The sequence below is a fragment of the Gossypium arboreum genome, chromosome 6, assembly GCF_025698485.1.
Source record: "Gossypium arboreum isolate Shixiya-1 chromosome 6, ASM2569848v2, whole genome shotgun sequence".
Taxonomy (NCBI): domain Eukaryota; kingdom Viridiplantae; phylum Streptophyta; class Magnoliopsida; order Malvales; family Malvaceae; genus Gossypium; species Gossypium arboreum.
In genome coordinates, this window is record NC_069075.1 from 70,850,752 (window position 1) to 70,994,930 (window position 144,179).

The following is a 144,179-nucleotide window of genomic DNA, read 5'->3' on the forward strand; positions in this document are numbered from 1 at the left end:
TCCATAGTAAGTGATTCCAAGCCCGTTTTAATGTTCTTTACGTTTTGGAATCCGGAAGCTCGATTAAGCTTATGCTAGTAATAATTTAACCTAGGGTTCATATTTGGAAAAATACCCATAGGTGAAATTTGTGTATTTTGATGTTTTATGATAGAATATGAGGTTTTAAATTATGTTAAATAACTTGTGCTACTCGGTTTTAAGTGAAAGCGAGTAAAAGCAGCATAATCGGTAAAAATACCTATTGTTCATAACTATATGATAGAGTGAGAATTTGATGTGGTTGTAGAAGAGAAAATGTTCAGCATATCATAAAACATAAGAATAAGGGCTGAAATTAATTCCGAGCCTAGGGGCAAAAATGTAATTTTGTAAAGTTAGGGGCAAAATGTAATTTTTCCATGATGTGATTTTTGGATTGAAATAAATAGTATGAGTATTAAATGAGCTAAATGTGTTATTATAGATCAAGAAAGACGCGAATTGATCTCGAGCAGGGGAAGGAAAAAGTTTTGGATTAAATTGCAAAATTTTCACATTTTGCACCAAGGTAAGTTTGTATGTAAATATTACAATAATTTCATGTACATTCTTATATTTCAGCCTATTATATGTATATACTAGCTGATGTTGAAGTATAAATCGACTATTGGAAGAATGGAAATAAATAATAGAGAGAGATCCGGTTGAACATTGGAAAAATCGAATAAAATAGATGGAGCGTAGCTAGGTCACATGTATGATGCCGAGTGCACATCATGTGTACAAGAAAGCTACGAGACACCACAGTAGTAGCTAGGTCACATGTGTGATACGAGATGTATCCCATGTAGACAAGAGAGCTACGTGAAAGATAAATGTAGCTAGGTCGCATGCGTGATTCCAAGTGAAGGACACCATGTAGACAAGAGAGCTACGTGAAAGATAAATGTAGCTGGGTGCATGCGTGATTCCAAGTGACGGACACCATGTAGACAAGAGAGCTACGAGACAAATCGGCTAGGTCGCATGAGTGGTACTAAGTGTTCACCATGTGTACAAGAGAGCCGAACTAAATGAAGTATGATGGTGGGGGCGTGTCTTTGAAACCATTAAATATCGAGGATTGATCCGAATTGTTCAACGGGATGGTTTTGTGGTGACATTGTGGTTTGGACCTATACTTATGGTGAATGAAATATGGTGAAAATGATTTGTGGTATATACAAATATAAGATAAAATGAGGTTAGCATAAAGAATTTGTGAAAGAGTGAAATTAGCATTAAAACTGTTTTTAGATGGTAGCAGTGACGTGATTTTGAAAAATCACCAAAAATAGGAGGAATACAATTAGAGGTTGAATGAGATGTGAAATTAAAGTTTAATGAGTCTACTTTCATATAAAAGAAACAGAGCAAGCAAAGGAATTCTATATTTTGAGATATTTACAATTGTATGTGACTTGCTCAGGATGAATACGTGATCCCTGTTCCAACTTTGAAAAATCATTAAAATTGTACAAAACAAATTAAGAAATATAGTTTACATGCCTAAATTCCTTATTGAGACTATTTTTAAATGAAACAGACTTCAGGGTTGTTCGAATTGTGTACTGAGAGAAATTCAATTTGTAGTGAACAGAGGTCAGATCAGTCGAGCTGTGTAACAGGGAAACTTTAACTAATAAACTGTACTAATCGGCTGAACCAAAATTATAGAAAAAAATAGCAAAAAGCTTTATGAGTCTAGATTCAGGAAATTTTACGGATTTGAATTTCGAGTTTGGTAACTCGAGTTATGATTTATTTAGTGAATATGACGCAGCAGAGACAAGCTTAATCAAAGTGGAATGAATAGTGAAGTTAAAGTAGATGTACTTGAATTGTTGTGTAAACATGTTAGATTTTTTTAATTAGTATTTACATACTTACTTACTAAGCTATAAGCTTACTTTGTTTCTCTCTTTTGTCTTATAGTGTTCTCCGCTTGCTCGGGAGTTAAGGATCGTGAAGATCTATCCGCACTATCCTACTTTAGGGTATTTGAACTAAACGTTTTGAATTATGGCATGTATAGTAGGCTTAGTTATTTTGTTACGTGTCATATTTGTCTAGGTTTAAAATATTAGTTACAGTACTCGACTAACTAATTTGTACAAACCATTAAAGTTGGCTAATATTGTTCAAGACATATTTATATTTCGATTATGTTTAATGGTAGGTATTATGTTCTGGTAATACCTTGTATCCTGTTCCGGCGACGGTAACGGGTAAGGGGTGTTACAGCGTAAGTTTGTAATGGACGGAAAAGGTAAAACTAATCTTAGTTTACCTGCTCAAGGTAAGGTTTCTGGAATTTCTAACACATTTTCGTCCAATTTGATTGATGAAGGAAATGGTAACGATGAAGAAATAATTGTCTTGATTGATGAACAATGGTTTCTTGGTATGCGTAATATTGATGGGTTTAATGGATATTTGCTGTCCAGATTGTGTTGTCTAAATAAACAAAAACATGATTTGAATCCATCTTTTTCATTGATTGTTTATGATCGACAATTGCCATTTCTAAACTATTGCTCGAAATTATGTCGAAATCACTATGCTTTGCAAGTGCAACTTGAGATGTCCGAGCGAACTATTGGTGTTATGTGTTTAAAATCTTTGCTCGAAAATCTAGGCTGCAATGAATCATGTCTATTTGGTAGTGAAAATGAGATGTTGTCACTGCCTTGTTGTGAATGTCTTAAATGTAAGATGATTTGTTTCAGTGATTATTTGGATCAGTTTGTGCTCTATATTGATTCCAAATTGATTACAAGTTCTAAGAAATTTTTACAGCAAGACATGATGCGGCAATTGAACATATTTATACAAGAACGAACAAGTAGGCATCCCTGTTTCAAAATTAATTTTCGACTCGACTTGAGGACAAGTCACTTTGAAGACGGGGGGAATGATGTGAGCACGCCCGGGGCATCTTCGAATGCAAATCAAGATCTAATCGAGCTTCCAAAAGGCCCTATGACTCGAGCTCGAACCAAGCGAATTCAAGACGCCTTATCAGCTTTGGTGTTGCGCATTTAGGATGACAACAAGGTCTATGACGTTGGAGGAGCTAAGGATAACTCCTTGAAGACTCCATGCACCATTTTGCAATCCGATCTCAGCTCCCCATGTGCCATTCAGCTCCCATTAGCTCACTTGAGCTCGATTCAGCTCGTTTGATCTAGAATTGAGCTCGATCTAGCTCATTTCTTTTTCATTCCAATAAATTAAGTTTTAATCTAGTTTATAATTAAGTTTGCTACAGCTCATGCTGAAACCCCTAGCTCAACTTAGCTCACTAAGTGCTTTGACTATTTTGAGCTAGCCGAATTTACTTCATAAGTTGACTTATAATTATTATGTCTAAATTTAATTATTGCTTTTAAGTTATTTAGTTATTACTTTAAATTATGATTTTTATGAATAGTTATATTTTATTTAATTGTGTGTTTAATCCATGTAGGTTAGCCGAATGTGGAAGGGTACATTCATGAAGAGATGCATGAACGGGAAAGTTCAATGAATGAGAAGATTCATGCACAGCCTGGTTCAATGCTTGGGGGAAATTAAGTTCATGTACATGGGAGGTTAATTACATGCATGTGGGTTGAGAAGATACATTCACTTTGGACGGTACACATGCATGAATGAAGAGCATTTAATGAATGTTCATGTACGGCCAGATTCAAGCTCCCTTCTAGTTCAATGCATGGCCGAATGTATGGGGTGAAATACATGAATTTTTTGCTGTCCAAATGACTTCCCTAGGTGTCTATTCGGCCAAGAGACACTTCTTGAATGTTTCATTCATCCCATGGCCGAATTTAGACAAGCTATTGAGTTCCCAAGACTTCACATTCATCCAAGATGCTTTGCTTACACATGAAGCTGTCCAATGGAGTTCCCATCAGCCAAATCTAGTCCTAGCAAATTAAAGACTTGTTCTAGATTATTCTAGTGCATTCATAGCTGAATTTATTTAGTTTTTAAGCTATTAGTTTGTCCATTCGGCCACTATTTGTTGGCCTATAAATAGTTTGCACATTTCATTGTAAAGGGACTTTTTGCCATATTTTTATTGAATTTAATCTTGTGAGAATTTTCTTCTCTAAACTTTGTTTGAGACTTTGTTGACTTATCTACCTAGTAGCCATCAACCCTATTTCGTTGACCCTTATACCGAGGTTCCTACTTTGCTAAGTAACGGGTCGAGGTTTATCTTCTTTCATCCGATCACCTTAAAAGCCTATAGGCAATTGGGTCAATACTCTCTAGTATTGGTTCGTGCTTGCTTTTGAGTTCCTTCTTTCCATTCTTTCATTTACTTTAAACCGAACCTTAATATTCATATTTTAAACCCTTCCTTTGAACCCCTTGAATAGCTTCTGCATAATTTATTTAGAAACATCCTTTTTGAACAAACTGAACGACACTTTCTCGTAGACAATTGGGCAAACTCGCATATGACTCGACTCACCCCGAGGCGGTTCGTATCTCCTGCTTACCGGAGTAATCCAGAAGAAATGAAGGAATTGCAAAAGGAAATTACTAAACTCCTGGACAAAGGATACATTCGAGAGAGCCTAAGTCCCTATGTAGTACCGGTGCTGCTTGTACCCAAGAAAGATGGGTCGTGGTGGATGTGTGTGCATTGTCGCGCCATCAACAAAATCACTATCAAGTATTGACACCCAATACCTCGTCTTGACGACATGCTTGACGAATTAAGTGGTGCCCAGATTTTCACAAAAATCAATCTTAAAAGTGGCTATCATTGAATATGAATGCGAGAAGGCGATGAATGGAAAACGGCCTTCAAAACAAAATTGGGTTTGTACGAATGGTTGGTAATGCCATTCGGCCTTACAAATGCTCCCAGTACTTTTATGAGATTGATGAACCATGTATTACGTGCATTTATTGGTTAATTTTGTGTTGTATACTTTGACAATATCTTGGTCTACAGTAAAACTTTAGAGGGGCACGTACCACATTTACGTGCGGTGTTGGAAACTTTACGAAAAGAGGTATTGTACGCTAATCTCAAAAAGTATTCATTTTGCACTGATAAAGTTGTGTTTTTAGGATATGTTGTGAGTACCAACGGTTTGGAGGTGGATCAAGAAAAAGTTCGAGCAATTCAGGAATGGCCGCGTCCGACGAACATTAGCCAAGTTTGAAGCTTCCATGGATTGGCTAGCTTCTACCGTCGATTTGTGCCTAACTTCAGTACCATTGCAGCACCCTTAACAAGCGTAATTAAGAAAAACTCTGCATTTCACTGGTCTGAAGATCAAGAACGTTCATTTAATTTGATTAAAGAATGTCTTGTGAAAGCTCCTTTATTGTCCCTTCCCGATTTTACTAAAACATTTGAAATTGAGTGTGACGCCTCAGGTGTAGGAATCGGAGATGTGTTGACCCAAGATAGAAGACCGGTGGCGTACTTTAGCGAGAAACTAAGTGGCGCTTCCCTCAATTTTCTGGTATACGACAAAGAGATGTATGCCTTGATTCGATCACTTGAATCACGAAGCACTTAAGTTTATTAAAGGTCAGCATAAACTCAACAAACGACATGCGAAATGGGTCGAGTATTTAGAATCATTTTCCTACATCATCAAATACAAGAACGGTAAAGAAAATGTAATGGTTGATGCCTTGTCACAGAGGTATACCTTATTGACTACTCTTGATTCTAAGTTACTTGGTTTTTACCATATGAAAGAGTTGTATGTTAATGATGAAGATTTTTAAACTATATATGCTGCTTGTGAAAATGGTTCTTTTGAGAAATTTTTCAGGCACGAAGGGTTTCTTTTTAAAGAAAATAGGTTGTGTATACCACAAGCTCCATTCGAGAGTTACTTGTGTTGGAGGCGCATAGTGGTGGCCTAATGGGACACTTTGGAATAAGCAAGACATTGTCGACCCTCCACGAACATTTTTACTAGCCGCGAATGCGGAGAGACGTGGAGCGAATCTGTGAACGCTGCCTAATTTGTAAACGGGCTAAGTCGAAGGTCCAACCTCATGGACTTTACACACCACTTCCCATTCCCGACACCCCGTGGACCGATGTCTCTATGGATTTTATTCTTGGATTGCCAAAAACTAAGACAGGGAAGGACTCAATCTTTGTTGTAGCCGATAGATTCTCTAAAACGTCACATTTTATTTCTTGTGCTAAAACTGATGACACTGTGCATATTGCTAATTTGTTTTTTAGGGAAATTGTGTGACTGCATGGATTACCGAGAACGATCGTTTCTGATCGAGATACAAAGTTTTTGAGTCATTTTTGGCGGACATTATGGGGAAAACTTGGGACAAAATTATTGTTTTCAACCACTTGTCATCCCCAAACGGATGGCCAAACCGAGGTGGTAAACTGAGTTTTGTCAACTTTGTTGCGAGCGTTGGTACAAAAAAACCTCAAGACATGGGAAGAATGCTTACCCCACATCGAGTTCGCTTATAATCGTTCTGTTCACTCGGCAACCAAATTTTCTCCTTTTGAGACTGTTTATGGATTTAATCCTCTTACTCCTTTTTATTTCATTACCTTTTCCTATTGATTAATTTGTTCATACAGATGCAAGGAAAAAGGCTGAATTTGTCAAGGAACTACATAGGAAAGTTTGAGAGAATATTGAATCTCGAACTAGCAGGCCTTGTGCCGGTGTGTGATATAGGCTTATGCCTAGCAGGCTTTATGCCAGTGAATTATTAAAAGTTTATGCTTAAAAGAATTCATGCTGATGTGGTATTTGAATACATTAAACGAGCTAAATGGCTAGGTATGGATAAACTTATTACCTATTTAATATAAGGCAAGTAAGTAACTTGATCATTTATTACAAATAATGAGTGATGCAAATGAAGTATATATGTGATTATGGAATGTGTATTCGGTTTTATGATCAAATGCTATGAATATTATGGAATTTGGTTTGTGAATATGTGTATACAAGACCATGTATATTCGGCCATATGGATAGTTCGTGTATGTGATGTTATAATACGATTTTTGTGCTTGTGTATATGAGTGTATGTGCAATTGGTTATATAATGACATCTTAAATTTGAAGGTTGGATGATAATTAATTACTTTGATTATAATAGCATTCGGCCAAGGAGAAAATATTCTATGCAAGTATAAGTTATATATGAATGGAATTAAAAGTTTGAGGTTGAATGTGATTATAAATGTATAATTTGAATTATTTGATTGAAATGATTTAATATTGAGATGTTGGTGTACCTTAATTGTTTAATTTGCTTAAGGCTTACTAAGTTAAGTTAGCTTACTTTGTGTATATATATTTGTCTATGTTTTATATTTTGGATTCAAGTTACAAGCTCGGGGATCGTTAGCAAAGTCTATCACACTATCGATCGTTTTCGGTATTTGATATAATGCATTATGAAATTATGGCATGAATAGGCTGGAACATAATTTAAAAATGCTGAATGTTGGTTTTTTATAAAAGCCATGCAAAAATGGCTTATTTGTATGCTTGAATTCAGTTCTAGTATGATAATATTTCAAGTCCATTCTGATTAATATGCTATGTGCCATGAATGTATAAAATATGTATTAAGCACTATATGTTTGAAAATGGCTTGCTTATTATGTTTAAATTTGATCTTGAAAGTTCTTAATAAAAACGTTTAAAGAGCATGTTCATTGGTACTTGATGATGAAAGTTTTGGAATATGTATGTGATTTTAGGTAGCAAGATTTGGCTACGAAAGTAAAATATTATAATATGTTTTTGGTGTGTTAATTAGTTTGGTGATTATAATTTAAGTGATAGGTGTTTATGATTTAATTTGATTAATTCGGTGATTATATGGTAAATAATGCATGTGTTTCTTGAATATTTTGGTTGTCTGTTTGGTATACATATTTTTGGTGCTCAAATGTGAAATGTGGTTTTGGCTTTAGGGTAAAAGCATATCATGCATATATACATATTTATATTGATTAGGTTGTATATAAATGTTTGGTCTTGTAATTGAATTAATTGGTAAAGAGAAAGATACATGAGTGATAGAAATTTTGGTGTCCATTTATGAATTAAGTTAAGACATGTTTATATGTCATTTGAATGTTTCGATTAGTATTTAAACAGTAAAGCATGCAAGTTCAAATTGATTATGACCTAAGCCGCATATGTATGTGGTTTAAGATATGTATTATGGATTATTAAGTTATAAAAATGTGTATGTGATTTGGTGGCTATACATAATTACAATGGTGGTAATAGAAGTATGTTTGATCATGTTGGTAATAGTTAATGCTGTGAATATAAATGAGTTTGACTTGAGTGAATATTAAATGTTCAGATTTGTGCTTTTTATTCGATAATGCCTCATAACCCTAGTCTGGCGACGGATACGGGTTAGGGGTGTTACATTTAATTTATCTTAGTTTCTGCATATTTAAGTTGTCTTAGTTCAGTCGAATTAAAGATGTCCTAAACTAATTAATTTGTTCCATTTAATTTGTCTAGGAACATACATGGGACGGCATGAATTTGGGCAGCTCATAAGTGCTCATTATTCAGCACCTCTTTGTGGACACCAAGGGCCAAGTGAGCTGATGTTTCCTCTCTTCAAGGCTACCCGTCCAACTCTCCAAAGTAGCATATTGGAGCTTTCACATTGCTGCAGCATCTTTTCACATGGAATGGCCATTCATTTTCGTGCATTTACACCAAGGGACCACTCATATTCAGGTTTCACACTTGCATGGCCATTGGAGTGCCCCAAAATGCTCAACTAAGCAGCACATTAAAAAAGCATCAAAGCAGTCTTAAGTCACCTTGGCCGAATCTTTCCCATGTTTTTTTTTCAACCCATTAAATTGCTCTAATTATTTTCAGCTGATTGAAATCTCCCAAGTGTGTCCATTGACTTCTCCAAATTCCAAGGAAGCTTCATGGAAAGTGTTAGGAAGCTTCAAGGAAATTTCAGCTTCCTTAAGCTTTAAGTTTCTGTCCATTTAATTCTCTTAACTGCCTATTCGGCTAGCTCCTATTTACACTATAAATATGAAGCTCATTTCACTTGTATGGGAATTTTGAAACTTATTATGAATGAATTATTGTTATTTGGTGAGAATTACTTCTCTCAATGATGCGATCCTGGTTGCATCATGTGATAAGGGCGTTGCTCGGTGAAAAAAAGTTCCTTGTAAGTTGCGGATCTAAGATTGAAGCAAACACTTCTCTGCAAACAAAAACAAGACACAATGGATGTCTAGGCTTAGAACGATCTTAAGAACAAGAAAAGAAACAAAGAAAAAAATGAAAAGAGAAAGGGCTAAAATTTCTCGCAGATTTGAATCAAGGTTGAAGATGAATTCTTGAAGCTTCATACATGGCAGCCTTGAACATTCAAAGGTGACAGAATTGATGTAGAATATTCCTAGAAATTTAGAAAAATGAGGAACTCGAAAGAACTCGTACAATATGCTGAACGGACCCGAATCGAATCTGTTCTTTGTCAATGGACTTGGACCCACTAGATAGAAATCTAGGAACCCAAAGTATCAAGTAAATTTGACACAAAAAACACAGTTTGATATGCCAAGAAAGTTCAGTGAAAAACTGAAGTTTGAGAGAAAATCTCACAAAGATTATATTTTATTCAAAGTGTCTACTTTCTTACTTTGTTTTTACACATATATATGGATAACAAGAGGTGTATGGCCGAATTTCCTGGTGTGGCTGAAAATAGAGGATTTAAAATTCCAATTTTAAACTCCTAATAACTCCTAAAATGGGCGGCATTGTATGGCAGCCTTGTATTTGAAGTTTGAAATTCAAACACAAACTACTTGATCTCATCCTTGAAGTTGACGCCAAGTAAGAAAAAGGAAGGCTGCTCCAATTCGGCCAATAATGTACTCCCTCATCTAAGCTACCATGCGGATGTGTGAATGACCAGATGCCATGATACTATCCGCCTCGGGAAGAGTCGAGTCGTATGCTAAGTTGCCCGATCGTCTTAACGAGAAGTTCTATTCGTAACTTTAAGGCTTAGGCGATAAAGGATGGAGTTGTGTTGGTTGCTAATGTTTGACAAGGGTGGTCGTAGGGTATGGAATTAAGTAGCTTAAGAACAAGTAGAACCGACACTAAAAAGTGACGACCCGAAACTTATAGTTTCTTAAGGTGGATGGTAAAAATGATAAAGCTGTGACCCACTATCTATGAAGATAGGAACCTTGGTATAGGCTTGAAAGAAACAGGGTTGATGCCACTACTAGGTAGATAAGTCAACAAAGTCTTAAACAAAGTTTAGAGAAGAAAATTCTCACAAGATTAAATTCAATAATTTTTTTTCAAAAAGTCCCCTATAATTGAAAATAACTAACATTTATACTAGTATCTTATGCTAGCCGAATAGTCCATTCATGAACTTAACAATTAAGTAATGTACCTAATTAAAACATGAAACTTCTAGAAAAATGTCCAATGATATTCTTGTCCATGTTCGGCCGAATGGGAGGTGAGTGGTTAGCTTCATGAATATGCATTGATGTACTTGGATAAATGTTCTTCATTCATGCATGGCTAGATTCAGCTAACTCCTTTAATGGAGCCTTTAATTCATGTTGTTTCACCATGAGTGGCTCAATTAAATGAGGCTTCATGAAGGATCAAACTTGGTGTGAACAAGGAGCTTGAGTAGACTCTTGTGTGTGAACATCCAACTGAATGGTCATCATGGTGTGAACACATGATCAATACATGAACCGTCCAATGCATGGTCTATCATTAATTTGATCCATGAATCTTCAAATACATGAATGACCATCATGAACATGCATATGCCTCTTGATTGCCATCCATTGAACCTTTCTATGCATGCACCTTGCATTAATTCCTTACATGCATGTGCCGTCCAAAGGGATGTACCTACATGAAATAAACAAGTCAATAAGACATCTCATGAACACTCATAAATTCAGCATGATGTGAACACATTAATGTCATGCATTAATTCGGCTATGTGAACATAATCAATTTATGTAATGACTATGACATATTAATAAAAATATTAATATAAGACAAGTTTAATGCTTAAATAAATATGTGCAAATTTTTATTTAATGCATTAAAGACAAAACCGAGTTTAAACTAAAATAAGCTAAGCTTTAGCTTGTGAGCTAAAGTTGAGCTGAGGCTAAACTCCTAAGCTGAAGTTGAGTTAAGGTTTAGCTCGTGAGTTGAAAGTGAGCTAGGAGTGAGCTTGGTTTAGCTCAGGTGATACGAACCGTCTCGGGAAGAGTCGAGTCGTATGTAGATTGCCCAATCGTCTAAGAGAAGTTATGTTAGGTTTAGTTGAGTTGAAGGTATGGTCAAAGTAGAAAGAGGGGTACGAACGAAATGGTAGGAGCGAAAGGGTAGGAACAAAGGGATATGAACAAATTGGTCGGTTTAGGTTCGATTAAGTAAAGAAGAGAACGGGTTTGAACTACTAAAGGTACTTTCAATAACCAATACCGAAATGGTATCGACCCGTTGATTAAGCCTTTTGAGTTTGGTTATAAGTTTGGTAAGGGAAACCTCGACCCACTATCTAACAAGATAGGAACCTCGGTATGTTAAATGCCACACTACGAATAGTGATAAGTTCGGGTACGTCAAAGAACACGGTTGACACAACTAGAATGCTAGGTACGCCAAACGAATCTTTGAATGAAATACAAGAAAAGTTTGCCTCACAATTTCTGCAGCATAACATTAACAAAAGTTTCAAAAGTCCCTTTACATGGAAATTGAACAAGTATTTATAGGCCTAAGTCTAGGTAGCCGATTTGATGCGATCCCGGTCGCATCATGTTTCGGTACATCTCGACGACATCGAGATTGGCCTAAACTCGAGGGGCCCAAATGCAAAATGAGACCTTTAAATTCATTTATGCTGTTGGAATTAAGACTTGATTTATCTTAGTTACTTTAGTCTTTAATTATGTCTTATTTATTAAATACATATTTTAATTATGACATGCATTATGTGTTCTGCATTTAATAAAGTCATACATTATGTGACTCCGATGTTAGTTTAAGTCAGCTTCATTAAATTAAGTCTTGCATTAAGTAACTCATTTGTTCATTTAGTTTACATTTTAAACCATGCATTTAAGCATCTTAGTTTAATAAATGAGTTGATGGACATTTATTCAACTCATTTTAGTTTAATTAATAAGTGTTTTTGTTGAACTTTATTTAATAGTTGCTTCTTTAAATAATCTAGTTCCTAGAATAATTTATTGATGCATGAATTTAAGTTCATTTAATAATGCTTCTCTTAATTAAACTTGTTGTTGGAATAAATGATGCATAAGTGTTAGTTCATTTATTTAAGTTAGTTGTTAATTTGTTTTAAGCTTAATAAATGAATAAATGTGATGGTTACATGTGTTAATTGCAGGTGACTTTTAGCTCCCATCTATTATTATTAAAGGCTATTATGCATTCATAAGGTGACTTTTTAAGAGATTTCAGTTACAAAAGAGAGGGTTGTTACAAAGAGGCTTTAAATATCATTAAGAAGTTGTTTCTATCAATTAAAGGAGAGCATTATTCTTCTTTAAATTAGGCAGCAACTTTGTTTCATCTTCCATAACCGTTTGCTTCATGAGTAATCACTACATGCATTCAATTCTCCATCAAAGAAGCTGGTGTCTTTTTGGTTGCTCATGGAGACTTGAAAAGACTTTTAAAGCAACTTAATTGAAGAAGTAAATCAAATTGAAGGCTGGAGTTACTTGGAATCGAATTTCTATAGTTGTGACTTTTCATTAGGCCTCATTATTAGCTTCATTAAAAGTGACCTTTCAGCTAGCTTTCCTTTTGACACTATAAATTCATGTAACCAGCCTTTTGAAGGAATACTACTTTTTGGACATTTTTGAATGATATTCTGCCAAATTTGTGAGGCAAACTTTTCTCTGTTTTCGTTCAAAGATTTGTTGGCTACCTAGTGTTCTAGTTGTGTCATCCATTTTCTTTGTTGAAAACCGAACTTATCACTACTCGTAGTGTGGTGTTCAAACATACCAAAGTTCCTACTTTTCTAAGTAGCGGGTCGAGGTTCTCATATTCTCCATCTGACCACCTTGAAAACTTATAAACATTTGGGTCAATATTTTCTAATATTGGTTCGTGTTTGTTTTTTTTAGATCATTTTCATTTCCATTCCATTCCATCTTTTTGTTTCATTATAACCAAACCTACAAAAACTTTATATCCATAAATCCATCTACATAAACTTCATATCCATAAACCCACCTTTGAATCCTTTTACATAGCTTCCGCCATTATTTACGTTAAAACATCCTTTTGAACAAATCGAACGCTAAGAAGTGTCACCCCGGTTCCTATATTTTTAAGGTGAAGTATGGATAGATGGATAGGTGAACGCCACACCAAGATTGGTGATAAGTTCAAACAAGACGATTGATGCCACTAACACAAGCCAGATAAGTCTTTCGAAACTTGTACGAGATATGAGAGGAAGCAACCTCACAAGAACAAATGTTCATTAACAATTTTGGCAAAAGTCCCTTACAATTGAAAGAAAACAAATACTTATAGGCACATAGATGACCATTCAAATTCGGCATCTAGGTGTTCACACAATAATAAAAACGTTCACACTAATGTATTAAAATAGTTCATAAATTCGGCAGATTCATAAACTAGTTGAATGGACACTTCCTTCCCCCTAAGTGTGTGCATGAATGCTTAATCATAAAGAAAGGCTTCAAGTGACTTGTATGTGCACCAAAGGTTGCATTCATCTCCTTGGGACGTTCATGCACTTGTATGGAACATGTATCCTCATAATTAAACTCTTTAATAGCATTTAGGTTCATAAATGGCAGCATGAACCTAGTAAATTCGTTCTCCCCTTTGTGCATACACTTAATTCAATCAATGTGTTGAATTATTGAGTTAATTCCTTCCTTTGGACGTTCTTGAACCCATCCACGCATGTGTAGTAGCTTATAAGTCAATTCAAAGTGTGAACAGCTACTTCTTGGCCGAATAAGTGCCTTGGAAAGTTAGGAGACAGCCACCATACATGCACTTAAGCCATTCATGCATTCTATCATTCCATGCATTTGATCCATTCATGGACTAGCCTTTAATGTCCATATATGCATTCCACACATGCATGAATTTGTAGAAACCTTGCATCTAGCCATACATGCACCAGCATTTAATACTTCTTCATTCATGAGTGGGGAATGCCCAAAAGAGATGTTTCTTCATCCATACATTGTACCGTCCAAAGGGATGTACCTACATGAAAAAAACAAATCATTAAGATATCTCATGAACACTCATAAATTCGGCATGATGTGAACACATTAATGTCATGCATTAATTTAGCTATGTGAACATAATCAATTTATGTAATGACTATGACATATTAATAACAAATATTAATATAAGACAAGTTTAATGCTTAAATATGTGCAAATTTTTATTTAATGCATTAAAGACAAAACCGAGTTTAAACTAAAATGAGCTAAGCTTTAGCTCGTGAGCTAAAGTTGAGCTAAGGCTAAACTCCTAAGCTGAAGTTGAGCTAAGGTTTAGCTCGTGAGTTGAAAGTGAGCTAGGAATGAGCTCGGTTTAGCTCAGGCAAGATGGATTGAGCTCGAATAAGCTGGATTTGAGCTGGACGGAGCTCGTGGAGCTGGAAACAAGCTGGGATCAGCTTGCCAACATGTCATTGCTCTGCTTGACAAACTTGTTCGATAAGGTTCGCGAGGCGTGCTCGTATCATATGTGCAATTGTGTTCTTCATGAACAATCTTTGAGTTTTTGTGCAAAATTTCCATGTAGTGATTTGCATTCCCGATTAATACTCTTGAAGTATGAACCTTTGCATTTTGGTATGCTCGGTTTTGTCAAATCAACATGTGTGTTTAAACTAGTGAAATATAATTCGTGTGGTGAGTTGATTATATCTTTTTCCAATATGTTGCTTGTTGGAATTCCTGAACAAGTTTGTGTGTTCAAGCCTGGTATTTGCTACATGAATTCATTTTATGGAAACATTAAGCACTTTGCATCATTTGCAATCAAAATATGTTTGCTTGATGTTCAAACTTTTGATAAGAAGGTGAAATTCAATGATTTGGGTTTCAATTTTGATTCATTTATTAATCACCTTGTTTGGCCACATCTGAAATTTTTGTTTCATTTCGAGAAGGTAAGGCCAACCTATGTTTTTGGAATTGAATCAAATTTCCATGGTAACTTTCCTTTTCCATTTAAGTCCATAGTTTTCGATAATACTAACCAGTCTTATTTTTGTGAATTCCACCCCTCGAGGAGCAAGACATGTCATGGTGCGTCACCACCTATTCAAATTTATCGGAGTAATAGGTTTGTCTTACGTTATCTATCCAAAGAGAGAAGATTCATTTTGACTGAGAAAGGTAAACCCAATCCTCAATTGTTTTCTCTTCATATTCGTCAAGGTAAGTCATCTGAAAATTTTCAAATATCTTTGCTCAATTCGATTGAAGTTGAAAATTCCATTGATTGCTTGTTTGGAAATTATTTATACTTTGATGTGATGGATTTTTCCTTTTGCCATTGTGATGATGTGATTATTACGTTGGAATTTGGAGACTCCCCTCATGTTGTTCAAAAATGAAAGGAAGAGTTAGCATACCTTTGGCCATGGCATACCTTGCACGAGCAAGACAAGGGACCAAATGAGTTACTATATTCGATTAAAGAAATTAAAATGTTTGGATGAGGAATAATGTGTTTAAGTGCCTACCATCATTTTCAACCAATTATCCCTTGATCCAACTTAGTTTTCATGTTTGTAACGATGGTTTAACGAAACTCTTTGATAAATTTACGTATGTTTGCTTTGTCCAAATGAGATTTTTGGCATATGTTCGATTGAATGAATATTTTATGAACTATCGAACACATTTGAATTTGACTCCTTTGAGTTTCTTTTTAACGGCTGTGGTAAGAATTTTTCAGGTTTGTGTGACATCTTCCATCCCATTTGATCGAGGAAAACCATGCACAAGTCAAAGTTCTCCCATGGATAAATAGCTTGACTTGAGGACAAGTAGCCTAAAAGAGGAGGGGAATGATACGAGAATGCCTCGTGAACTTTATCGAGCAAGTCTGTCAGACCGAGCAATGACATGTTGGCAAGCTGATCCCAGCTTGTCTCCAGCTCCACGAGCTCCGTCCAGCTCAAATCCAGCTTATTCGAGCTCAATCCATCTTGCCTGAGCTAAACTGAGCTCACTCCTAGCTCACTTTCAACTCACGAGCTAAACCTTAGCTCAACTTCAGCTTAGGAGTTTAGCCTCAGCTCAACTTTAGCTCACGAGCTAAAGCTTAGCTCATTTTAGTTTAAACTCGGTTTTGTCTTTAATGCATTAAATAAAAATTTGCACATATTTATTTAAGCATTAAACTTGTCTTATATTAATATTTGTTATTAATATGCCATAGTCATTACATAAATTGATTATGTTCACATAGCTGAATTAATGCATGACATTAATGTGTTCACATCATGCCGAATTTATGAGTGTCCATGAGATATCTTAATGACTTGTTTATTTCATGTAGGTACATCCTTTTGGACGGTACAATGTATGGATGAAGAAACATCTCTTTTGGGCATTCCACACTCATGAATGAAGAAGTATTAAATGCTGGTGCATGTACGACTAGATGCAAGGTTTCTACAAATTCATGCATATGTTGAATGCATGTATGGACATTAAAGGCTGGTCCATGAATGGATCAAATGCATGGGATGATTGAATGCATGAATGGCTTAAGTGCATGTATGGTGGCTGTCTCCTAACTTTCCAAGGCACTTATTCGGCCAAGAAGTAGCTGTTCACACTTTGAATTGACCTATAAGCTACTACACATGCATGGATGGGTTCAAGAACATCCAAAGGAAGGAATTAACTCAATAATTCAACACATTGATTGAATTAAGTGTATGCACAAAGGGGAGAACGAATTTACTAGGTTCATGCTGCAATTTATGAACCTACATGCTATTAAAGAGTTTAATTATGAGGATACATGTTCCATACAAGTGCATGAACGTCCCAAGGAGATGAATGCAACCTTTGGTACACATACAAGTCACTTGAAGCCTTTCTTTATGATTAAGCATTCATGCACACACTTAGGGGGAAGAAAGTGTCCATTCAACTAGTTCATGAATCTGCCGAATTTATGAACTATTTTAATACATTAGTGTGACGTTTTTATTATTGTGTGAACACCTAGATGCCGAATTTGAATGGTCATCTATGTTCCTATAAGTATTTGTTTTCTTTCAATTGTAAGGGACTTTTGCCAAAATTGTGAATGAACATTTGTTCTTCTGAGGTTGCTGATACGATCTGCCTCAGGGTGAGTCGAGTCGTATGTGAGTTTGCCCGATCGTCTATGAAGAAGTAGCGTTAGATTTGTTCAAAAGGATGTTTTAACAAAGTTTTTGTAGGTTTGGTTATAATGAAACAAAAAGATGGATTGGAATGGAAATGAAAATGATCTCGAAAACAGACACGAACTAATATTAGAAATTGGCCCAAATGTTTATAAGTTTTCAAGGTGGTCGAATGGAGAATATGAGAACCTCGACCCACTACTTAGCAAAGTAGGAACCTTGGTATGTTTGAACGCCACACTACGAGTAGTGATAAGTTCAGTTTTCAACAAAGAAAATGGATGACACAACTAGAACACTAGGTAACCAACAAATCTTTGAATGAAAATAGAGAAAAGTTTGCCTCACAAATTTGGCAGAATATCATTCAAAAATGTCCAAAAAGTAGTATCCCCAAAAGGCTTGGTTACAAGAATTTATAAGGCTAAAATGAGCTAGCCGAATGGTCACATAGTAAAGTGCTATTAAAGGGCTAATTATAAATCAAAGACTTTTGAAATTCTAGAGTCAATAACTCCTCTCTTTAACTAGCTGAATTAATGTCCTTAAAGGCTTGAAAAATGACTCTTGATTTTCCCTTTGGCTAGTTGAATAGACTCCAGCCACTTTAATGAAATTTGCAATGCATAAATTGTCCAATAAGTAGCAAAAAAAACATTGGGGTATTTGAACAAGCTGCTACCAGATTTTAAAGGACATGAAATGCTCCTTTAAATTCTCTTTTAATGATGCTTAATGTTTCCTTTATAACAGCCCCCTCTTTTGTAACCAAAATAACTTGAAAAGTCTCCTTTATTGAATGTGTAACAGCCTTTGTGAATTGAAAAGTCACCTGCAATTAAAACATATGTAACCGTCACATTTATTCAATTATTAAACTTTAAACAAATTAACAACTACGTAAATAAATGAACACACACTTATGCATCATTTATTCCAACAACTAGTTAATTAAAAGAAGTATTTAATGAACTTTAACTCATGCACCAATAAATTAACCTAGTAACTAGATTAATTAAAGAAGCAACTCATTAAATTAAATTCATTAAATAAACTCATTTAATTAAACTAAGATGAGTTGTATTAATGACTAGCAACTCATTTATTAAACTAAGATGAGTTGTATTAATGACCAGCAACTCATTTATTAAATTAAGATGAGTTGTATTAATGACCAGGAACTCATTTATTAAACTAAGAGGCTTAAATACAAGTATTAAAATGCAAACTAAATGCAAAGCTAAAAGAAATAAATAAAAGTTCAATTTAGTTGGAACGGGTTCAAGGAGCAGAAATTGAGCTGAAATTAGTTTGCAAAATGTTGCAAGGACACTTTATTAAGCTGGTCCCAACTCGATCTATTTCTCCAACCAAAGCCTCGCCCCACACTTGATTAACTAAGGCTGAAACAGCCTCATTGAATTGCTTAGCTCGAGCTCACGTAATTGGTCCTTGAGGTAGCACCATTGAGTCCTTGCTCGAACTTGATGCACTCCAGGTCGCGATCGTATCATTCCCCCCCTCTTTAAAATGACTTGTCCTCAAGTCAAAATCTGTATCAAAAGGGGTTAAATCTGACACATTAAAAGTTGCACTAACGTTAAATTCACCAGGAAAATCGAGTTTGTAAGAGTTTTCATTTATGCGCTCAAGAATTTGGAAAGTACCGTCTCCTCTAGGTAATAATTTTGATTTTCGTTGAGCTGGAAAACGCTCCTTGCGCATGTGAACCCAAACCCACTCTCCGGGTTCGAAGACCACTCGCTTTCGTCCCTTGTTAGCATTACGCACGTAAGACTTGGTTCTTGCCTCAATATTAGCTCGTACCTTTTGATGTAATTCCTTGACAAAATCAACCTTTTTCTTTGCATCTGCATGAACCAGTCGATCAGTAGGCAAAGGTAATAAATCTAAAGGTGTCAATGGATTGAAACCATATACAATTTCAAAAGGTGAATATTTCATAGCAGAATGGACGGAGCGGTTGTAAGCAAACTCGATATGTGGTAAGCAATCTTCCCAAGACTTCAAATTTTTACGGATGATGGCCCGTAGTAATGTAGACAATCTATTGATGACTTCCGTTTGACCATCGGTCTGGGGGTGGCTGGTGGTAGAGAATAATAATTTGGTTCCTAATTTTCCCCACAAAGACCTCCAAAAGTGGCTCAAAAATTTTGCATCACGATCCGACACAATAGTACGAGGAATACCATGAAGTCGTACAATGTCTCTGAAAAACAAATTTGCAACATGAACAGCGTCATCAGTTTTAGTGCAAGCAATAAAATGAGACATTTTTGAAAAACGATCAACAACCACAAAGATAGAATCCTTCCCCGTTTTTGTGCGCGGTAGTCCAAGAACAAAGTCCATGGAGATATCAACCCACGGGGCTTCAGGAATAGGTAATGGCGTATATAAACCATGGGGTTGAACCTTTGATTTAGCCTTTTTACAAGCTATACACCTCTTGCAAACTTGTTCCACATATTTGCGCATTCGCGGCAAATAGAAGTGTTCTTGAAGTGTTGCAAGCGTCTTGTTGACTCCAAAGTGTCCCATAAGTCGGCCACTATGGGCTTCGTGCACTAATAAATCTCGAACAGAGCCACAAGGAACACAGAGTTTACTTTCTTTGAAAAGAAAGCCTTCATACCTATAAAAGTTTTCAAACACACCATTCTCGCACGCTATAAAGATCTCACCAAAATCAGAATCGTTAGCATAAGAGTCTTTTATCAAAGCAAAACCAAGAATTTTGGAGTCCAAATATGTCAAAAGAGTATACCTTCTCGAAAGTGTATCAGCCACTATGTTATCTTTACCTTTTTTGTATTTTATAACATAAGGAAATGATTCAAGAAACTCCACCCATTTTGCATGACGTCGATTTAATTTGTGCTGGCCTTTGATGTGCTTTAAAGCTTCATGATCGGAGTGTATAACAAACTCCTTTGGCCATAAATAATGTTGCCATGTCTTAAGAGCTCGTATGAGCGCGTACATCTCTTTATCATATACAGGATAGTTGAGTACAGCTCCACTAATCTTTTCGCTAAAATAAGTCACAGGTCGTCCTTCTTGTGTTAAAACAGCACCTATTCCAATGCCTGAGGCATCACACTCAATCTCGAAAATCTTCGAAAAATCTGGAAGAGCAAGTAAAGGAGCGTTAGTAAGAAAATTCTTAATTTTGACAAACGACTTTTCTTGCTCATCATTCCAAAAGAAAGTAGAGTTCTTCTTAATGACGTTCGTAAGAGGAGCAGCAATGGTGCTGAAATTAGGAACAAATCGTCGGTAGAAACTTGCTAGGCCATGAAAACTCCGGACTTGCGTAATACTAGTTGGCCTTAGCCAATCTTGAATGGACTTGATCTTTTCTTGGTCTACTTCGAGACCTTCCGCGCTAACCACAAAGCCTAAAAAGACAACTTTATCGAGCGAAAGAACACTTTTAAGGTTAGCATATAATGTTTCTTTACGTAAAACTTCTAAAACAGATTTAAGATGCCTTACATGATCTTCGATGGATTTGCTATATATCAATATGTTGTCAAAATACACGACACAAAACTTACCTATAAAAGACCTTAACACATAATTCATTAGCCTCATAAATGTGCTAAGGGCATTGGTTAGTCCAAAAGGCATGACCAACCATTCGTACAGCCCATGCTTGGTCTTAAATGCCGTTTTCCACTCATCACCTTCTCGCATCCGAATCTGGTGGTAGCCACTTTTTAGGTCAATTTTCGAAAATACCTTAGCTCCACTGAGTTCATCAAGCATATCATCAAGGCGAGGAATTGGATGACGGTATTTGATGGTGATCTTATTTACGGCTTGACAATCTACGCACATTCGCCATGTTCCATCTTTTTCGGTACTAGTAAAACAGTACAGACAAGGACTAAACTCTCTAACGTAACCTTTTGCAACAGATCATTGACTTGCCGTTGCAATTCTTTAGTCTCTTCTGGATTGGCTCGATAAGCGGGAAGGTTTGGGATAGCAGCTCCCGGTATAAAATCTATTTGATGTTCAATTCCACAAAGCGGTGGTAAACCATTTGTGACTTCCTCCGGGAAAACATCTTTAAAATCCTGCAACAAAGACAAAACAGAAGAAGGTAGAGTGTCGGGTAATTCGTTAGTAGAAAACAAGGTTTCTTTGTACATGAGTACAAGAACGGGATGATTCATTACTAACGCTTTTCGAATATCACTAACTTTTGCAAAGACACTCATTTTTTTCAATTTCCTTCTCTTTTTTTTTCTTTTTCTTTACTGATTTTCTTTTCACTCTCTTTTGTTTTCTTTTTCTGATTTTTTTCCTCTTTTATTTTTTTACAATCTTCTTTTTCTTTCTCTCTCATTTGTTCGATGGATGCTTTCAACTTCAATTGATCATCGTAAACTTGTTTGGGAGTTAACGGTGCCAATGTAACATTCTTTCCCATAAACTTGAAAATATACCGATTGGTATACCCGTCGTGTAGCACTCGCCGATCAAACTGCCACGGACGTCCAAGGAGTAGATGGCCCGCATGCATTGGAACAACGTCACATAACACTTCGTCCGAGTACTTTCCAATGGTGAAAGAAACTAGTACTTGCTTGGTCACTTTAAGTTCTCCACCGTCATTGAGCCCTTTGAAGTTTGTAGGGCTCGGATGCTTAGTAGTTGGCAACCGAGTTTTCAACCATCATCATACTTGCTACGTTTGTACAACTACCACCGTCGATGATGACACAACAGACTTTTCCTCCAACCAAGCATCAGGTATGAAATATGTTCTCCCATTGTAGCTCATTATCCATGCCTTGGAGACTAAGACTCCTTTTGACAACGAGTAGTTCACCTTCCACAGGTTGTTCTAAGTCCTCCTCAGTTTCAGAAACCGATTCAGACTCCTCTTCTTTTTCATCCTCCGTCTCAATTTCACCATCGGCACGAATCACCATAGTTCTTTGATTTGGGCACTGACTGGCTATGTGTCCCCTTCCTAGACATTTGAAACATTTAACGTCACAATTACGATTGATAGAAACCTCGAGTGCCTTACTTTGTTTGTTTCGATATTAGGCTTGTTTGGTTTCGAAAGTGCCATAGAATCCTTTCCTTGAGATGTTGAAAAACCTCTACTTGAACTTTGGGCCCCACTTGGATGTGTTAGAAGTGAAAAAACCTCGATTTGAGCCTTTACGCTTAAGTTGCTTTTCTACCTTGATAGCCATATGAACCATGTCCACCACTTCAAGATAGTGTTGAAGCTCGACGACATTCGCATGTCTCGGTTTAATCCGGCCAAAAATCGTGCCATCGTTGCTTCAGAATCCTCTTGAACATCTGCCCGAATCATTGCAATTTCCATCTCCTTGTAGTAGTCTTCAACGCTTTTGGTCCCTTGTATAAGATTTTGAAGTTTTTGGTGCAACTCCCGGTGGTAGTAAGAAGGGATAAATCGTCGCCTCAGGACTGCCTTCATCTCGGTCCATGTAGAGATCAGTTGTTCTCCATTACGTCTCCGGCTAGTAGTTAGTTGATCCCACCAAATCATGGCATAATTCGAAAATTCAATTGTCGCTAACTTCACCTTTTGTTTTCGAATAGTTATGACAATCAAACACCAACTCGATCTTCTTTTTCCACTCAAGATAGGCCTCCGGATCTGATCTACCTTGGAACGGTGGTATAGAAAGTTTGATGTTCTTAAGATCATCATCTTCACGTCTCCGATCTCGGTGTCGTGGTTCCCTCCGGCGATTACTTGCATTCGAATCTTGACCACTTTCAAGATCACTATGATCATTTACAGCATCATCTGGATCTCTTCGTCTTTCCCGTTGTTGATTTGGCCTCTCCCGTCTAGGTCGGACAACTTCAGGAGTTCTTTCGCATTGCTCTCTTGCTTCGACTTGGAATAGACGATCTTCAAGGGGATTTAATCTTCTATCTAAAAGTCTTTCCATCTCTCGTAATAATGCTTGCATGTTCAAATCTGGGACGTTGCGAACAGATTGTCGTACAGGATGATCTTCCATGTTAGGATCAGATTCTTGTGACATTGAGTTTAGTAAAGAACCTCACAACAAAAACCTCAGTAGTCACTCACAAGAAAATTTTATTGGCACTCACACTCGTGTTTTACGCTCGAGAATAGGCTTTTATCTCCACTCGATTGCGCTTACAACTCTCGTGCCTTTTACCTTTCTTTACCTTTCTCGTGATTTCGTAAGCAGATTCGCCAAGGCTTAACCTTAGTCTAGGTGGTCGGTTTCAAATAGGTAACAAAGGATGATGTGTTTTAAAACTGGGTAGGCTTACAAGAAAGAAATTAATTCGGGTATAGTGTGGTGAAAAGGTAAAGGATGGAAGTGGATGAGAGGGTAAAAGTTTCAGGATTGAAAAATGGAGAAGGAGTAAAACTACGTTCAAATTTTCAGATTTTATTTTTTTTCAATTTTTTTTTTCGATTTTTTTTTGAAACTTACTTGACGAGTCTCAGACTATTCCTGGAGTAATTTTGAATGCTCGTACTCCTTGTTTTTGTAGCTCTGATACCAAATGATACGATCCGCCTCAGGGTGAGTCGAGTCGTATATGAGTTTGCCCGATCGTCTACGAAGAAGTAGCGTTAGATTTGTTCAAAAGGATGTTTTAACAAAGTTTTTGTAGGTTTGGTTATAATGAAACGAAAAGATGGATTGGAATGGAAATGAAAATGATCTCGAAAACAAACACGAACCAATATTAGAAAATATTGGCCCAAATGTTTATAAGTTTTCAAGGTGGTCGAATGGAGAATATGAGAACCTCGACCCACTACTTAGCAAAGTAGGAACCTTGGTATGTTTGAACGCCACACTACGAGTAGTGATAAGTTCAGTTTTCAACAAAGAAAATGGATGACACAACTAGAACACTAGGTAACCAACAAATTTTTGAACGAAAACAGAGAAAAGTTTGCCTCACAAATTTGGCAGAATATCATTCAAAAATGTCCAAAAAGTAGTATCCCCAAAAGGCTTGGTTACAAGAATTTATAAGGCTAAAATGAGCTAGCCGAATGGTCACATAGTAAAGTGCTATTAAAGGGCTAATTATAAATCAAAGACTTTTGAAATTCTAGAGTCAATAACTCCTCTCTTTAACTAGCTGAATTAATGTCCTTAAAGGCTTGAAAAATGACTCTTGATTTTCCCTTTGGCTAGTTGAATAGACTCCAGCCACTTTAATGAAATTTGCAATGCATAAATTGTCCATTAAGTATCAAAAAAAAAACGTTGGGGTATTTGAACAAGCTGCTACCAGATTTTAAAGGACATGAAATGCTCCTTTAAACTCTCTTTTAATGATGCTTAATGCTTCGTTTATAACAGCCCCCTGTTTTGTAACCAAAATAACTTGAAAAGTCTCCTTTATTGAATGCGTAACAGCCTTTGTGAATTGAAAAGTCACCTGGAATTAAAACATATGTAACCGTCACATTTATTCAATTATTAAACTTTAAACAAATTAACAACTACGTAAATAAATGAACACACACTTATGCATCATTTATTCCAACAACTAGTTAATTAAAAGAAGTATTTAATGAACTTTAACTCATGCACCAATAAATTAACCTAGTAACTAGATTAATTAAAGAAGCAACTCATTAAATTAAATTCATTAAATAAACTCATTTAATTAAACTAAGATGAGTTGTAATAATGACCAGCAACTCATTTATTAAACTAAGATGAGTTGTATTAATGACCAGCAACTCATTTATTAAACTAAGAGGCTTAAATGCAAGTATTAAAATGCAAACTAAATGCAAAGCTAAAAGAAATAAATAAAAGTTCAATTTAGTTGGAACGGGTTCAAGGAGCGGAAATTGAGCTGAAATTAGTTTCCAAAATGTTGCAAGGACACTTTATTAAGCTGGTCCCAACTCGATCTATTTCTCCAACCAAAGCCTCACCCCACACTTGATTAACTAAGGCCGAAACGGCCTCCTTGAATTGCTTAGCTCGAGCTCGCGTAATTGGTCCTTGAGGCAGCACCATTGAGTCCTTGCTCGAACTTGATGCACTCCAGGTCGCGATCGTATCAGTTGCTTCCTCTCATATCTCGTACAAGTTTCAAAAGACTTATCTGGCTTGTGCTAGTGGCGTCAATCGTCTTGTTTGAACTTATCACCAATCTTGGTGTGGCGTTCACCTATCCATCTATCCATCTTTTCACCTTAACAATATAGGATCCGGGGTGACACTTCTTAATGTTGAATCATTCCTGACATTGAGTTCGTTTTTCCATTCCCCATCTTTCAACTTTTCCTTCTTGTAACCAAACCGACTCATTTATCCATCACCCATCTTTGGTACACATAACTGAACCTATTACTAAACTTACCCTTCTTGAAACCTTCCGCTTATTCTAATCCATTATTTTACTTTTATTACTAAAATCCGAGGCACGAAGGACTCTCTCGAACTACGATCGGGCAATTACGTGAATTCGACTCATCTACCTGGGCCGGATCACATCACCACACTACGGATAGTGATAAGTTTAGGTTTGACAAAGAACATGGTTGACACAACTAGAACGCTAGGAACGCCAATCGAATCTTTGAACGAAATATAAGAAAAGTTTGCCTCACAATTTCAGTAGCATAACATTAACAAAGTTTCAAAAAGTCCTTTTACATGGAAAATGAACAAGTATTTATAGGCCTAAATTCTAGGTAGCCGATTGGCCTTTCATACTTACAAATTAATTAAAAGAAAATTCTAGAAAAATTAACTCTTAATGTGCATGACTAGATTCGGCTATGGAATGGTGGATGAATGCATCTTCATGCTTAAGAAAAAAAAAAAATGAATGCAAGATGTCCAATGGTCACTTGTAAGGTTCGGCCAACCTTGTTAAATGAAGCAATGTTTGGCCAAAAATTATGAATTAATTGTGGATACTCCAAGGGCCAACATATGTGTGAAAATCGAATGTTGAAGAGTCTTTTTGATACGAACAGCCTCGGGGAGAGTCGAGTCGTATGCTGAGTTGCCCGATCATCTACGAGAAAGTATCGTTCAATTCACTTTTGGAATGAAGTTGATAGGGAAATAGGACGGAAGCTATGTATAATGGTTTAATGATGGATATGGAAGAAAGGGTTCTTAAAAGTAAGCATGAACCAATATTAGAAAATATCGACCCAAATGCTTATAGGCTTTTAAGGTGGAGGATGAAAGTGATAAACCTAGACCCACTACTTAGCAAAGTAGGAACCTCGGTATAAGGGTGAATGCCACACTCGGTTGAGCGGTAAGTTCAAAAGAAGAACAAGGTTGACACCAACTAAGAACTAGATAGGCCAACAAGTCTTCAACAAAATATGGGAGAAAGATTCTCTCCAAATAGTTTCATTAACAAAGAAACAATAAAACAAAGTTAAAAAAAAACCTCTATACAAATGAAAGAAAACAAATATTTATAGGCACATAGATGACCATTCAAATTCGGCATCTAGGTGTTCACACAATAATAAAAACGTTCACACTAATGTATTAAAATAGTTCATAAATTTGGCAGATTCATGCACTAGTTGAATGGACACTTTCTTCCCCCTAAGTGTGTGCATGAATGCTTAGTCATAAAGAAAGGCTTCAAGTGACTTGTATGTGCACCAAAGGTTGCATTCATCTCCTTGGGACGTTCATGCACTTGTATGGAACATGTATCTTCATAATTAAACACTTTAATGGCATGTAGGTCCATAAATGGCAGCATGAACCTAGTAAATTCGTTCTCCCCTTTGTGCATGCACTTAATTCAATCAATGTGTTGAATTATTGAGTTAATTCCTTCCTTTGGACGTTCTTGAACCCATCCATGCATGTGTAGTAACTTATAGGTCAATTCAAAGTGTGAACATGTTCAAGGAGCTATGCACTTAAGCCATTCATGATTTCTATCATCTCATGCATTTGATCCATTCATGGACTAGCCTTTAATGTCCATACATGCATTCGACACATGCATGAATTTGTAGAAACCTTGCATCTAGCCGTACATGCACCAGCATTTAATACTTCTTCATTCATGAGTGTGGAATGCCCAAAAGAGATGTTTCTTCATCCATACATTGTGCCGTCCTTGATCATTGTATCTAAAAAAAAATTATGAGACATCATGTGAACACATTAATGTCATGCATTAAATCGGCTAAAATGTGAACATAATTAAAATATGTAATAACTATGACATATTAAAACAAATATTAATATAAGTCAAATTTGATGCTTAAATAATTATGTTCAGATTTTATTTAATGCATTAAAGTCTAAAACTGGGTTTGAGCTAAAATGAGCTAAGCTTTAGCCCTTAAGCTAAAGTTGAGCTGAGAATATACTCCTAAGCTGCAGTTGAGCTAAGGTTTAGCTCGTGAGCTGAATATAAGCTAGGAGTGAGCTCAGTTTAGCTCAGACAAGTTGGATTGAGCTCGAATAAGCTGGATTTGAGCTGGACAGAGCTCGTGGAGCTAGAAACGAGCTGGGATCAGCTTGCCAACATGTCAATGCTTGGCTTGACAGACTTGTTCGATAAAGTTCGCAGGACGTGCTCGTATCATCCCCCCTCTTTTAGGCGACTTGTCCTCAAGTTGACCTATTTTTCCATGGGAGAACTTTGACTCGTGCATGGTTTTCCTTGATCAAATGGGATGGAATATGTCACACAAACCTGAAAAAGTCTCACCACTTTTGGACAAGAGAAACTCAAAGAAGTTAGAGACACATGATAATAAAAATTCAAGGAAAACGCATTCAACTGATCATATGCCCAGAATCTTAATTGTGCAAAACAGGCATACGTAAATTTATCAAAAATTCTTGTTAAGCCATCTTTACAAACATGTGAACTTAGCTGAATCAAGGGGTAAGTAGTCATGAACATTTGTAAAGATTCAAATACATTAATCCACAACCAAAACTTTTCAATATGTTTATTCAAAAATAACAATTCATGGGAATGTACATAAAGTGTACCATGGCGATTGAAACTAACTCACTCTTTCGCTTATTAACAACATGATTTGTGTAATCACTTTCCAACACAAACGGATCACTACTAGGCCAAAGACAACAATAAATCACAACAAGGTACAAACAATTTCCAAACATCAAACCATCAAAAAGATTTTCAACAACATTCAAATAGAGTAAAGGTATTTAAAAATTTTCGTAAACTTTACCTTGTCGATCTTGAAGAGAAGAAAATTTATGATTGGTTTTACCTTTTGCAAACAAGATGAATCTTCTCTCTTTGAATAGATAATGTAAAACAAACCTTTTATCTCGATCAACTTGGGTGGGTGACGAAGCACCATGACAGCTCGTGCTTTTTAAAGGGTTACATTCACAAAAATGTAAAAGGTTAGTTTCAATAGGAGGTATGGACTGAAAAGAAAAAAATAATTCATTGTTAAAATTTGATTCAAGTCCCAAAGCATAAGTCGATCTTACCTTCTCAAAATGGAACGAAAATTTCAGATGTGGCCAAACAAGGTGATTAGTAAACGAATCAAAATTGAAACCCAAATCATTGAATTTCACCTTCTTATCAAAAGTTCGAACATCAAGCAAACATAATTTGAATGCAAATGATGCAAAGTGCTTAATGTTTCCATAAAATGAATTCATGTAGCAAACACACGAACTTGGTCATTTGATTTAGCAGGCAACATGTTAAATAAGGAAAATATGATACGAGCACACCCCGCGAACCTTATCGAACAAGTCTGCCAAGCTGAGCATTGACATGTTGGCAAGCTGATCCCAGCTCGTTTCCAGCTCCACGAGCTCCATTCAGCTCAATTAAGCTCATTTGAGCTCATTTCAGCTTGTTTGAGCTCAACCGAGCTTACTTTCAGCTCGTTCTTTATTTCAATAAATTAAACTAAGTTTTAGTTTTATACTAATTAGTTTGCTACAGCTCAATTACGAAAATCCTAGCTCAAATAAATTCATTAAAATGTTTTTCATTTAGTTTGAGCTAGTTGAATTAATAAGCTATTTAATTTCAATTTAATTTGTCCTAATTAGTTAAATTGTTATTTAAGTTATGTTTTATATTACATATTTTAATTATGTAATAACCGAATTAATGTGTGGAATGTTTGTTCACATTTGGCCGAATTTAAGTTGTTCACATGGGATTTAATGAATTGTTTTTCATTCATGTAGGTGCATGCACGGTTTTGTTCAATGTATGGGGAGATTCATGCACAACCGGATTCAAAGCAAGGGAGGATTCATGCATGACTTCCTACAATGCATGGTGTGCTGACCAATGGTCTTCCAAGCACCTATTCGGCCAAGTGGTAGCTAATGAATTAATTTCCAAGTCAAATACATGAAGGAAGGCTAATGGACGGTGCATGAACAGCTAGTTACAACGAACGAGAGAATGCATGTATGACTAGTTACATGAATTGTGTTGATTGTTTTGGCTTCCCTAAGTGACTATTCAGCCAAGAAACACTTGTTAGAAGATTCATTCAAGCCATAGCCGAATCTAGACAAGGCCATTAAGCTTCTTGCATCCAAGTTCATTCATTGATTTTTCCTTCATCAAGAAGCTGTCCATTGAAGATCCAATCAGCCGAATTTAGACAATCACATTTAGTGATTTTATTCTAGATCATTCTAGCCTATTCATGACGATTGCTTAACTCTTAAGTCTTGTTAATTTGTCCATTCGGCTAGCTTTATGTAATGCTATAAATACTTAGCATATTTCAAGTTGTAGGGACTTTTTGCCAAATTTTTATTGAATTTAATCTTGTGAGAATTTTCTTCTCTAAACTTTGTTTGAGACTTTGTTGACTTATCTACCTAGTAGTGGCGTCAACCCTGTTTCGTTCACCCTTATACCGAGGTTCCTACTTTGCTAAGTAGCTGGTCGAGGTTTATTACTTTCATCCTCCACCTTGAAAGCCTATAAGCATTTGGGTCGATATTTTCTAATATTGGTTCATTCTTGCTTTTAAGAAACCTTTTCTTCCATATCCATCATCTATTAACTTCTTTCACTTTCCCTTCCAATTTAAACGAACCTATACATATTATTCTTATCCATAAACCATCATAGAACCATTATACATAGTTCCGTCCTATTTTCCCATCAACTTCATTTCAAAAGTGAATTGAACGATACTTTCTCGTATACGATCGGGCAACTCAGCATACGACTCGACTCTCTCCGAGGCGGTTCGTATCAAAATATAATCAACTCTGATACAATCCGCCTCAGGGTGAGTCGAGTCGTATGTGAGTTTGCCCAATCGTCTACGAAGGAATAGCGTTCGATTTGTTCAAAAGGATGTTTTAACGTAAATAATGGCGGAAGCTATGTAAAAGGATTCTAAGATGGGTTTATGGATATGAAGGTTTTGTAGGTTTGGTTATAATGAAACGAAAAGATGGAATGGAATGGAAATGAAAATGATCTCATAAACAAACACGAACCAATATTAGAAAATATTGACCCAAATGTTTATAAGTTTTCAAGGTGGTCGGATGGAGAATATGAGAACCTCGACCCGCTACTTAGCAAAGTAGGAACCTTGGTATGTTTAAACGCCACACTACGAGTAGTGATAAGTTCGGTTTTCAACAAAGAAAATGGATGACACAACTAGAACACTAGGTAGTCAACAAATCTTTGAACGAAAACAGAGAAAAGTTTGCCTTACAAATTTGGCAGAATATCATTAACAAAAATATTCCAAAAACTAGTTAATTAAAAGAAGTATTTAATGAACTTTAACTCATGCACCAATAAATTAACCTAGTAACTAGATTAATTAAAGAAGCAACTCATTAAATTAAATTCATCAAATAAACTCATTTAATTAAACTAAGATGAGTTGTATTAATGACCAGCAACTCATTTATTAAACTAAGAGGCTTAAATGCAAGTATTAAAATGCAAACTAAATGCAAAGCTAAAAGAAATAAATAAAAGTTCAATTTAGTTGGAGCGGGTTCAAGGAGCGGAAATTGAGCTGAAATTAGTTTGCAAAATGTTGCAAGGACACTTTATTAAGCTGGTCCCAACTCGATCTATTTCTCCAACCAAAGCCTCGCCCACACTTGATTAACTAAGGCGAAATGGCCTCCTTGAATTGCTTAGCTCGAGCTCGTGTAATTGGTCCTTGAGGCAGCACCATTGAGTCCTTGCTCGAACTTGATGCACTCCAGTCGCGATCGTATCATTCCCCCTCTTTTAGGCGACTTGTCCTCAAGTCAAGCCGTTTGTCCATGGGAGAACTTTGACTCATGCATGGTTTTCCTCGGTCAAATGGGATGGAAGATGTCACACAAAACTGAAAAATTCTTACCTGACCAATAAAAAGAAACTCAAAGGAGTCGATTCAAATGTGTTCTATAGTTCATAAAAATTCATTCAATCGAACATATGCCAAAAATCTCAGTTGGTCAAAGCAAGCATACGTAAATTTATCAAAGAGTTTCGTTAGACCAACGTTGCAAACATGAAGACTAAGTTGGATCAAGGTATAATTGGTTGTAAACGATGGCAGGCACTTAAACACATTATTCCTCATCCAAAATATTTCAATATGTTTATTCAAAATAACAATTCATGGGAATGTGTACATAAAGTGTACCATGGCCAATTGGAAACTAAATCACTCTTTCGCTTATTAACAACATGATTTGTGTCATCACTTTCCAACACAAACGGATCACTACTAGGCCAAAGACAACAATCAATCACAACAAGGTACAAACAATTTCCAAACATCAAACCATCAAAAAGATTTTCAACAACATTCGAATACAGTAAAGGTATTTGAAAATTTTCGTAAACTTTACCCTGTTGATCTTGAAGAGAAGAAAATTTATGTTCAGTTTTACCTTTTTCAAACAAGATGAATCTTCTCTCTTCAGACAGATAATGTAAAACAAACCTTTTATCTCGATCAAATAGAGTAAAGGGTGACATTCACAAAAATGTAAAAGGTTAGTTTCAATAGGTGGTATGGACTGAAAAGAAAAAAATAAATCATCATTGAAATTTGATTCAAGTCCCAAAGCATAAGTCGATCTTACCTTCTCAAAATGAAACGAAAATTTTAGATGTGGCCAAACAAGGTAATTAGTAAACGAATCAAAATTGAAACCCAAATCATTGAATTTCACCTTCTTATCAAAAGTTCGAACATCAAGCAAACATAATTTGAATGCAAATGATGTAAAGTGCTTAATGTTTCCATAAAATGAATTCATGTAGCAAATACCTGGCTTGAACACACGAACTTGGTCATTTGATTTAGCAGGCAACATGTTAAATAAGGAAAATATAATCAACTCATCGCATGATTCAAATTTCACTCGTTCAATTAGACTTGAAAAATTGGCACAACCAAGTATATTCATTTTATCACCAAAGAAACGATGCAACATGTTATCATGGAAGTAAATCAAAGGAAACTTAAACATGCAAATACTCGAACAATCTTGCATCGTAATTTCTACTCGAACAGATAGATCAAAGCATGGAAATCTCGCACAAAATTTCAGAGATTTATCTTGAAGAATAAAGTCAAACAGATCAATTATTTCATGCAAAAAACTTTTAACGCATATATCGAGCAAAGAAGTTGTGATCATGCGACCTTTCAAAAATTCAAATCCATCACAAATCATTTGAATAGGCATGTTTAAACAGAAAGATGAATTCAAAGAATTTTTATAATCAAACAAATCAAAACGTGAAAAACTACTATCACACACATTCACAATTTGCACAGGATGAACCAATCCAATAGAATCAACAGAATTGTCGTTATAAAACATGTCATAAGACGGAATCTTCATGGCATCTTTTGAATCAACATCGTTAACATTAATATATGAACAACAATTAGCCAAAATCAAAAATGGAAATTTTTCAAAAATTATGCCATCAAAACCTTTATGAGTAATTTTTAAATCAGGCGGCCTTGACTCGATAAACAAAGATTCCTTACCTTCCTTACCTTCGATTTCCAATGGGTGGCGGTCGTCCACGAACTTACCTTTTTCAAACAACTGAAAACGACTCTCATTTTGAAGGTATCGGAGTTGGATTTGGTCATACGGACTTTTAGGAACCGAAAGAAAGATCACAAAAGATCGGCGAAGTGTTAGTAGAAAGAATCCTCGCTTGCTCACTAACATCATTTTCACTCGATTCTATTTCTTCTGAATCACTCATTTCTTTTATCTCAATTTCTTTTTCCATTCTTTTTTCTTGTTCACATTTTTTCTCTCTCTCAAACTCTTTTTCGTTCTCTTTTTCAATCTCATTTTCTTTTTCACTCTCAATCTCTTTTTCTTTTTCTTTCATTTCTTTGTTTCTTTTCTCGATTTCATTCAAGATTCTCTCATTTTCTCTCATAATCTTTTCTTGCCTCTCTTTTCTTTTGATCTCTTTTGTTCTTTTTCTTTTCAACGGCTTTTTCAATGACTTTCTCAATCTCTTTCAAGAATCTCTCATTTCTCTCTTACTCGCCTCTTGCCTCTCTTTCATTTCTTTTCTCTCATTTTTCTTTACAACTTGAAGATAATACTGGTGAATCAGCATGATAAGTATTTTGTTCGAAAGATGTGAAATCATTTAGATAGAGTTCACGATCAATTCTTCGAGAATGAGTCTTCGTGGATGCATACGAAGAGTTACTTGGGCTCCCTCGTTTGTTATCTCGAAAGACCTTAGACTCGAAGCTTTCTTTCTTTCTACTCAAATTTCTTGTCGAATAGGTATCACGACAGAAATCTCTTCTCGAGTAGTCATCAGATGTGTGTCTCCGTGATGTTCTTGACTCCTTTTTCTGACTTGGAACAATTTGCTTTCGTTGAAATCTTGCTCGATGGTCTAGCTTTTCTTGGACAGGCTTGATTTTTCGAACGAGCATGCACTCCATCTCTTTCAACAAATATTGAAATTCAAAGGCTGAAAACTCTTCTCGAGACATGATTAATAGATGAAAAGAAAAATGAATAAAACAAAACAGAAAATGAATACCTTACCACAAACCTCACTAGTCACTCACAATAAAATTTGAATGGCACTCACACTCGTGTTTGCACTCAAGATCAGCTTTTTCAACACTCTAATGCTCTCACAACACTCGTGCCTTTTACCTCTCTTTACCTTTCTCGTGATTTCGTAAGCAGATTCGCCAAGGCTTAGCCTTAGTCTAGGTGGTCGATTTCAAATGGGTAACAAGGGATGATGTGATTTACAATTGGGTAGGCTTACAAGAAAGAGAATAATTCAGGTATAGTGTGGCGAAAAGGTCAAGGATGGAAGTGGATGTTTGCCTCGGGGTGAGTCAAGTCGTATGTGAGTTTGCCCGATCGTCTACGAAGGAATAGCGTTCAATTTGTTCAAAAGGATGTTTTAATGTAAATGATGGCGGAAGCTATGTAAAAGGATTCAAAGATGGGTTTATAGATATGAAGTTTTTGTAGGTTTGGTTATAATGAAACGAAAAGATGGAATGGAATGGAAATGAAAATGATCTCAAAAACGAACACGAACCAATATTAGAAAATATTGACCCAAATGTTTATAAGTTTTCAAGGTGGTCGGATGGAGAATATGAGAACCTCGACCCGCTACTTAGCAAAGTAGGAACCTTGGTATGTTTGAACGCCACACTACGAGTAGTGATAAGTTCGGTTTTCAACAAAGAAAATGGATGACACAACTAGAATGATACAACCACACCTCCTGAGTTGTCGGCTGCCAATGAAGATCCTCTCGAATTGCCCGTAGGACCGATCACCCGAGCTCGAGCAAAGAGATTCAAAGACGCAACAACAACCTTAGTTGATAGAGTTTGGGGTGAAACCGTTGCTGGACTTCTTGAAAGCTCTTGGACCAGCAAGCCAAGCAAACCATGCATACTCCTTCAAGCTCAAATCAGCTCAACTTCAACTTAACTTAGCTCAACGAGCTCGTTTCAGCTCATTTCATTATTGCGTTTATTATGCTGGAATAAATCATTTAAGTTGCTGTTAGTTTTATTAGTTATTTGTTTTAATAATTAATTTGTCATAATCTGGACATGTTTTAATTATGTTCTAAATTAAGTACTTCATTAATTAGGACCAATTAAATATGTCTTAACTATTACAAAGATTAATTATGTCCAGCCTAATTTATGGTGCAAGATTTATTTATGTTGCTTTATTTAATGTGTCTAAAAGGGGTTTAATTTGCTGAATTAAATGTTGTAGGTACATTACCCCTTGGACGGCATAGGTGCATGGATGATTTAAAATTGGTGTGCTGATCTTTGGTGTTCCCTAAGTGACCATTCAGCCAAACCTTACAACTCTTCAAGAAGACTGATTGGCTGCCCAAGACAAATTAAGGCTGTTCACACCCACCCGATTATTCCTTTCACACCAATGGCTGTTCGGTTTTGTTTGTTCACACATGTGTGGCTGTTCAAATCGGTTTGTTCACATTCTAAGACTATTGAAGTGCTCTAGACAGCTCCTTAATCACATGAACATTCGGCTGAATCAAGCAGCAGTATTAATTCCAAATTCAAGCATTTGGCCGAACCTATTGATGGCATTTCAGCTCCCAAACAATTCATTCAATTTTTCTATTGAATCAAGGCATCTAGAAGCTGCCCCTTACCATTCTCCATGCACAAGAAACTTCAAGGAAGCTTCATCAAAAATTCTGGAATTTTCAGAAACCATTTAGCTACCTCAAGAGCCTATTCGGCTATCCTTTGCCTTCACTATAAATTGTGGCTTGTGTTACTTTGTAAAGAACTTTTTGGAAACTTTTATTAATGTTATGCTGCCAAAATTGTGAGGCAAACTTTTCTTATATTTCGTTCAAAGATTCGTTTGGCGTTCCTAGCGTTCTAGTTGTGTCAACCGTGTTCTTTGTCGAACCCGAACTTATCACTATACGTAGTGTGGCGTTCAACATATCGAGGTTCCTATCTTGTTAGATAGTGGGTCGAGGTTTCCCTTACCAAACCTATAACCGAACTCAAAAGGCTAAATCAACGGGTCGATACCATTTCGGTATTTGGTTCTTGAAAGTACCTTTAGTAGTTCAATCCCATTCTTTCTTCTTACCTAATCGAACCTAAACTGACCAATTTGTTCTTACCATTTTGTTCCTCCCCTTTCGTTCCTACCATTCCATTCGTACCCCTCTTTCTACTCTGACTATACCTTCAACTCAACTAATCCTAACGTAACTTCTCGTAGACGATCGGGCAATCTACATACGACTCGACTCTTCTCGAGACGGTTCGTATCATAGAACACTAGGTAGCCAACAAATCTTTGAACGAAAATAGAGAAAAGTTTGCCTTACAAATTTGGCAGAATATCATTAACAAAAATATTCCAAAAACTAGTCCCCCAAAAGGCTTGGTTACAAGAATTTATAAGGCTAAAATGAGCTAGTCAAATGGTCACATAGTAAAGTGCTATTGAAGGGCTAATTATAAATTAAAGACTTTTGAAATTCTAGACTCAATAACTCCTCTCTTCAACTAGCTGAATTAATGTCCTTAAAGGCTTGAAAAATGACTCTTGATTTTCCCTTTGTGATACGAGCACGCCCCGCGAACTTTATCGAGCAAGTCTGTCAAGCCGAGCAATGACATGTTGGCAAGCTGATCCAAGCTCGTTTCCAGCTCCACGAGCTCCTTCCCGCTCAAATCCAGCTTATTCGAGCTCAATCCATCTTGCCTGAGCTAAACCGAGCTCACTCCTAGCTCACTTTCAACTCACGAGCTAAACCTTATCTCAACTTCAGCTTAGGAGTTTAGCCTCATCTCAACTTTAGCTCACGAGCTAAAGCTTATCTCATTTTAGTTTAAACTCAGTTTTGTCTTTAATACATTAAATAAAAATTTGCACATATTCATTTAAGTATTAAACTTGTCTTATATTAATATTTTTTATTAATATGTCATTGTCATCATATAAATTGATTATATTCACATAGCCGAATTAATGCATGACATTAATGTGTTCACATTATGCCGAATTTATGAGTGTTCATGAGATGTCTTAATGACTTGTTTATTTAATGTAGGTACATTCCTTTGGACGGTACAATGTATGGATGAAGAAACATCTCTTTTGGGCATTCCACACTCATGAATAAAGAAGTATTAAATGTTGGTGCATGTACGGCTAGATGCAAGGTTTCTACAAATTCATGCATGTGTCGAATGCATGTATGGACATTAAAGGCTGGTCCATGAATGGATCAAATGCATGGGATGATAGAATGCATGAATGGCTTAAGTGCATGTATGGTGGCTGTCTCCTAACTTTCCAAGGCACTTATTCGGCCAAGAAGTAGCTGTTCACACTTTGAATTGACCTATAAGCTACTACACATGCATGGATGGGTTCAAGAACGTCCAAAGGAAGGAATTAACTCAATAATTCAACACATTGATTGAATTAAGTGTATGCACAAAGGGGAGAACGAATTTACTAGGTTCATGCTGCCATTTATGAACCTACATGCTATTAAAGAGTTTAATTATGAGGATACATGTTCCATACAAGTGCATGAACGTCCCAAGGAGATGAATGCAACCTTTGGTGCACATACAAGTCACTTGAAGCCTTTCTTTATGATTAAGCATTCATGCACAAACCAAGGGGGAAGAAAGTGTCCATTCAGCTAGTTCATGAATCTGCCGAATTTATGAACTATTTTAATACATTAGTGTGAACGTTTTTATTATTGTGTGAACACCTAGATGCCGAATTTGAATGGTCATCTATGTGCCTATAAATGTTTGTTTTCTTTCATTTCTAAGGGACTTTTGCCAAAATTGTAAATGAACATTTGTTCTTGTGAGGTTGCTTCCTCTCATATCTCGTACAAGTTTCGAAAGACTTATCTGGCTTGTGCTAGTGGCGTCAATTGTCTTGTTTGAACTTATCACCAATTTTGGTGTGGCGTTCACCTATCCATCTATCCATACTTCACCTTAACAATATAGGAACCGGGGTGACACTTCTTAGTGTTGAATCATTCCTGACGTTGAGTTCGTTTTCCATTCCCATCCTACGAATTATTTTCTTGTTATACCAAACCGACCCATTTATCCATCACCCATCTTTGCTACACATAACTGAACCTATTACTAAACTTACCCTTCTTGAAACCTTCCGCTTATTCTAATCCATTATTTTACTTTTATTACTAAAATCTGAGACACGAACGACTCTCTCAAACTACGATCGGGCAACTACGTGAATTCGACTCATCTACCCGGGTCGGATCACATCATTTGGTATCAGAGCTTGTAAACCGAGAGGCACCGACTTTCGTATCAAGATCGAACTAGGTTCGTAGTAAAAAAAATCGAAAAAAATTTATTAAGTTATATTTTCGTTTTATCTTTGTAAAAGTGATATGTTGAAGTTGTAAAAGAAAAAAAGGTACAAAAATTATTTTAAAAAAAAGGGAAAAAAAAGGTGAAGTGATCAAGTTGTTCTTTTGTTTATATTTTGACCCGATCGACAAAGTGTTCTTTTCATCAACTTTGCACCCCATTTCCAAAACGCCACACTACACCAAAGACTATTTTTCTTTTAGCCTACCCGTACACCGTGACATTCTAACCTTTGTAACCATTTTGAAACTGACCCCAAGGCACCAAGACAAGTCGAAAGAAACAAAATACGAGGTTACGAGAGTAAGCTTGAGTGGTAAAAGGCTAGAGCGAGTGAGATCATTCGAGTGGAGGTAAAAGCCAAACGAGTGTAAACACGAGCGGGAGTGACACCTTTTTTCTTCTTCTTTCCGAGCGAAATTGTGAGGTTTGTGGTGAGGTACTTAATTTTTTTTTATTCTGTTTTGTGATCTAACATTTTCTTTTTAGCAACAAAAATCATGTCACGCAAAGAGTTCACCGAATCGGAATACCAATACTTGGTTCAAGAAATGCGAAGAATGGCGACTAAATGAGACCAAAGTGATCGAGTTTCTTCAAGTCGTAAAACGGAACCAAGAACCCCACGGAGATATACCCCCGACTACTACCTGAAAAAAAGTTCCAATCGTGATTCCTTTTCGTCATCTACTTCGAGACAAAGAAATTCATACTATGACTCATATTCATCAGCGAATTCGAGAAGTGACTTCGATCGAAAGTCCTTTTCATCAAGAAATTTGAGAAGACGAGAAGTCGATTACGATTTTGATTCATTCCAAGATGGCGTTCGGAGAGAAAGACATACTCCTTCTAGATCGTCAACGAAATCTTATCGGAGTATTCTTCACGAAGTTTTGATTGTGAATCATATGCAAATAGTTCTTCATCTTTCGAACAAGATTTGTATTCTCATCGTTCTTTTGTACATTCTTGTAAAGAGAAAACAAAGAAAAGAAAAGAAAAAGAAAAAGAAAAAGAAGAAAAAGAAAATGAAATAAAAAGAAAAAAGAGGCAAGAGGCAAGTAAGAGAGAAAATGAGCGAATCTTGAGAGAACTTGAAAAAGCCTTTGAAAAATCCTTTGAAAAGCAAAAAGAAAATGAAAAAGAAAATGAGATTGAAAAAGAGAACGAAAAGAAATTTGAGAGTGAAAAAGAAGATGAAAAAGAAATTGAAACAAAAGAAACGAGTGATTCAGAAGAAAAAGAATCAAGTGAGAAAACAAGTGAGCAAGTGAGGATTATTTCTACTAACCCACCTGTTCGATCTTCTTGTGAGTTAACTTTTCAGGTTCCTAGAAGTTTGTGCGACCAATTCCATCTACATTACCTTCCAAACGAGAGGTGTTTTAGGTTGTTCGAAAAAGGTAAGTTCGCGAATGACTACCACCCACTTGCGATCAAAGGTAAGGAAGGTAAGGATTCTTTGTTTATAGAATCAAAGTCACTTGATTTGGATAATTTTTGTTCACTTACTATTGTTAACAAATTTGTTTTAAAAGGTGCCATATACAGCTTTTCCTATGACAATTACTACATTGGAAAATTGGTTGACAACATTGGATTAGTTTGCTCTAAGCGAATTTTGAACATGTTTGATCAAAGTCTGTCACGTAAAAATTCTCATGTGTTTGACCCTGCAAACTTTTTGAACTCATGTGATAAATCTGCCTGTTTGAAAAGTTGCATGTTCGTTAAAAATTCTTTGTTTGGGATCCATGTTAAAAGATCTTCACATGATATGTGCAATTGTGTTCTTCATGAACAATTTAGTGATTTGCATTCCCGATTAATACTCATGAAGTATAAACCTTTGCATTTTGGTATGCTCGGTTTTGTCAAATCAACATGTGTGTTTAAACTAGTGAAATATAATTCGTGTGGTGAGTTGATTATATCTTTTTCTAATATGTTGCTTGTTGGAATTCCTAAACAAGTTTGTGTGTTCAAGCTTGGTATTTGCTACATGAATTCATTTTATGGAAACATTAAGCACTTTGCATCATTTGCAATCAAAATATCTTTGCTTGATGTTCAAACTTTTGATAAGAAGGTGAAATTCAATGATTTGGGTTTCAATTTTGATTCATTTATTAATCACCTTGTTTGGCCACATTTGAAATTTTCGTTTCATTTCGAGAAGGTAAGGCCAACCTATGTTTTTGGAATTGAATCAAATTTCCATGGTAACTTTCCTTTTCCATTTAAGTCCATAGTTTTCGATAATACTAACCAGTCTTATTTTTGTGAATTCCACCCCTCGAGGAGTCAAGACATGTCATGGTGCGTCACCACCTATTCAAATTTATCGGATAATAGGTTTGTCTTACGTTATCTATCCAAAGAGAGAAGATTCATTTTAACCGAGAAAGGTAAATCCAATCCTCAATTGTCTTCTCTTCATATTCGTCAAGGTAAGTCATCTAAAAATTTTCAAATATCTTTGCTCAATTCGATTGAAGTTGAAAATTCCATTGATTGGTTGTTTGGAAATTATTTATACTTTGATGTGATGGATTTTTCCTTTTGGCATTGTGATGATGTGATTATTACGTTGGAATTTGGAGACTCCCCTCATGTTGTTCAAAAACGAAAGGAAGAGTTAGCATACCTTTGGCCATGGCATACCTTGCATAAGCAAGACAAGGGACCCAATGAGTTACTATATTCGATTAAAGAAATTAAAATGTTTTGGATGAGGAATAATGTGTTTAAGTGCCTACCATCATTTTCAACCAATTATCCCTTGATCCAACTTAGTTTTCATGTTTGTAACGATGGTCTAACGAAACTCTTTGATAAATTTATGTATGCTTGCTTTGTCCAATTGAGATTTTTGGCATATGTTCGATTGAATGAATATTTTATGAACTATCGAACATATTTGAAATTGACTCCTTTGAGTTTCTTTTTACTGGCTGTGGTAAGAATTTTTCAGGTTTGTGTGACATCTTCCATCCCATTTGATCGAGGAAAACCATGCACGAGTCAAAGTTCTCCCACGGATAAATAGCTCGACTTGAGGACAAGTCGCTTAAAAGAGGGGAATGATACTGAGCACGCCCGCTTGAACTTTATCGAGCAAGTCTGCAAGCCGAGCAATGACATGTTGGCAAGCTGATCCAAGCTCGCTTCCAGCTTCACGAGCTCCGTCCCGCTCAAATCCAGCTTATTCGAGCTCAATCCATCTTGCCTGAGCTAAACCGAGCTCACTCTCACTTTCAACTCACGAGCTAAACCTTATCTCAACTTCAGCTTAGGAGTTTAGCCTCAGCTCAACTTTAGCTCACGAGCTAAAGCTTAGCTCATTTTAGTTTAAACTCAGTTTTGTCTTTAATACATTAAATAAAAATTTGCACATATTCATTTAAGCATTAAACTTGTCTTATATTAATATTTGTTATTAATATGTCATTGTCATCATATAAATTGATTATGTTCACATAGCCGAATTAATGCATGACATTAATGTGTTCACATCATGCCGAATTTATGAGTGTTCATGAGATGTCTTAATGACTTGCTTATTTCATGTAGGTACATTCCTTTGGACGGTACAATGTATGGATGAAAAAACATCTCTTTTGGGCATTCCACCCTCATGAATAAAGAAGTATTAAATGTTGGTGCATGTACGGCTAGATGCAAGGTTTCTACAAATTCATGCATGTGTCGAATGCATGTATGGACATTAAAGGCTGGTCCATGAATGGATCAAATGCATGGGATGATAGAATGCATGAATGGCTTAAGTGCATGTATGGTGGCTGTCTCCTAACTTTCCAAGGCACTTATTCGGCCAAGAAGTAGCTGTTCACACTTTGAATTGACCTATAAGCTACTACACATGCATGGATGGGTTCAAGAACGTCCAAAGGAAGGAATTAACTCAATAATTCAACACATTGATTGAATTAAGTGTATGCACATACAAGTGCATGAACGTCCCAAGGAGATGAATGCAACCTTTGGTGCACATACAAGTCACTTGAAGCCTTTCTTTATGATTAAGCATTCATGCACAAACCAAGGGGGAAGAAAGTGTCTATTCAGCTAGTGCATGAATCTGCCGAATTTATGAACTATTTTAATACATTAGTGTGAACGTTTTTATTATTGTGTGAACACCTAGATGCCGAATTTGAATGGTCATCTATGTGCCTATAAATGTTTGTTTTCTTTCATTTCTAAGGGACTTTTGCCAAAATTGTTAATGAACATTTGTTCTTGTGAGGTTGATTCCTCTCATATCTCGTACAAGTTTCGAAAGACTTATCTGGCTTGTGCTAGTGGCGTCAATCGTCTTGTTTGAACTTATCACCAATTTTGGTGTGGCGTTCACCTATCCATCTATCCCTACTTCACCTTAATAATATAGGAACCAGGGTGACACTTCTTAGTGTTGAATTATTCCTGACGTTGAGTTTGTTTTCCATTCCCATCCTACGAATTATTTTCTTGTTATACCAAACCGACCCATTTATCCATCACCCATCTTTGCTACACATAACTGAACCTATTACTAAACTTACCCTTCTTGAAACCTTCCGCTTATTCTAATCCATTATTTTACTTTTATTACTAAAATCCGAGACACGAACGACTCTCTCGAACTACGATCGAGCAACTACGTGAATTCGACTCATCTACCCGGGCCGGATCACATCACTTTGGCTAGTTGAATAGACTTCAGCCACTTTAATGAAATTTGCAATGCATAAATTGTCCATTAAGTAGCAAAAAAAAACGTTGGGGTATTTGAACAAGCTGCTACCAGATTTTAAAGGACATGAAATGCTCCTTTAAACTCTCTTTTAATGATGCTTAATGCTTCCTTTATAACAGCCCCCTCTTTTGTAACCAAAATAACTTTAAAAGTCTCCTTTATTGAATGCGTAACAGCCTTTGTGAATTGAAAAGTCACCTGCAATTAAAACATATGTAACCGTCACATTTATTCAATTATTAAGCCCTAAACAAATTAACAACTACGTAAATAAATGAACACACTTATGCATCATTTATTCTAACAACTAGTTAATTAAAAGAAGTATTGAATGAACTTTAACTCATGCACCAATAAATTAACCTAGTAACTAGATTAATTAAAGAAGCAACTCATTAAATTAAATTCATCAAATAAACTCATTTAATTAAACTAAGATGAGTTGTATTAATGACCAGCAACTCATTTATTAAACTAAGAGGCTTAAATGCAAGTATTAAAATGCAAACTAAATGCAAAGCTCAAAGAAATAAATAAAAGTTCAATTTAGTTGGAACGGGTTCAAGGAGCGGAAATTGAGCTGAAATTAGTTTGCAAAATGTTGCAAGGACACTTTATTAAGCTGGTCCCAACTCGATCTATTTCTCCAACCAAAGCCTCGCCCCACACTTGATTAACTAAGGCCGAAATGGCCTCCTTGAATTGCTTAGCTCGAGCTCGCGTAATTGGTCCTTGAGGCAGCACCATTGAGTCCTTGCTCGAACTTGATGCACTCCAGGTCACGATCGTATCATTCCCCCCTCTTTTAGGTGACTTGTCCTCAAGTCGAGCCTTTTGTCCATGGGAGAACTTTGACTCATGCATGGTTTTCCTCGGTCAAATGGGATGGAAGATGTCACACAAACCTGAAAAATTCTTACCACTGCCAATAAAAAGAAACTCAAAGGAGTCAGATTCAAATGTGTTTGATAGTTCATAAAAAATTCATTCAATCGAACATATGCCAAAAATCTCAATTGGTCAAAGCAAGCATACGTAAATTTATCAAAGAGTTTCGTTAGACCAACGTTGCAAACATGAAGACTAAGTTGGATCAAGGTATAATTGGTTGTAAACGATGGCAGGCACTTAAACACATTATTCCTCATCCAAAACATTTCAATATGTTTATTCAAAAATAACAATTCATGGGAATGTACACGCAAAGTGTACCATGGCCAATTGGAAACTAATTCACTCTTTCGCTTATTAACAACATGATTTGTGTAATCACTTTCCAACACAAACAATCACTACTAGGCCAAAGACAACAATCAATCACAACAAGGTACAAACAATTTCCAAACATCAAACCAGCAAAAAGATTTTCAACAACATTCGAATAGAGTAAAGGTATTTGAGAATAAAAAGGTGAAACTAGCAGCAATAGAGTTTTCGGACTACGCCATGATTTGGTGGGAACAACTAACCACTAGTCGGAGGCGTAACAGTGAATGTCCTATCTCTACATGGATCGAAATGAAGGCGATGATGAGACGACGATTTATCCCTGCGTACTACCACCGGGAGTTGCACCAAAAACTCCAAAATCTTACGCAAGGGTCCAAAAGTGTCGAGAATTACTACAAGAGATGGAAATCGCGATGATTCGAGCGGATGTCCAAGAAGATCCCGAAGCAATGATGGCGCGATTCCTGGCTGGTATAAATCGAGATATAGCAAATGTAGTGGAATTACAACACTACATTGAAGTGGTTGATATGGTCCATATGGCCATCAAGGTGGAAAGACAACTCAAGAGAAAAGGCCCAAGTCGAGGGTTGTCCACTTCCAACCCTTCAAAGTGGAGCCAAGGATCAAGTAAAGGACCTGCCAATCCTCGAGGGAAGGAGACCACAGTACCTTCAAAAACCAACAAGCCCATCGCCGAAGTAAACAAAGGCAAGGCACCCGAATCGTCATACAATCGAAATCGGGATATTAAGTGTTTTAAGTGTCTCGAAAGAGGCCACATAGCAAGCCAATGCCCAAATCGAAGGACCACGGTATTGCGAGCTGATGGCGAGGTCGAAACGGAGGATGAGGAGGAGAAAGAATCTGAATCGGCTTTCGAAGTTGAGGAGGACGTGGAACAACCCATGGAAGGAGAACTACTTGTTGTAAAACGAAGTCTAAGTCTCCAAGGCACGGAGAATAATCTCCAATGAGAGAATATCTTCCACACTCGGTGCCAAGTCGGAGGCAAAGTCTGTAGCGTCATTATCGACGGAGGCAGCTGTACTAATGTAGCAAGTACCATGATGGTTGAAAGACTTGGTTTGCCTACTACCAAGCATCCGAGCCCCTACAAACTCAATGTCTCAATGAGGGAGGAGAGCTTAAGGTAACGAAACAAGTACTTGTCTCTTTTAACATCGGCAAGTATTCGGATGAAGTTCTTTGTGACGTTGTACCGATGCATGCGGGGCATTTGTTACTTGGCCGACCGTGGCAATTTGATAGACGAGTTCAACACGACGGGTATACCAACCGGTATACATTCAAATTCATGGGAAAGAATGTGACGTTGGCGCCGTTGACTCCCAAACAAGTGTATGAAGACCAAATCAAGCTAAAAGCTTCTGTTGAGCAAATGAGAGAAAAAGAAAAAGAAAATTGTAAAAAAGTAAAGGAAGAGAAAAATAAGAAAAAAAAACAAAAGAGAGTGACAAGAAAAATATCCAAGAAAAAGAAGAAAAAGAAAAGAAAATCGAGAAAATGAGTGTTTTTGCAAGAGTTAGTGATGTGAGGAAGGCTTTGGTGATGAATCGAACTGTTCTTGTACTTTTGTACAAGGAAGCATTAATTTCTACTAACGATTTACCCGATACCTTGCCCCCTCCTATTTTGTCTTTGTTGAAGGATTTCCAAGACGTTTTTCCGAAAGAAACCCCGAGTGGTCTTCCACCACTTCGTGGAATCGAGCATCAAATTGATTTTGTGCCAGGAACGGTTATTCCAAATCGACCTGCTTACCGAGCCTATCCGGAGGAGACCAAGGAGTTGCAAAGACAAGTCAATGAACTGATGGAAAAAGGCTACATTCGTGAGAGCCTAAGTTCCTGTGCTGTTCCCGTATTATTGGTACCGAAAAAGGACGGAACATAGCGCATGTGCGTGGATTGCCGAGCCGTTAACAAGATAACAATCAAATACCGTCATCCCATTCCTCGCTTAGATGACATGTTAGATGAGCTTAGTGGGGCCAAAGTGTTCTCAAAAATCGATTTGAAGAGTGGCTACCACCAAATTCGGATGCGAGAAGGAGACGAATGGAAAACAGCATTCAAGACCAAGCACGGACTATACGAATGGTTGGTTATGCCTTTTGGCCTTACCAACGCTCCAAGTACGTTCATGAGACTAATGAACCATGTCTTAAGGCCTTTCATCGGTAAGTTTTGTGTGGTATATTTCGACGATATATTGATTTACAGCAAATCTATGGAAGAACATGTAAGTCATCTCAAATCTGTTTTAGAAGTTTTACGAAAAGAGACCTTATATGCTAATTTAAAGAAATGCTCTTTTTGTTCTAACAAAACTATTTTTCTAGGATTTGTGGTTAGTGCGGATGGTCTCGAGGTAGACCAAGAGAAGATTAAGGCCATACGAGATTGGCCAAGGCCTACGAGCATTACGCAAGTTTGAAGTTTCCATGGCCTAGCAAGTTTTTACCGACGATTCGTTTCGAATTTTAGCACTATTGCTGCTCCACTTACGAGTGTTATTAAGAAAAATTCTTCTTTTATTTGGAACGATGAACAAGATAAATCATTTATAAAAATCAAAGATTGTCTCACTAACGCTCATTTGCTTGCCCTTCCAGATTTCTCGAAGACTTTTGAGATCGAGTACGATGCTTCGGGCCTTGGAATCGGGGCCGTGTTGACACAAGATGGACGTCCTGTGGCTTACTTTAGTGAAAAACTCAATGGAGCCGTACTCAACTATCTGGTGTATGATAAAGAGATGTACGCGCTCATACGAGCCCTTGAGACATGGCAACATTACTTGTGGCCTAAGGAATTCGTTATTCACTCCGATCACGAAGCCTTGAAGCACATCAAAGGCCAACATAAGTTGAACCGACGCCACGCGAAGTGGGTTGAATACCTTGAGTCGTTTCCATATGTCATCAAATATAAGAAAGGTAAAGATAATATCGTGGCTGATGCGCTTTCAAGAAGGTATACTCTGTTATCATATTTGGATTCTAAGATTCTTGGTTTTACATTATTAAAAGATTCCTATGTAAACGATTCCGATTTTGGAGAGATATTTGTTTCTTGTGAGAAAGGTCCTTTTGAAAATTTTTATAGGTACGAGGGCTATCTTTTTCGAGAAGGTAAATTATGCATTCCTTGTGGATCTGTCCGAGACCTATTAGTGCATGAGGCACATAGTGGCGGGCTTATGGGACACTTCGGGGTCAATAAGACGCTAGCCACTCTCCACGAACATTTTTATTGGCCGCGGATGCGAAAAGATATGGAGCGAGTTTGCGAAAGGTGTATAGCCTGCAAAAAGGCTAAATCAAAGGTTCAACCCCATGGCTTGTACACACCATTGCCCATTCCTGAAGCACCATGGATTGACATCTCCATGGATTTTGTTCTCGGACTTCCGCGCACAAAAACGAGGAAGGATTCTATTTTTGTTGTTGTTGATAGATTTTCAAAAATGTCTCATTTTATTGCCTGTACTAAGACTGACGATGCCGTTCATGTTGCAAACTTATTTTTCAGGGATATCGTTAGACTACATGGCATTCCTCGTACGATCGTGTCGGACCGAGATGCAAAATTTTTAAGTCACTTTTGGAGGTCTTTGTGGGGTAAATTAGGGACCAAACTTCTGTTTTCGACCACCTGTCACCCCCAAACCGATGGCCAAACGGAAGTTGTCAATAGAGTTCTATCTACTTTGCTTCGGGCCATCGTTCGAAAGAATTTGAAGACGTGGGAGGATTGTCTACCCCATATTGAGTTTGCTTTTAATCGTTCTGTCCATTCTGCGACTAAATTCTCCCCATTTGAAATTGTTTACGGTTTTAATCCCTTGACTCCTTTAGATCTATTGCCTTTACCTACTGATCAGTTTGTCCATGTAGATGCGAAGAAAAAGGCAGATTTTGTCAAGGATTTACATAGCAAGGTGCGGGCCAATATCAAGGCTAGGACTGAGTCCTATGTGCGTAATGCGAACAAAGGCCGAAAACAAGTAGTTTTTGAACCCGGAGAATGGGTTTGGATTCATATGCGCAAGGAGCATTTTCTAACCCAACGGAAATCTAAGCTACTGCCTCGCTACTTTTAATGTCAGTGCTACTTTTAATGTGTCAGATTTAACCCCTTTTAATGCAGATTTCGACTTGAGGACAAGTCGTTTTGAAGAGGGGGGGAATGATGTGATCGTGCCCCATGGTTCAGCTAGTTCGAGCGAGGATTCTATGGTGCTACCACAAGGTCCTGTTACTCGAGCTCGAGCCAAGAAGTTTAAGGAGTCCATCACAGCTTTTGTAGCTCAACTTTGGATTGAAACGCCATTAGGACGCTCCGAGAAAGCTGAGTCCAGTTCCTTGAACTCACCATGCAACTACTTGCAAGTCCAGCTCAACTCATCGAGCTCACCACCAGCTCACTTCCAGTTCCCCAGCTCGAGTCCAGCTCACTACCAGCTCATGGGTCCAAGTCCAGCTCGGTTTTAGCTCATGAGTTGAATTCTAGCTCATGAAGACTACTTTGACTTCATTTGACTACTATTAAATTTTTATTTAATAAGTTCATTAATTAGTTAATTAATAAACCACATATTAAATTTAGTTCACATTAGTTTTATTAAATATGTCTTAAAAGTGTTTATTGATATTAATTAAATTGTCATAACCGAATTTAATGTTTACATTTGTGTTCACATTAGCTTGAATTAATTCTGTTCACATTTTCTTGTAGAAACTCAATGGATGTATGGAGCTTGAAGCAACATGTCTTTTGGAGGGTGCATGGACGGCTAAGGTGCATGGACACTCAAGATGCATGAATCGGTGGAATGCATGAATGGCAAGGTACATTAATTCCAAAGGTTCATGAATGACCATGAGCCATGAATGTTGTGCTACCTCTTCATCTACACAAGTGACTATTCGGTCAAAGGGACATAATACATGCATGAGATGGTTGGCTGAATGACTTCCTCCATGAACCTCTACATTCTGTTCACATTGTGTTCACACAACAAGTCCTTTTGATTCACCATGTTCACACCTATGGACTCTTCAGGTTACAACATTCACACCTATTTTGGCCCTTGGAGTTACACCATTTAATTCATGATTTTTGGCTAAAGGTTGCCACTTAATTGCTTCATTAAACAAGGGAGGCCGAACCTAGCAAGTGTCCCTTGGAGCTTCATTCATTCACTTGTCATTTCTTAAACATGAAGCATTCACAATTCATGTTCCATAGCAGAATCTAGTCATGCACATTAAGGATTAATTTTCTAGAATTTTTTTTTACTTAATTTGTAAGCATGAAAAGCCATTCGGCTACCTAGACTTTAGGCCTATAAATACTTGTTATTTTTTTCATGAAAAGAACTTTTGAGACTTTTGTTAATGTTATGCTGCCAAATTTGTTAGGCAAAACTTTTTCTCAAATTTCGTTCAAAGATTCGATTGGCTTCCTAGCGTCTAGTGTGTCAACCGTTGTTCTTTGTCGAAACTGAACTTATCACTACTCATAGTGTGGCATTCAAACATACCGAGGTTCCTATCTTGTTAGATAGTGGGTCGAGGTTTTCATTTACCAATTCCAAACCGAACTAAAAGAGCTTATAAACAACGGGTCGATACCAAATCGGTATTGGTTCTTGTTTGCACTTTTTGTTCAACCCCATTTCTCCATTTACCAATTGTACCTAAACCGACTATTCCATTTCTTCAATTCCCCCTTACCTAATTGAACCAATTCCTTCATCCATACCTATTTGGACTCCAAACCCGAACTTTCAAATTCGTCTTACCTATTCTAATCTGAACCCAAAACCAATATCCTTCCTTCCTTCATCCGACCTTTTCAATTAAACCCAACGTAACTTCTTGTTGATGATCGGGCACACTAATACGACTCGACTCTTCCGAGGCGGATCGTATCAATTGAAGACTTGTTGGCTTATCTAGAAAGCCTAGTGGAGTCAACCTATTTTTCATCTATCCCGAACTTATCACTATTCGTAGTGTGGCGTTCAAAACTATACCAAGTTACCTACTTTGCTAAGTAGTGGGTCGAGGTTTACATTCTTTCATTCGATCACCATAAAAGCCTATAAGCAATTGGGTCAATACTCTCTAGTATTGGTTCGTGCTTGCTTTTGAGTTCCTTCCTTTCCATACTTACATTTCATATTTTTAATCCCTATCTTTGAACCCATTGAATAGCTTCTGCGTTATTTACTTAAAAACATCCTTTTGAATAAACTGAATGATACTTCTTCGTAGATGATCGGGCATCTCCCATATGACTCGACTCATCCCCTAGGCAGATTGTATCACCCTCCCTTGGCACTTGAAGCATTTTATACCTCGAGAATGACTAGGGGCAGGATCGTTCTTACTTTTACTTGTTTCACCACTCAGTTGGTTGGCTTTGTTGGTCACAATAGGATCTTTGGGATGCATAGGGGCTTTTCTAGTCCTTTGACTCCACTTATTGGCAGAAGAGGTAGGATAGGCTCGGTTGACTCCTTTGCGTTTGAGTTGCTTTTCAACCTTTATTGCCATGTGGACCATGTCCATCACTTCAACATAGTGTTGTAATTCCACTATGTTGGCATGTCACGGTTCAACCCATGATACGAGCACGCCTCGCGAACCTTATCGAACAAGTCTGTCAAACTGAGCATTGACATGTTGGCAAGCTAATCCCAGTTGTTTGCAGCTCCACGAGCTCTGTCCAGCTCAAATCCAGCTTATTCGAGCTCAATCCAACTTGCCTGAGCTAAACCGAGCTCACTCCTAGCTCATATTCAGCTCACGAGCTAAACCTTAGCTCAGCTTCAGCTTAGGAGTTTAATCTCATTTCAACTTTAGCTCACGAGCTAAAGCTTAGCTCATTTTAGTTTAACTCGATTTTGTCTTTAATGCATTAAATAAAATTTGCACATATTTATTTAAGCATTAAACTTGTCTTATATTAATATTTGTTATTAATATGTCATAGATATCCCATAACTTAAATGTGTTCACATTGTGCTGAATTTATGTGTGTTCACATGATGTCTTATGAATTGTTTTATTTCTTGTAGGTACAATGCTCATGGACGGCACAATGAATGCTTGAAGAAACATCTCTTTTGGACATCCCACATGCATGAATGAACAACATTTAATTAGGTGCATGCATGACCAGATTCAAGGTGTTTACAAGTTCATGTATTTGTCAAATACATGAATGCACAAAATACATGGATGTTGGGGTTCAAATGCACATTCGGTTACATGAATGATGAAGATTCATGCATGAATGTATCTAGAAGATCCAATCCCTTTGGAGGGCACACATGGATGCATGGAAGGAAATTAATGCAAGTTCATGTAGGGCTTGGTGCAATGTTTGAAGAGGTGCATGTAGAATTGAGGTTCAATGGACGACATTTAAGGGAGTACATGTATTGGAGACGTTCATGCAAGTAGGGGCTATTTAATGTTCATGTTTTTAAAGGTTCATGGACCGAATTTATGGAGGAACATACATTGGGACGTTTCATGCATGATCCAAGCATTTTCAAGCTAACCATTCAAGTACTCAAGGTGTATTAAAGCTTCATTCGGCCAAGGGGGATGATGGAACATTAAAGGGCTGCACATTCATGGATATTCATGATTTTTCTTCTAGAATTATCTAGGTGTTTATGGCTGATTTTCTTAGCTTCTAAGCTTGTCCATTCAGCTACTTTTATTTAGGCTATAAATATATGTTATTTCATTTGTAAGAGGTTAGACTTTTCTCTTAATGAAACTTTGTTAAACTTTCATGGAATTTGTGAGATTTCTTTCTCTCATATTTCGTTGAGGACTTCGTTGGCTTATCTAGGAAGCCTAGTGGCGTCAACCCTATTCTTCACTATCCCGAACTTATCACTATCAAATAGTGTGGCGTTCACCCATATACCGAGGTTCCTACTTTGCTAAGTAGCGGGTCGAGGTTTATCACTTTCATCCTCCACCTTGAAAGCCTATAAACATTTAGGTCGATATTTTCTAATATTGGTTCGTGCTTGCTTTTAAGAACCCTTTTCTTCCATATCCATCATCTATTTACTTCTTTCACTTTCCTTTCCAATTTAGCCGAACCTATACATATTATTCTTCTCCATAAACCATCATAGAACCATTATACATAGCTTCCGTCCTATTTTTCCATCAACTTCATTTCAAAAGTGAATTGAACGATATTTTCTTGTAGACGATCGGGCAACTCAGCATACGACTCGACTCTCCCCGAGGCGGTTCGTATCAACCCTGCTAGCCATCGTCGACTTGCGATCTTCCATGACATCGACCTGTATCATGGCAACCACCATTTCTTTATAATAATCCTCAACACTTTGCTTGCCTTGAGTGAGGTTTTGTAGCCACTGATACAAATCTCGGTGGTAGTACGATGGAACAAAGCGTTTCCTCATGACTGCCTTCATTTTAGCCCAAGTAAAAATAAGCCTTTCTCTATTCCTCCTTCGATTTTTTAAGATTTGATTCCACCATATGATTGCATAATCAAAAAATTCTACGGCCGCGAGCTTTACCTTCTTGCTCTCCAAGTAATTATGGCACTCGAAGACAAGCTTGATTTTCTTCTCCCACTCCAAATACGCTTTGGGGTCGTTCTTCCCTTGGAATGGGGGTATAGTCATTTTAATGTTCTTGAGATTGTCGTCGGGATGATCTCAGTCTCTATAGCCCCAGTTTTGTTGGGCCCGATGTCGAACATTTCAAACAGATAAGTGGTCACTTTCTGGCTTGCTTGATTCATTAGGGTCTTCTTGGGGCTGATTTGGATGCCTGCACCCTCGCCTTGCAACTTCGAGAGTTCCTTTGCGTTGTGCTCGTGTTTTAACTCAAAATAGCCAATCTTCGATGGGCTAAGTTTAAGGTCGAACAACCTCTCCATTTCTTGCATGAGAGCTTGTAACGTTAAGTCAGGAACTCTTCCACCAGCAACATTGCGAACGGGTTGCAATCCACCTCCGTCCATTTGATTCTTTTTCGAACTTCTAGACATGGAATTTTAATCACTCGACAAAACCTCACACTTCTCTCACAAAGAAAAGTTCACACAATTTGGCTTTTGTTCTCTCGGATGGTCTCACCGTGTGAGCCGGTGCAAAAGTTATGTTGGGTTGTGTGAGGGATTGATGTTGGGACAATAGGTAGGCTAACAAACAAAAAATGAAAGGGTTTAAGTGTGGTCATTTGGTATGAGAAAAGATTGAAAAGATTTCGGGCAGAAAGAAATTGATGTAACTTCACTTCACTTTTTTTTTATATTTCGTAATTCTTTTTTTTTTACTATTTCTGAATTTTACACTTCAAATATATATTCTTTTTCTTTTTATTTTGAATTTTTTATTTTTTTGATTTTTTTTGCTAAAATGCAATCCCAAGAATATAAAAATGTTGATTATTACCTCAATTTAATTAGCTCTGATACAAAAATGATTCACACTTGCCTCGGTTAAGAATTGAGTCATAAAGTTTTCTCGATCGTTAAATTGAGTAAGCTTAAAACAGTTTGCAAATAGGCTTGAAATTGAAGAAGAAAGGTTAAAATGGAAATGGGCCAAAGTTGGCTAGGTAAACAGGAATGTGGTTCGACTAAGGTTCAAGAATGAACTAACACAATAATTGTGTGTTAACCCAAAAATTATAAGAACACTTAGGAAAGAAAAGAATGCCAATGGAAAGATAGGTGAATAGGATAATGACCGAGACCCTCTATCTATGTGACTAGGAACCTTCGGTATAGTGAACGCCACACTTTGGAACAAAGTGATAAGTTCAAAAACAAGGACGAATTGAAGCCGTAAGGGTTGGTTGATAAGTCAGGTTAGTCTTGGAGAATGATGAGAGTTGAACACACTCACAATATAGCTTAAAGTTAATAAAATGTTCATTAACCTTTTACAAGAGAAAAACATCTCATATTTATAGCCTAAACAATGGGTAGCCGAATGGCTATATGGGATGCTGAATGGACGGCTAAATTAAGCTAGAAAGAGGCTGGAAGTTTCCTTGAGGTTTCTTGGACGTCCTTAGAATCTTCCTGATGTGAGCACGCCCGGGGCATCCTCGAATGCACACCAAGGATCTATTGAGCTGCCAAAAGGTCCCATGACCCGAGCTCGAACCAAGCAACTTCAAGATGCTATATCAGCCTTTGTGATGCGCATTTGGGAAGATAACCAGCTCTATAACGTTGGAGGAGCTAAGAATAATTCCTTGAAGACTCCATGCACCATGTTCCAATCCGACCTCAGCTCCTCTTCAGCTCCCCCATGCGCCATTCAGTTCCCATCAGCTCACTTGAGCTCGTTTTAACTCGTTTGAGCTCGAATTTAGCTCGTTTCAGCTCATTCCTTTTTCATTTCAATAAATTAAGTATTAATCTAGCTTATAACTAAGTTTGTTACAGCTCATGCCGAATTCCCTAACTCAATTTAGCTCACTAAGTGATACGAGCACGCCCCGCGAAATTTACCTAGCAAGTTTATCAAACCGAGCAATGACATGTTGGCAAGCTGATCCAAGCTCGTTTCCAGCTCCACGAGCTCCGTCCAGCTCAAATCCAGCTTATTCAAGCTCACTTTCAACTCACGAGCTAAACCTTAGCTCAACTTCAGCTTAGGAGTTTAGCCTCAGCACAACTTTAGCTCACGAGCTAAAGCTTAGCTCATTTTAGTTTAAACTCGGTTTTGTCTTTAATGCATTAAATAAAAATTTGCACATATTTGTTTAAGCATTAAACTTGTCTTATATTAATATTTTTTGTTAATATGCCATAGTCATTACATAAATTGATTATGTTCACATAGCTGAATTAATGCATGACATTAATGTGTTCACATCATGCCGAATTTATGAGTGTCCATGAGATATCTTAATGACTTGTTTATCTCATGTAGGTACATCCCTTTGGACGATACAATGTATGGATGAAGAAACATCTCTTTTGGACATTCCACACTCATGAATGAATAAGTATTAAATGCTGGTGCATGTACGGCTAGATGCAAGGTTTCTACAAATTCATGCATGTGTCAAATGCATGTATGGACATTAAAGGCTGGTCCATGAATGGATCAAATGCATGGGATGATAGAATGCATGAATGGCTTAAGTGCATGTATGGTGGCTGTCTCCTAACTTTCCAAGGCACTTATTCGGCCAAGAAGTAGCTGTTCACACTTTGAATTGACCTATAAGCTACTACACATGCATGGATGGGTTCAAGAACGTCCAAAGGAAGGAATTAACTCACTAATTCAACACATTGATTGAATTAAGTGTATGCACAAAGGGGAGAACGAATTTACTAGGTTCATGCTGCCATTTATGAACCTACATGCTATTAAAGAGTTTAATTATGAGGATACATGTTCCGTACAAGTGCATGAACGTCCCAAGGAGATGAATGCAACCTTTGGTGCACATACAAGTCACTTGAATCCTTTCTTTATGATTAAGCATTCATGCACACACTTAGGGGGAAGAAAGTGTCCATTCAACTAGTTCATGAATCTGTCGAATTTATGAACTATTTTAATACATTAGTGTGAACGTTTTTATTATTGTGTGAACACCTAGATGCCGAATTTGAATGGTCATCTATGTGCCTATAAATATTTGTTTTCTTTCATTTGTAAAGGACTTTTGCCAAAATTGTTAATGAACATTTGTTCTTGTGAGGTTGCTTCCTCTCATATCTCGTGCAAGTTTCGAAAGACTTATCTGGCTTGTGCTAGTGGTGTCAATCGTCTTGTTTGAACTTATCACCAATCTTGGTGTGGCGTCACCTATCCATCTATCCATCTTTTCACCTTAATAATATAGGAACCGGGGTGACACTTCTTCGTGTTGAATCATTCCTGACGTTGAGTTCGTTTTTCCATTCCCCATCTTTCAATTTTTCCTTCTTGTAACCAAACCGACTCATTTATCCATCACCTATCTTTGGTACACATAATCAAACCTATTACTAAACTTACCCTTCTTGAAACCTTCCGCTTATTCTAATCTATTATTTTACTTTTATTACTAAAATCCGAGGCACGAACGACTCTCTCGAACTACGATCGGGCAACTACGTGAATTCGACTCATCTACCCGAGCCGGATCACATCATTTGGTATCAGAGCTTGTAAATCGAGAGGCGCCGATGTTCGTATCAAGATCGAACTAGGTTCATTGTCAAAAAAAATTTTGAATTAAAAAAAAATTCAAGTTGTAATTTTCGTTCTCTCTCTTGTAATAGTGATATTGTGAAGTATTAAAAAAATGAAAATTTTAAAAAAAAAGTGAAGTGATCAAGTTCTTCTGTTATTTATATTTTGACCCGATCAACAAAGTGTTCTTGTCATCAACTTTGCACCCCATTCCCAAAACGCCACACTACACCAAAGACTATTTTTCTTTGAGCCTACCCGTACACCGTGACATTCTAACCTTTGTAACCATCTTGAAACTGACCCCAAGGCACCAAGACAAGTCGAAAGAAATAAAATACGAGGTTACGAGAGTAAGCTTGAGTGGTAAAAGGCTAGAGCGAGTAAGATCATTCTAGTGGAGGTAAAAGCCAAACGAATGTAAACACGAGCGGGAGTGACACCTTTTTTCTTTTTCTTTCCGAGCGAAATTGTGAGGTTTGTGGTGAGGTACTTAATTTTTATTTATTTATTTTGTTTTGTGATCTAACATTTTCCTTTTAGCAACAAAAATCATGTCACGCGAAGAGTTCACCGAATCGGAATACAAATACTTGGTTCAAGAAATGCGAAGAATGGCGACTAAACGAGACCAAAGTGATCGAGTTTCTTCAAGTCGTAAAACGGAACCAAGAACCTCACGGAGATCTACCCCCGACTACTATCTGAAAAAAGTTCCAATCGTGATTCCTTTTCGTCATCTACTTCGAGACAAAGAGATTCATACTATGACTCATATTCATCAGCGAATTCGAGAAATGACTTCGATCGAAAGTCCTCTTCATCAAGAAATTCGAGAAGACGAGAAGCCGATTACGATTTTGATTCGTTCCAAGATGGCGTTCGAAGAGAAAGACATACTCCTACTAGATCTTCAAAGAAATCTTACTCAGAGTATTCTTCACGAAGTTTTAATTGTGAATCATACGCAAATAGTTCTTCATCTTTCGAACAAGATTTGTATTCTTATCGTTCTTTTGTACATTTTTGTAAAGAGAAAACAAAGAAAAGAAAAGAAAAGAAAAAGCAAAAGAAGAAAAAGAAAACGAAATAAAAAGAAAAGAGAGGCAAGAGGCAAGTAAGAGAGAAAATGAGCGAATCTTGAGAGAACTTGAAAAAGCCTTTGAAAAAGCCTTTGAAAAGCAAAAAGAAAATGAAAAATAAAATGAGATTGAAAAAGAGAACGAAAAGAAATCTGAGAGTGAAAAAGAAGATGAAAAAGAAATTGAAACAAAAGAATCGAGTGAGAAAACAAGTGAGCAAGTGAGGATTATTTCTACGAACCCACCTGTTCGATCTTCTTGTGAATTAACTTTTCAGGTTCCTAGAAGTTTGTGCGACCAATTCCATCTACATTACCTTCCAAATGAGAGGTGTTTTAGGTTGTTCGAAAAAGGTAAGTTCACGAATGACAGCCACCCCCTTGCAATTGAAGGTAAGAAAGGTAAGGATTCCTTATTTATTGATTCGAGGCCGTTTGAATACAAAGTTGCTCAAATAGATTTTTATGGCCTTATTTTTGAAAATCTTCCATCTTTTGATTTGGTTAATTACTGTTCACATACTAATGTTAACGATGTTGTTTCAAAAGATGTCATGAAGATTCCGTCCTATGACATGTTTTATAACGACAATTTTGTTGATTCTGTTGGATTGGTTCATCCTGTGCAAATTGTGAATGTGTGTGATAGCAGTTTTTCACGTTTTGATTTGTTTGATTATAAAAATTCTTTGAATTCATTTTTCTATTTAAACGTGCCTATTCAAATGATTTGTGATGGATTTGTGTAACACCCCGTACCCGAGTCCGCTGCCGGAATCAGACACGAGGGGTTAACGGCTTAAACCATTCACTTTCACAGTCCATTTTAAAAATTTTCCAGGCAGTTAGCTAACTGCGTCACTATCACTTTAAAAATCATATCTTGAGTTCCAAAACTCGAAAACCAGTTTCGTAATTTTTCCCTGAAACTAGACTCATATATGCATCTACAAATTGTTTTCTAGAATTATTGGTCAGGCCAATTAGTACAGTTTATTAGTTAAATTCTCCCCTATTGCAGGGATCGACTACACTGACCTTTGTGCGTTACGAATTGGATATCTCCCTGTACAGGGCTTCAATACTGATGCCATTTGTTTCTATAGAAACTAGACTCAAATAGGAATCTATACATATATGGAATGACTCCTAATTATCTCTGGATAATTTACAATGAATTTCCAAAATCCGAACAGGGAATCCAGAAACTGTTCTGGCCCTGTCTCACGAAAACTTAAATATCTCTTAACATACTATTCATATGATTGTTTCGTTACTTTCCTACGAAAATAGATTCATCAAGGTTCGACTACATAATTTATTCACTATTTAATTCCCTTTCTACTATTTTTAGTGATTTTTCACATTCACGTCACTGCTGCTACCAGCATCTATTTTTAAGGTAAACTTTACCTATTTCATGATCCTCCATGGATCAACTAGAGTTTGTCATACATATACCAAAAGTGATCATGAATGACCATTCCCATGGCTAACCGTTACCAACATTTCCATACCTCTTGACAAACAACATACAACGATTATAATGCTATGATCAAAGTATATCTAAGCCATTTTCGCATGGCTATCCGAATTTACACAAAACCGAAGGGTACATGACCTACACCAAAAGGGTAGTCCTATACATTAACCAAGATATCCTCTCACTACTAGTCTATTCTATACATGCCATAAGATATTCCAAAACATAGCAAGTACCAAACGGTGGATAGTGATAGTGTGACTAGTCTTCGACGATCCCCGAGCACTGTAGCTTCCAAATGAGATCTATAAAACAGAGGAAACAAAGTACACTGAGTAAGCATTACAATGCTTAGTAAGTTTCAAGCAGTGTCAACAGATAACAATCAAGTTATAACATAGTTGTTCGTATTTTTATTTCACTCTTCCTTCTAGCATACCACCCCTTTATCCAAATATGCACATCTCATCATAATCATAGGAATAGTCTCATAGATTGCTCTCGTATACATCACATAACTACCTTATGGTTTAGTTTAAATCAAGCTCACATATAAGCTTGGAGTACATACTGTTTAACCTTTCAGATTATGTATTTTTTATAAGCAATTCTTATAAAAGAAGTCTTACCCGGACATAATCTCCACACGTAGTCATCGGGTCTTACCCGGTCATAATCTCCACACGTAGTCATCGGTCTCACCTGAAACATATTCCAAGTTTCATGTATATTTAATCACATGTTACAACATTCACATTAGCCATTCGGCTTTACCACATATGCATATCACACATATATTTTACATTAGCCATTAGGCCTTATCACATATACATACACTTTCACATTCACCACATCGGCCATTAGGCCAATGGCCTTATCACATATACATACACTTTCACATTCATCACATCGGCCATTAGGCCTTATCACATATACATACACTTTCACATTCATCGCATTGGCCATTCGGCCTTATCACACATATATGTATATCATACATATTTCATATTTTTCTTGTACATCAATTTCAGCAATAGCTTATAAGCAACTCAAATAGTTTCATTAAAGTTTACAACAAAATCACATATTCACTACAAGCAGTTTTTCTGACCAATAGTCACTAAGTTGTTTATAACTGGAGCTACAAAACTCAAAATCAATTGCCGTTAATTTTCCCCGAATATAGACTCATGTATCTTCCACCCATAAAATTTTCAGAATTTTAGGTTTGGCCAATCAATACCAGATTTTTCTTAAAGTTTCCCCTGTTTCACTGTTTGACTAATCTGACCACTCTTCATTACGAATCAAATTTTTCATTGTACAGAATTCATAATGTGTTCTATTTGACTCCATCTGAAACTAGACTCATTAAGGAGTCTAAGCATATAAATCTTATCTCATAACCATTTTTGTACGAATTATAATGATTTTCCAAAAACAGAACAGGGGATTTCGGAGTCATTCCGACACTGTCCCGGACAACATTAAATATCTCTTTATAGGAAATTTCTTTGCTTCCACGGTCTCTTTTATAAGAAACTAGACCAAATAATCTTTGATTACATATTTTATTCAGCCTATAATTCCACACCAACAATTTATAGTGATTTTCTAAAATCACCTTACTGCTGCTGTCCAAGCAATTTATTACAATTTGCTCTTAAATTTCCAAGTCCAAACACTTATGAACTTACCATTTGGGTTTAAGACATATCATGGCCACATCATATCTTATCAAATCAACTCATTATGCCCTATTATGATTGAATTTACTCAACGATTTATCGCTTAAAACTTACCTCAAAAGTGGTCGACGACTAGATATCCACGGCTATTCGTTTACTTCCTCTTTTCCCTTATCCGACTTTGATCCTCTAGGCTCTTGAGCTAAATCAAACAATTTACTTCCCAATCAAACACCATCACACGGCATCCATATACATTTTAGAACCATTCTTAACATATTTACTACTCAAGCATGTAACTTAACAACTTAACCATTAGTTGTCGAACCACAAACAAAACATATTCATACGTCAATATCTCAAACCTTACCATAACAACCAATATGCAAGATATCACATATACATAACTTAGCTTATGAGAACATATGTATTACATCATAAACACATCTTTTACCAATTACCTCACTTAAGCCAAATTTTTTATAATCAATCACAAAGAAAATATACCACAATCACACTTCTAAAATGAGCTACCTCCATGGCCGATTATACTTCATCATTGACATATCTCATTTTGAATCATATAATCAACATTTGTTCAAGACATCAAACCTCTTTAATTTCGGCTATTACTAATATAAACATTCACAAATATATTCTTAGGAAGATCGATTTCTTTCCATAACACATTCATCATCAATACACCATCACATGCACCATTACAAAGCTTCACTTTTAGCATGCAAATGATATCAACACAATCTTACCTTAGCCGAATATCATCTCCATGACATAGTAAGGATTGGAACCATGGCTAGTTAGAACTCAAGCTAACTACTAAAATATACATGAATCTTATGGCAAAACATCAAACTTACCTTAATAGTGACCTAGGATAGCCGAATGCTTCACTCCCTTCTTCCCTTTTTCCTTCAAATTTTCGGCCAAAAGATGAATCAAAGGATGAACATTTTTTTTTCTTCTTTGTTTTCTTTTTTTCCATTCACGGCAAGGGGAGGGGGGAGCATGGATGAGACCATTTTTTTTTTCTTTCTTTGCCCATGCTCTTTAATTTATTTTTCCACCCATGATGCACCAACAAAACATGTCTATGACATGTTTTGCCCATCATCCTTTGTCATGGCCAGCCACTAGCAATTAAAAAGGGGGAATTTGACATGCAAGTCCTCCTTTTTGTTTACATGCACTATTAGATCCTTATAGATTAGCCTATCACATTTCAAAAGTGTCACACAAGTCCTTTTGACTAAATTCACATGCAATTTACTAAATCGAAGCTTAAGATTTTCACACATTCATATTCACATATTTTATACCATAAATATCACATCCAAATAATTTGGTGACTCGGTTTAGCGGTCCCGAAACCGCTTTCCGACTAGGGTCACTTTAGGGCTGTTACAATTTGAATTTCTGAAAGGTTGCATGAACACAACTTCTTTGCTCGATATATGCGTTAAAAGATTTTTGCATGAAGTAATTGATCTGTTTGACTTTGTTCTTCAAGATAAATCTCTGAAATTTTGTGCAAGATTTCCATGCTTTGATCTATCTGTTCGAGTAGAAATTACGATGCAAAATTGTTCAAGTATTTGCATGTTTAAGTTTCCTTTGATTTACTTGCATGATAACATGTTGCATCGTTTCTTTGGTGATAAAATGAATATGCTTGGTTGTGCCAATTTTTCAAGTCTGATTGAACGAGTGAAATTTGAATCATGTGATGAGTTGATTATATTTTCCTTATTTAACATGTTGCCTGCTAAATCAAATGATCAAGTTCGTGTGTTCAAGCCTGGTATTTGCTACATGAATTCATTTTATGGAAACATTAAGCGCTTTGCATCATTTACATTCAAATTATGTTTGCTTGATGTTCGAACTTTTGATAAGAAGGTGAAATTCAATGATTTGGGTTTCAATTTTGATTCATTTATTAATCACCTTGTTTGGCCACATCTGAAATTTTCGTTTCATTTCGAGAAGGTAAGGCCAACCTATGTTTTTGGAATTGAATCAAATTTTCATGGTAACTTTCCTTTTCCATTTAAGTCCATAGTTTTCGATAATACTAACCAGTCTTATTTTTGTGAGTTCCACCCCTCGAGGAGCAAGACATGTCATGGTGCGTCACCACCTATTCAAATTTATCGGAGTAATAGGTTTGTCTTACGTTATCTATCCAAAGAGAGAAGATTCATTTTGACCAAGAAAGGTAAATCCAATCCTCAATTGTCTTCTCTTCATATTCGTCAAGGTAAGTCATCTGAAAATTTTCAAATATCTTTGCTCAATTCGATTGAAGTTGAAAATTCCATTGATTGGTTGTTTGGAAATTATTTATACTTTGATGTGATGGATTTTTCCTTTTGGCATTGTGATGATGTGATTATTACGTTGGAATTTGGAGACTCCCCTCATGTTGTTCAAAAACGAAAGGAAGAGTTAGCATACCTTCTTTGGCCATGGCATACCTTGCATGAGCAAGACAAGGGACCAAATGAGTTACTATATTTGATTAAAGAAATTAAAATGTTTTGGATGAGGAATAATGTGCTTAAGTGCCTACTATCATTTTCAACCAATTATCCCTTGATCCAACTTAGTTTTCATGTTTGTAACGATGGTCTAACGAAACTCTTTGATAAATTTATGTATGCTTGCTTTGTCCAATTGAGATTTTTGGCATATGTTCTATTGAATGAATATTTTATGAACTATCGAACACATTTGAATTTGACTCCTTTGAGTTTCTTTTTACCGGCTGTGGTAAGAATTTTTCAGGTTTGTGTGACATCTTCCATCCCATTTGATCGAGGAAAACCATGCACGAGTCAAAGTTCTCCCATGGATAAACAGCTCGACTTGAGGACAAGTCGCCTAAAAGAGGGGGGAATGATACGAGCACGCCCCGCGAAATTTATCGAGCAAGTCTGTCAAGCCGAGCAATGACATGTTGGCAAGCTGATCCAAGCTTGTTTCCAGCCCCACGAGCTCCGTCCAGCTCAAATCCAGCTTATTCGAACTCAATCCATCTTGCTTGAGCTAAACCGAGCTCACTCCTAGCTCACTTTCAACTCACGAGCTAAACCTTAGCTCAACTTCAGCTTAGGAGTTTAGCCTCAGCTCAACTTTAGCTCACGAGCTAAAGCTTAGCTTATTTTAGTTTAAACTCGATTTTGTCTTTAATGCATTAAATAAAAATTTGCACATATTTATTTAAGCATTAAACTTGTCTTATATTAATATTTGTTATTAATATGCCATAGTCATTACATAAATTGATTATGTTCACATAGCTGAATTAATGCATGACATTATTGTGTTCACATCATGCCGAATTTATGAGTGTCCATGAGATATCTTAATGACTTGTTTATCTCATGTAGGTACATCCCTTTGGACGATACAATGTATGGATGAAGAAACATCTCTTTTGGACATTCTACACTCATGAATGAAGAAGTATTAAATGCTGGTGCATGTACGGCTAGATGCAAGGTTTCTACAAATTCATGCATGTATCGAATGCATGTATGGACATTAAAGGCTGGTCCATGAATGGATCAAATGCATGGGATGATAGAATGCATGAATGGCTTAAGTGCATGTATGGTGGCTGTCTCCTAACTTTCCAAGGCACTTATTCGGCCAAGAAGTAGCTGTTCACACTTTGAATTGACCTATAAGCTACTACACATGCATGGATGGGTTCAAGAACGTCCAAAGGAAGGAATTAACTTAATAATTCAACACATTGATTGAATTAAGTGTATGCACAAAGGAGAGAACGAATTTACTAGGTTCATGCTGCCATTTATGAACCTACATGCTATTAAAGAGTTTAATTATGAGGATACATGTTCCATACAAGTGCATGAACGTCCCAAGGAGATGAATGCAACCTTTGGTGCACATACAAGTCACTTGAAGCCTTTCTTTATGATTAAGCATTCATGCACACACTTAGGGGGAAGAAAGTGTCCATTCAACTAGTTCATGAATCTGTCGAATTTATGAACTATTTTAATACATTAGTGTGAACGTTTTTATTATTGTGTGAACACCTAGATGCCGAATTTGAATGGTCATCTATGTGCCTATAAATATTTGTTTTCTTTCATTTGTAAAGGACTTTTGCCAAAATTGTTAATGAACATTTGTTCTTGTGAGGTTGCTTCCTCTCATATCTCGTACAAGTTTCGAAAGACTTATCTGGCTTGTGCTAGTGGCGTCAATCGTCTTGTTTGAACTTATCACCAATCTTGGTGTGGCGTTCACCTATCCATCTATCCATCTTTTCACCTTAACAATATAGGAACCGGGGTGACACTTCTTAGTGTTGAATCATTCCTGACGTTGAGTTTGTTTTTCCATTCCCCATCTTTCAACTTTTCCTTCTTGTAACCAAACCGACTCATTTATCCATCACCCATCTTTGGTACACATAACCGAACCTATTACTAAACTTACCCTTCTTGAAACCTTCCGCTTATTCTAATCCATTATTTTACTTTTATTACTAAAATCTGAGGCACGAACGACTCTCTCGAACTACGATCGGGCAACTACATGAATTCGACTCATCTACCAGGGCCAGATCACATCACTAAGTGTTTTGACTATTTGAGCTAGCTGAATTTATTATAAGTTGACTTATAATTATTGTGTTCAAATTTAGTTAGTGATATTAAGTTATTTAGTTATTATTTTAAATTATAATTATATGAACAGTTGTGTGTTATTTAATTATGTTATTTAATTATGTAGGTTAGCCAAATTTGGAAGATACATTCATGGCATTTAATGCAACGTGCATGAACGGGAATGTTCATTGAACGGGAGGATACATGCATGGACCGGTTCAATGTTTGGAGGACATACATTCATGTACATGGAAGGTTAATGCATATTGAAAGGTGCATCTCCTTGGACGGCACACATGCATGAATGGGGTAATCAATGCAAGTGCATGTACGGCTAGGTTCAAGGCCCTTCCAAGTTCCATGTACAACCGATGCATGTGGGAGGACCCTTGAGTTTCCTAAGCACCTATTCGCCAAGAGACACCCTTTGGGAGTTTCATGCATCCCATGGCGAACCTAGACAATCCCATTGGCTTCCAAAGCTTGCTCATACATGAAGCTGCCCATTCGCCTCCCATTCGGCCGAACATGGACAAGGACACCATTGGTCATTTTTCTAGAAGGTTCATGTCTTAATTTAGGTTCATTACTTAATCATTAAGTTCATGAATGGACTATTCGGTTAGCATAAGAAACTAGTATAAATAGTTTGTTGATTTCATTTGTAAAGGACTTTTTTCCAAATTTGTTAATGAACATTTGTTCTTGTGAGGTTGCTTCCTCTCATATCTCGTACAAGTTTCGAAAGACTTATCTGGCTTGTGCTAGTGGCGTCAATCGTCTTGTTTGAACTTATCACCAATCTTGGTGTGGCGTTCACCTATCCATCTATCCATACTTCACCTTAACAATATAGGAACCGGGGTGACACTTCCTAGTGTTGAATCATTCCTGACGTTGAGTTCGTTTTTCCATCCCCCATCTTTCAACTTTCCTTCTTGTAACCAAACCGACCCATTTATCCATCACCCATCTTTGCTACACATAACCGAACCTATTACTAAACTTACCCTTCTTGAAACCTTCCGATTATTCTAATCCATTATTTTACTTTTATTACTAAAATCCGAGGCACGAACGACTCTCTCGAACTACGATCGGGCAACTACGTGAATTCAACTCATCTACCCAGGCCGGATCATATTACTTCCTAGCTTGGAAAACATGAATGGACACCTTCTAGATGTTGATTGTTCAGCTGAACATTGATGGAGTTGTTGGGGAAGCTGTATAGTGTTGTCCATGTTCGGACAAGGTGATTAAAATCAGCTTGAATGCTCCTTAAATGTGCTACTTGGTTGAGCTAAAAGGACTTGGCTTTAATGAATATTTTTGGGCACTCCAGCAGCCCTTTAAGTGTGAAAACATGGAACCGATCAGCCACAAGTGTGAATAGAACTTTTCAGCAAATGTGAACACAATAGATGTTGCTTGGGGGAGTTGGCCAACCATCCTTGAGCAAAGAAAACAACATCATCTTTGGTCTTGGTGTCCATGAAGGGGTGCATTTGTTGGCTGCCAAATCCATGCCGTCCCATGCATGTTCCTAGACACATTAAATGGAAACAAATTAATTGAATTAAAACACCATTAATTCGAGTAAGACAAATTAATTACAGCAGCTAATAAATTTGTCCTAAACTAGACACATTAAAACATATACTAATATAAGACATATTTAATACATTAAATTAAAATGTCCAAATTTAAGACACATTAAATTAATTAATTATTTTGAGCTGAAATTTAACTAATTAACTAACACAACTTGATGCGAGCTTGGCTATGAAGCTAATTGTCGAACCCTTGGAGCTGCCATTGGGACCAATCACTTGAGCCCGAGCAAGGAGGTTCCAAGAGTCTATTTCAAGCTACATAAATCAGACTTGGAAAGAAGGAGTGTTCGAATAGAAAGTGAACAACTCAACAAGCTCATGTTGCAACATCCTACAAGCTGAATTAGCTCGTTTCAGCTCAAAGGAGTTTAATTCGATACAAAGCTAGCTCATTGAGCTGATTTCAATTTATTTATTTTATACATCTTTTGTGCTGAAATAAATTTATTAAGTTGTTGATGTAAGCGCGCCCATCGAACCCCGTCAGTCAAGTCTCCTTAGTCGAGCCTTGCATTGCTGGCAAGCTAATCCCAGTTCATTTCCAGCTCCACAAGCTCCGTCCAATTCAAATTCAGCTCATTTGAGCTCGATCCAGCTCAATACTTTAGTCTTTAACTATGTCTTGTTTAATTAAATGCATCTTTAGTTAATGTCATGCATTAATGATCTACATATTTTAATTATGACATGCATTATGTAACTCCCATGTTAGTATGAGTCTGCATCATTAAATTAAGTCTTGCATTAAGTACTCATTTGTTCATTTAGTTTGTATTTCAAACCATGCATTTAAGCATCTTAGCTTAATAAATGAGTTGCTGGACATTTATTCAACTCATCTTAGTTTAATTAATAAGTGTATTTGTTGAACTTCATTTAATAAGTGTTGCTCTTAATTAATCTTGTAACGCCCCCACGCCCGAGACCATCACCGGAGTCGAGCTTGAGGGGTTACCAAACATAATTTATCAATTTAAGAACTTCAAATCATTTGTTTCTACATTCACAGCTTTCTAGCTACTCGCGTCACAGTTACAAGAAAAACATATCTCGAGTTATGAAACTCGAAATCAAGATCCGTAAATTTTCCCTAAATCTAGACTCATATATATATTTACTAATTTTTTTCTAGAATTTTTGGTTCGGCCAATTAGTACAGTTTATTAGTTAAAGTCTCCCCTATTTTAGGGTTCGACTGCTCTGACATATGTGTATTACGAATCATATATCTCTCTATACAGAATTTCAATGACTACAAGGTTTATTTTTCTTAAAACTAGACTCAATAAGGAATCTGTACATATAAATAAAAACTTCTAATTATTTTTTTAAAATTTATTATGAACTTTTAAAGTCAAAATAGGGGATCCAGAAATCACTCTGGCCCTGTTTCATAAAAGTTTAAATATCTCATAAAATATAATTTATATGCCTGCTTTGTTCAATCCACATGAAAATAGACTCATTAAGATTCAATTTCATAACTTACTCATTATTTATATCCATTTATACTATTTTTAGTGATTTTTCAAATTCATGTCATTGCTGCAGCAATATTCTGTTTTAAGGTAAGTTTCATCTTTCCATGAATTTTTATGAACTAGATAACCTATTAAACTTCCATAATATCAAACATGATCTAAATTAGCCATCACCATGACTTATCAATATCAAACATTTTCTCAACCAAACATGGCCATATCATAAAATTATTTACACAAAATAGGTATATTGCTATACATTCCATACTTAAGTAGTTGTACAAGCCATTTACCAAGATAAAGTCCTTTGGATAGTGTGATCGAACTTTCGACCTGTCCTGATTCCTGAGCCGGCTTGTTCAAAACTACATTGAATGAAAAGGAAGGAGTAAGCATAAATGCTTAGTAAGTTCATATGTAAATAACAAGTAACATAACAATACAAATATACCAAACAACTTTAGCATGGTATCACCAAAACATATATCACATTTCTAAACATCATTCATCATCTTACCACCTTATCGTTGTTGTATCTATTTTCAACCCGAGGGTTAAGAACATACCTGTCCAAAGTGTCCATTTCACAACACTTACCAAAACGTCACTTGCATCTTAAGTGTTCTTCCATTTCACTAGAAATTTCACCCGTTGAACACATCGGAATACAACTCGGATACACGGATAATTTGCACATAAGTGCCTCATATGTAATCAAGAAATCATGTAACTCGCCCCTAAGTGAACTCGGACTCAACTCAAAGAGCTCAGGCACTCGCATCCATAAGTGAACTCGAACTCAACTCAACGAGTTCGGATGCCTAGTTACATCTCACGAACTCGGACTCAACTCAACAGTTCGGACATTCGCATCCATAGGTGAACTCGGACTCAACTCAACGAGTTCGGATGCTCAACCATCCTAGTGACATGTCACTTGTATCCTAATCTATTCCTAAGGTTCAAACGGGCTTTTTCCCTCGATCTCATATTTGTCGTCTTCCATGGAATATCGGAACCGATACTTGGTAGCAATTCATATTTATCAAGTAGTAAACATAATTTGCATATTACTCAACATTAACCACAAAGCATAATATTTCACGATTAAAAATCAGCATATCATATAATTAACATCAATAACTTAAAAATAACAATTATGCTACATTATTTACACATGAACTTACCTTGGTACCAAAATATAAAGATTTTGCAATTTAGTCCACAATCTTTTCTTTTCCTCGATCGCGACTTGAATCTCGTTTCTCTTGATCTATAATGCCAAATTAATCTTATTTAATACATACATTCATCAAAACAGCATTTAATACGAACTTTGGAAAAATTACACTTTTGCCCCTAAAATTTTGCATAATTACACTTTTGCCCCTAGGCTCGGGAATTAAACTTTATTCCTTATTCTTATGTTTTATAACATGCTGATCACTTTTCCCTTCTATGGCAACATCAAATTCTCTCTCTAACATATACTTGTGACTATTAGGTATTTTTGCCGATTAAGCCCTTTTACTCGTTTTCACTCAAAACCGAGTAGCACAAGTTGTCTAACATAATTTAAAACCTCATATTCTATCATAAAACATCAAAATACACAAATTTCACCTATGGGTATTTTTCCAAATATAAACCCTAGGTTGAATTATTGCTAACATAAGCTTAATCGAGCTACCAGATTCCAAAACGTAAAGAACATTAAAACGGGCTTGGAATCACTTACTATGGAGCTTGGAAGCTTGAAACAAACCCTAGCTATGGAGAACCCTTGAAATTTCGGCCTAATGAAGAAGATAGACAAAAATTGGCTTTTAATTTTGTTTTTAATTCATTTTAATAACTAAATGACCAAAATACCCTTACTACTAAACTTTCCAAAAATTCCTTCCATCTCCTAATTTTGTCCATGAACTTAAAATTGGTCAAATTGCTATTTAAGACCTCATTAATATTCCAAAATAAGTTCATACTAAAAACTTCTAGAATGCAAGTTTTGCAACTTATTCGATTTAGTCCCTACTTTCAATTTAAGCACTTTAGGCATAGAATTTCATCACGAAATTTTCACACAATCATGCAATCATATCATAATCATCAAAATAATTATAAAATAATTATTTCTATCTCGGATTTGTGGTCACGAAACCACTATTTCGATTAAGCCCTAATTCAGGATATTACAACTCTCCCCCCTTTTAAGGATTTTCGTCCTCGAAAATCTTACCGGTAAACAGGTGTGGATATTGGTTTCTCATAGTTTCTTCAGGTTCCCATGTAGTCTCTTCTACCCCATGCTTTTGCCACAACACTTTCACAAGTGCAACACTTTTATTTCTTAGTTGTTTGACTTCTCGAGCTAAAATCTTAATCGGTTCTTCTTCATAAGTCATATCTGATACAACCACACCTCCCGAGTTGTCGGCTGCCAATGAAGATCCTCTCGAATTGCCCGTAGGACCGATCACCCGAGCTCGAGCAAAGAGATTCAAAGACGCAACAACAACCTTAGTTGATAGAGTTTGGGGTGAAACCGTTGCTGGACTTCTTGAAAGCTCTTGGACCAGCAAGCCAAGCAAACCATGCATACTCCTTCAAGCTCAAATCAGCTCAACTTCAACTTAACTTAGCTCAACGAGCTCGTTTCAGCTCATTTCATTATTGCGTTTATAATGCTGGAATAAATCATTTAAGTTGCTGTTAGTTTTATTAGTTATTTGTTTTAATAATTAATTTGTCATAATCTGGACATGTTTTAATTATGTTCTAAATTAAGTACTTAACTAATTAGGACCAATTAAATATGTCTTAACTATTACAAAGATTAATTATGTCCAGCCTAATTTATGGTGCAAGATTTATTTATGTTGCTGAATTTAATGTGTCTAAAAGGGATTTAATTTGCTGAATTAAATGTTGTAGGTACATTACCCCTTGGACGGCATAGGTGAATGGATGATTTAAAATTGGTGTGCTGATCTTTGGTGTTCCCTAAGTGACCATTCAGCCAAACCTTACAACTCTTCAAGAAGACCGATTGGCGCCCAAGACAAATTAAGGCTATTCACACCCACCGATTATTCCTTTCACACCAAGGGCTGTTCGGTTTTGTTTGTTCACACGTGTGGCTGTTCAAATCGGTTTGTTCACATTCTAAGACTATTGAAGTGCTCTAGACAGCTCCTTAATCACATGAACATTCTACTGAATCAAGCAAGCAGATTAATTCCAAATTCAAGCATTTGGCCGAACCTATTGATGGCATTTCAGCTCCCAAACAATTCATTCAATTTTTCTATTGAATCAAGGCATCTAGAAGCTGCCTCTTACCGTTCTCCATGCACAAGAAACTTCAAGGAAGCTTCATCAAAATTCTGGAATTTCCGTAAACCATTTAGCTACCTCAAGAGCCTATTCGCTATCCCTTGCCTTCACTATAAATTGTGGCTTGTGTTACTTTGTAAAGAACTTTTGGACTTTTGTTAATGTTATGCTGCCAAATTTGTTAGGCAAAACTTTTCTCAAATTTCGTTCAAAGATTCGATTGGCTTCCTAGCGTTCTAGTGTGTCACCGCTGCTTTTGTCGAAACCGAACTTATCACTACTCGTAGTGTATGCTCAAACATACCGAGGTTCCTATCTTGTTAGATAGTGGGTCGAGGTCTTTCCTTTACCAATTCCAAATCGAACTAAAAGAGCTTATAAACAACGGGTCGATACCAAATCGGTATTGGTTCTTGTTTGCACTTTTTGTTCAACCCCATTTCTCCATTTACCTAATTGAACCAATTCCTTCATCCATACCTATTCGGACTCCAAACCCGAATTTTCAAACTCTTCTTACCTATTCTAATCCGAACCCAAAACCAATACCCTTCTTTCCTTCATCTGACCTTTTTAATCAAACCTAACGTAACTTCTTGTTGACGATCGGGCACACTAATACGACTCGACTCTTCCGAGGCGGATCGTATCATCTGGTATCAGAGCTACTTAAAACAAGAAGCTTAGACGTTCGAAGCGGAGCATTCCCGAGGTAGGGTCAGGAAAAAAAAATTCGTATACCGAAGTTTTCTCATTTTGATTGGTTTGTTACTGTTATTATAAAAACAAAAATTCACGCAATAGGAGAAAAAAAATCGTGTACAAAAGTGCTTCTATTGTATTTAGTTTGTCGATATAGTACAAAAAAAGTTATACAAGTTTGAAAAAAATTCGAAAAAAAAGAGTGATTTATGCAATTCAATTGTTAGTTGATCGTCAAGCTTTGATTTGATATAGTTTTCGATCCATCTTCTATCCTACTCTTCCTAATACGCCACACTTTTAACCCAATTCCTATTCTTTCACCTACCCAAACCGAATACATCAATCTCTTGTTACCCTTTTGAACCGACCACCTAGACCAAGGACTAAGCCTTAACGAATCTGCTTACGAAATCACGAGAAAAGGTTAAGAGAGGTAAAAGGCACGAGAGTTGTAAGTGCAATAGAGTGGAGGTAAAAGCCTAATTTCGAGTGCAAACACGAGTGTGAGAGAAACAACTTCTTTTCCTTTTCGAGAGATTGTGAGCTTTTGTGGTGAGGTTTACTTTAACAACGTTTTAATGTCACAAGAGTCAGATCGCAACGTGGAAGATCGTCCGGCAAGACAACCCATTCGCAACGTCCCCGACTTAAACATGCAAGCCTTATTACGAGAAATGGAGCGACTCCTAGATCGAAGGCTCAATCCCATTGAAGATCGTTTGTTCCAAGCTGAAGTGAATGGCCAACGTGAAAGAGCACCCGAGGGGGTTAGACCAAGACGGGAGAGACCAAATCAGAACCGGGGAAGACGAAGGGCCCAAGACGATGAAGCAAATGACCTTAGTGATCTTGAAAGTGAACAAGAGTCTAATGCTAGTGATCGACGTAGGCAACACCGACAACGAGATCGAAGACGCGAAGATGATGATCTCAAGAAATTAAACTGACTATTCCACCGTTTCAAGGTAGATCGGATCCGGAGGCCTATCTTGAGTGGGAAAAAAAGATAGAGTTGGTGTTCGATTGTCACAATTACTCCGAGAATAAAAAGGTGAAACTAGCAGCAATAGAGTTTTCGGACTACGCCATGATTTGGTGGGAACAACTAACCACTAGTCGGAGGCGTAACAGTGAACGCCCTATCTCTACATGGACCGAAATGAAGGCGGTGATGAGGCGACGATTTATCCCTGCGTACTACCACCGGGAGTTGCACCAAAAACTCCAAAATCTCACACAAGGGTCCAAAAGTGTCGAGGATTACTACAAAGAGATGGAAATCGCGATGATTCGAAGCGGATGTCCAAGAAGATCCCAAGCAACGATGGCACGATTCTGCTGGTCTAAATCGAGATATAGCAAACGAGTGGAATTACAACACTACATTGAAGTGGTTGATATGGTCCATATGGCCATCAAGGTGGAAAGACAACTCAAGAGAAAAGGTCCAAGTCGAGGGTTTCCCACTTCCAACCCTTCAAGGTGGAGCCAAGGATCAAGTAAAGGACCTGCCAATCCGCGAGGGAAGGAGACCACGGTACCTCAAAAAACCAACAAGCCCATCGCCGAAATGAACAAAGGCAAGGCACCCGAATCGTCATACAATCGAAATCGGGATATTAAGTGTTTTAAGTGTCTCGGAAGAGGCCACATAGCAAGCCAATGCCCAAATCAAAGGACCATGGTATTGCGAGCCGATGGCGAGATCGAAACGGAGGATGAGGAGGAGAAAGAATCTGAATCAGCTTCTGAAGTCGAGGACGTGGAACAACCCATGGAAGGAGAACTACTTGTTGTAAACGAAGTCTAAGTCTCCAAGGCGGAGAATGATCTCCAACGAGAGAATATCTTCCACACTCGGTGCCAAGTCGGAGGCAAATTCAGAGCGTCATTATCGACGGAGGCAAATTGTACCAATGTAGCAAGTACCATGATGGTTGAAAGACTTGGTTTACCTACTACCAAGCATCCGAGCCCTACAAACTACAATGGCTCAACGACGGAGGAGAGCTTAAGGTAACAAGCAAGTACTTGTCTCTTTCAACATCGGCAAGTATTCGGATGAAGTTCTTTGTGACGTCAGCATCGATGCATGCGGGCATTTGCTACTTGGCCGACCGTGGCGCTTTGATAGACGAGTTCAACACGACGGGTATACCAACCGGTATACATTCAAATTCATGGGAAAGAATGTGACGTTGGCACCATTGACTCCCAAACAAGTGTATGAAGACCAAATCAAGCTAAAAGCTTCTATTGAGCAAATGAGAGAAAAGAAAAAGAAAAGAAAGTTGTAAAAAATAAAAGAAGAGAAAATAAGAAAAGAAAACAAAAGAGAGTGACAAGAAAATATCCAAGCAAAAGAAGAAAAGAAAAGAAAATCGAGAAAATGAGTGTTTTTGCAAGAGTTAGTGATGTGAGGAAGGCTTCGGTGATGAATCGAACTATTCTTGTACTTTTGTACAAGGAAGCATTAATTTCTACTAACGATTTACCCGATACCCTACCCCCTCCTATTTTGTCTTTGTTGCAGGATTTCCAAGACTTTTTTTCGGAAGAAACCCCGAGTGGTCTTCCACCACTTCATGGAATCGAGCATCAAATTGATTTCATGCCGGGAGCGATTATTCTAAATCGACCTGCTTACCGAGCCAATCCGGAGGAGACCAAGGAGTTGCAAAGACAAGTCAATGAGCTGATGGAAAAAGGCTACATTCGCGAGAGGCTAAGTCCCTGTGCTGTTCCCGTATTATTGGTACCAAAAAAAGACGGAACATGGCGCATGTGCGTGGATTGCCGAGCCGTTAACAAGATAACAATCAAATACCGTCATCCCATTCCTCGCTTAGATGACATGTTAGATGAGCTTAGTGGGGCCAAACTGTTCTCAAAAATCGATTTGAAGAGTGGCTACCACCAAATTCGGATGCGAGAAGGAGACGAATGGAAAACAGCATTCAAGACCAAGCACGGACTATATGAATGGCTGGTTATGCCTTTTGGCCTTACCAACGCTCCAAGTACGTTCATGAGACTAATGAACCATGTCTTAAGGCCTTTCATCGGTAAGTTTTGTGTGGTATATTTCGACGATATATTGATTTACAAAGAAATCTATGGAAGAACATGTAAGTCATCTCAAATCTGTTTTAGAAGTTTTATGAAAGAGACCTTATATGCTAATTTAAAGAAATGTTCTTTTGTTCTAACAAAACTATTTTTCTAGGATTTGTAGTTAGTGCAGATGGTCTTGAGGTAGACCAAGAGAAGATTAAGGCCATACGAGATTGGCCAAGGCCTACGGCGTTACGCAAGTTCAAGTTTCCATGGCCTAGCAAGTTTCTATCGACGATTCGCTTCGAATTTTAGCACAATTGCTGCTCCACTTACGAGTGTTATTAAGAAAAATTCTTCTTTTATTTGGAACGATGAACAAGAGAAATCATTTATAAAAATCAAAGATTGTCTCACTAACGCTCCTTTGCTTGCCCTTCCAGATTTCTCAAGACTTTTGAGATCGAGTGCGATTCGGGCATTGGAATCGGGGCCGTGTTGACACAAGACGGACGTCCTGTGGCTTACTTTAGTGAAAAACTCAATGGAGCCGTACTCAACTATTCGGTGTATGATAAAGAGATGTACGCGCTCATACGAGCCCTTGAGACATGGCAACATTACTTGTGGCCTAAGGAATTCGTTATTCATTCCGATCATGAAGCCTTGAAGCACATCAAAGGCCAACATAAGTTGAACCGACGCCACGCGAAGTGGGTTGAATACCTTGAGTCGTTTCCGTATGTCATCAAATATAAGAAAGGTAAAGATAATATTGTGGCTGATGTGCTTTCAAGAAGGTATACTCTGTTATCATATTTGGATTCTAAGATTCTTGGTTTTACATTATTAAAAGATTCCTATGTAAACGATTCCGATTTTGGAGAGATATTTGTTTCTTGCTAGAAAGGTCCTTTTGAAAATTTTTATAGGTACGAGGGCTATCTTTTCCGAGAAAGTAAACTATGCATTCCTTGTGGATCTGTTCGAGACCTATTAGTGCATGAGGCGCATAGTGGCGGGCTTATGGGACACTTTGAGTCAATAAGACACTAGCCACTCTCCATGAACATTTTTATTGGCATGGATGCTAAAAGATGTGGAGCGAGTTTGTGAAAGGTGTATAGCCTGCAAAAGGCTAAATCAAAGGTTCAACCCCATGGCTTGTACACACCATTGCCCATTCCTGAAGCACCGTGGATTGACATCTCCATGGATTTTGTTCTCGGACTTCCGCGCACAAAAACGGGGAAGGATTCTATTTTTGTTGTTGTTGATAGATTTTCAAAAATGTCTCATTTTATTGCCTGTACTAAGACTGACGATGCCGTTCATGTTGCGAACTTGTTTTTTAGGGATATCGTTAGACTACATGGCATTCCTCGTACAATCGTGTCGAACCGAGATGCAAAATTTTTAAGTCACTTTTGGAGGTCTTTGTGGGACCAAACTTCTGTTTTTAAATTAGGGACCAAACTTCTGTTTTCGACCACCTGCCACCCCAAAACCGATGGCCAAACGGAAGTTGTCAATAGAGTTCTATCTACTTTGCTTCGGGCCATCGTCGGAAGAATTTGAAGACGTGGGAGGACTGTCTACCCCATATTGAGTTTATGATAATCGTTTCGTCCATTCTGCGACTAAATTCTCCCCATTTGAAATTGTTTACGGTTTTAATCCCTTGACTCCTTTAGATCTATTACCTTTACCTACTGATCAGTTTGTCCATGTAGATGCAAAGAAAAAGGCAGATTTTGTCAAGGATTTACATAGCAAGGTGAGGGCCAATATCGAGGCTAGGACTGAGTCCTATGTGCATAATGCGAACAAAGGCCGAAAACGAGTAGTTTTTGAACCCGGAGATTGGGTGTGGGTTCATATGCGAAAAGAAAGGTTTCCGGCTCAGCGAAAGTCGAAGTTATTGCCGAGAGGAGATGGGCCGTTTCAAGTTTTGGAACGAATAAACGATAATTCTTATAAACTTGATCTCCTGTGAGTACAATGTAAGTGCTACCTTTAATGTAGCTGATCTCTCTTTCTATGATATAGGTGACGATTTGGGGGCAAATCGCTTCGAAGAGAGGGGGAATGATACAACCACACCTCCCGAGTTGTCGGCTGCCAATGAAGATCCTCTCGAATTGCCCGTAGGACCGATCACCCGAGCTCGAGCAAAAAGATTCAAAGACGCAACAACAACCTTAGTTGATAGAGTTTGGGGTGAAACCGTTGCTGGACTTCTTGAAAGCTCTTGGACCAGCAAGCCAAGCAAACCATGCATACTCCTTCAAGCTCAAATCAGCTCAACTTCAACTTAACTTAGCTCAACGAGCTCGTTTCACTCATTTCATTATTGCATTTATAATCTGGAATAAATCATTTAAGTTGCTGTTAGTTTTATTAGTTATTTGTTTTAATAATTAATTTGTCATAATCTGGACATGTTTTAATTATGTTCTAAATTAAGTACTTAATTAATTAGGACCAATTAAATATGTCTTAACTATTACAAAGATTAATTATGTCCAGCCTAATTTATGGTGCAAGATTTATTTATGTTGTCAATTTAATGTGTCTAAAAGGGATTTAATTTGCTGAATTAAATGTTGTAGGTACATTACCCCTTGGACGGCACAGTGAATGGATGATTTAAAATTGGTGTGCTGATCTTTGGTGTTCCCTAAGTGACCATTCAGCCAAACCTTACAACTCTTCAAGAAGACCGATTGGTGCCCAAGACAAATTAAGGCTGTTCACACCCACCCAATTATTCCTTTCACACCAAGGGCTGTTCGGTTTTGTTTGTTCACACATGTGTGGCTGTTCAAATCTGTTTGTTCACATTCTAAGACTATTGAAGTGCTCTAGACAGCTCCTTAATCACATGAACATTCGGCTGAATCAAGCAGAAGATTAATTCCAAATTCAAGCATTTGGCCGAACCTATTGATGGCATTTCAGCTCCCAAACAATTCATTCAATTTTTCTATTGAATCAAGGCATCTAGAAGCTGCCCCTTACCGTTCTCCATGCACAAGAAACTTCAAGGAAGCTTCATCAAAAATTCTGGAATTTTCAGAAACCATTTAGCTACCTCAAGAGCCTATTCGGCTATCCCTTGCCTTCACTATAAATTGTGGCTTGTGTTACTTTGTAAAGAACTTTTTGGACTTTTGTTAATGTTATGCTGCCAAATTTGTTAGGCAAAAACTTTTCTCAAATTTCGTTCAAAGATTCAATTGGCTTCCTAGCGTTCTAGTGTGTCAGCCATTGCTCTTTATCGAAACCGAACTTATCACTACTCGTAGTGTGGCGTTCAAACATACCGAGGTTCCTATCTTGTTAGATAGTGGGTCGAGGTCTTTCCTTTACCAATTCCAAATCGAACTAAAAGAGCTTATAAACAACGGGTCGATACCAAATCGGTATTGGTTCTTGTTTGCACTTTTTGTTCAACCCCATTTCTCCATTTACCTAATTGAACCAATTCCTTCATCCATACCTATTCGGACTCCAAACCCGAATTTTCAAACTCTTCTTACCTATTCTAATCCGAACCCAAAACCAATACCCTTCTTTCCGTCATCTGACCTTTTTAATCAAACCTAACGTAACTTCTTGTTGACGATCGGGCACACTAATACGACTCGACTCTTCCGAGGCGGATCGTATCAATATCCGGTTGCAGTTCAATTTCTATCGGTGAAATTATATGTGAAGGATTCGAACGATACCAGCGTAACATAGATACGTGAAACACATCATGAATCTTCTCTAATTCGGGTGGTAACGCTAGCCGATATGCTACCGGTCCAACTTTTTCAATTATTTCATACGGTCCAATAAAACGCGGACTTAACTTGCCCTTTCGTCCAAATCTAAGGACTTTCTTCCATGGAGACACTTTCAAAAATACCTCATCACCAACTTGAAACTCCATTTCTTTTCGTTTCAAATCCGCATAAGATTTCGTCTATCTCAAGCGACTTTCAAACAATCTCGAATCACTTTCACCTTTTCTTCGGTTTCTTTTATTAAATCAACTCCATAAATCTGATTTTCCTTGAGTTCAGTCCAATACAATGGCGTCCGACATTTACGACCATATAATGCTTTATAAGGTGCCATCTTCAAACTCGTTTGATAACTACTATTATAAGCAAATTCTACCAATGGTAAGTACCTTTCCCAACTATCTTGAAATTCCAATACGCAACATCTGAGCATGTCTTCAAGAATTTGAATTACTCTCTCTGATTGTCCATCAGTTTGTGGATGAAAGGCAGTGCTAAAATTTAATTTTGTACCTAATGCCTCTTGCAACTTTTGCCAAAACCGTGAGGTAAACCTCGGATCTCTATCCGAAATGATTGACAAAGGTATCCCATGAAGTCTAACAATCTCTCGGATATACAATTCAGCCAACTTATTAAGAGAATAATATGTACGTACCGGAATAAAATGAGCCGATTTAGTCAGTCTGTCAACTATTTGCCCAGATGGCATTTTTCTTCCCTGGAGTTAACGGTAACCCTGATATAAAATCCATAGTAATCCTATCCAATTTCCATTCAGGAACCATAATAGGCTGAAGTAATCCCGAAGGTACCGTGTTCACTTTCACTTGTTGACAAACTAAGCACTTTGATACAAACTCGAAATATCTCTTTTCATTCCACTCCACCAAGACATTTTTTTAAGTCATTATACATCTTCGATCGCCGGATGAACCGCCAAACAACTATTATGTGCTTCATGCAAAATCTTTTGAATCAACTCATCATTTTTCTACACAAATCCGATTTTAAACATCAAACAACCATCGAACCGATTTCAAATCGATCCCGTGACGACTTCACACTTATTTTCTTTTGGCTAGCAAATCTTGATCATTTTTTGAGCTTCGAAATCTCTTGTAAAACATCGGTCTTGCTCTTAACTCGCTAGAATCGAACCGTCATCCGAAATTTTCAATCGAGCGTTCATAACTCTCAAAGCAAACAACAACTTTCGCTTAAAGCATCGGCAACCACATTCGCTTTTCCGGATGATAATCAATAACAAGCTCGTAATCTTTCAATAACTCTAACCATCTTCATTGTCTCAAATTCAAGTCTTTTTGTGACATCAAGTATTTAAGACTTTTGTGATCGATATATACTCGGCACTTTTCACCATACAAATAATGTCGCCAAATCTTCAAAGCAAACACCATCGCAGCCAATTCCAAATCGTGAGTAGGATAATTCCTCTCATGAGGTTTTAAGCGCCTCAAGCATAAGCCACCACTTTTCCTTCTTGCATGAGTACACACCCCAAACCATTTAGAGAAGCATCACTATACACCACAAATTCTTTACCTGATTCGGGTTGTATCAACACTGGTGCTTCAGTTAATAACTTTTTTCAATTCTTCGAAACTCTGTTGACATTCTTCCGTCCATTCAAATTTAACATCCTTTTGGAGTAGTCTAGTCATAGGAGCAACAATTATAGAAAATTCATTACGAACCGCCGATAATACCCAGCTAGCCCCAAGAAACTCCTAACTTCAGTTACATTTTTGGTGGTTTCCAATCAACAATGGCTGAAATTTTACTAGGATCAACCCGTATACCATCACGAAACAATATGACCCAAAATCCAACTTCCTGAGCCAAAATTCACTTTTACTAAACTTAGCATACAATGCTTATCTCTCAAAGTTTGCAAAACTATCCTCAAATGCTCAAAGATGCTCGTCTCATCTTTTGAATAAATTAAAATATCATCTATAAACACCACAACAAATCTGTCCAAGTATGGCCGAAATATGCGATTCATTAAATCCATAAACACAGCAGGAGCATTTGTCAACCCGAATGGCATAACTAAAAATTCATAATGACCGTACCTTGTTCTAAAAGCAGTTTTAGGCACATCTAACTCTTTTACTCATAGCTGATAATACCCAAATCTCAAGTCAATCTTTGAAAACCATGTCGCTCCTTTTAACTGATCAAACAAATCATCAATTCTCGGCAATGGATACTTGTTTTTGATTGTCACCTTGTTTAACTGCCGATAATCAACACATAATCTCATAAAACCATCCTTCTTTTCACAAATAACACGGAGCACCCCAAGGTGAAAAACTTGGTCTCACAAAGCCTTTATCACCAACTCTTGTAATCGCGACTTTAATTCTTTCAACTCTGTTGGTGCCATTCTATATGGAGCAATCGAGATCGGAGCTGTTCCCAGATCAAATCTATACCAAATTCTACTTCCTCGACGGAGGCAAACCCGGCAATTCTTCCGAAATACGTCCGCAAATTCACACACAACCCAAGACCGATTCAACTTTCTTTTCAACTTCTTTTGTATTAATTACATACGCCAAATAAGCTTCATAACCCTTTCTCAAATATCTCGAGCCGACATCAAGAAATCATACTAAATATTGCCTCGATTTGTCCGGTTCAACCCGCAAGATTTCACCACTTTCACATTTTAATTCTATAACCTTTTCTTTCAATTTACTATAGCATCATGCAATGTCAACCAATCCATACCCAAAATAACATCAAATTCATCAAACGGCAACAACATCAAGTCGGTAGGAAAGTAATGACCCAATTATTAAAGGGCATTTCTTGCATACTTTATCAACTATCATGCATTTGCCTAACGGGTTCAACACTCTAATCATAAATTCGTGTTCTCAACAGTATATTCATACTAGACACCGTTTCATGCATACATATGAATGAGTAGAACCGGATCAATCAAAGCAATAACATTAGTATCATAAAGAGAAAATGTACCAGTAATCACATCGGGTAAGGAAGCATCTTCACGCGCTTTAATAGCATAGGTTCTAGCCGAGCTCTTCCTTGAGATCTAATCACGATCTCGGCTACATTCTTATCGCTTGTTTCACTTCCACTTTTCTCGGATACCTTCCCTCGAGTCCGCACCACTAGATTTTACATTCGAAATTTTTCTTTCTCGCCTCTCTCGCGTCTCTAATAAAATGATCTCGAGAACCACATCGAAAACATTCATTTGCTCGCACGGACCAAAATGATTTCTACCACGCCACCGGCACTCGTGTTTAACAAATCTCGATTTCCCACACTAGTGCAGTAGTAGTCCGAGATTTAGGACCCACATTTCGCTTCTTAAAATTTCCATATGATTGCCCAAATTGAAACTTGGGAACGAGGATTCATATTTCTTGACTTTCCAGTTTTACGTGAGGGTGCATTACTCATTGGTCTTTTCTTCCAATTTCGTGTTTGATTCTACCTTTTCTTTTCCTTCAAGAATTCTTCACCTTGCAAGCTCAATCGACAAGTACCACCATTTCTTTTAGTTCAAGGATCCCAACAAATACCTTAATGTCTTTGTTAAGCCCGTCTTCAAATCGTCGGCACATCTTGGCTTCAGAGGAACATATTCCCCGCATACTTACTTAATCGAACAAACTCTCTTTCATATTCGAGATCGTCATATTACCTTACTTCACTCAAGAAACTCTTTACATTTCGATCAATAAATCTTTCACTAATATATTTCTTCCAAACTTTTCTTGAAAGAATTCCTGTGTTACCCTCTCTTTCGGTACCAATTGAAATCAAAGTCTTCCACCAATTATAGGCTGAATCTCTCAACAATGATGTAGCACATTTCAAACATTCTTGGTGTACAAGATAATTCATCAAATACCGGACAGAATTTTCAAGCCGTAACTCGCTTTCTCGCATCATCATCAATATTTGCTCTAAATTCTTCACCCCTTGTTTACTTAATTCTATCAACGGGGTTCTGTGAAATTTTATCATATCCACTCCTTGAGGCATTGGAGGCATAGGTTGAGGAATTGGGGAGGTGGGGAGGTCGTACATTTGGGTTCGCATTGAACGAACTCGTGTATCATGCACTCATCATTTGGAGAAAGGCTTCCGATCCCTTTCTCCTCCTCCCCGACCAACAAGAGGAGGTGGGTTTTAGTTTGCCACGCCCTTCAAATGAGTGGCGCATTACTCTCTACTTCATCTGCCACAACTGGATCGAGATCCATTTACTATATAAAATTCATTTAAAAGGTCAAGTCGTCACACTATCACAATTCATACATATGGCATGTATAGCAAAATCCGTACATACAACACGTAGTCCGAGAACCGACTAAACCTGCTCTAATACCACCAAATGTAACGCCCCCACGCCCGAGACCATCACCGGAGTCGAGCTTGAGGGGTTTCCGAACATAATTTATCAATTTAAGAACTTCAAATCATTTGTTTCTACATTCACAGCTTTTTAGCTCCTCACGTCACAGTTACAAGAAAAATCATATCTCGAGTTATGAAATTCAAAATCAAGATCCGTAAATTTTCCCTAAATCTAGACTCATATATATATTTACTAATTTTTTTATAGAATTTTTGGTTGGGCCAATTAGTACAGTTTATTAGTTAAAGTCTCCCCTGTTTCAGGGTTCAACTACTCTGACATATGTGTATTACAAATCATATATCTCTCTATACAGAATTTCAATGACTACAAGGTTTATTTTTCTTAAAACTAGACTCAATAAAGAATCTGTACATATAAATAAAAACTTGTAATTATTTTTCTAAAATTTATTATGAATTTTTAAAGTCAGAATAGGGGATCCAGAAATCACTCTGGCCCTGTTTCACAAAAGTTTAAATATCTCATAAAATATAATTTATATGCCTGTTTTGTTCAATCCACATGAAAATAGACTCATTAAGATTCAATTTCATAACATACTAATTATTTAGTTCCATTTATACTATTTTTAGTGATTTTTCAAATTCATGTCATTGCTGCTGCAATATTCTGTTTTAAGGTAAGTTTTATCTTTCCATGAATTTTTATGAACTAGATAACCTATTAAACTTCAATAATATCAAACATGATCAAAATTAGCCATCACCATGACTTATCAATATCAAACATTTTCTCAACCAAACATGGCCATATCATAAAATTATTTACACAAAATAGGTATATTGCTATACATGCCATACTTAAGTAGTTGTACAAGCCATTTACCAAGATAAAAGTCCTTTGGATAGTGTGATCGAACTTTCGACTGTCCCAATTCCCGAGCCACTTGTTCAAAACTACAAGTGAATGAAAAGGAAGGAGTAAGCATAAATGCTTAGTAAGTTCATATGTAAATAACAAGTAACATAACAATTCAAATATACCAAACAACTTTAGCATGGTATCACCAAAACATATATCACATTTCTAAACATCATTCATCATCTTACCACCTTATCGTTGTTGTATCTATTTTCAACCCGAGGGTTAAGAACGTACCTGTCCAAAGTGTCCATTTCACAACACTTACCAAAACGTCACTTGCATCTTAAGTGTTCTTCCATTTCACTAGAAATTTCACCCGTTGACACATTGGAATACAACTCGGATACACGGATAATTTGCACATAAGTGCCTCATATGTAATCAAGAAATCATGTAACTCGCCCCTAAGTGAACTCGGACTCAACTCAATGAGCTCGGGCGTTCGCATCCATAAGTGAACTCGGACTCAACTCAACGAGTTCGAATGCCTAGTTACATCTCACGAACTCAGACTCAACTCAACGAGTTCGGACATTCGCATCCATAGGTGAACTCGGACTCAACTCAACGAGTTCGGATGCTCAACCATCCTAGTGACATGTCACTTGTATCCTAATCTATTCCTAAGGTTCAAACAGGCTTTTTCCCTCGATCTCATATTTGTCGTCTTCCATGGAATATCAGAACCGATACTTGGTAGCAATTCATATTTATCAAGTAGTAAACATAATTTGCATATTACTCAACATTAACCACAAAGCATAATATTTCACGATTAAAAATCAGTGTATCATATAATTAACATCAATAACTTAAAAATAACAATTATGCTACATTATTTACACATGAACTTACCTTGGTACCAAAATATAAAGATTTTGCAATTTAGTCCACAATCTTTTCTTTTCCTCGATCGCGACTTGAATCTCGTTTCTCTTGATCTATAATGCCAAATTAATCTTATTTAATACATACATTCATCAAAACAGCATTTAATATGAACTTTGGAAAAATTACACTTTTGCCCCTAAACTTTTGCATAATTACACTTTTGCCCCTAGGCTCGGGAATTAAACTTTATTCCTTATTCTTATGTTTTATAACATGCTGATCACGTTTCCCTTCTATGGCAACATCAAATTCTCTCTCTAACATATACTTGTGACTATTAGGTATTTTTGCCGATTAAGCCCTTTTACTCGTTTTCACTCAAAACCGAGTAGCACAAGTTGTCTAACATAATTTAAAACCTCATATTCTATCATAAAACATCAAAATACACAAATTTCACCTATGGGTATTTTTCCAAATATAAACCCTAGGTTGAATTATTGCTAACATAAGCTTAATCGAGCTACGGATTCCAAAACGTAAAGAACATTAAAACGGGCTTGGAATCACTTACTATGGAGCTTGGAAGCTTGAAACAAACCCTAGCTATGGAGAACCCTTGAAATTTCGGCCTAATGAAGAAGATGGACAAAATTAGTTTTTAATTTTGTTTTTAATTCATTTTAATAACTAAATGACCAAAATACCCTTACTACTAAACTTTCCAAAAATTCCTTCCATCTCCTAATTTTGTCCATGAACTTAAAATTGGTCAAATTACTATTTAAGACCTCCTCATTAATATTCCAAAATAAGTTCATACTAAAAACTTCTAGAATGCAAGTTTTGCAACTTATTCGATTTAGTCCCTACTTTCAATTTAAGCACTTTAGGCATAGAATTTCATCACGAAATTTTCACACAATCATGCAATCATATATCATAATCATCAAAATAATTATAAAATAATTATTTCTATCTCGGATTTGTGGTCACGAAACTACTATTTCGATTAAGCCCTAATTCAGGATATTACAAATCTAGTTCCTAGGATTATTTATTGATGCATGAGTTAAGTTTATTTAATGATACTTCTTTAATTAACTAGTTGCTGGAATAATTGATGCATAGTTCATTTACCTAAGTTAAGTATTAATGTGTGTTATGTTTAATAAGTGTTTACATGTGTTTAATAAGCTCATTTTAATGTATTTATTGCAGGAGTCTTTTCAAGTCATAACCGTTACATTACAAGGGTTGTTACACATTAAATAAAGTGATGTTTTAAGTCATTTTCAGTTACAAATGAAGTGGCTGTTACAAGGGATGTTTTATACATCATTTAAATGCAGTTTAAGGAGCGTTTTATCATTCAAATTAATTTTGGCAGCAACCTTTCCACTACCAGCCGTTTTTGCCATTTCAAAGGTTATTTCAAGCTTTCAAACATCATTAAGAAACTGATTAAGAAGATGTTGTCCATTCGGCTGACCAAGGGCTAACTCAAGAGTCATTTTCAAGAACTTAAAGTCATTCATTCAGCTGAATTAAATTGAATTCAAGGATGGAGTTATTTGGCTCAAGAATGTGAAAAGACTTGAATTAAATTTCAGTTTTTAATTGGCACATTAAGTTGAATGTTTGTGACCATTCAGCTAGCCTATTTTAGCACTATAAATAGGTGAAATCAGCCTTTGTAAAGGGATCTTTTTGCTTAGTTTAAAACATTATTGAACTTATATGAAATTTGTGAGATTTCTTTCTCTCATATTTCGTTGAAGAACTCGTTGGCTTATCTAAGTCACTAGTGGCGTTAACCTGCCTTCTTCTTATCCTTAGCTTATCACTATCGAATAGTGTGGCGTTCAACCTTATACTAAGGTTCCTACTTTGCTAAGTAGCGGGTTGAGGTTCTCCTATTCTCCATCCGACCACCTTGAAAACTTATAAGCATTTGGGTCAATATTTTCTAATATTGGTTCGTGTTTGTTTTTGAGATCATTTTCATTCCATTCCATTCCATCCTTTATTTCATCATAATCGAACCATTAATTCACTTCACATCTGTTGTTTGTTATCCAATTACTATATTTATCTTCTTATCTTTATCTTTTATTATTTTTCTATAATCGAACGATACTTCTTCATAGACGATTGCGTAAACTAGCATACGACTTGACTCACCCCGAGGCGGATCGTATTAGCTGTGTTAGTTAATTAGTTAAATTTCAGCTCAAATAATTAATTATTTTAATGGTGTCTCAAATCTGGACATTTTTAATTTAGTATATTAAATATGTCTCATATTAATATATGTTTAATGTGTCTAGCTTAGGATATAATTTTAATGTGTCTAATTTAGAACAAATTAATTAGCTGCTGCTAATTTATTTTGTCCAGCCTTTACTAAATTTGTCCTTGCCGAATTAATGATGTCTTGTTTTAATTAAAGTGCTGCCGATTTTAATATGTCCTAACTCATTTAAGTGTTGTTTAAATTTGTAGCAAATACATGCATGGATCGGCCTAGGAAGAGCTGAATCAACCTCATTTTTAGTTGACTTTTCGTGCATATCAACAGCCCTTGAAGATTTAATTTCTAGCTGTAGTAATTATACTATTAAAGTGACGCCTTGGACATCTCAATGGTCATGCTTCTTCACCAAGGATTCAGCTAAATTGAGCTGTCCATTGAAGTCTCCTAAGCTGATTTAAAAGCTCCATTGACTGTCCAGCTAACCAAAGCACTGTCCATTTGACCGAACATACCAAGGGCCATTTTGAGCTCATCATTTCTCCAGCTTGTTAAGGAAGCTTCAAGAAAACTTCCAAGTCATTTCCTAGTAATTTTTAGTAGAATTTAAGTGTCCAATGAGCTGCCTAAGAGACCATTCGACTAGCTCTTAATTTGCCTGTAAATTCAAATTATTGTAAAAGGAGACTAATGCCCAATTTATGCTAAATTGTTATTTTGTGAGAGTGATCACTCTTGTTATTCTCCAAAGACTGGCCTGACTTATCAAGTGATCCTTGTGGTGTCAATCCGTCTTTGTTTTTGAACTTATCACTGGGTCTCGGTCTTCAATCTATCCTTCAAACATTCCATTGCCATTCTTTCATTCACTAAGCGTTCATATAAGTTTCGAGTTAACACATCTATTTTGTGTTAGTTCATACTTGAACCTTAGCTGAGCCATATCCCTATTCCATAACCGACTTTGCTATTTCTTTCCTAACCCATTTCTTCTTTGAACTTTTAAGCCTATTTGCAAATCGCCTAAAGCTTACCCAATTTAACGATCAGGCAAAACTTTACGACTCAATTGTTAATCGAGGCGAGCGTATATCATTTGGTATCATCAAAGTTGGTTAAATTGAGGTGAGAATCATTATTTTAGTATTCCTTAGATTATAATTCAGTGAAAAAAATTCGTACAAAAAATTTCGTATAAAAAAAAGAACATATATAAAAAAAGGTTGAAATATACATATAAAAAAATATAAATACGAAATTAAAAAAAAGAAGTGAAAATTTGTGTTTCAAAGAGTTTTGTGCCCGAGATTTCATCATTCCTTTTAAAACTCAAAAACAGCACATTTCTACCCTCTCATTTCTTTTTCAAGCCTACCTATTCATCCCACATCATTTCCCCACCTAACCAGTATTATTTTTGCAAGTCGTCACAAACAGACATTGATTTGTCTAAGTAGTCACGGAGAACCTCGAGAGGCGAACTTGAGTGGAAAAAGGCACGAGAGCGGTGAGACTATCCAAGAGTATAAAAGCCAAAATTGTGTTTTTTCTTTCTTGTGAGTGAAATTGCGAGGTTTTGCTTTGTGCTTCAAAATTCTATGTCGAAAAGTCCTAAAAGAAACCTAATGGTCGGAGAAGGAATGCAACCCATTCATAATGTTATGAGTGGAGGAGTGCCGGATTTGAATATACAAGCCTTAATGCGTGAGATGGAAAGGATTTTTGATTGTAAGCTCAAGCCCATCGAGGATCGACTCTACCAAGTGGAGGCACGAGGACAACGAGAAAGAACCCCCGAGGAAGTATGGCATGGGCGTGGGCGTCCTAATCAGAATCAAGAGGAACCTTATGAGTCAAGTGATCAAGAGAGTGACTACTCATCTATTCAGAGTGTTGGGGTCATCAAGAAAGAGATCATCCCGACAACAACCTCAAAAACATTAAAATGTCCATATAGCCATTTCAAGGAAAAAATGACCCGAAGCATATCTAGAGTGGGAAAAGAAAGTCGAGCTTATCTTTGAGTGTCATAATTACTCAGAGATCAAAAAGGTGAAACTTACAGCCATAGAGTTTTCTGAGTACGGAATCGTATGGTGGGATCAACTCGTGACTAGACGAAGGAGGAACAGTGAGAGGCCTATCTCTACGTGGGCTGAAATGAAGGCTGTCATGAGGAAACGATTCGTTCCCTCATACTACCATAGAGACTTGTACCAACGGCTACAAAATCTCACTCAAGGAAACCGTAGCGTCGAAGATTACTACAAAAAAATGGAATTTGCCATGATACAAGTCGACATGAATGAAGAGTGTGAAGCGACGATGGCGAGGTTCCTAGCTGGCTTGAACCGTGATATTACCAATATCATGGAATTTCAACACTACGTTGAAGTGATGGACATGGTCTATATGGCAACAAAAGTTGAGAAACAATTGAAACTGAAGGGACCCAACCGATTCTATCCATCATCTTCTACCAATAAATGGAGTCAAGGGACGAACAAAGTTCCTAATCGTCCCAAGGACTGATACGATCTGTCTTGGGAGAGTTGAGTTGTATTCGTAGTTGCTCGATCATTGACAAGAAGTTACGTAAAGTTTAGTTGAAGAAGTTGGATAGTTGAAGAAAGGCTAAGAAAGAAAGGTTAAGAAAGGTTCAAATAGGTAAGATGGATTGAGTAAAAAAAAGGTCGATATGGTAAGAAATGGACGATTTTGTCGATTTGGTACGAACTGGTTTTGAAAGAAATATGGATTGAACAAAAAGTGCAAACAAGAACCAATACTTATATGGTATCGACCCCTTGTTTATAGGCCCTTTGAGTTTGATTTAGGTTTGGTGAAGTTGACCTCGACCCGCTATCTATCAAGATAGGAACCTTGGTATGGTGAACGCCACACTACGAGTAGTGATAAGTTCAGTTTCAGCAAAGAAATCAATTGACACAACTAGATCACTAGGAAAGCCAATCGAATCTTTGAACGAAATGGAGAAAAAGTTGCCTCACAATTTTGGCAGCATAACATTAACAAGAGCCAAAAGTTCTTTTACAAGGAAAGTGAACAACTATTTATACTAGTAGCCTATGCTAGCCGAATAGTCAAGTTCATAGGCTTAATAACTAAGCAATGTAACTAATAATGGCTATGAAAATTCTAGAAATGATCTTTCAATGTGCATGTCCATGTTCGGCCGAATGGGAGGTGGATGGAAGACTTCATGGCTAAGCATTGATGCACTTGGATAAATGGTCTTCATGCATGCTTGGGTAGGTTCGGCCAACACTTTAATTGAAGCATTAAGTTCATGTGGTTTCATCTAAAGGTGATGTCTTAAATGGGCTTCATGAAGAGACAAAAATAGGTGTGAACATAGGAGCATGAATAGCCTTTGAGGTGTGAACACAAGTAGTTGAATGGTTGCATGTGTGAACTCCTAGTGTGAATACTTTGATGTTACCATGGGGAAGAGATTCGACCACTTTAGAGAATTGAAGGATAAAGTGACTCTTGGCCGAATGGCTGCTTTGGAAAATCCAAAAATCATCATACCAACTTAATTCATCCATGCATCTTGCCGTCCAAGGAGTGATGTACCTGCACATTAAAATCAAGCATTAATCACCAATGTGAGCACATTAATGATACGAGCACAACCCGTGAACTTTATCGAGCAAGTTTGTCAAGCTGAGCAATGACATGTTGGCAAGCTGATCCAAGCTCGTTTCTAGCTCCAAGAGCTCCGTCCAGCTCAAATCCAGCTTATTCGAGCTCAATCCATCTTGCTTGAGCTAAACCGAGCTCACTCCTAGCTCACTTTCAACTCACGAGCTAAACCTTAGCTCAACTTCAGCTTAGGAGTTTAGCCTCAGCTCAACTTTAGCTCACGAGCTAAAGCTTAGCTCATTTTAGTTTAAACTCGGTTTTGACTTTAATACATTAAATAAAAATTTGCACATATTCATTTAAGCATTAAACTTGTCTTATATTAATATTTGTTATTAATATGTCATTGTCATTATATAAATTGATTATGTTCACATAGTAGAATTAATGCATGACATTAATGTGTTCACATCATGCCAAATTTATGAGTGTTCATGAGATGTCTTAATGACTTGTTTATTTCATGTAGGTACATTCCTTTGGACGGTACAATGTATGGATGAAGAAACATCTCTTTTGGGCATTCCACACTCATGAATGAAGAAGTATTAAATCTTTGGTGCATGTACGGCTAGATGCAATGTTTCTACAAATTCATGCATGTGTCGAATGCATGTATGGACATTAAAGGCTAGTCCATGAATGGATCAAATGCATGGGATGATAGAATGCATGAATGGCTTAAGTGCATGTATGGTGGCTGTCTCCAAACTTTCCAAGGCACTTATTCACCAAGAAGTAGCTGCTAACTAATTCTATGTTGACCATAGAGCTCCTTGAACATGTTCACACTTTGAATTGACCTATAGGCTACGACACATGCATGGATGGGTTCAAGAACGTCCAAGGAAGGAATTAACTCAATAATTCAACACATTGATTGAATTAAGTGCATGCACAAAGGGAGAACGAATTTACTAGGTTCATGCTGCCATTTATGAACTTACATGCCATTAAAGTGTTTAATTATGAAGATACATGTTCCATACAAGTGCATGAACGTCCCAAGGAGATGAATGCAACCTTTTGGTGCACATACAAGTCACTTGAAGCCTTTCTTTATGACTAAGCATTCATGCACAAACCAAGGGGGAAGAAAGTGTCCATTCAGCTAGTGCATGAATCTGCCGAATTTATGAACTATTTTAATACATTAGTGTGAACGTTTTTATTATTGTGTGAACACCTAGATGTCGAATTTGAATGGTCATCTATGTGTCTATAAATATTTATTTTCTTTCATTTGTAAAGGACTTTTTGCCAAAATTTTTATTGAATTTAATCTTGTGAGAATTTTCTTCTTTAAACTTTGTTTGAGACTTTGTTGACTTATCTACCTAGTAGTAGCGTCAACCCTGTTTCGTTCACCCATATACCAAGGTTCCTACTTTGTTAAGTAGTGGGTCGAGGTTCTATCATTTTCATTCTCCACCTTGAAAGCCTATAAGCAATTGGGTCAATACTCTCTAGTATTGGTTCGTGCTTACTTTTGAGTTCCTTCTTTCCATTCTTTCATTTACTTTAAACCGAACCTTAATATTCATATTTTCAACCCTTTCTTTGAACCCTTGAATAGCTTCCGATAATTTATTTAGAAACATCCTTTTGAACAAACCAAACGATACTTTCTCGTGAGACGATCGGGCAAACTCAAGATACGACTCGACTCTCCCGAGGCGGTTCAGATCATTTGGTATCAAAGCTACTAAAACGAGAAGATCGTGCGACGAAATTAATCCCGGGCTAGTCCAAGTGAATGCAAGTAAGTAGGATCCAAAAAAAAAAGATTATAGAAAAAAAAATTCGTATACCGAAGTTTTCTCATTTTGATTAGTTAGTTGCTATTGCTATAAAAACAAAAATCTACGTAGCCGAAGAAAAAAAATCGTGTACAAAAAGTGTTTTATTGTATTTAGTTTGTCAATATAGTACAAAAAAAAAGTTATACAAGTCAAAAAAAAAATTCAAAAAAAAAATTTTGAAAAGAAAAAAAATCTGAAAAAAAAAGTGTTTAATGCAATTCGATTGTTGTTCGAATATCAAAGCCCTTGGTTTGATATCGTTCCCGATTCATCTTCTATTCTAATCTCATCCATGCCACACTTTTTTTACCCAATTTCCTTTTTCTTTTAGCCAACCCGTAACCCTTCATATGTTATCCTTTGTAAAACCATTTGAAATCGACCCACAATACTAGAGATCAAGTCATACTAAGTTTGTTACAAGGTTATAAGAGGAGAAAGGAGCGGAAAAAGGCATGAGCGAGTGAGATCATTCGAGTGGAGGTAAAAGCCAAACGAGTGTAAACACGAGCGGGAGTGACACCTTTTTTTCTTCTTCTTTCCGAGCGAAATTGTGAGGTTTGTGGTGAGGTACTTAATTTTTTTTATTTTATTTTGTGATCTAACATTTTCTTTTTAGCAACAAAAATCATGTCACGCGAAGAGTTCACTGAATCGGAATACCAATACTTGATGCAAGAAATGCGAAGAATGGCAACTAAATGATACGAGCACGCCCCGCGAACTTTATCGAGCAATCTGTCAAGCCGAGCAATGACATGTTGGCAAGCTGATCCAAGCTTGTCTCCAGCTCTGCGAGCTCCGTCCAGCTCAAATCCAGCTTATTCGAGCTCAATCCATCTTGCCTGAGCTAAACCGAGCTCACTCCTAGCTCACTTTCGACTTACGAGCTAAACCTTAGCTCAACTTCAGCTTAGGAGTTTAGCCTCAGCTCAACTTTAGCTCAGGAGCTATTTAAACTCGGTTTTGTGTTTAATGCATTAAATAAAAATTTGCACATATTTATTTAAGCATTAAACTTGTCTTATATTAATATTTGTTATTAATATGCCATAGTCATTACATAAATTGATTATGTTCACATAGCTGAATTAATGCATGACATTAATGTGTTCACATCATGCCGAATTTATGAGTGTCCATGAGATATCTTAATGACTTGTTTATTTTATGTAGGTACATCCCTTTGGACGGTACAATGTATGGATGAAGAAACATCTCTTTTGGGCATTCCACACTCATGAATGAAGAAGTATTAAATGCTGGTGCATGTACGGCTAGATGCAATGTTTCTACAAATTCATGCATGTGTCAAATGCATGTATGGACATTAAAGGCTGGTCCATGAATGGATCAAATACATGGGATGATAGAATGCATGAATGGCTTAAGTGCATGTATGGTGGCTGTCTCCTAACTTTCCAAGGCACTTATTCGGCCAAGAAGTAGCTGTTCACACTTTGAATTGACCTATAAGCTACTACACATGCATGGATGGGTTCAAGAACGTCCAAAGGAAGGAATTAACTCAATAATTCAACACATTGATTGAATTAAGTGTATGCACAAAGGGGAGAACGAATTTACTAGGTTCATGCTGCCATTTATGAACCTACATGCTATTAAAGAGTTTAATTATGAGGATACATGTTCCATACAAGTGCATGAACGTCCCAAGGAGATGAATGCAACCTTTGGTGCACATACAAGTCACTTGAAGCTTTTCTTTATGATTTTAAGCATTCATGCACACACTTAGGGGGAAGAAAGTGTCCATTCAACTAGTTCATGAATCTGCCGAATTTATGAACTATTTTAAGACATTAGTGTGAACGTTTTTATTATTGTGTGAACAACTAGATTCCGAATTTGAATGGTCATCTATGTGCCTATAAGTATTTTTTTTCTTTCAATTGTAAGGGACTTTTGCCAAATTTGTTAATGAACATTTGTTCTTGTGAGGTTGCTTCCTCTCATATCTCGTACAAGTTTCGAAAGACTTATCTGGCTTGTGCTAGTGGCGTCAATCGTCTTGTTTGAACTTATCACCAATCTTGGTGTGGTGTTCACCTATCCATCTATCCATACTTCACCTTAACAATATAGGAACCGGGGTGACACATCTTAGTGTTGAATCATTCCTGACGTTGAGTTCGTTTTTCCATCCCTCATCTTTCAACTTTCCTTCTTGTAACCAAACCGACCCATTTATCCATCACCATCTTTGCTACACATAACCGAACCTATTACTAAACTTACCCTTCTTGAAACCTTATCCATTATTTTACTTTTATTACTAAAATTTGAGGCACGAACTGTAACACCCCTTACCCGTATCCGTCGCCGGAACAGGGTACGAGGTATTAACAAATTATAGTATATGCTATTAAATAAAACCCAACAAAAATATGGCGTGCAATTTGATCATTATAACATATGCCATTAACAATACAAACCAACTTCAAAGGCTTCGTACAAAATGATTAGTTTGATACTATAAGTAGTTATTTGAACCTAGACAATTATGACACGTAACAAAATAACTAAGTCTGCTATACATGCCATAATTCAAAATGTTGAGTTCAGATACCAAGAGTATTGATAGTGCGGGCGGATCTTCAACGATCTCTGCCTCCTGTGCTAGTTGAATGACACTACAAGACAAAGGAGAGAAAAGAAAGTAAGCTTATAGCTTAGTAAGTAGGTATATAAATAACAAATAAGAAATCTAATATGTTTACAACATAACTCAATTATGTCATATTTTTAATTTTATTGTTTACTCCAATTTGATCAAGCTGTCCCTCCTGCGTCATGATCACTAAATAAATCATAACTTGAGTTACGAAACTCGAAATTCAAATCTGTAAAATTTCCCTGAATCTAGACTCATAAAAATTCTTACTAATTGTTTTCTAAAATTTTTGGTTCAGCCAATTAGTACAGTTTATTAGTTAAAGTTTCCCCTGTTACACAGCTCAACTGATTTGACCTCTTTTCACTACGAATTAAATTTCTCTCAGTATACAATTCAAATAACCATGAAACCTATTTCATTTAAAACTAGACTCAATAAGGAATTTAGGAATATAAACTATATTTCTTAATTTGTTTTGTACAATTTGTAATGATTTTTCAAAGTTGAAACAGGGGATTACATAGTCATCCTGAGCAAGTCTCACACAATTGTAAATATCTCAAAATATAGAATTTCTTTGCTTGCTCTGTTTCTTTTATATGAAAAATAGACTCATTAATCTTTAATTTTACATCTCATTCAACCTCTAGTTAAGTTCCTTCTATTTTTGGTAAATTTTCAAAATCACGTCACTGCTACTGTCCAAAACAGTTTTAATGCTAATTTCATTCTTTCACACATTCTTTATAATAACCTCATTTTAACTTACATATATATATATATACCACAAATCATTTTCACCATATTTCATACATCACAAGTGTAGGTCCATGACTACAATGTTTCCACAAAACCATCCCGTTGAACAATTCGGATTAATCCTCGATACTTGATGGTTTCAGCACACAGCCCCACCATCATATTTCATTTAATTCGGCTCTCTTGTACACATGGTGAACACTTAGTACCACTCATGCGACGTAGCCGATTTGTCTCGTAGCTCTCTTGTCTACATGGTGTCCTTTGCTTGGAATCACGCATGCGACCTAGCTACATTTATCTCTCACGTAGCTCTCTTGTCTACATGGGATACATCCCGTATCACACATGTGACCTAGCTACACTCCCTCTATTTTATTCGATTTTTCCGAATGTTCAACCGGGATCTCTCTCTCTATTATTTATTTCTATTCTTCCAATAGTCAATTTATATTTCAACATCAGCTAGTATATACATATAATAGGCTAAAATATAAGAATGTAAATGAAATTAATGTATTATTTACATACAAACTTACCTCGGTGCAAAATATGGGAATTTTGCAATTTAGTCCAAAACTTTCTCCTTTCCCTGTTCGAGGTCGATTCCACGCCTTTCTTGATCTATAACAACATATTTAGCTCATTTAACACTCAAACTATTTATTTTAATCCAAAATCACATTATACAAAAATTACATTTTGCCCCTAACTTTACAAAATTACGATTTTTCCCCAAGGCAGGAAATTTAATTTCAGCCCTTATTCTTATGTTTAATGACCTACTGATCATTTTTCTATTCTATGGCAACATCAAATTCTCACTCTAACACATAGTTATGAACAATAGGTATTTTTATCGATTATGCCGTTTTGTTCGTTTTCGTTAAAAATCGCTTAGAAAATATCATTCCCCTAACTTCAAACATTCATATTCTACCATCAAACAACAAAATACATGCCTATCATTCATGGGTAAATTTTTAAACATAAACCCTAACTCAAACTAATGGTAGAAATAAGTAAACCGAGCTACAAGGATTTCAAAAATATGAAAAACATTAAAAACGGGGCTTGAATTCACTTACTATGAAGCTTGAAAGTTGAAGAAACCCTAGCTATGGAGGAAAGCAATTTTCGGCAGGAACTAATGAGGATGATAACCAATTTTGTGTTATTTTTCCCATTTTATTTCATTTAATATACAAATGACCAAAATGCCCTTACTACTAAACTTTCAAAAAAATTCCCTCCATGTCCAACTTTTGTCCATAACTTAAGAATGGGTCAAATTTCTATTTAAGACCTCCTAATTAATATCCCAAAGCAATTTCATACTAAAAACTTCTAAAACACAAGTTTTACAATTTATTCGATTTAGTCCCTATTCTCAACTTAAGCGAAATGCATGTAATTTCATCACGAAATTTTCATGAAATCATAAAATCATATCATAAACCCCAAAATAATTATAAAACGATTATTTCTATCTCGGATTTGTGGTCACGAAACCACTATTTCGATTAGGCCCTAATTCGGGTTGTCACAATTCTCCCCCCTTTAGAGATTTTCGTCCCCAAAAATCTTACCGGTAAAGAGGTTCGGGTACTGTTTCCTCATAGCTTCCTCGAGTTCCCACGTAGCCTCTTCTATTCCATGTCTGTGCCACAATACTTTCACTATACTTTTATTTCTTAACTGTTTAATTTCTCAAGCCAAAATCTTTATTGGTTCCTCCTCATAGGTCATATCCGGTCGAATCTCAATTTCTGTTGGAGAAATCACATGTGAAGGATCAGAACGATAATGTCGCAACATTGATACATGAAACACGTTATGAATTCTTTCTAACTCTGCCAGTAAGGCCAACCGATATGCCACTGGTCCAATCCTCTCAGTAATCTCGTACGGCCCAATAAAACGTGGACTCAACTTGCCTTTTCGGCTAAATCTCAGAATCTTTTTCCATGGTGACACCTTCAATCTCTTTTCTTTTTAAATCTGCATATGACTTTTGTCAATCTGAAGCAACTTTCAAGCAATCCTAAATTACTTTTATTTTCTCTTTGGTTTCTTTAACTAGGTCAACTCCGTGAATCTGTTTCTCACTAAGTTCGGTCCAATATAAAGGAGTCCGACACTTACGACCATACAAGGCTAAATGACGGTGCCATTTGTATACTTGATCGATAATCATATTGTAGGAAAATTCAATCAAAGATAGATATTTTTCCCAACTACCTCCAAATTCTAAGACACAACATCTAAGCATATCCTCGAGTACCTGGATTACTCTTTCCGACTGACCATCTGTTTGTGGATGAAAAGCGGTACTAAAGTTCAATTTTGTACCCAAAGCTTCTTGTAACTTTTTCCAAAATCTCGAGGTAAATCTAGGATCTTTATCCGATATTATAGACATAGGTACTCCGTGCAACCTCACAATTTCAGCAATATATAATTCGCTAATTTATCAAGTGAGTAATCAGACGCATCGGTATAAAGTGGGCTGACTTTGTTAATCTATCAACCACTACCCAGACAAAGATCCTTCTTTTAGGAGTTAAAGGCAAACCGGTTACAAAATCCATGGTAATCTTGTCCCATTTCCACTCGGGCACCATTACCGGTTGAAGTAATTCAAGGCACTTGATGTTCAAACTTTTACTTGTTGATGATCAAACACTTGGTTACAAATTCAGAAATGTCCCTTTTCATACCTGGCCACCAATACAACTTCTTTAAATCATTATACATTTTTGTGCTACCAGGGTGAACTGATAAACAACCACTATGTGCCTCATGTAATATTTTCTGAATCAATTCATCGTTTTTCGGTACACATATCCTGTCTCGAAACATCAAACAGTCATATGGTCCAACTCGAAAATCTGAGTTGTAACCTGATTCACATTGAGTTCTCTTGGTTCGCAACTCACTATTGTTCTTTTGAGCATTACATATCAACTGGAGAAATAACGGTTTAGCCCTAATCTTTGCTAAGATTGACCCATCATCAGACAATGCTAACCCCGTATTCATGGCTCTCAAAGTAAAAAGAAATTTCCTGCTCAAGGCGTCAGCAACCACATTTGCTTTTCCCTGATGATAATCAATCACTAGATCATAATCCTTTAATAGATTCAAATCCTTTTGATTCATCAAATACTTCAAACTTTTGTGATCAGTAAAAATTCAGCATTTTTCACCATACAAATAATGTCGCCAAATCTTCAAGGCAAAGACAATAGCAACCAATTCCAAATCATGTGTAGGATAGTTCTTCTCATGCGGTTTTAACTGTCTCGAAGCATAAGCTACCACTTTACCCTCTTGCATCAACACACATCCAAGGCCTATCAATGATGCATCACTATAAATTACGAACTCCTTTCCTGGCTCGGGCTGTACTAAAATTGGTGCTTCAGTCAATCGTGCTTTCAACTTTTCAAAACTCACGACATTTATCGGTCCATTCAAACTTAACATTCTTTTGCAACAACTTAGTCATAGGAGAAGCAATCATCGAAAATCCTCAACAAAACGTCTATAATACCCGCTAAGCCTAAAAGCTTCTAACCTCGGATACATTCTTGGCGGTTTCAATCAACGATCGCAGAAATCTTGCTTGGATCCACCGAATACCATCACCGAGACTATATGTCCCAAAAATCCAACTTCACGGCCGTAACTCACTTTTCTTGAACTTAGCAAACAGTTTCTTTTCTCTCAAGATCGCAATATGGTTCTCAAGTGTTCGGCATGTTCAGACTCATCCCAGAATAAATTAGAATGTCATCTATAAACACTACTACAAACTTATCCAAATATGGTAGGAAGATCCGATTCATTAAGTCTATAAATATAGTTGGAGCATTTGTTAAGCCAAAAGGCATCACAAGAAACTCATAATGTCCATACCTTGTCCTAAAGGCGCGCCAAAGACATCCGACTCCTTAACTCTCAACCGGTAGTAACCGGACCTCAAATCAATCTTTGAAAACACTGTGGCCCCCTTTAGTGATCGAATAAATCATCAATCCTCGGCAATGGGTACTTGTTCTTTATAGTCACCTTATTGTCGACAAGAATCAATGAAAAGTCTTATTGAACCATCCTTCTTCACGAACAATACAGAGCACCCTGGGAGAGAAACTCGGTCTCACAAATCCCTTGTCGTTAACTCCCCGCAATCGAGCCTTCAATTCTTTTAATTCAATGAGCCATTCTATATGGATCAATCGAGATCGGCAAGACCCAGCAACAAGTCAATGGCAAACTCTATCTCTCTGCTCGGAGGCAACCTGCAATTCCTCCGAAATACATCTAGAAACTCACAGACTATCGATGATCGATTCAAACTTCATTGAGGCAACTCAAGATTCATTACATAAGCCAGATAAGCTTCACACCCTTTTCTCATGTATTTCTGTACAGACATGTGCAAAATCACCATAGGCAATTTATTTGATTCATCTGTTCCAACCCACAAAATTTCTCCATTTTCACATTTCAACTCTAGTGTTTTTTGTTTACAATCTACCTTGGCATCATACAATGTCAACTAGTCCATTCCCAAGATAACGTCAAACTCATCAAATGGTAACAGCATCAAATTAGCCGGAAAACAGTGACCTTGAATCATTAATGGGCAATTCTTGCAAACCTTGTCAACTAGCACATATTGGCCTAAGGGGTTCGACACTTTAATCGTAAACTCGGTAAACTCAACAGGCAACTTTTTATTAGATACTAAATTCATGCAAATATAGGAATGAGTGGACCCGGGGTCAATCAATGCAATAACAATAGTATCATAAAGAGAAAATGTACCAGTAATGACATCGGAGATGATGCATCTTCTCTGCACGTATAGCATAAGCTCTATAGGTGCTCTAGCTTCGATCTTCTTTGTTGAATCTTTCATCGCAGCTTTTATGCTAGTCCCACCTCCAAGATTTCTCGTGGTCTACCTCTACTAGCGGTGGTATTCTGTCTAGCACTCTGAAATCTTTCTTCTTTAACGTTCTCCAGACAATCTCTAATAAAATGCTCGCGAGAACCGCACCTGAAACAAGCTCGCTCGGTTCCCCAACACTTACCATAATGTTGCCTGCCACATTGCTGACACTTGGGCTTTTTAGGTCGCACATTACCCACACTTGCCACCGAAGTAGCTTGAGCTTTAGACCCCGAATATGCTCTACCACGATCTCTGTGTGAATCCCCAATTGAAACTGTCATTCGAGGGTTTGTCTCTTTGGACCTCTTTGATTGAGATTGAAATGGCTTGCTTATCGGCCTTTTTCTAACATCTCGAGCCTTAATAGCAGCTTTTCTTCTTTCTTTGTTCAATTCTTCGGCTTTAAGAGCTCGATCAACCAATACTACAAATTCTTTCAACTCCAAAATTCCTACAAGCATTTTAATGTCCTCATTTAGCCCATCTTCAAACCTTCTACACATAATGGCCTCGGTGGACACACATTCCTAGGCATACTTGCTGAGTCTTACAAATTCGCTCATACTGCCATGACATCTTGCCTCGCTTCAATTCAAGGAACTCCTTCCGTTTTTGATCAATAAATCGCTGACTTATGTATTTCTTTCTACATTCTTCCGGAAGAAATCCCAAGTAACTCTTTCTTTTGGCACCATCGCTACCAAAGTCTTCCACCGGTGGTAGGTCAATCCTCAAAAGTGATACAAAGACACTTTAAGCACTCCTCGGGTGTACATGAGAGCTCATCAAATACGGGTAGAATTTTCAAGCCGACTCGCTTTCTCAGATCATCATCGACCTTTGCTCTAAACTCTTGACCCTTTATTTTGAATCTTGTCAACCGGAGGCTTGTTCATTCTTACCAAATCTATGCCTTGAGCATTCTGAGAATCGCCGAGGTATAGGAGGGGTGGAGGAGGTTGAGCATTTGGATTTGCTCCAATAAATTCAAGATACCAATTGTTCATCATTTGGAGAAAGGCATCCGAGCCTCATCTCCCTGCCTCAATGTCTCGTGTCTACTTTCTACAAAGCGGTCCCTTGTCTTGAGCTAGTAGCATTACTAGCAAAGATCATCATTGCAGTTCCTTCAGATCCATTACTATATTAAAACAAAACACAGTTTAGAATAATCAGGAGTCACCACACTATCACAATATTTTTATGGCATGTATAACTAGACTTCTACACACACTTTATTAGTCCGAGAACCGACTAAACCATAGCTCTGATACCACTAAATGTAACACCCCTTACCCGTATCCGTCCCTGGAATAGGGTACGAGGTATTAACAAATTATAGTATATGTTATTAAATAAAACCCAACAAAATTATGGCGTGCAAATTGATCATTATAACATATGCCATTAACAATACAAACCAACTTCAAAGGCTTCGTATAAAATTGATTAGTTTGATACTATAAGTAGTAATTTGAACCTAGACAATTATGACACGTAACAAAATAACTAAGTCTGCTATACATGCCATAATTCAAAATGTTGAGTTCAGATACCAAGTGATACGAACCGCCTCGGGGAGAGTCGAGTCGTATGCGAGTTTGCCCGATCGTCTACGAGAAAGTATCATTCGGTTTGTTGAAAAGGATGTTTGTTTCTAAATGAATTATGCGGAAGCTATTCAAGGGGTTCAAAGAAAGGGTTTAAAATATGAATATTAAGGTTCGATTTAAAGTAAATGAAAGAATGGAAAGAAGGAACTCAAAAGCAAGCACGAACAAATACTAGAGAGTATTGACCCAATTGCTTATAGGCTTTCAAGGTGGAGAATGAAAGTGATAAAACCTCGACCCGCTACTTAGCAAAGTAGGAACCTCGGTATAAGGGTGAAAGAAACAGAGTTGACGCCACTACTAGGTAGATAAGTCAACAAAGTCTCAAACAAAGTTTAGAGAAGAAAATTCTCACAAGATTAAATTCAATAAAAAATTTGGCAAAAAGTCCCTTACAATTGAAAGAAAACAAATACTTATAGGCACATAGATGACCATTCAAATTCGGCATCTAGGTGTTCACACAATAATAAAACGTTCACACTAATGTATTAAAATAGTTCATAAATTTGGCGATTCATGAACTAGTTGAATGGACACTTTCTTCCCCCTAAGTGTGTGCATGAATGCTTAATCATAAAGAAAGGCTTCAAGTGACTTGTATGTGCACCAAAGGTTGCATTCATCTCCTTGGGACGTTCATGCACTTGTATGGAACATGTATCCTCATAATTAAACTCTTTAATAGCATGTAGGTTCATAAATGGCAGCATGAACCTAGTAAATTCGTTCTCCCCTTTGTGCATGCACTTAATTCAATCAATGTGTTGAATTATTGAGTTAATTCCTTCCCTTGGACGTTCTTAAACCCATCCATGCATGTGTAGTAGCCTATAGGTCAATTCAAAGTGTGAACATGTTCAAGGAACTCTATGGTCAACATAGAATTAGTTAGCAGCTACTTCTTGGCCGAATAAGTGCCTTGGAAAGTTAGGAGACAGCCACCATACATGCACTTAAGCCATTCATGCATTTTATCTTCCCATGCATTTGATCCATTCATGGACTAGCCTTTAATGTCCATACATGCATTCGACACATGCATGAATTTGTAGAAACATTGCATCTAGCCGTACATGCACCAGCATTTAATACTTCTTCATTCATGAGTGTGGAATGCCCAAAAGAGATGTTTATTCATCCATACATTGTACCGTCCAAAGGAATGTACCTACATGAAATAAACAAGTCATTAAGACATCTCATGAACACTCATAAATTCGGCATGATGTGAACACATTAATGTCATGCATTAATTCGGCTATGTGAACATAATCAATTTATATAATGACAAACATATTAATAACAAATATTAATATAAGACAAGTTTAATGCTTAAATGAATATGTGCAAATTTTTATTTAATGTATTAAAGACAAAACCGAGTTTAAACTAAAATGAGCTAAGCTTTAGCTCGTGAGCTAAAGTTGAGCTGAGGCTAAACTCCTAAGCTGAAGTTGAGCTAAGGTTTAGCTCATGAGCTGAATATGAGCTAGGAGTGAGCTCGGTTTAGCTTAGGCAAGTTGGATTGAGCTTGAATAAGCTGGATTTGAGCTAGACAGAGCTCGTGGAGCTGGAAACGAGCTGGGATCAGCTTGCCAACATATCAATGCTCGGCTTGACAGACTTGTTCGATAAAGTTCGCGGGGTATCATTCCCCCCCTCTTTTAGGCGACTTGTCCTCAAGTCGAGTCATTTGTCCATGGGAGAACTTTGACTCATGCATGGTTTTCCTCGGTCAAATGGGATGGAAGATGTCACACAAACCTGAAAAATTCTTAACACAGCCAATAAAAAGAAACTCAAAGGAGTCAGATTCAAATGTGTTCGATAGTGATACGATCACGGCTTCCCATAAACCAAGTCCAAGCCGAGATCCGATGGTGCTACCTCAAGGGCCGATCACAAGGGCTCGTGCAAAACAATTTAAAGAAGTCATTATAGCTTTAGTTCAGCATGTGGGATGATGTCAATGCTAGACCTATCGAACCGCTTAGTGGCCATTTTGGAAATCCATGCCGAACTTTTCTACAAGTTCATTTCAGCTCACCAAGCTCACCTTCAGTTCAAGTTAGCTCCCATGAAGCTCCACACCAGCTCATTAGCTCGGGTTTAACTCATGAATTAACCATCAGCTCATGGAGTTTACTTTGAATCCATTTGACTACTATTGACTTTTTAATTAATAAGTTCAATAATTAGTTAATTAATATCCTACATATTAAATTTAGTTCACATTAGTTATATTAAGTATGTCTTAAAAGTGTTTATTGATGATAATTAAATTTGTCATAACCGAATTTAATGTTGATATTTGTGTTCACATTAGTTTGAATTAATTATGTTCACATTTCTTGTAGAAACGCAATGGACATATGGAGATTAAAAGCAAGCATGAATTTTGAAGGTGCATGGACGGTTGGGGGGCTTGAATCTCTTAGGTGCATGTTCGGCCAAGTGCATGTATGACCATATTCAATGTCTTTAAGGTTCATGAATGTTTCCATTCATGTATGGTGTGCTATCTCTTCATTCTCCAAGGTGACCATTCGGCCAAAGGGCACTCACACATGCATGAAGATAGCTTGGCCAATTAGCTTCCCCATGACTCTCCTTAATTCGTTCACACCTATGTTCACATGGCAAGACCATTCGGTTTACCTTGTTCACACTAGAAGACGCTTCAACATTCGGTTTCACACACATGATGGCCCTTGGAGTGTCCACAATTAATTCATACTTTTTGGCCAAACATTGCTTCATTTAACAAGGTTGGCCGAATCTACAAGTGACCATTGGATCTCATGCATTCACTTTGAGTTTTCTTAAGCATGAAGATGCATTCATCCACCATTCCCAAAACCAAATCTGGTCATGCATATTAAGAGTTATTTTTCTAGAATTTTCTTTTAATTAATGTGTAAGTATGAAGGGCCATTTGGCTACCTAGACTTAGGCTTATAAATACTTGTTCAATTTCCATGTAAAGGACTTTTTGAAACTTTTGTTAATGTTATGTCACGAAATTGTGAGGCATACTTTTCTTATATTTCGCTCAAAGATTCATTTGGCGTTCCTAGCGTTCTAGTTGTGTCAACCGTGTTCTTTGTCGTAGCCGAACTTATCACTATTCGTAGTGTGGCGTTCAACATACCGAGGTTCCTATCTTGTTAGATAGTGGGTCGAGGTTTCCCTTACCAAACCTATAACCGAACTCAAAAGGCTAAATCAACGGGTCGATACCATTTCGGTATTTGGTTCTTGAAAGTACCTTTAGTAGTTCAAACCCGTTCTTTCTTCTTTACCTAATCGAACCTAAACCGACCAATTTGTTCATACCATTTTGTTCCTACCCTTTCGTTCCTACCATTCCATTCGTAACCCTCTTTCTACTCTGACTATACCTTCAACTCAACTAATCCTAACGTAACTTCTCGTAGACGATCGGGCAATCTACATACGACTCGACTCTTCTCGAGACGGTTCATATCAGATAGTTCATAAAAAATTCATTCAATCGAACATATGCCAAAAATCTCAATTGGACAAAGCAAGCATACGTAAATTTATCAAAGAGTTTCGTTAGACCATCGTTGCAAACATGAAGACTAAGTTGGATCAAGGTATAATTGGTTGTAAACGATGGCAGGCACTTAAACACATTATTCCTCATCCAAAACATTTCAATATGTTTATTCAAAAATAACAATTCATAAGAATGTACACGCAAAGTGTACCGTGGCCAATTGGAAACTAAATCACTCTTTCGCTTATTAACAACATGATTTGTGTAATCACTTTCCAACACAAACGGATCACTACTAGGCCAAAGACAACAATCAATCACAACAAGGTACAAACAATTTCCAAACATCAAACCATCAAAAATATTTTCAACAACATTCGAATAGAGTAAAGGTATTTGAAAATTTTCATAAACTTTACCTTGTCGATCTTGAAGAGAAGAAAATTTAGGATCAGTTTTACCTTTTTCAAACAAGATAAATCTTCTCTCTTGAGAGATAATGTAAAACAAACTCGTTACCTCGATCAACTTGGGTTGGTGACGAAGCACCATGACAGCTCGTGCTTTTGAAAGGGTTACATTCACAAAAATGTAAAAGGTTAGTTTCAATAGGAGGTATGGACTGAAAAGAAAAAAATAAATCATCGTTGAAATTTGATTCGAGTCCCAAAGCATAAGTCGATCTTACCTTCTCAAAATGGAACGAAAATTTCATATGTGGCCAAACAAGGTGATTAGTAAACGAATCAAAATTGAAACCCAAATCATTGAATTTCACTTTCTTATCAAAAGTTCGAACATCAAGCAAACATAATTTGAATGCAAATGATGCCAAGTGCTTAATGTTTCCATAAAATGAATTCATGTAGCAAATACCAGGCTTGAACACACGAACTTGATTAGGAATTCCAACAAGCAACATATTAGAAAAGATATAATCAACTCACCACACTAATTATATTTCACTAGTTTAAACACACATGTTGATTTGACAAAACCGAGCATACCAAAATGCAAAGGTTCATACTTCAAGAGTATTAATCGGAATGCAAATCACTACATGGAAATTTCACACAAAAACTCAAAGATTGTTCATGAAGAACACAATTGCACATATCATGTGAAGATCTTTTAACATGGATGCCAAACAAAGAATTTTTAACGAACATGCAACTTTTCAAACAGTGATTTATCACAAATCAATTGAGCGAGCATATTTAAACATAAAGATTTAACACATGAGTTCAAAAAGTTTGTAGGGTCAAACACATCGAATTTTTACGTGATGACTTTGATCAAACATGTTCAAAATTCGCTTAGAGAAAACTAATCCAATGTTGACAACAAATTTGCCAATGTAGTAATCGTCATAAGAAAAGTCAGATATGGCACCTTTTAAAAAATTCGTTAACAACAAGAAGTGAACAAAAATTATCCAAATCAAGTGACTTTGATTCGATAAACAAAGAATCCTTACCTTCCTTACCTTCGATCGCAAGTGGGTGGTAGTCATTCGCGAACTTACCTTTTTCGAACAACCTAAAACACCTCTCGTTTGGAAGGTAATGTAGATGGAATTGGTCGCACAAACTTCTAGGAACCTGAAAAGTTAACTCCCAAGAAGATTGAATAGGTGGGTTAGTAGAAATAATCCTCATTTGCTCACTTGTTTTCTCACTCGATTCTTTTTGTTCTGAATCACTCGTTTCTTTTGTTTCAATTTCTTTTTCATCTTCTTTTTCACTCTCAAATTTCTTTTCGTTCTCTTTTTCAATCTCATTTTCTTTTTCATTTTCTTTTTTCTTTTCAAAGGCTTTTTCAAAGGCTTTTTCAAGTTCTCTCAAGATTCGCTCATTTTCTCTCCTACTTGCCTCTTGCCTCTCTTTTCTTTTTATTTCATTTTCTTTTTATTCTTTTGTTTTTTCTTTTCTTTTCTTTGTTTTCTCTTTACAAGAATGTACAAAAGAACGATGGGAATACAAATCTTGTTCGAAAGATGAAGAACTATTTGCATATGATTCACAATCAAAACTTCGTGAAGAATACTCCGAGTAAGATTTCTTTGAAGATCTAGTAGGAGTATGTCTTTCTCTTCGAACGCCATCTTGGAATGAATCAAAATCGTAATCGGCTTCTCGTCTTCTCAAATTTCTTGATGAAAAGGACTTTCGATCGAAGTCACTTCTCGAATTCGTTGATGAATATGAGTCATAGTATGAATCTCTTTGTCTCGACGTAGATGGCGAAAATGAGTCACAATTGGATCTTTTTTTCAGGTAGTAGTCGGGGGTATATCTCCGTGGGGTTCTTGGTTCCGTTTTACGACTTGAAGAAACTCGATCACTTTGGTCTTGTTTAGTCACCATTCTTCGCATTTCTTGCACCAAGTATTGGTATTCCGATTCGGTGAACTCTTCACGTGACATGATTTTTGTTGCTAAAAAGAAAAATGTTAGATCACAAAACAAAATAATAATAAAAATTAAGTACCTCACCACAAACCTCACAATTTCACTCGCAAAGAAATATTGATGAACACTCCACTCGTGTTTGCACTTGTTTTTAGGCTTTTTTTAAACTCTCGAATGATCTCACACACTCTAGCCTTTTACCACTCAAGCTTACTCTCGTAACCTCGTATTTTGTTTCTTTCGACTTGTCTTGGTGATACGATCTGCCTCGGGGTGCGTCGAGTCGTATGTGAGTTTGCCCGATCGTCTACGAAGAAGTAGCGTTCGATTTGTTCAAAAGGATGTTTTAACGTAAATAATGGCGGAAGCTATGTAAAAGGATTCAAAGATGGGTTTATGGATATGAAGTTTATGTGGATAGGTTTATGGATATAAAGTTTTTGTAGGTTTGGTTATAATGAAACGAAAAGATGGAATGGAATGGAAATGAAAATGATCTCAAAAACAAACACGAACCAATATTAGAAAATATTGACCCAAATATTTATAAGTTTTCATGGTGGTCGGATGGAGAATATGAGAACCTCGACCCGCTACTTAGCAAAGTAGGAACCTTGGTATGTTTGAACGCCACACTACGAGTAGTGATAAGCTCAGTTTTCAACAAAGAAAATGGATGACACAACTAGAACACTAGGTAGCCAACAAATCTTTGAACGAAAACAGAGAAAAGTTTGCCTCACAAATTTGGCAGAATATCATTCAAAAATGTCCAAAAAGTAGTGTTCAAAAAAGCTTGGTTACAAGAATTTATAAGGCTAAAATGAGCTAGCCAAATGGTCACATAGTAAAGTGCTATTAAAAAGGCTAATTATAAATCAAAGACTTTTGAAATTCTAGAGTCAATAACTCCTCTCTTTAACTAGCTGAATTAATGTCCTTAAAGGCTTGAAAAATGACTCTTGATTTTCCCTTTGGCTAGTTGAATAGACTCCAGTCACTTTAATGAAATTTGCAATGCATAAATTGTCCATTAAGTGGTAAAAAAAACGTTGGGGTATTTGAACAAGCTGCTACCAGATTTTACAGGACATGAAATGCTCCTTTAAACTTTCTTTTAATGATGCTTAATGCTTCCTTTGTAACCAAAATAACTTGAAAAGTCTCCTTTATTGAATGCATAACAGCCTTTGTGAATTGAAAAGTCACCTGCAATTAAAACATATGTAACCGTCACATTTATTCAACTATTAAGCTTTAAACAAATTAACAACTACGTAAATAAATGAACACACACTTATGCATCATTTATTCCAACAACTAGTTAATTAAAAGAAGTATTTAATGAACTTTAACTCATGCACCAATAAATTAACCTAGTAACTAGATTAATTAAAGAAGCAACTCATTATATTAAATTCATCAAATAAACTCATTTAATTAAACTAAGATGAGTTGTATTAATGACCAGCAACTCATTTATTAAACTAAGAGGCTTAAATGCAAGTATTAAAATGCAAACTAAATGCAAAGCTAAAAGAAATAAATAAAAGTTCAATTTAGTTGGAACGGGTTCAAGGAGCGGAAATTGAGCTGAAATTAGTTTGCAAAATGTTGCAAGGACACTTTATTAAGCTGGTCCCAACTCGATCTATTTCTCCAACCAAAGCCTTGCCCCACACTTGATTAACTAAGGCCGAAATGGCCTCCTTGAATTGCTTAGCTCGAGCTCGCGTAATTGGTCATTGAGGCAGCACCATTGAGTCCTTGCTCGAACTTGATGCACTCCAGGTCGCGATCGTATCATTCCCCCCCTCTTTTAGGCGACTTGTCCTCAAGTCGAGCCGTTTGTCCATGGGAGAACTTTGACTCATGCATGGTTTTCCTCGGTCAAATGGGATGGAAGATGTCACACAAACCTGAAAAATTCTTACCACAGCCAATAAAAAGAAACTCAAAAGAGTCAGATTCAAATGTGTTTGATAGTTCATAAAAAATTCATTCAATCGAACATATGCCAAAAATCTCAATTGGTCAAAGCAAGCATACGTAAATTTATCAAAGAGTTTCGTTAGACCAACGTTGCAAACATGAAGACTAAGTTGGATCAAGGTGTAATTGGTTGTAAACGATGGCAGGCACTTAAACACATTATTCCTAATCCAAAACATTTCAATATGTTTATTCAAAAATAACAATTCATGGGAATGTACACAAAAAGTGTACCATGGCCAATTGGAAACTAAATCACTCTTTCGCTTATTAACAACATGATTTGTGTAATCACTTTCCAACACAAACGGATCACTACTAGGCCAAAGACAACAATCAATCACAACAAGGTACAAACAATTTCCAAACATCAAACCATCAAAAATATTTTCAACAACATTGAATAGAGTAAAGGTATTTGAAAATTTTCAGAACTTTACCTTGTCGATCTTGAAGAGAATAAAATTTATGTTCAGTTTTACCTTTTTCAAACAAGATGAATCTTTCTCTTGACACGAGATAATGTAAAACAAACCTTTTATCTCGATCAACTTGGGTGGGTGACGAAGCACCATGACAACTCGTGCTTTTTAAAGGGTTACATTCACAAAATGTAAAAGGTTAGTTTCAATAAGAGGTATGGACTGAAAAGAAAAAAATAAATCATCATTGAAATTTGATTCAAGTCCCAAAGCATAAGTCGATCTTACCTTCTCAAAATGGAACGAAAATTTTAGATGTGGCCAAACAAGGTAATTAGTAAATGAATCAAAATTGAAACCCAAATCATTGAATTTCACCTTCTTATCAAAAGTTCGAACATCAAGCAAACATAATTTGAATGCAAATGATGCAAAGTGCTTAATGTTTCCATAAAATGAATTCATGTAGCAAATACCAGGCTTGAACACACGAACTTGGTCATTTGATTTAGCAGGCAACATGTTAAATAAGGAAAATATAATCAACTCATCGCATGATTCAAATTTCACTCGTTCAATTAGACTTGAAAAATTGGCACAACCAAGCATATTCATTTTATCACCAAAGAAACGATGCAACATGTTATCATGGAAGTAAATCAAAGGAAACTTAAACATGCAAATACTCTAACAATCTTGCATCGTAATTTCTACTCGAACAGATAGATCAAAGCATGGAAATCTCGCACAAAATTTCAGAGATTTATCTTGAAGAACAAAGTCAAACAGATCAATTATTTCATGCAAAAAATTTTTAACGCATATATCGAGCAAAGAATTCAACAGAATCAACAGAATTGTCGTTATAAAACATGTCATAAGACGGAATCTTCATGGCATCTTTTGAATCAACATCGTTAACATTAATATATGAACAACAATTAGCCAAATCAAAAGATGGAAATTTTTCAAAAATTATGCCATCAAAACCTTTATGAGTAATTTTTAAATCAGGCGGCCTTGACTCGATAAACAAAGATTCCTTACCTTCCTTACCTTCGAATTCCAATAGGTGGCGGTTGTCCACGAACTTACCTTTTTCAAACAACTGAAAACGCCTCTCATTTTGAAGGTATCGGAGTTGGATTTGGTCGCATACGGACTTTTAGGAACCTGAAAAGAAAGATCACAAAAGATCGGCGAAGTGTTAGTAGAAAGAATCCTCGCTGCTCACTAACATCGTTTTCACTCGATTCTATTTCTTCCGAATCACTCGTTTCTTTTATCTCAATTTCTTTTTCCACTTTTTTTCTTGTTCACATTCTTTTCTCTCTCAAACTCTTTTTCATTCTCTTTTCAATCTCATTTTCTTTTCACTCTCAATCTCTTTTCTTTTTCTTTCATTTCTTTGTTTCTTTTCTCGATTTCATTCAAGATTCTCTCATTTTCTCTCATAATCTTTTCTTGCCTCTCTTTTCTGTTGATCTCTTTTGTTCTTTTTCTTTTCAACGGCTTTTCAATGACTTTCTCAATCTCTTTCAAGAATCTCTCATTTTCTCTCTTACTCGCCTCTTGCCTCTCTTTCATTTCTTTTTCTCTCATTTTTTCTTTACAACTTGAAGATAATACAAGTGAATCAGCATGATAAGTATTTTGTTCGAAAGATGTAAAATCATTTAGATAGAGTTCACAATCATTTCTTCGAGAACGAGTCTTCGTGGATGCATACGAAGAGTTACTTGGGCTCCCTCGTTCGTTATCTCGAAAGACCTTAGACTCGAAGCTTTCTTTCTTTCTACTCGAATTTCTTGTCGAATAGGTATCACGATAGAAATCTCTTCTCGAGTAGTCATCAGATGTGTGTCTCCGTGATGTTTTTGACTCCTTTTTCTGACTTGGAGCAATTTGCTTTCGTTGAACTCTTGCTCGATGGACTAGCTTTTCTTAGACAGGCTTGATTTTTCGATCGAGCATGCACTCCATCTCTTTCAACAAATATTGAAATTCAAAGGCTGAAAACTCTTCTCGAGACATGATTAATAGATGAAAAGAAAAATGAATAAAACAAAACAGAAAATGAATACCTTACCACAAACCTCACTAGTCACTCACAATAAAATTTGAATGGCACTCACACTCGTGTTTGCACTCAAGATCGGCTTTTTCAACACTCTAATGCTCTCACAACACTCGTGCCTTTTACCTCTCTTTTCCTTTCTCGTGATTTCGTAAGCAGATTTGCCAAGGCTTAACCTTAGTCTAGGTGGTCGATTTCAAATGGGTAACAAGGGATGATGTGATTTACAACTGGGTAGGCTTACAAGAAAGACAATAATTCGGGTATAGTGTGGCGAAAAGGTCAAGGATGGAAGTGGATGAGAGGGTAAAGGTTTCAGGATTGAAAAATGGAGAAGAAGTAAAACTATGTTCAAATTTTCATATTTGTTTTTTTTTTTCAGAATTTTTGTTTGAAATTTTTTTCGTTTTTTTCGTTTTTTTCGTTTTTATTTTGAAACTTACTTGATGAGTCACAGACTATTCCTGGAGTAATTTTGAATGCTCGTACTCCTCGTTTTTGTAGCTCTGATACCAAATGATACGATTTGCCTCAGGGTGAGTCGAGTCGTATGTGAGTTTGCTCGATCGTCTACGAAGAAATAGCGTTCGATTTGTTCAAAAGGATGTTTTAACGTAAATAATGGCGGAAGCTATGTAAAAGGATTCAAAGATGGGTTTATGGATATGAAGTTTATGTAGATGGGTTTATGGATATAAAGTTTTTGTAGGTTTGGTTATAATGAAACGAAAAGATGAAATGGAATGGAAATGAAAATGATCTAAAAAACAAACACGAACCAATATTAGAAAATATTGACCCAAATGTTTATAAGTTTTCAAGGTGGTGGGATGGAGAATATGAGAACCTCGACCGCTACTTAGCAAAGTAGGAACCTTGGTATGTTTGAACGCCACACTACTTAGTAGTGATAAGCTCGATTTTCAACAAAGAAAATGGATGACACAACTAGAACACTAGGTAGCCAACAAATCTTTGAACGAAAACAGAGAAAAGTTTGCCTCACAAATTTGGCAGAATATCATTCAAAAATGTCCAAAAAGTAGTGTTCAAAAAAGCTTGGTTACAAGAATTTATAAGGCTAAAATGAGCTAGCCAAATGGTCACATAGTAAAGTGCTATTAAAAAGGCTAATTATAAATCAAAGACTTTTGAAATTCTAGAGTCAATAACTCCTCTCTTTAACTAGCTGAATTAATGTCCTTAAAGGCTTGAAAAATGACTCTTGATTTTCCCTTTGGCTAGTTGAATAGACTCCAGTCACTTTAATGAAATTTGCAATGCATAAATTGTCCATTAAGTGGCAAAAAAAACGTTGGGGTATTTGAACAAGCTGCTACCAGATTTTAAAGGACATGAAATGCTCCTTTAAACTCTCTTTTAATGATGCTTAATGCTTCCTTTATAACAGCCCCCTCTTTTGTAACCAAAATAACTTGAAAAGTCTCCTTTATTGAATGCGTAATAGCCTTCGTGAATTGAAAAGTCACCTGCAATTAAAACATATGTAACTGTCACATTTATTCAATTATTAAGCTTTAAACAAATTAACAACTACGTAAATAAATGAACACACACTTATGCATCATTTATTCCAACAACTAGTTAATTAAAAGAAGTATTTAATGAACTTTAGCTCATGCACCAATAAATTAACCTAGTAACTAGATTAATTAAAGAAGCAACTAATTATATTAAATTCATCAAATAAACTCATTTAATTAAACTAAGATGAGTTGTATTAATGACCAGCAACTCATTTATTAAACTAAGAGGCTTAAATGCAAGTATTAAAATGCAAACTAAATGCAAAGCTAAAAGAAATAAATAAAAGTTCAATTTAGTTGGAACGGGTTCAAGGAGCGGAAATTGAGCTGAAATTAGTTTGCAAAATGTTGCAAGGACACTTTATTAAGCTGGTCCCAACTCGATCTATTTCTCCAACCAAAGCCTCGCCCCACACTTGATTAACTAAGGCCGAAATGGCCTCCTTGAATTGCTTAGCTCGAGCTCGCGTAATTGGTCCTTGAGGCAGCACCATTGAGTCCTTGCTCGAACTTGATGCACTCCAGGTCGCTATCGTATCACTTGGTGCCTTGGGGTCGGTTTCAAGATGGTTACAAAGGTTAGAATGTCATGGTGTACGGGTAGGCTAAAAGAAAAATAGTCTTTGGTGTAGTGTGGCGTTTTGGAAATGGGGTGCAAAGTTGATGAAAAGAACACTTTGTCGATCGGGTCAAAATATAAACAACAGAAGAACTTGATCACTTCACTTTTCTTTTTTTATAATTTTCATTTTTTTTGTCTTTTTTTTAATACTTCACAATATCACTATTACAAGAGAGAGAGAACGAAAATTACAACTTGAATTTTTTTTTTAATTCAAAATTTTTTTCACAATGAACCTAGTTCGATCTTGATACGAACGTCGGTACCTCTCGATTTACAAGCTCTGATACCAAATGATGCGAACCGCCTCGGGGAGAGTCGAGTCGTATGCAAGTTTGCCCGATCGTCTACGAGAAAGTATCGTTTGGTTTGTTGAAAAGGATGTTTGTTTCTAAATGAATTATGCGGAAGCTATTCAAGGGGTTCAAAGAAAGGGTTTAAAATATGAATATTAAGGTTCGGTTTAAAGTAAATGAAAGAATGGAAAGAAGGAACTCAAAAGCAAGCACGAACCAATACTAGAGAGTATTGACCCAATTGCTTATAGGCTTTCAAGGTGGAGAATGAAAGTGATAAAACCTTGACCCGCTACTTAGCAAAGTAGGAACCTCGGTATAAGGGTGAAAGAAACAGGGTTGACGCCACTACTAGGTAGATAAGTCAACAAAGTCTCAAACAAAGTTTAGAGAAGAAAATTCTCACAAGATTAAATTCAATAAAAAATTTGACAAAAAGTGATACGATCCGCCTCAGGGTGAGTCGAGTCGTATGTGAGTTTGCCCGATCGTCTACGAAGAAGTAGCGTTAAATTTGTTCAAAAGGATGTTTTAACAAAGTTTTTGTAGGTTTGGTTATAATGAAACGAAAAGTTGGATTGGAATGGAAATGAAAATGATCTCGAAAATAGACACGAACCAATATTAGAAAATATTGACCCAAATGTTTATAAGTTTTCAAGGTGGTCGAATGGAGAATATGAGAACCTCGACCCGCTACTTAGCAAAGTAGGAACCTTGGTATGTTTGAACGCCACACTACGAGTAGTGATAAGTTCAGTTTTCAACAAAGAAAATGGATGACACAACTAGAACACTAGGTAGCCAACAAATCTTTGAACGAAAACAGAGAAAAGTTTGCCTCACAAATTTGGCAGAATATCATTCAAAATGTCCAAAAAGTAGTGTCCCCAAAAGGCTTGGTTACAAGAATTTATAAGGCTAAAATGAGCTAGCCGAATGGTCACATAGTAAAGTGCTATTAAAGGGCTAATTATAAATCAAAGACTTTTGAAATTCTAGAGTCAATAACTCCTCTCTTTAACTAGCTGAATTAATGTCCTTAAAGGCTTGAAAAATGACTCTTGATTTTCCCTTTGGCTAGTTGAATAGACTCCAGCCACTTTAATGAAATTTGCAATGCATAAATTGTCCATTAAGTAGCAAAAAAAAAACGTTGGGGTATTTGAACAAGCTGCTACCAGATTTTAAAGGACATGAAATGCTCCTTTAAACTCTCTTTTAATGATGCTTAATGCTTCCTTTATAACTGCCCCCTCTTTTGTAACCAAAATAACTTGAAAAGTCTCCTTTATTGAATGCGTAACAGCCTTTGTGAATTGAAAAGTCACCTGCAATTAAAACATATGTAACCGTCACATTTATTCAATTATTAAACTTTAAACAAATTAACAACTACGTAAATAAATGAACACACACTTATGCATCATTTATTCCAACAACTAGTTAATTAAAAGAAGTATTTAATGAACTTTTAACTCATGCACCAATAAATTAACCTAGTAACTAGATTAATTAAAGAAGCAACTCATTAAATTAAATTCATTAAATAAACTCATTTAATTAAACTAAGATGAGTTGTATTAATGACCAGCAACTCATTTATTAAACTAAGAGGCTTAAATGCAAGTATTAAAATGCAAACTAAATGCAAAGCTAAAAGAAATAAATAAAAGTTCAATTTAGTTGGAACGGGTTCAAGGAGCAGAAATTGAGCTGAAATTAGTTTGCAAAATGTTGCAAGGACACTTTATTAAGCTGGTCCCAACTCGATCTATTTCTCCAACCAAAGCCTCGCCCCACACTTGATTAACTAAGGCCAAAACGGCCTCCTTGAATTACTTAGCTCGAGCTCGCGTAATTGGTCCTTGAGGCAGCACCATTGAGTACTTGTTCGAACTTGATGCACTCCAGGTCGCGATCATATCATTCCCCCCCTCTTTGAAATGACTTGTCCTCAAGTCAAAATCTGTATCAAAAGGGGTTAAATCTGACACATTAAAAGTTGCACTAACGTTAAATTCACCAGGCAAATCGAGTTTGTAAGAGTTTTCATTTATGCGCTCAAGAATTTGGAAAGGACCGTCTCCTCTAGGTAATAATTTTGATTTTCGTTGAGCTGGAAAACGCTCCTTGCGCATGTGAACCCAAACCCATCGAAGACCACTCGCTTTCGTCCCTTGTTAGCATTACGCACGTAAGACTTGGTTCTTGCCTCAATATTAGCTCATACCTTTTGATGTAATTCCTTGACAAAATCAACCTTTTTCTTTGCATCTGCATGAACTAGTCGATCAGTAGGCAAAGGTAATAAATCTAAAGGTGTCAATGGATTGAAACCATATACAATTTCAAAAGGCGAATATTTCGTAGCAGAATGGACGGAGCGATTGTAAGCAAACTTGATATGTGGTAAGCAATCTTCCCAAGACTTCAAATTTTTATGGATGATGGCCCGTAGTAATGTAGACAATACTCTATTGATGACTTCCGTTTGACCATCGGTCTGGGGGTGGCTGGTGGTAGAGAATAATAATTTGGTTCCTAATTTTCCCCACAAAGACCTCCAAAAGTGGCTCAAAAATTTTGCATCACGATCCGACACAATAGTACGAGGAATACCATGAAGTCGTACAATGTCTCTGAAAAACAAATTTGCAACATGAACAGCGTCATCAGTTTTAGTGCAAGCAATAAAATGAGATATTTTTGAAAAACGATCAACAACCACAAAGATAGAATCCTTCCCCGTTTTTGTGCGCGGTAGTCCAAGAACAAAGTCCATGGAGATATCAACCCACGGGGCTTCAGGAATAGGTAATGGCGTATATAAACCATGGGGTTGAACCTTTGATTTAGCGTTTTTACAAGCTATACACCTCTTGCAAACTTGTTCCACATATTTGCGCATTCGCGGCCAATAGAAGTGTTCTTGAAGTGTTGCAAGCGTCTTGTTGACTCCAAAGTGTCCCATAAGTCCGCCACTATGGGCTTCGTGCACTAATAAATCTCGAACAGAGCCACAAGGAACACAGAGTTTACTTTCTTTGCAAAGAAAGCCTTCATACCTATAAAAGTTTTCAAACACACAATTCTCGCACGCTACAAAGATCTCACCAAAATCAGAATCGTTAGCATAAGAGTCTTTTATCAAAGAAAAACCAAGAATTTTGGAGTCCAAATATGTCAAAAGAGTATACCTTCTCGAAAGTGTATCAGCCACTATGTTATCTTTACCTTTTTTGTATTTTATAACATAAGGAAATGATTCAAGAAACTCCACCCATTTTGCATGACGTCGGTTTAATTTGTGCTGGCCTTTGATGTGCTTTAAAGCTTCATGATCGGAGTGTATAACAAACTCCTTTGGCCATAAATAATGTTGCCATGTCTCAAGAGCTCGTATGAGTGCGTACATCTCTTTATCATATACAGGATAGTTGAGTACAGCTCCACTAATCTTTTCGCTAAAATAAGCCACAGGTCGTCCTTCTTGTGTTAAAACAACACCTATTCCAACGCCTGAGGCATCACACTCAATCTCGAAAATCTTCGAAAAATCTGGAAGAGCAAGTAAAGGAGCGTTAGTAAGAAAATTCTTAATTTTGACAAACGACTTTTCTTGCTCATCATTCCAAAAGAAAGTAGAGTTCTTCTTAATGACGTTCGTAAGAGGAGCAGCAATGGTGCTGAAATTAGGAACAAATCGTCGGTAGAAACTTGCTAGGCCATGAAAACTCCAGACTTGAGTAATACTAGTTGGCCTTGGCCAATCTTGAATGGCCTTGATCTTTTCTTGGTCTACTTCGAGACCTTCCGCGCTAACCACAAAGCCTAAAAAGACAACTTTATCAGAACAGAAAGAACACTTTTTAAGGCAGCAACTCATTTATTAAACTAAGATGCTTAAATGCATGGTTTAAAATGCAAACTAAATGAACAAATGAGTTACTTAATGCAAGACTTAATTTAATGAAGCTGACTTAAACTAACATCAGAGTCACATAATGTATGACTTTATTAAATGCAAAACACATAATGCATGTCATAATTAAAATATGTATTTAATAAATAAGACATAATTAAAGACTAAAGTAACTAAGATAAATCAAGTCTTTATTCCAACAGCATAAATGAATTTAAAGGTCTCATTTTGCATTTGGGCCCCTCGAGTTTAGGCCAATCTCGATGTCGTCGAGATGTACCGAAACATGATGCGACCGGGATCGCATCATACCCCTCTTCTTGAAGATGATTTGTCCTCAAATCGGGCCATTTTCTCAAAAAAAATTTCTCAGGATCACAAATCAGCCCTCCCTCTTTAAGAGGGTAATGATACGATCGCGACCTGGAGTGCATCAAGTTCGAGCAAGGACTCAATGGTGCTGCCTCAAGGACCAATTACGCGAGCTCGAGCTAAGCAATTCAAGGAGGCCGTTTCGGCCTTAGTTAATCAAGTGTGAAGCGAGGCTTTGGTTGGAGAAATAGATCGAGTTGGGACCAGCTTAATAAAGTGTCCTTGCAACATTTTGCAAACTAATTTCAGCTCAATTTCCGCTCCTTGAACCCGTTCCAACTAAATTGAACTTTTATTTATTTCTTTTAGCTTTGCATTTAGTTTGCATTTTAATACTTGCATTTAAGCCTCTTAGTTTAATAAATGAGTTGCTGGTCATTAATACAACTCATCTTAATTTAATAAATGAGTTGCTGGTCATTAATACAACTCATCTTAGTTTAATAAATGAGTTGCTGGTCATTAATACAACTCATCTTAGTTTAATTAAATGAGTTTATTTAATGAATTTAATTTAATGAGTTGCTTCTTTAATTAATCTAGTTACTAGGTTAATTTATTGGTGCATGAGTTAAAGTTCATTAAATAGTTCTTTTAATTAACTAGTTGTTGGAATAAATGATGCATAAGTGTGTGTTCATTTATTTACATAGTTGTTAATTTGTTTAAAGTTTAATAATTGAATAAATGTGCGGTTACATATGTTTTAATTGCAGGTGACTTTTCAATTCACAAAGGCATTACGTATTCAATAAAGGAGACTTTTCAAGTTATTTTGGTTACAAAGAGGGGCTGATATAAAGGAAGCATTAAGCATCATTAAAAGAGAGTTTAAAGGAGCATTTTATGTCCTTTAAAATCTGGTAGCAGCTTGTTCAAATACCCCAACGTTTTTTTTTTTTGCTACTTAATGGACAATTTATGCATTGCAAAGTTCATTAAAGTGGCTGGAGTCTATTCAACTAGCCAAAGGGAAAATCAAGAGTCATTTTTCAAGCCTTTAAGGACATTAATTCAGCTAGTTAAAGAGAGGAGTTATTGACTCTAGAATTTCAAAAGTCTTTGATTTATAATTAGCCCTTTAATAGCACTTTACTATGTGACCATTCGGCTAGCTCAATTTAGCCTTATAAATTCTTGTAACCAAGCCTTTTGGGGACACTTTTTTTTTTGGAATATTTTTGTTAATGATATTCTGCCAAATTTGTTGGCTACCTAGTGTTCTAGTTGTGTCATCCATTTTCTTCGTTGAAAACCGAACTTATCACTACTCGTAGTGTGGCGTTCAAACATACCAAGGTTCCTACTTTTCTAAATAGCGGGTCGAGGTTCTCTCATATTCTCCATCTGACCACCTTGAAAACTTATAAACATTTGGGTCAATATTTTCTAATATTGGTTCGTGTTTGTTTTTTAGATCATTTTCATTTCCATTCCATTCCATCTTTTCGTTTCATTATAACCAAACCTACAAAAACTTTATATCCATAAATCCATCTACATAAACTTCATATCCATAAACCCATCTTTGAATCCTTTTACATAGCTTCCGCCATTATTTACGTTAAAACATCCTTTTGAACAAATCGAACGCTACTTCTTCGTAGACGATCGGGCAAACTCACATACGACTTGACTCACCCCGAGGTGGATCGTATCAAAAAGTCCCTTACAATTGAAAGAAAACAAATACTTATAGGCACATAGATGACCATTCAAATTCGACATCTATGTGTTCAGACAATAATAAAAACGTTCACACTAATGTATTAAAATAGTTCATAAATTTGGCAGATTCATGAACTAGTTGAATGGGCACTTTCTTCCACCTATGTTTGTGCATGAATGCTTAATCATAAAGAAAGGCTTCGCTGATCGGGGTTACTAGAAGTTTATGTAGATGGATTTATGGATATGAAGTTTATGTAGATGGATTTATGGATATAAAGTTTTTGTAGGTTTGGTTATAATGAAACGAAAAGATGGAATGCAATGGAAATGAAAATGATCTAAAAAAACAAACACGAACCAATATTAGAAAATATTGACCCAAATGTTTATAAGTTTTCAAGGTGGTCAGATGGAGAATATGAGAACCTCGACCCCTACTTAGAAAAGTAGGAACCTTGGTATGTTTGAACACCACACTACAAGTAGTGATAAGTTTAGTTTTCAACAAAGAAAATGGATGACACAACTAGAACACTAGGTAGCCAACAAATCTTTGAACGAAAATAGAGAAAAGTTTGCCTCACAAATTTGGCAGAATATCATTCAAAAATGTCCAAAAAGTAGTCTCCAAAAGGCTTGGTTACAAGAATTTATAAGGCTAAAATGAGCTAGCCGAATGGTCACATAGTAAAGTGCTCTAATTATAAATCAAAGACTTTTGAAATTCTAGAGTCAATAACTCCTCTCTTTAACTAGCTGAATTAATGTCCTTAAAGGCTTGAAAAATGACTCTTGATTTTCCCTTTGGCTAGTTGAATAGACTCCAGCCACTTTAATGAAATTTGCAATGCATAAATTGTCCATTAAGTAGCAAAAAAAACGTTGGGGTATTTGAACAAGCTGCTACCAGATTTTAAAGGACATGAAATGCTCCTTTAAACTCTCTTTTAATGATGCTTAATGCTTCCTTTATAACAGCCCCCTCTTTTGTAACCAAAATAACTTGAAAAGTCTCCTTTATTAAATGCGTAACACAGCCTTTGTGAATTGAAAAGTCACCTGCAATTAAAACATATGTAACCGTCACATTTATTCAATTATTAAACTTTAAACAAATTAACAACTACGTAAATAAATGAACACACACTTATGCATCATTTATTCTAACAACTAGTTAATTAAAAGAAGTATTTAATGAACTTTAACTCATGCACCAATAAATTAACCTAGTAACTAGATTAATTAAAGAAGCAACTCATTAAATTAAAATTCAACAAAAACACTTATTAATTAAACTAAGATGAGTTGAATAAATGTCCAGCAACTCATTTATTAAACTAAGATGCTTAAATGCATGGTTTAAAATGCAAACTAAATGAACAAATGAGTTACTTAATGCAAGACTTAATTTAATGAAGCTGACTTAAACTAACATCGGAGTCACATAATGTATGAGTTTATTAAATGCAGAACACATAATGCATGTCATAATTAAAATATGTATTTAATAAATAAGACATAATTAAAGACTAAAGTAACTAAGATAAATCAAGTCTTTATTCCAACAACATAAATGAATTTAAAGGTCTCATTTTGCATTTGGGCCCCTCGAGTTTAGGCCAATCTCGATGTCGTCGAGATGTACCGAAACATGATGCGACCGGGATCGCATCATACCCCTCTTCTTGAAGATGATTTGTCCTCAAATCGGGCCATTTTCTCAAAAAAAATTTCTCAAGATCACAAATCAGCCCTCCCTCTTTAAGAGGGTACCACCTCACATTGTCACTTACAAAAGAATAAAACAAGTTAGTGATACAATGAAGGTTAAACCAGGAGGAACTTTCTGAAATTTTATTCACAGCTTGACACAAGAAAATATTATCATAATCATAAAGACAAGGAGTAATAAAATGATGAATCAAGAATGAACAATTCCTTTTCGAAGTCTTGGTGCATACTTGAGCACTTGATCGATTGCCGAATTCAAAATAATTGACAAGTTTTACCTTTGCAAGTTGGGTATTCAAATTTGGTAATAGAGCATGCATATAAATAAAACACTCATACATCACAAGTTTTATGTGCACAGCCTTGTTTAAACATGTGTTTTTTCCATAGATCAAAAAATGCACATCAACGACACAACCATTGTTAGTAATGTTCTCATCATTTTCAAACCATCCATTACTAATAAAAAAAAAACAATAAACCTCATCAAGGTACGAATGCGTTTCAGAAACCAAAACATCAACAATGTTTCCATCAACATTCAAAGGGGGTGGTTGAATCTTAAAAGATTCAGAAAACTCACCTTGTTTTCCCATATGAATGAATGAATGTGGATCGGTTTGAGCAGTACCTTTTTCAATCAACGTAAACCTCCTCTCTTCGGAAAGATAGTAAAGTCGTTGCTCTTTACTTGAACTAACCTGAAATGTAGGAGAAATACAAGAACAACTCGCGTTTCTCAAAGTATCACCTTCACGAAAAGGAAAGGGGTTAGTGACACTGTAGATGTTCAACTTTAAGGGACATGCTGAATCAATGCGAAGATCAAAAATATGAGTTGGCCTTACCTTTTTAAAATGACACAAGAAATTTATGGATAGCCAAATAAAATGATCAAGGAACGATTTTATATTGTATTCATAATTTTTAAATTTCACTCCCTTAGTTAAAAGCCAAGCATCAATCAAACAAAAATTAGTCGCACAAAATTTGGAATGCTTGAATTTTTCACATATCGAACCAAAATAGCAAATTCTAGGTTTAAACACATAAGTTTGTTCACTTGCTAGAAAATGCAACAAAGGTTTCATGCGTGTCATAATTTCAAACATGCTGATCCAAAAGAATTTGTGCATAAACAAAAACAAAAACAAATAATCCAAACTCCTTACATTCAGGACAGATGGGCATAAATTTAAAGATTTTGCACAAGGCAGTAGTTGATTCACATAATCACCACAATCAAACAACTTAAATGTCTTTCGTGAAGAATCGTTACCATGTAAGATGATATTATGTGCTTGCCGATTTAATCGGACGTCATCAACAAGTTTTACACCACAAAACAACTCAAGAGAACACTGCCTCATACTTCCTCTTAGAATGGACTTATCAACCACAAACAAAGAATAAGGGTTAATTAAATCAAAATAAGGGGATCTTTTATAAATTAAGCCATCGAAAATTTTACCGACAATTTTCAAACCTGTTTTCCGTGGCTCGATTTCTAAAGATTCCTTATCTTTGAATACTTGAGGTTGGATTTTATCTTCAACCTTTCCTTTTCTGATCATACAAAAGCATCTCTCATCAGGAAAGTATTGAAGTTGAAGTTCATCACATGGATTGTTAGGAACCTGAAAAGAAGAGGTAAGACGAGAAGAATTCACAGATTGGTTAGTGGAAACAACACTCTTTTTTTCTTGCCCTCTATCAACTTTTTCTTTCATTTCTTTTTATAAGCTATTTATAAGCTAAAGGTAGGTAGCCGAATGGACATAGAACAATGCTTAAAGACTAAGTAAAATTTAGTCATGAGCATCCTAGAATAATCTAGAACAAAAGGCAGCTTCATAATTAAGGAAAATGATGTGAATGAATGAACACCAATGGGAGGATGAATGAAGAAACTCCAATGGGAATACAATGTGAAACCTGAATATGACTAGACAACTAAGTGTGAATACTTTGAAAGGCTTCTCGGAGAGTGGAATGTTTAGCCTTGAAGAAAGGAGGCTTCATGCATGCTTTGGCCAAATGGCCACTTGGGAAATCTCAACCAACATGTCCTTTAATTCTTTGTCCATTGGTCTCTATGAAAAGGAATATGGGAAAGGATAATTCGGCAGCTATTAATGTTGTCCATGCAAGCTTCCTAGGCAACTCATTTAAGCCGTCCATGCATGCAAGATGCATGCTCACATTTGCCATTAATTCGTCCCATGCATGCAACCTTACATTAATGCCATGTCTTGGCGATACAGTAACTTCCTCTAAAATGCCGTTCATGTCCAACACTCATTGAATTCGGCTTCTTTAATGCTATTCTAAACATGCACTTGCTTTAATGTCGTGCTTGCATCCTTACAAATAGCCCCTTAAATGTTGATTCATTCATGTGCCTAAAATCAATTTTATGAAGCAAATTAATTCATGTTAAACACATTAAATTTGGCATATTAAACCAGCAGCAATGTTGAGACAATTTAAATTCATGCTTTAATCACAAACACATTAATAACATGTCTAAACAAGGACATATTTATGACTCACGTTTAATGCTAGGACAACCATTAAATTTAGCTTAGACAAATATATAGCAGCAGCTAATTAATTTGTCCTAAACTTGACATATTAAATTCATGTCCTAAACTAAGACACATTAAAACTTTATTTAATTATGTACTGATTTGGCAAATTAAAATGAGCTAATTCTTTTAAGCTAACTAAATAAACTAACTTAATTATTTTAGCAAATTAGAATGCATGAAATTAAATAATTTCCAATCAAGCTCAATGAGCTTGCATCAAATTGAGTTGAGCTCTAATAAGCAGAGTCAAACCAAAATAAACTGGATTGAGCTGGATGGAGCTCGGGGAGCTAGAAACGAGCTAGGATCAGCTTGCCAACAGTGCAATGCTCGGCTTGGTAAGCTTGACCTAAGTAGTTCGCGGGGCGAGTTCGTATCATTCCCCCCTCTTGTGCGACAACCCGAATTAGGGCTTAATCAGAATAGTGGTTTCGTGACCACAAATTCGAGATAGAAATAATCGTTTTATAATTATTTTAGGGTTTATGATATGATTTCATGATTTCATGAAAATTTCGTGATGAAATTCTGTGCATTTCGCGCTTAAGTTGAGATTAGGGACTAAATCGAATAAATTGTAAAACTCGTGTTTCAGAAGCTTTTAGTATGAAATTGCTTTGGGATATTAACTAGGAGGTCTTGAATAGCAATTTGACCCATTCTTAAGTTATGGACAAAAGTTGGACATGGAGGGAATTTTTTTGAAAGCTTAGTAGTAAGGGTATTTTGGTCATTTGTATATTAAATGAAATAAAATGGGAAAAATAACACAATTGGTTATCATCTTCATTAGTTGCTGCCGAAAATTGCTCTCCTCCATAGCTAGGGTTTCTTAAACTTTCAAGCTTCATAGTAAGTGAATTCAAGCCCCGTTTTTAATGTTCTTCACATTTTTGAAATTCTCGTAGCTCGGTTTACTTATTTCTACCATTAGTTCGAGTTAGGGTTTATGTTTAAAAATTTACCCATGAATGATAGGCATGTATTTTGTTGTTTGATGGTAGAATATGAATGTTTGAAGTTAGGAGAATGATCTTTTCTAAGCGATTTTTAATGAAAACGAGCAAAACGACATAATCGATAAAAATACCTATTGTTCATAACTATGTGTTAGAGTGAGAATTTGATGTTGGCATAGAAGAGAAAAATGATCAGTAGGTCATCAAACATAAGAATAAGGGCTGAAATTAAATTTCTGAGCCTTGGGGCAAAATCATAATTTTGTAAAAGTTAGGGGGCAAAAATGTAATTTTTGTATAATGTGATTTTTGGATTAAAATAAATATTTTGAGTGTTAAATGAGCTAAATATGTTGTTATAGATCAAGAAAGGCGTGAAATCAACCTCGAACGGGGAAAGGAGAAAGTTTTGGACTAAATTGCAAAATTCCCATATTTTGCACCGAGGTAAGTTTGTATGTAAATAATACATTAATTTCATTTACATTTTTATATTTCAGCCTATTATATATATATTAGCTAATGTTGAAGTATAAATCGACTATTGAAAGAATGAAAATAAGTAATAGAGAGAGATCCCGGTTGAACATTCGAAAAAATCAAATAAAATAGAGGGAGCGTAGCTAGGTCACATGTATGGTGCCGAGTGCACATCATGTCTACAAGAAGGCTATGAGATACTATATAGTAGCTAGGTCACATGTGTGCTACGGGATGTATCCCATGTAGACAAGAGAGCTACGTGAGAGATAAATGTAGCTAGGTCGCATGCGTGATTCCAAGTGAAGGACACCATGTAGACAAGAGAGCTACGAGACAAATCGGCTAGGTCGCATGAGTTACTAAGTGTTCACCATGTGTACAAGAGAGCCGAATTAAATGAAATATGATAGTGGGGCTATGTGCTGAAACCATCAAGTATCGAGGATTAATCCGAATTGTTCAACGGGATGGTTTGGTGGTGACATTGTAGTCATGGACCTACACTTGTGATGTATTAAATGTGGTGAAAATGATTTGTGGTATATATATATGTAAGTTAAAATGAGGTTAGTATAAAGAACGTGTGAAAGAATGAAATTAGCATTAAAATTGTCTTGGACAGTAGCAGTGATGTGATTTTGAAAATTTTCCAAAAATAGAAGGAATTTAATTAGAGGTTTAATGAGATGTGAAATTAAATCTTAATGAGTCTATTTTCATATAAAAGAAACAAAGAAAGCAAAGGAATTCTATATTTTGAGATATTTACAATTGTGTGAGACTTGCTCAGGATGACTATGTAATCCCCTATTTCAACTTTGAAAAATCATTAAAAATTGTACAAAACAAATTAAGAAATATAGTTTATATGCCTAAATTTCTTATTGAGTCTAGTTTTAAATGAAACAGGTTTCATGGTTATTTGAATTGTGTACTGAGAGAAATTCAATTCGTATTGAACAGAGGTCATATCAGTTGAGCTGTGTAACAGGGGAAACTTTAACTAATAAACTGTACTAATTGGCTGAACCAAAAATTCTAGAAAAAAATTAGTAATAATTTTTATGAGTCTAGATTCAGGTAAATTTTACGGATTTGAATTTCGAGTTTTGTAACTCGAGTTATGATTTATTTAGTGATCATGACGCAGGAGGGACAGCTTGATCAAATTGGAGTAAACAATAAAATTAAAAATATGACATAATTGAGTTATGTTGTAAACATATTAGATTTCTTATTTGTTATTTATATACTTACTTACTAAGCTATAAGCTTACTTTCCTTTCTCTCCTTTGTCTTATAGTGTCATCCAGCTAGCACATGAGTCAGAGATCGTAGAAGATCCGCCCGCACTATCAATACTCTTGGTATCTGAACTCAACATTTTGAAATATGGCATGTATAGTAGACTTAGTTATTTTGTTACGTGTCATAATTGTCTAGGTTCAAATTACTACTTATAGTATCAAACTAATCATTTTGTACGAAGCCTTTGAAGTTGGTTTGTATTGTTAATGGCATATGTTATAATGATCAAATTGCACGCCATATTTTTGTTGGGTTTTGTTTAATAGTATATACTATAATTTGTTAATACCTCGTACCCTGTTCCGGCGACGGATACGGGTAAGGGGTGTTACATTTAGTGGTATCAAAGCTATGGTTTAGTCGGTTCTCGGACTAATAAAGTGTGTGTAAAAGTCTAGTTATACATGCCATAAAAATATTGTGATAGTGTGGTGACTCCTGATTATTCTAAACTGTGTTTTGTTTTAATATAGTAATGGATCCCAAGGAACTGTGGTGATGATCTTTGCTAGTAATGCGCCGACTCTCGCACAAGGGGCCGCTACTGTGGAAAGTAGACTGAGACATCGAGACTGGAGATGAGTCTCGGATGCCTTTCTCCAAATGATGAACAATTGGTATCTTGAATTTATTCGAGCAAATCCAAATGCTCAACCTCCTCCACCCTCCTATACCTCAAAGCGATTCTGTAGCTGCTCAAGGTATAGATTTGGTAAGAATGAACAAGCCTCCGGTTGACAAGATTCAAAACAAGGGTCAAGAGTTTAGAGCAAAGGTCGATGATGATCCTGAGAAAGTGAAATTCTGGCTTGAAAATTCTACCCGTGTATTTGATGAGCTCTCATGTACACCCGAGGAGTGCTTAAAGTGTGCTGTATCACTTTTGAGAGATTCGGCCTACCACTGGTGGAAGACTTTGGTAGCAGTGGTGCCAAAAGAAAGAGTTACTTGGGATTTCTTCCAGGAAGAATTTAGAAAGAAATACATAAGTCAGCGATTTATTGATCAAAAACGGAAGGAGTTCCTTGAATTGAAGCAGGGCAAGATGTCTGTGGCAGAGTATGAACGCGAATTTGTGAGACTCAGCAAGTATGCCCAGGAATGTGTGTCCACCGAGGCCATTATGTGCAGAAGGTTTGAAGATGGGCTAAATAAGGACATTAAAGTGCTTGTAGGAATTTTGGAGTTGAAAGAATTTGTATTATTGGTTGATCGAGCTCTTAAAGCTGAAGAATTGAACAAAGAAAGAAGAAAAGCTGCTATTGAGGCTCGAGATGCCAGAAAAATGCCGATAAGCAAGCCATTTCAATCTCAATCAAAGAGGTCCAAAGAGACAAACCCTCGAATGACAGTTTCAACTGGGGATTCACACAGAGATCGTGGTAGAGCATATTCGGGGTCTAAAGCTCAAGCTACTTTGGTGGCAAGTGTGGGTAATGTGCAACCTAGAAAGCCCGAGTGTCAGCAATGTGGCAGGCAACATTATGGTGAGTGTTGGGGAACTGAGTGAGCTTGTTTCAGGTGCGGTTCTCGCGTGCATTTTATTAGAGATTGTCCGGAGAAAGTTAAAGAAGAAAGATTTCAGAGTGCTAGACAGAATACCACCGCTAGTAGAGGTAGACCACCGATAAATACTGGAGGTGGGACTAGCAGTAAAACTACGATGAAAGATACAACGGCAAGATCAGAAGCTAGAGCACCTGCTAGAGCTTATGCTATACGTGCCCGAGAAGATGCATCATCTCCTGATGTCATTACTGGTACATTTTCTCTTTATGATACTATTGTTATTGCATTGATTGATCCCGGGTCCACTCATTCCTATATTTGCATGAATTTAGTATCTAATAAAAAGTTTCCTGTTGAGTTTACTGAGTTTACGATTAAAGTGTCGAACCCATTAGGCCAATATGTGCTAGTTCACAAGGTTTGCAAGAATTGCCCATTAATGATTCAAGGTTACTGTTTTCCGGCTAATTTGATGCTGTTACCATTTGATGAGTTTGACGTTATCTTGGGAATGGACTGGTTGACATTGTATGATGCCAAGGTAGATTGTAAACAAAAAACACTAGAGTTGAAATGTGAAAATGGAGAAATTTTGTGGGTTGAAACAGATGAATCAAATAAATTGCCTATGGTGATTTCGCACATGTCTGCACAGAAATACATGAGGAAAGGGTGTGAAGCTTATCTGGCTTATGTAATGAATACTGAGTTGCCTCAACTGAAGTTTGAATTAGTACCGATAGTCTGTGAGTTTCCAGATGTATTTCTAGAGGAATTGCCTGGGTTGCCTCAGAACAGAGAGATAGAGTTTGCCATTGATTTATTGCCGGGTACTGCACCGATCTCGATTGCTCCATATAGAATGGCTCATTGAATTAAAAGAATTGAAGGCTCGATTGCAGGAGTTAACAGACAAGGGATTTGTGAGACCGAGTTTCTCTCCCTGGGGTGCTCCTGTATTGTTCGTAAAGAAGAAGGATGGTTCAATGAGATTTTGCATTGATTACCGTCAGCTTAATAAGATGACTATAAAGAACAAGTACCCATTGCCGAGGATTGATGATTTATTCGATCAGTTAAAGGGGGCCACAGTGTTTTCAAAGATCGATTTGAGGTCTAGTTACTACCAGTTGAGAGTTAAGGAGTCGGATGTGCCAAAAACCGCCTTTAGGACAAGGTATGGACATTATGAGTTTCTTGTGATGCCTTTCGACTTAACAAATGCTCCAGCTATATTTATGGACTTAATGAATTGGATCTTTCGGCCATATTTGGATAAGTTTGTAGTAGTGTTTATAGATGACATTCTAATTTATTCTCGGGATGAGTCTGAACATGCCGAACACTTGAGAACCATATTGCAGATCTTGAGAGAAAAGAAACTGTTTGCTAAGTTCAGTAAAAGTGAGTTCTGGCTTCGTGAAGTCGGATTTTTGGGACATATAGTCTCAGGTCATGGTATTCGGGTGGTCCAAGCAAGATTTCTGCGATCGTTGATTGGAAACCGCCCAAGAATGTATCCGAGGTTAGAAGCTTTTTAGGCTTAGCCGGGTATTATAGACGTTTCGTTGAGGGATTTTCGATGATTGCCTCTCCTATGACTAAGTTGTTGCAAAAGAATGTTAAGTTTGAATGGACTGATAAATGTCAGCAGAGTTTTGAAAAGTTGAAAGCACGATTGATTGAAGCACCAATTTTAGTACAGCCCGAGCCAGGAAAGGAGTTCATAATTTATAGTGATGCATCATTGACAGGCCTTGGATGTGTGTTGATGCAAGAGGGTAAAGTGGTAGCTTATGCTTCGAGACAGTTAAAACCGCATGAGAAGAACTATCCTACACATGATTTGGAATTGCCCACTATTGTCTTTGCCTTGAAGATTTGGCGACATTATTTGTATGGTGAAAAATGCAGAATTTTTACTGATCACCAAAGTTTGAATATTTGATGAATCAAAAGGATTTGAATCTGCAACAGAGGAGATGGCTTGAATTATTAAAGGATTATGATCTAGTGATTGATTATCATCCGGGAAAAGCAAATGTGGTTGCTAACACCTTGAGCAGGAAATTTCTTTTTACTTTGAGAGCCATGAATACGGGGTTAGCATTGTCTGATGATGGGTCAATCTTAGCAGAGATGAGGGCTAAACTGTTATTTCTCCAGTTGATTTGTGATGCTCAAAAGAACGATAGTGAGTTGTGAACCAAGAGAACTCAATGCGAATCAAGTTACGACTCAGATTTTCGAGTTGGACCAGATGACTGTTTGATGTTTTGAGACAGGATATGTGTACCGAAAAATGATGAATTGATTCAGAAAATATTACATGAGGCGCATAGTGGCTGTTTATCAGTTCACCCTGGTAGCACAGAAATGTATAATGATTTAAAGAAGTTTTATTGGTGGCCAGGTATGAAAAGGGACATTTCTGAATTTGTAACCAAGTGTTTGATCTATCAACAAGTAAAAGCTAAACATCAAGTGCCTTCAGGATTACTTCAACGGTAATGGTGCCTGAGTGGAAATGGGACAAGATTACCATGGATTTTGTAACCGGTTTGCCTTTAACTCCTAAAAAGAAGGATGCTGTCTGGGTAGTGGTTGATAGATTAACAAAGTCAGCCCACTTTATACCAGTACGTACCAATTACTCACTTGATAAATTAGCCGAATTATATATTGCTGAAATTTTGAGGTTACACGGAGTACCTATGTCTATAATATCAGATAGAGATCCGAGATTTTCCTCGAGATTTTGGAAAAAGTTACAAGAAGCTTTGGGTACAAAATTGAACTTTAGTACCGCGTTTCATCCACAAACAGATGGTCAGTCGAAAAGAGTAATCCAGGTACTCGAGGATATGCTTAGATGCTGTGTCTTAGAATTTAGAGGTAGTTGGGAGAAATATCTATCTTTGATTGAATTTTCCTACAATAACAGTTATCAGTCAAGTATACAAATGGCACCGTACGAAGCCTTGTATGGTCGTAAGTGTCGGACTCCTTTATATTGGACTGAACTTAGTGAGAAACAGATTCACAGAGTTGATCTAGTTAAAGAAATCGAAGAGAAAATAAAAGTAATCAGGATTGCTTGAAAGTTGCTTCAGATCGACAAAAGTCATATGCAGATTTAAAAAGAAAAGAGATTGAATTTCAGGTGGGTGATAAAGTGTTCTTGAAGGTGTCACCATGGAAAAAGATTCGAGATTTAGCCGAAAAGGCAAGTTGAGTCCACGTTTTATTGGGCGTCTGAGATTCTCGAGAGGATTGGACCGATGGCATATCGGTTGGCCTTACCGACGAGTTAGAAAGAATTAATAACGTGTTTCATGTATCAATGTTGCGACGTTATCGTTCGATCCTTCACATGTGATTTCGCAATGTAAATTAAGATTGACCGGATATGACCTATGAGGAGGAACCAATAAAGATTTTGGCTCGAGAAATTAAACAGTTAAGAAATAAAAGTATAGCCTTAGTGAAAGTATTGTGGTACAGACATGGGATAGAAGAGGCTACGTGGGAACTCGAGGAAGCTATGAGGAAACAGTACTCGAACCTCTCTTTACCGGTAAGATTTTCGGGGACGAAAATCTCTAAAGGGGGGGAGAATTGTGACAACCCGAATTAGGGCCTAATCGGAATAGTGGTTTCGTGACCACAAATTCGAGATAGAAATAATCGTTTTATAATTATTTTGGGGTTTATGATATGATTTCATGATTTCATGAAAATTTCCTGATGAAATTCTGTGCATTTCGCGCTTAAGTTGAGATTAGGGACTAAATCGAATAAATTGTAAAACTCGTGTTTTAGAAGCTTTTAGTATGAAATTGCTTTGGGATATTAACTAAGAGGTCTTAAATAGCAATTTGACCCATTCTTAAGTTATGGACAAAAGTTGGACATGGAGGGAATTTTTTTGAAAGTTTAGTAGTAAGGGCATTTTGGTCATTTGTATATTAAATGAAATAAAATGGGAAAAATAACACAAAATTGGTTATCATCTTCATTAGTTGCTATCAAAAATTGCTCTCCTCCATAGCTAGGGTTTCTTCAACTTTCAAGCTTCATAGTAAGTGAATTCAAGCCCCGTTTTTAATGTTCTTCACATTTTTGAAATCCTCGTAACTCGGTTTACTTATTTCTACCATTAGTTCGAGTTAGGGTTTATGTTTAAAAATTTACCCATGAATGATAGGCATGTATTTTGTTGTTTGATGGTAGAATATGAATGTTTGAAGTTAGAGGAACGATCTTTTCTAAGCGATTTTTAAAGAAAACGAGTAAAATGACATAATCGATAAAAATACCTATTGTTTATAACTATGTGTTAGAGTGAGAATTTGATGTTGCCATAGAAGAGAAAAATGATCAGTAGGTCATTAAACCTAAGAATAAGGGATGAAATTAAATTTTTGAGCCTTGGGGAAAAATCATAATTTTGTAAAAGTTAGGGGGCAAAAATGTAATTTTTGTATAATGTGATTTTTGGATTAAAATAAATAGTTTGAGTGTTAAATGAGCTAAATATGTTGTTATAGATCAAGAAAGGCGTGGAATCGACCTCGAACGGGGAAAGGAGAAAGTTTTGGACTAAATTGCAAAATTCCCATATTTTGCACCGAGGTAAGTTTGTATGTAAATAATACATTAATTTCATTTACATTTTTATATTTCAGCCTATTATATATATTAGCTGATGTTGAAGTATAAATCGACTATTGAAAGAATGGAAATAAGTAATAGAGAGAGATCTCGGTTGAACATTCGGAAAAATGGAATAAAATAGAGGGAGCGTAGCTAGGTCACATGTATGGTGCCGAGTGCACATCATGTGTACAAGAAGGCTATGAGATACTATATAGTAGCTAGGTCACATGTGTGATACGGGATGTATCCCATGTAGACAAGAGAGCTACGTGAGAGATAAATGTAGCTAGGTCGCATGCGTGATTCCAAGTGAAGGACACCATGTAGACAATAGAGCTACGAGACAAATCAGCTAGGTCGCATGAGTGGTACTAAGTGTTCACCATGTGTACAAGAGAGCCGAATTAAATGAAATATGATGGTGGGGCTGTGTGCTGAAACCATCAAGTATCGAGGATTAATCCGAATTGTTCAACGGGATGGTTTTGTGATGACATTGTAGTCATGGACCTACACTTGTGATGTATGAAATGTGGTGAAAATGATTTGTGGTATATATATATGTAAGTTAAAATGAGGTTAGTATAAAAAATGTGTGAAAGAATGAAATTAGCATTAAAACTGTCTTGGACAGTAGCAGTACCAAAAATAGAAGGAATTTAATTAGAGGTTGAATGAGATGTGAAATTAAAGCTTAATGAGTCTATTTTTCATATAAAAGAAAAGAAAAGGAATTCTATATTTTGAGATATTTACAATTGTGTGAGACTTGTTCAGGACGACTATGTAATCCCCTATTTCAACTTTGAAAAATCATTAAAAATTGTACAAAACAAATTAAGAAATATAGTTTATATGCCTAAATTCCTTATTGAGTCTAGTTTTAAATGAAACAGGTTTCATGTTATTTGAATTGTGTATTGAGAGAAATTCAATTCATAATGAACAGAGGTAAGATCAGTTGAGCTGTGTAACAGGGGAAACTTTAACTAATAAACTGTACTAACTGGTTGAACCAAAAATTCTAGAAAAAAATTAGTAAGAATTTTTATGAGTCTAGATTCATGGAAATTTTACGGATTTGAATTTCGAGTTTTGTAACTTGAGTTATGATTTATTTAGTGATCATGATGCAGGAGGGACAACTTGATCAAATTGGAGTAAACAATAAAATTAAAAATATGACATAATTGAGTTATGTTGTAAACATATTAAATTTCTTATTTGTTATTTATATACTTACTTACTAAGCTATAAGCTTACTTTCCTTTCTCTCCTTTATCTTATAGTGTCATCCAGCTAGCACAGGAGTCAGAGATCGTAGAAGATCCGCCTGCACTATCAATACTCTTGGTATCTGAACTCAACATTTTGAAATATGGCATGTATAGCAGACTTAGTTATTTTGTTACGTGTCATAATTGTCTAGGTTCAAATTACTACTTATAGTATCAAACTAATCATTTTGTACGAAGCCTTTGAAGTTGGTTTGTATTGTTAATGGCATATGTTATAATGATCAAATTGCACGCCATATTTTTGTTGGGTTTTGTTTAATAGTATATACTATAATTTGTTAATACCTCGTACCCTGTTCCGGCGACGGATACGGGTAAAGGGTGTTACATCTTGAGGGTGACTTATCCTCAAGTCGAGCCGTTTGTCTGTTGGAAAATATTTTCTCTCACGCGGCTTTCCTTAGTCTCAAATGAGACAAAGGTTATCACCCGAACTTTTCCATATTTACTCACCAAATTTGACAATAAAAAGTGCGAGGAACTCAAATTCAAATAACACATATAAAATCTAGTCCAAAGATCATATGGTAAAAATTTTATTCGTTCATAACATGGATGCTTCATATTATCGCGCAATTTTGATATGCCATCAATATGAACAATTGAATAGAATGGAAACAAGGAACGATTAATCACGCAATTTAGCAAACAAGAATGCATTCCTTGTTTCAACCACAACATTCCAAATGGATTAAAACAAAGGACATATTCACTTGGTTTTTTGATTTGAACAACCTCACGTTGCTGTATTTGGTTGAATTGACGTACAGTAGCAGGATAAATAATATGGCCACTTTCCACCAAGTCATTTTTAACAACAACGAGCTCTTCACATTTCAAACAAATCTGATGCGAGCACACCCCAGAGCTCATTAAGCTTTGACAATGAGCTCCTCAAGCTACTTGAAGTTCTAATAAGTCGATTACAATATAAACGTTTCCTAGAAGTTGTTTTCGCTTCTAATGCAAAAGCTTGGTTAGAAATAAGAGCCAATGCTCACAAAATTAGCTCAAAGCAACTATCCAAAGTACCGTGCATTGTTGGCAAGTTGATCCTAGCTCATGTCCAGCTCCTCGAGCTCCGTCCAGCTCAATTCAGCTCATTTGAGCTTGTTTCAGCTCGTTTGAGCTCAACCAAGATTACTTTCAGCTCATTCTTTACTTGTAGCTCATTAATGAAAATCCTAGTTCAAATAAATTCGTTAAATGTTTTCACTTAGTTTGAGCTAGCCAAACTTAATGCTACTAGCTAGTCTTTAATTAATGTGTTTAGTTTAGCTTAGCATGATATTTATGATGTCTAGTTCATGCTCTTAACATGTTCAGCCAAATATACATTGGGATTTAATGTGTTCATGTTTCTTGTAGGTTCAGCCGAATGTATTGAGTGCATTTAATGAGATTCATGCACGGCTAGGTACATGGATTATAAGATTTCATGCATGAACGAATTTATGCATGGTGGGCTGGCTATTGGTGATCCCTAAGCAACCTTATGGCCAAGAGTTAAGTTCCTCAAGGTGATCGAATGCATGAAGGAGCCATTAATGCAAGTACATGCATGGCTTAATACATTGTATGGAAGGATACATGCATAACTAATGTTCAATGGATGGCATTTGAAGGAATTCATGTATTGGGGAAGTTCATGCAAGTGGGGGCTATTTTATGTACATGTAATTGAAGATTCATGGACCTTAATTAAGGAAGAACATACATTGGGACGTTTTATGCATGTTTCATGCATATCCAAGATGTCCATTCAAGTATTCAAGGTACATTCAAGCTTCATTCGGCCAAGGGAGATGTAAGAGCATCAAAGGGTTGCACATTCATGAACTATGGCTATCATTCATTACCAAGCATGCATGAATACATCAAGGAAACAACATGATGGTTCAGCCATTCATTCACCATCTTCCAAGCATTTTTGCTTATTGAAGAATCTGACTATTGAAGTTCCATTTAGTTGAATGTGGACTTAGTCTTTTAATGATTTGTTCTAGAATATTCAAGTGAATTCATAGCCGAATTACTTAGCCTTTAAGCTAGTTATTTTGTCCATTCGGCTATCACATATTAGGCTATAAATAGTTTGTTTATTTCTTTGTAAAAGGACTTTTGACAATTTGATTAATGAAACTTTGTTTCTGTGAGGTTACTTCCTCTCGTATCTCGTACAAGTTTTGAAGACTTATCCAGTTGTACTAGTGGCATCTATCGAGCTTATTTTAGAACTTATCACCGTATTGGTGTGGCGTTCTCCTATCTAGCTATTTCATCCTTCACCTTAAACAATATAAGAACCGGGGTGACACTCGTTAGTGTTGAATCGCTCCTGACATTTAAGTTTGTTTTTCCATCTCCATACTCCTTATTTTCTTGATTATCCCAAACCGAAGCATTTGCATATTACCTATCCTTGCTCTCCCTAGCCAAACCTCTCATCCTATTAGCCCTCTTGAACCTCATTTTGCTACTATCAATGATACGAGCACGCCCCGCGAACTTTATCGAGCAAGTCTGTCAAGCCGATCAATGACATGTTGGCAAGCTGATCCAAGCTCGTTTCCAGCTCCACGAGCTCCGTCCAGCTCAAATCCAGCTTATTCGAGCTCAATCCATCTTGCCTGAGCTAAACCGAGCTCACTCCTAGCTCACTTTCAACTCACAAGCTAAACCTTAGCTCAACTTCAGCTTAGGAGTTTAGCCTCAGCTCAACTTTAGCTCACGAGCTAAAGCTTAGCTCATTTTAGTTTAAACTCGGTTTTGTCTTTAATGCATTAAATAAAAATTTGCACATATTTATTTAAGCATTAAACTTGTCTTATATTAATATTTGTTATTAATATGCCATAGTCATTACATAAATTGATTATGTTCACATAGCTGAATTAATGCATGACATTAATGTGTTCACATCATGCCGAATTTATGAGTGTCCATGAGATATCTTAATGACTTGTTTATTTCATGTAGGTACATCCCTTTGGACGGTACAATGTATGGATGAAGAAACATCTCTTTTGGGCATTCCACACTGATGAATAAAGAAGTATTAAATGCTGGTGCATGTACGGCTAGATGCAAGGTTTCTACAAATTCATGCATGTGTCGAATGCATGTATGGACATTAAAGGCTAGTCCATGAATGGATTAAATGCATGGGATGATAGAATGCATGAATGGCTTAAGTGCATGTATAGTGGCTGTCTCCTAACTTTCCAAGGCACTTATTCGGCCAAGAAGTAGTTGTTCACACTTTGAATTGACCTATAAGCTACTACACATGCATGGATGGGTTCAAGAACGTCCAAAGGAAGGAATTAACTCAATAATTCAACACATTGATTGAATTATGTGTATGCACAAAGGGGAGAACGAATTTACTAGGTTCAGGCTGCCATTTATGAACCTACATGCTATTAAAGAGTTTAATTATGAGGATACATGTTCCATACAAGTGCATGAACGTCCCAAGGAGATGAATGCAACCTTTGGTGCACATACAAGTCACTTGAAGCCTTTCTTTAAGATTAAGCATTCATGCACACACTTAGGGGGAAGAAAGTGTCCATTCAACTAGTTCATGAATCTGCCAAATTTATGAACTATTTTAATACATTAGTGTGAACGTTTTTATTATTGTGTGAACACCTAGATGCCAAATTTGAATGGTCATCTATGTGCCTATAAGTATTTGTTTTCTTTCAATTGTAAGGGACTTTTTTGCCAAATTTTTTATTGAATTTAATCTTGTGAGAATTTTCTTCTCTAAACTTTGTTTGAGACTTTGTTGACTTATCTACCTAGTAGTGGCTTCAACCTTGTTTCGTTCACCCATATACCGAGGTTCCTACTTTGTTAAGTAGTGGGTCGAGGTTCTATCATTTTCATTTTCGCCTTGAAAGCCTATAAGCATTTGGGTCGATATTTTCTAATATTGGTTCGTGCTTGCTTTTGAGTTCCTTCTTTCCATTCTTTCATTTACTTTAAACCGAACCTTAATATTCATATTTTAAACCCTTCATTTGAACCCCTTGAATAGCTTCCGCATAATTTATTTAGAAACATCTTTTTTGAACAAACCGAATGATACTTTCTCGTAGACGATCGAGAAACTCAGCATACGACTCGACTCTCCCTGAGGCAGTTCGTATCATTTGGTATCAGAGCTTGTAAATTGAGAGGTGCCGACATTCGTATCAAGATCGAACTAGGTTCGTTGTGAAAATAAATTTGAATTAAAAAAAAATTCAAGTTGTAATTTTCGTTCTCTCTCTTGTATAGTGATATTGTGAATATTAAAAAAAGACAAAAAAAAACAAAAATTATAAAAAAAAGTGAAGTGATCAAGTTCTTCTCTTGTTTATATTTTGACCCGATCGACAAAGTGTTCTTGTCATCAACTTTGCACCCCATTCCCAAAACGCCACACTACACCAAAGACTATTTTTCTTTTAGCCTACCCGTACACCGTGACATTCTAACCTTTGTAACCATCTTGAAACAGACCCCAAGGCACCAAGACAAGTCGAAAGAAATAAAATACGAGGTTACGAGAGTAAGCTTGAGTGGTAAAAGGCTAGAGCAAGTAAGATCATTCGAGTGGAGGTAAAAGCCAAATGAGTGTAAACACGAGCGGGAGTGACACCTTTTTTCTTCTTCTTTCCGAGCGAAATTATGAGGTTTGTGGTGAGGTACTTAATTTTTATTTATTTATTTTGTTTTGTGATCTAACATTTTCTTTTTAGCAACAAAAATCATGTCACGCGAAAGAGTTCACCGAATCAGAATACCAATACTTGGTTCAAGAAATGCGAAGAATGGCGACTAAATGAGACCAAAGTGATCGAGTTTCTTCAAGTCGTAAAACGGAACCAAGAACCCCACGGAGATATACCCTCGACTACTACCTGAAAAAAAGTTCCAATCGTGATTCTTTTCGTCATCTACTTCGAGACAAAGAGATTCATACTATGACTCATATTCATTAGTGAATTCGAGAAGTGACTTCCATCGAAAGTCCTTTTCATCAAGAAATTCGAGAAGACGAGAAGCTGATTACGATTTTGATTCGTTCCAAGATGGCGTTCGAAGAGAAAGACATACTCCTACTAGATCTTCAAAGAAATCTTACTCGGAGTATTCTTCACGAAGTTTTGATTGTGAATCATACGCAAATAGTTTTCATCTTTCGAACAAGATTTGTGTTCTCATCGTTCTTTGTACATTTTTGTAAAGAGAAAACAAAGAAAAGAAAAGAAAAAGCAAAAGAAGAAAAAGAAAACGAAATAAAAAGAAAAGAGAGGCAAGAGGCAAGTAAGAGAGAAAATGAGCGAATCTTGAGAGAACTTGAAAAAGCCTTTGAAAAGCAAAAAGAAAATGAAAAGAAAATGAGATTGAAAAAGAGAACGAAAAGAAATCTGAGAGTGAAAAAGAAGATGAAAAAGAAATTGAAACAAAAGAATCGAGTGAGAAAATAAGTGAGCAAGTGAGGATTATTTCTACTAACCCACCTGTTCGATCTTCTTGTGAATTAACTTTTCAGGTTCCTAGAAGTTTTTGTGACCAATTCCATCTACATTACCTTCCAAATGAGAGGTGTTTTAGGTTGTTCGAAAAAGGTAAGTTCACGAATGACAGCCACCCCCTTGCAATTGAAGGTAAGAAAGGTAAGGATTCCTTATTTATTGATTCGAGGCCGTTTGAATACAAAGTTGCTCAAATAGATTTTTATGGCCTTATTTTTGAAAATCTTCCATCTTTTGATTTGGTTAATTACTGTTCACATACTAATGTTAACGATGTTGTTTCAAAAGATGTCATGAAGATTCAGTCCTATGACATGTTTTATAACGACAATTCTGTTGATTCTGTTGGATTGGTTCATCCTGTGCAAATTGTGAATGTCTGTGATAGCAGTTTTTCACGTTTTGATTTGTTTGATTATAAAAATTCTTTGAATTAATCTTTCTGTTTAAGCGTGCCTATTCAAATGATTTGTGATGGATTTGAATTTCTGAAAGGTTGCATGAACACAACTTCTTTGCTCGATATATGCATTAAAAGATTTTTGCATGAAGTAATTGATCTGTTTGACTTTGTTCTTCAAGATAAATCTCTGAAATTTTGTGCAAGATTTCCATGCTTTTGATCTATTTGTTCGAGTAGAAATTACGATGCAAAATTGTTCGAGTATTTGCATGTTTAAGTTTCCTTTGATTTACTTGCATGATAACATGTTGCATCGTTTCTTTGGTGATAAAATGAATATGCTTGGTTGTGCCAATTTTTCAAGTCTGATTGAACGAGTGAAATTTGAATCATGCGATGAGTTGATTATATTTTCCTTATTTAACATGTTGCCTGCTAAATCAAATGATCAAGTTCATGTGTTCAAGCCTGGAATTTGCTACATGAATTCATTTTATGGAAACATTAAGCGCTTTGCATCATTTACATTCAAATTATGATTGCTTGATGTTCGAACTTTTGATAAGAAGGTGAAATTCAATGATTTGGGTTTCAATTTTGATTCATTTATTAATCACCTTGTTTGGCCACATCTGAAATTTTTGTTTCATTTCGAGAAGGTAAGGCCAACCTATGTTTTTGGAATTGAATCAAATTTCCATGGTAACTTTCCTTTTCCATTTAAGTCCATAGTTTTCGATAATACTAATGATACGAGCACGCCCCACGAACTTCATCGAACAAGTCTGTCAAGCCAAGCATTGACATGTTGGCAAGCTGGTCCCAGCTCGTTTGTAGCTCCGCGAGCTCCGTCCAACTCAAA